We start from the raw sequence: 144,179 nt of genomic DNA on the forward strand, positions 1-144,179 counted from the left end.
AGAGAGAAACATCGGTGTGAGAGGGACACATTGACTGACCAGTTGCCTCCCTCTCTTGCCCTGATCAGGGTCGGGGAGCAAACCCACAATCCAGATAAGTGCCCCTAACCAGGGATTGAACCCAAGACCCTTCAGTGTGCAGACTGATGCTCTCACCACTGAACACACCAGCCAGGTTTAGTTCTTAATTTAAAGAAACATCTAGTATAAATCTAGATATTTTAAAAAAAACACCTATTTCATTTGCATTTGGTGTACAACTAGTTTCTAATGAAAACAGAGAAAACATATACCAGTAAGCACACAATGAGCAGCAACGATGACATGGGCGGGAGGCAGGGAAACATGTTGGATGCCCGGGTGCCCAGAATGGAGCCCATGGTCTGACTCATTTGCACATTAATAAAAATCACCACAGAGAGGTTTTTTGCTTAATTGAAGGACCTGGACATTTTTTGCATGACAGCCCATACTCTGGGGAGAAGTCCTATTGCTCAGATAGACTTGAACAGCTTCTTTTCTCTCTTTTAAGGATGTTGTGTAATAAATTTTTAAAACCTCTTCTTTTCCTGACACCCAACAACCCCCCAAACAGGCTATGAGCACCTCGTGCAGGTGGCTTCGTGCACCAGTGTGATACCAAGGTTCACCATAACTCAAATACAAGGTTTCAGAGCCTATTTCTACAGGCAAGCTTCATATCTTTTTCAAGGCAACGTGCCACATTTATTGTAGTCTTTGTACATTTCTTAACCATTAACATTTGTAAATTGTAACACTGGTTTCATTAGGTTCCTATCTTTTTCTGTGTATCACAGACAGAGTTTATGAATGTTGTTTCCCTAACCCCATTTTTTTTCTCATAACTCCTGTTGTTTTCTTTGTGCGATTTTGCATACTGTTGCATAACGGGATCCTTGATCAGAGGTCAGCAAATTAGGGTTCTTATGCCAAATCCAGACCATTTGGAGGAATATAATATTTCTGGAACACAGCCATGCCAAAGTGTTTATATATTGTTTGTGGTTGCTTTTGAACTACAGTGGCAGAGTTGAGTGTCTGACAATTGCCACAGCCCGTAAAGACTAATGTATTTACTACCTTGTCCTTTACAGAAGAAGTTTGCTGGTGTGTCTTATGAAGGTTAGGAGAGTGAAGCTAAGTTTTTCAATCCAAGGTCATGAACCCTTCACTCCAAGGTCAAGATCACTGATTCAATATCAAGACATTTTGCAGGAGGATGAAAAAACTCAGAGGTATTAGTACTGGATACCCAATAAACAAGGTAAATATGGGGGAAATACCTTTGATACAGTGTTATTAGATGTTTCCAAAAGCATCAATGTATTCATCATAGGAAAAATTAGGACTTTTTTTGGTGTTCCTTACAGTTTATTCATTTTTTTATTGTTTTAATTTGAACTGCATATGGCATGTGCGGGCAACTCTTCCATGCTTAGGGTCTCTAAAATTTTAATTCAAGGAAGAATTGTGGCTACTGGGCTAGACGTTAAGATTAAGGCAGGGCAACAAAGGGTGGTCAGATCATTGTGGCTATACCTCTTGGTGTATCCCTCTTCCCAAACCACCTGACCTGGCTCTTCTACTTTCTAATACATAACTTCAGTGTGAGTTCCAGCCCCATCATTTTCTGCTGTTTGAGGGGAATTACTTAACCTTCTTCTGCTCCTATTTCCTATCTATGAATTAGAGATAATAGTATCTACTCAAGAGATATTTCACACAAAGTCTTTAACAGTATCTGCTACACAATTAAGCAATCAGAAAATGTTATTTTAAATTTTATTTAAGTTCCCAATATTTTTTCCACAATGACGACTTAGTAAATACTGGAAGGGAACACGTAGGAGTGACTTCTTTTCTACTTAGAAGAAATCAGGTATTTTTTTCCTCTAATGATCTTAGATCTTCGAAGTAAAACCATGCTTCATGTCCTAATTTGTATCAAATGGTCCTTTAATCACTTTTCTACCCATAAGAAGACAAACCACTTTTGAAAGGATTTTAGTCCAGAAGGAAAAGAACACACACACACACACACACACACACACACACACACACACACACACGTGCTGGCTTCTATGCTGCACCAATGCTCTCTATTTAAATCACAAGAGTCCTATCTGATTGTTATTATTTGCATTTCACCTATGAGCAAACCAAAGTTTGGAATAACTTTTCTGCTTGCTTGATGGCCCTGCCAGGACTCTGCTTATCCTGGGTTTCGTTTGCTTTATCAACCAGGGGCAATTTTGCCCTTTGTGGGACCTTTGGCAATGGGATGGGGGAGAGGTAGGGCATGGGTGCCACTAACATGTAGTAGGTAGAGAGGCCAGGATGCTGGTAAATAGCCCCAAAATATTCGTCCCAAAGTGGATGTAATACTGAGGTTGAGGACTCTGGGCCATGTCATCCTGCTTCAGAGATTTGAATAAATGGAAAGAAAACATATGCAAATGAGATTTCTAAAGGACTTGCTGAAATGGTTTCAGTTAATTATTAGTCAATTAAATGGATAAAATGTTGATAAAATGGACTCCTTTTGAAATCTTTTAGTTGCGTTAACATCTATTTTTCACCACTTCCACTGCTCCTGAGACTAGTTAAATGGCTGTTTGCAAAATGTGTGGAACATGTCAAGGAGAAAAGGGGATGCTCTTTGGTGTTGCAAATACCATGTTGGCATTGCCCAACATTAGCAGAATTCCCTCAGAATAAACTCCAGATGCCAGATGTGATTCTCAAGGCCACTCTGAATAATGCTGTGCCAAGCAGTGATACTAAGAGAACGTGCTCATGGGTATGTTTTTTTTAAAACTGTGATTCATATCTCCTTGGGACTGTCAGACATGAAGCAAATGCTGCTGGTGCTTCATCCAAATCCCCTCTACCAGATAGGGGCGCCCAGCTTCTGTGATTTTTGCTGCTGAGGGTACACAGCTGCCCCCAGGGAACTTGGGCCCCATCCTGACAACAAAGGCTCCAGGCTGCCCACAAATGGGAATGAAAGGCTGGTCCTCTTGCCTTAAGGAGGACCAGTTCCATGGTACACTTCATATTCTGGAGCTCCCCAAGGGATCAAGGCTGAAGCTAGACTCCAACTAAGGCTGCATCCTTGCATAGATTTCTTCCCCTGCTCTGTTAGGCCTCCTATACTTCTCTTCTCCTGAGAGCAGCCCGAATCAGTCACTTTTACAAAAATGCCTGCTAGGGCTTGGGGTCTATGGAACTGGACCCAAAACACATGGGCTCAACACATCCAAATGACTATGATGAGCCTCCACAGTGACATTCTCCTTGACCCCAGTATATCTCTGTTGTTCCTTAGCCAGGGGGTAAAGGAGATGCAGGGGTGATCAGAGCTCAGAAAGGTGTGGTCAGAGAGGTGCCAAGTTCTGCCTGCTGACCCAAAGAATACTGGGAGCTTGTCTTCCCAAACACAAGCTTTTCCCTGAGAGGAGCAATTTGTGCCCTTGGCCTAAAACCAGGCCTCAAGGCAATTGCGGATCTGCCACATTCCCAGCTCCCATCAGACTTAGTGGAGAGAAATTTATCTTACTTCATCATTTGTATTGAGTTTACACATTTAAGATTGTCAGCACAAAATAGTCCATGAAACTTTGCATCCCTTAAAAAGGCTATTATATTTTATGTGAAATGATTATTTTATTTTCTTTTTCTTCCATGATTCCTAAAGTTCTTGAGACATATCTCAACCTATTTCTACTACCCAGTCCACCAACACAGATTTTGGTCAGCAGGTAATTAAAATAACAATTAAGACTATTACTTAAATATGATTTTCTAAGCAGTCCTTGGTGAATATAGGATTTTTCTTCAGGACATGTTGGGCTTTTTTAAACACACAGTCATGAAGTTAAAAGGAAATTTATGAGTTTTCTCTCCTCTGAACACACATTTCAGAGGGATTTTTTGTCCAAGTGAAGATATACATTTATGTATTAATTCCACGTGTATTTGTTGTTGTTGTTTTAAATATATTTTATTGATTTTTTACAGAGAGGAAGGGAGAGGGATAGAGAGTTAGAAACATCAATGAGAGAGAAACATCGATCAGCTGCCTCCTGCACACACCCCCACTGGGGATGCGCCCGCAACCAAGGTACATGCCCTTGACCAGAATCGAACCCAGGACTCTTCAGTCCACAGGCCGACACTCTATCCACTGAGCCAAACTGGTTCGGGCCCACGTGTATTTGTTTAATACCTTCCTTGTGCCAGGTGCTGTTTTAGCCATTGAAGATACAAAGATGAGCAAAACAGACAAAATCCCTCCCTTCTTTGAGCTTATTTTTTAATGGGGACAGATAAGAACATGAATACACTGATAAACGTATGTTATTATATCATCCTATATAATAAAAGGCTAATACACAAATTGTCCCCTCAACCGGGAGTTAACCGGGAGTTTGACCAGGGGGGGCCAACTGGCCAACAGCCCATGGCCCCTCATCTGGCCAGCTGCAGCCCCTCCCCCTGGCCAGCCCCCCCGCCTTTGCCCCCCACTCAGATTGGGGCAGGCCCTCCGGACCCCACCCATGCACGGATTTGTGCACCGGGCCTCTAGTATGTTGATAAATGAAAGGAAGAAACATTTAGCAGAGTAACACCTCACTTTAGAGAAGATTATGATATAGTGTAACAGGACCAACACATAGGGATATTTGGGGAAGAGCTCTTAGGCAGGGTGCCAAATCCCTGAGACTGAAACATGATTGACAGGTTCAAGGAGTGTCAAGGTCACTAGCAGGAGCACAGAGAGCAAGGTGGAGGGTGGGGTGAGTAATGAGGCTGTTGCATCTTACCAGAGATGCTGAACAATTCAAGTAAGTCAGTTCTTCATAATCCCTCCTATTACAGGGCAATTGGCTTCCTCTGCCCCGGTTACCAAAGGCTAGTAACACCCAATTTATTATACAGCCAAACATATGTCCTACTCATTTCCAATAGCACACTGGAATACAGAATTAGGCCCCATGGAGGACTAAGCTTTATAACACGGAAGTGACAGGGTCAGGTTTATATTGCTAAGGTCGCTGTGGCTGCTGAGTAAAAACAGATTGAATGAGTGGGGAGTGAAGAAGATGCACCATTTATAATGCTATTGCAGTGGTCCAGGTAAGAGATAATGATGGCCAAAGCTAGGAAATGTCAGAGGAGGTGGTAAGAAGCAGTTGGTTTGGGAATATAATTTGAATGTGCTGGATGTGCTGTTGTTAGAAGTGGAGTGAGTGAAAGAGACATGTCATGGGAAACTCTAAGGTTTGCTATTATTATTGTTCTTCTGCTTATAAGCAAGTGTTAGAAATAATGTAGTTAGCTACTTTATCCTTTTCTGGTTAATTGCTGCGTTTCTTGTGTGTGTGTGTGATGCAAGCCTTCATATTTGAATGTTACTTCTATCCCTAGAGTTTTAGTCTTGACACTGTTTTGTTGGGGAGCTGATCTGTGAATGGTAGCTCATTTAGCAGCATCCCTCTGGCCTTTATCCCAGCAGTATATGCAAGTAGTACCTTACTCCTAGTGTGACAACCAAGACATTGTCCAATGTCCCTGGAAGGGGGAGAGGCAAAATTGTCACCAGTTAAGTATCACTGCTCTAAGCAAAAGTGACAGTGAGGCTGTGGTCCTGGTTCTGCCTCTGAGTGACCTTGGGCAAGTCACCAAACCTTCCAGGGCTCTATTTTTTGCAGTGTGTTTATCATACATCTAAGTAGGACGTCTGTAAACTCAAGTTGAAAATGCTATAAATTAGTTAACTAAGTTCGCTTTACTGAGGAATTAACTTCCATTGAATTTCAAATGAATAGGGTCTCTAAAATATCTATCCAATATAAACATAAAATGGGTTTTCCTTCTGGAAGAGAAAATTGCCCCACCAATTACAGCTAGCAGGGAAATTTTGCTAATAGGCATTCCCAGATTCTAAAATAGCTTCTCAGCTTTCCTGTTTGCAAAGGACAGTTGAGAACTTACAACCACAGCTGTCTATGTATGGTTTTCCATGGGCCTTATTGGGCAAGTTGGTTCAATAAAGTCTAGCTTTTGGTAGACAATATTGAATTATGGCAGGAACTGGTGGGGATTATTTTGCTACACTGCATATGCTCTTTTGCCCAATTAGAGCTGTCCATAAACAGATGTTGAAAAAGAAAAAAAAATTGTAGGAACCTCTTATAAATTATCTTGAAAATCTCCCAAGATTTTTGTGAAACTATTCCCTCTAAATCAGGGGTGGGGAACGTCCAACCCTTGGGCCGAATAAGGCCCATGAAATCATTTAATCTGGTCCTGCCAAGGCTTTAGGGGTGAGTTAATTAAATCTTTGACCAAATATATCCTGCTACACTTTAAGTTGATAATTTTGTATGGCCTTCGAATGATGTTATAAATACCCAAATGGCCCTTGGCAGAAAAAAGTTTCCCCACCCCTACTTTAAATAAGGGGATAGTTTTCCTTAGTTACCCAAAATTTGAAATTGAGGGGTGTTCATAATTAAAAGGATGGTTCTCATTTGAATAAACTGAGATTGACATGATATAGGCTCACCTCTAATCAGAGCAGAATTGGGACCAGAGGCTGGGTCTCTTCATCTTAGGTCTTAGACTTAGACTATGCTCACCACATCTACAATGCCTGCTGCTTGCCAGATATTGATGAAGCAAGCCAGCACATAAATCTATGGTTGGTTATGAAGGTTTATTTACAAAATCATGGATAAAATAGTAAGTCAAACTTTATTTCTATATATTAGTGTCTGTGTTATAAAATGGCAAAAAGCTAGTGTGTGTGTGTGCGCGCGCATGTGTCTGTCCTCTATTTGGATGACTTATATGTGGGGTTTCTACTTTATAATATCTGTGGATGCTTTTTATTAAATGAGAAAGATAAATCAATTTTCTATATTTATCCCAGCATTCTAGCTTCACTAAGCTTGGCCACTGCCAGAGCCTTTTAACAAAAGCAGAGTCAGCTGAATGAGCCAGGCCCCTTTTTGTTTTTTTTCCTGAATTCTAGATGGCCATGGATTTCCTTCCTGGCCATATTCAGTGGTTAGTGCTAGATGCTCAATGGTAAATTGATTTGTGGTATTGATTACTCTAAATTAAGCCATATATATATATATATAAAGTGATCCCAAGAGGACTAGCTCTGGTGGCTTTGAGAGGGGAAACCTTGAGATGACTTTTGGAATTCTAATGATAGTAAGGCAATTAAGCTTTGGGAAGATGGCAGTGATGTGGCCCACCATGTAAAAGGCCAGGATTACCTGGCCAGTGTGGCTCAGTACTTGAGCGTCAACCTATGAACCAGGAGATCACAGTTGTATTCCTGATCAAGACACATGCCTGGGTTGCAGGCCCCAGTAGAGTGTGTGCAGGAGGCAGCCCATCAGTGATTCTCTCTCATCATTGATGTTTCTATCTCTCATCCTATCCCTTCCTCTCTGAAATCAATAAAAGATATATATTTTTAAAAGGCCCAGGATTTATGGACATCTCAACTCTGAAGAGCTCTGTGGAGCGGGCTCTCCCTGGAAAAGTGGTGGAATAAGAAAACAACACATTTATAGCCCAAGGTAGATCACCAGCATACCTTAGAGTCCATATGGCTATTTATAGGAGGTTCTAAATTTTCATTGGCCAGAGGAATTGCAAAGAACTTATTATTCCCTTTATTTTTTGTTCCATAGATATTTGAATTTTTATTTTCACGTAGCTTAATTCGAGGCAGAAAGGGGAATACAAAGGTCAATATGACACAGACCTACTCAAGAAATGTATGAAGTCATATGGGTCAGCCTCTCATAGATATTCCTAACTGTACTATATAATCATGGCAAAATAAAACAAATACTGTGATAGAGAGGTGGTCAAATATAGAGTAGCAGAAGAAAGTACAACTAATCCACTTATAAAAGCTCTAGATAGCAAGTATATTAATTAGAATGCTTCCAACTGCAAGTAGCAGAATACCTAATTAAAAGTGGCTTAAACTAGTACTGGGGATCTTGTTAAAACACAGTTTCTGATTCAGTATTTTAGGGATAATACCCAAGATTTTGCAGTTTTCACACATTCTAGGATATTTTAGTACAGTTGGTCCACTGACCACCCTTTTGAATAGCAAAAACTTGTAAAACAAGTTTCTGTGTTTTCTCATAACAAAAGTTTAGAGGTAAGTGGTTACAGGGCTCATTATGACAACAATAAGAACCCAGGTCTTTCCATTCTTTCCCTCCTCACCATGATGGCTACTGTCTTCAGGATTTTTCCCTCATAGTCTCAAAACAACTGCAATAGTTCTAGGCATCATGCACAGAAATGGAAAAGTACATGATTAGTAGAAAGGAAGTGTTTTGTTTTTTCTCAAAATTCTTGTTAAGGGGAAAAGGCCCTTACTAAAAAATGTACTAGCAGCAAGCTTCCCCTTGGTTTCCATTAATCAGAATCATGCCTGATGCCCATACTTCATTGCAAGGGCTTCTGGGAAAGCAGGTTCTCAACCTCTATAGTGAGAAATGGGCTCTGTTGAAAAAATGCTGGGGAGGAAAATGGTGATTTAGTTGGATTCCAGTGGTATTCTGCCATGTGAGGCTTGAGTTCTGTTGTCCATGAGCATCTTGAAGTGCTAGTCATACCCCACTGAGTTAGCACGTGGAAGGGATGATTAGAATCTTTCATAATGTAGGTATTTAGATCATGTCAGATGCCTTAATTTGCCTCATCACCATCTCCCTCTATTGGTTCATGACTTACCATCCCTCCTTCTATGGTATTGATTCAGAACACTAACATTTCTCACCTGGAGTATTGTGATAGAGTGCTAATGATCTCACTATCCCCATCCCTGTATGTACACCTCTCATCCATCTTTCATACAGCAGTCAGAGACTTCTAGCCTGCAAATGTGACTATGATACGCTTGTTCAAAATTCTTTAATGGTCCCCATACCCTTCAATATAAAATATTAACTCCATAGTATAGTCATCAAGTCTCATTATAATTTCCTCTCTGCTACTTATCCAGCCTCACCATCCAACACTCCCTACCAAAAAGTCAAAGTCACTGATTTAAAGAGAATAAGAGTAATTTTCCTAGGACTGATGATTAAATTCTATGTGTATAAAGTCATCTACTTAAGAATTCCTTTCAATATTTCCATAGATCATGAAGAGTGATTACTGGGATTCCCCTGATTTAGAACATCTATATTTTCTGAGCTACTTCATATCTTAGATGCTTAATCATCAAGGTCATCCTCAAATATCCCAGTAGGATTTAATACTGAGGTCTCTTGGGCCTTTCCACTCACTGAGACTGGAAGCCATTAGGAGTCCAAGTTCTTATTTCCTTAATATTAACTTTAGTATGCCTTCATGTCCATGATTTACTATGTTCTACCCTAGAGGACTTTCTGATTTACTGAAGTTTCACTATGCATGATTTTTTTTATTATATTACTTTTATCATGCTGTCAGAGGTAGGTCACAGACTGCTTGCTTTCCCCACCTGTCTACCACCTCCTAAAATCGCAAGCATGGAGCCTGACATATATTAATAAGTGCTTAGTAAATGCTCTTTCCATTCTCTTCCTTAGACATTTATTGAGCACCTCTTATATGGTTTGGTGGTAGAGTTGAAAATCCAACTCTAGGTCCCAGCCTTTAAATGATCAGACTTGAGTTCACATTGACCGTGGTAGTTTGATTATCGCCTTATTGATAGTATGTACATAGAACATTTGGAATGAGGAGGTAATAGTCTTGAGGTCTTCCTGGAGGATTTGGAAATGTAACTTGGGGATGATATAGTGGGAAACACTTAAGCTATGGAGGAACTGGCTTCATGAGGTTAAGATGCTGGACAGTATCTCAGCAAGAGGCACGTGAGTGTGGTGAATTTGGGGGGACTGAGCAACTTAACTTGCTGGATCCTAGAAGAAGCAGAAGTGGCAGAGGTTAGTGCTATTAAAATAGACCGGAGATTATAATTAGACTGTAGGCTGTATAACAAAGTTATGATTTTAGTATGAACCACTGAAAAATTTTGAGTAAGAAATGTGCAGGCTAGGGAGAGGATTACTCTAGCTGTTGTGCTTAGAATAAAGGGAGGGTGGGTGGAGAGCTGGGGACAGAGACTTTTTAGGAGGGTGTTAGAGTACTCAGGTAAGAAATGATAATGCTCTGAATCAAGACAGCAGTGGGGTGGGGGTTGGATAATGTGGTACAGATAATTAGAGCGATGTTTGGTGGTGCATACGGAGGCTAAAGGTGAATATGACTTAGTGGCGAGTATGTAATGAGCAAGGAGAAGACTATGAGTTTCAGTTTTCTTCATTACGAAAAGATCTCCCCTTGCTGAAATTATTGCATGGCTCCTTGTGTACCAAGCTGTGTGCCAGACATACCCAACAACCTGTAAACAGAACTCAGTCTTGATTCCGGGTAAAGCTCACTGGCAATATCTCTCCCAATCTAACTCTTGAGGAAATGAGTACTGCGGCTCATAGAAACAGAACATTGGCCACGTGTGAATATTGCACTTGCCTCTGGAGTATGATCTCTATTTTTATTGAACAACTGTCAGTTGGCCATGCAGCATTGCCAACAACACACTGAAAATAGAATGACGGCAATTACCTCAGCAGAGATTAACACAGAAAGTAAAATTGCACTTATGTAATACTCATCTTCCAGGCACTGAGACCAGCCTTCCGTTGGTTTCTCTGTATCAGTTTCAGCATCATAAGAAAATGACACCATCTCTATTCCCATTGGAGGTACCCACCCTCTCCAATTCCTGCTTCTTTCTTCCTGTGTTCTCTAAACCTTTTCTCAGCGCAAACACCAGAACACGGAGCTTTTTCCAGTAATTATTTTCCATCAAGACACTGCAAACAGATGAAAGATAATATTAGCTAACAACATATCAGCACTCCTCTGGTGTTTGGCAACTACTTGTCAATAAACTTCAGGAAAAAAATGCTTGCATTTTAGGGAATGTCAGGACTAAGAGGAACTTGAGAGATGATTTAGGCCAGTCCTCTCAATTTACAGAGGAAAACAGTGAAGCCTGGGGAATTAAGTGATTCATCCAGGCTTCCTTTGCCCCTTAAATTTGGAGAGAGAACTGAAAACCCAGCCTCCACTCCAACAAGGGCATTTCCCCAATGCCCTGGGCTTCTTACAATAAACCAGGGATGATAGGAATAGGGGAAGCTTCCTTGTCACATCCCTAACACCACCAGGGGTAGAGGAAACTTCAATATAAAAGAAGAAAGTCAACCCCATAACTACATACAGAACTGACTCCAGACCAACCAGAAGAAATATTGTGCTAGTTTCCATGAGTGCTACCGAAGAGGAAGGAAAGCCTGAATCAGCAGTTACACACTTAGATGTGGATATGATAGAATGATTCCATTTTGATAAAATAATAAATAAAATAGCTATAATGGGATACAAAAAAATAAGAACAACTAATTGCTCAGTTTCTTCTTTCTTTTTTAAATATTTTTATTGATTTCAGAGAAGGAGATAGAGATAGAAACATCAATGATGAGAGAGAATCATTGATCAGCTGCCTTCTGTACGCCCCACACTGGAGATGGAGCCTGCAACCTGGGCATGTGCCCTGACTGGGAATGGAACCATGACCTTCTGGTTCATAGATCGAAGCTCAACCGCTGAGCCCCGCCAGCTGAGCTGTTTCTTTTTTTAAACTCATTGATCCACTCCCTTCAGGGTCATAGTGAAGGGGCCAGAGAGATGACTTAGCTTGAGTTACCCTAGAGGCAGACCCTTGAGATAAAGGTGAGAGTTCCAGTAGTTTGTTTGGAAAGTTCTGGTAGAGGTCTAGGGAAGTGAGGCATGAAAGGAAAGGGAGCCAATAAAGAGTTCACATTTAAGAAGTTAGTGTGTGGGTACTTGGGCACAGTCACACTGAGGACAGTGCAGAACATTCCTTAGAGTCATACCAGCAGAGGAGTAGAGTGTAGGGTATCTACCCATCAATTCTGATCAGTCACTGGAGGTGGGGCAGTGGGTCCCCTGGGTAGCACTTCCAGGCTGCAAGGGATGAGGCATAGAGTAGCAGGTGCTTGCAGGAGGCAGTGAGACTGGGAATGGTGATGCCTAGGGCATGTAGTGGAGCACCAACAGCTACAAGCTTCCATCCTGATGATGAGACTTTCCAAGGAGGAGCTAACTGGCAAGTACTGGAGGCAGTACCATAGCCCTGAACTCACTTGTCTTTAAAGTGAGGACTTATTCTGTGTTCACTAAATTCTTAATAATTAGAACTGGAATCATATATGAAGCGATATTACAGTCCAAGACTACCCCCTTTCAGCTTATTGCTCCCTAAGAGATTTCTGCCCCTTGGAGAAATATGTTAATATGTGATTGTGGTGGGCTAGTGTGAGCACACAGTGTGGAGTTCAAATCCTGATGCCAGTATATAGAATCTGTGTGCAAACTGTTGGATCAAACTGTTTACTCTCTCATAACAAGTTCTCTCAATTCATAGTTGCCCCCACCTCTACTTCTTAGTCTGGTAACAAATGAAATGAGATGTTTGATGACCCTTAACACAGAGGCTGGTTTTTAGTGTGAATTCAATAAATAGAAGTTTTGTTTTTTGGTTTTCCTATTTCTTTCTGGAAGTAAGGAAGAGATGCAACAAAAAATACATTAACTTGCCCTGGCCAGGTAGCTCTGTTGGTTGGAGTGCCACTAAAAGGTTGTGGGTTTGATCCCCAGTCAGGGTGCGATGAGAAGAAGTAACCAATCCATTTCTCTCTCTCTCTCTCTCTCTCTCTCTCTCTCTCTCTCTCTCTCTCTCTCTCTCTCTCTCTCTCTCTCTCTCTCTCTTCCCCTTCCTCTCTCTAAAATCAATAAAACATATCCCTGGGTGAGGATAAAAATATGCATTAATTCATTCAACAAATATTTTTTTTTAGTATATTTTATTGATTTTTTACAGAGAGGAAGGGAGAGGGATAGAGAGTTAGAAACATCGATGAGAGAGAAACATCGATCAGCTGCCTCCTGCACACTCCCCGCTGGGGATGTGCCCACAACCAAGGTACATGCCCTTGACCGGAATCGAACCTGGGACCCTTGAGTCCGCAGGCCGATGCTCTGTCCACTGAGCCAAACCGGTTAGGGCATCATTCAACAAATATTTATTAAATTCCTACTATGTGCAGAATTCTATTACAATCACCAGGGTAGAGGCTCAAAGAATTAAAATCCTATCCTCATGAAGCCACCATTCAGGTAAATCACAAAATACTGGAATCCTGTTTGTACAGGTCAGATCCTGTTTTTATTGTCTGGAAAAACAGAGTTTAATTTATGTTATTCTTTGGGCTTTTAACTTCTCAAAATATAAACTTCATATCAAAATGTCCCCAAGTGCTCTCTCTCCAACCGTTAATCAAACATATCCTGAGAAGCATTTCTCACATCTTTCTTTGATATTGCATTAGCTGGAATTCTTTTGGTCCCAAGTGACAGAAGCCAAATTTGAACTAATTTAAGGGAAAAGGTGAATTTATTGAAAACAGAAGATGAATAAAAAGCTGTGGGGAAAGCAGACACATGGCTTACCCTCCACACAGCTGGGACCAGGGACTGAGACCCTACGGAGAATCATTGTGCATCTCACATCTGGCCCTGGGTGGTGGCTTTATCACACACACTGCAGTGTGGCTTTCTCCACATGGAAGAAGCGTGCCTGCTCACAGCTCCAACAGTTTACATCTTGCGGCTTTAGCCACACAAGTGAATAACTCAAATCTCCCAATGTTTTTGTCTAAAATTGCCAGGGAAGAGATTCTGATCATCACAACCTGAGACAGGGATTCCCTACTGGATCATTCAGCTTTGTAGTTAGAAGATATTTACCACATTACTGAGGACTAAGAGGGCCCTCACAGCATCCTGTAGGTACCCACACGACCTGTCAAGACATCCAAAAGGCTGATACTCACATCATGGACACCTTTCTGGCAGGTGTCAATGATGTGAGAATATAAACAAATATTATATATTTATGTATAAATAGCAGCTCTGGAAGCTGGAGAAATGAACAAAACAATAGAGCTGGAAGAGGCCACATCTTAGTCAACATAGGTATCCATGAGTAGATTACTTCCTGCAAATTAGTCAAGGATATTAAAAAACATTAAAATGGATTATTCACCATTTATGTGTTGGAGAATTAATAATAGCTTAATAGATCATATTAATGTTCTTGAGTGCTTCCAAAGTACTGTGGAACTTCCAAACATTTTCCAGTTTCATAGACTTCATTCGCTCCCCTGTGGAGCAGCTCAGGAGCAATATTACCAGTTTGGAGATGGAATGATTGAGTTGGAAAGGCGAGAGGCATTGAATTATTCATCTTTTCAATAAGCAGGTATCAAGCACCCACTCCATGTGTGGCTCTGGGCAGATGGTTTTGTGGGTATAAGCCATGGGTGGGCAAACTTTTTGACTCGAGGACCACAATGGGTTCTTAAACTGGACCGGAGGGCCGGAACAAAAGCATGGATGGAGTGTTTGTGTGAACTAATATAAATTCAAAGTAAACATCATTACATAAAAGGGTACGGTCATTTTTTTTTTTAGTTTTATTCATTTCAAACGGGCCGGATCCGGCCCGCGGGCCGTAGTTTGCCCACGGCTGGTATAAGCTGATTGAAATAAAGTCTCTTCTCTCATGGAGCTTATAGTCTAGTAGCTTATAGTCAAGTCAACATAAGGCCCAGATCAACAGCTAGCTCTAATACAAGTCAACATAAGGCCCAGATCAGATGGATAAACATGACAAGCTAGAGGAAGCTATGAGATAGGTCTGGGAAGAACGTTAAATTGCAGAAACTCATGAAAACCATATAAAATTTAGTTCAGTCTGTAGAGTTATAAATTCATCTAAATGACTAGTCCTCTTATTTTTTTAAATGAATAATAAACCCATTTCTCATATCCCCAATCTCTGTCTCTGGCAATCACCAATCTACCAACAGTATTCTGTATCTAACAGTGTGTTTTAAGTCATGTATGAGTGAGATCATATAATATTTGTCTTTGCCTGACTTATTTCACTTAGCATAATACCCTTGAAATTCATTCATGTTGTCACAAATGGCAGGATTTACTTCTTTTTTATGGCTGAATAACATTCGTGTGTGTGTGTGTGTGTGCGTGTGTGTGTGTGTGTGTGTGTTTATCCATTCATCCATTAGTGGACATTTAAGTTGTTTCTATGTCTTGGCTATTGTAAATAATGCTGCAATGAGCTTAGGGGTACAGACATATCATTATACATAATAATTTCATTTCCTCTGGATAAATACCCAGAAGTGCAATTGCTTGATCATATGACAGGTCTATTTTTAATTTTTTGAGAAACCTCTGTATTGGTTTCCATTGTGACTGTACCCATTTACATTCCCAGTTAGTTCTCCAATTCTTAATGGCCTGATCTCAATAAATGAAAGAAAAATTGATCCATTTGCCTAAACCATTCAGACAACGAGCTTGTTCACTCATTTATTTTGCCCAGTGAGTTCTGGAGTAAAATGTATAATAGTGGGTGGAGACTAGATTGTTTGTATAATGGGCAACCTGGGTTTTCATTACTCAGGGAAGGTCTTATTTCTATTGGGGTCCTCATTGTGAACCCAACTGCCATGAAGTGAGGAAACCTATGAGAAACTGTAGAGAGATGCATATGGAGAAGCCCCGGTGGAGAGAAAGTGAGGTCCCTGGCCCTGAGCTCCTATTGAATGCCAGCGGCCAGCCCAGTCTCTAAGGCATGAGAGGGAGCCATTTGGGAAGCACATCCTCCAGTTCTGAGTTCAGTGGCCCTAAGCTGACACTGAGTGAGCCAGAAACGAACCTTCCTCCCTGAGCCTTGTCCCAATTCCAGATTCAGGCTAATAAAAGATAGTTATTATTTTAAGCCAAGAAGTTCAAGAGTGGTTTGTTATTAAGAATAGTTCATTGGAACACCTTCCACAAAGAATTCATGACAGTAACATTTTTTTTTTGCCTTGATTCCATTCATTCATTAGACAGCAAGGTTTTAGAGTCCCCAACCACTGAGATTTCAGAAATTTAACTCAGGAGCTCAGAGGAATGCTTTTCCATTTCTGTATACAGTTTCAAAGGGAGAATACAACTCAAAATTCAAAGAATTTCCTTTACATGCAAAATTAATTTTAAAACGATGCACTCCCATTACTTAAAAAAAAGTTAAACTAAAACCACCAATAAATGGTATTTGCCTCTATATATGTAACAGTTGTAATATACACAGACAAGTTTTACATAATCTCCATCTCTGACCCAGAGGGCACTACTGTAAACGTGAAGGTCATTGAATCTCATGACCTTTCAATGCGAGGCTTTTGTCTCTAATTCACTAATCAAAAGTTACAAATATAGCTTCTGATACCTCCTCTCTCCTCTTCTTTTTTATTGGCTGTCAAGACAAGGCAGGGCAGCAGCCAATCAGCTCTTTATATTAAACAGTGAATTTTGCTGAGCTGGACTTGACTACTGGTTGCTACAAAACAAATCTAAGTTTATATCAGAGGTGACAAACTCCATGCCCTGTCATTTATCCTTTTTATAGCATGGGTGACACCAATAGTCAGCAAGTCTTGTTGATGATTATGTGAGTCAACTAAAGCAGAAAACATCTGAGTCTATAGATTTCCTTTGTTAATTGTCAGAAATTGTTTTCTTTTTAATAAAAGAAAAACTAAATTAAAAACAAATTCCACTGCTTTTGATTACTAGACAAATTTTTAAAAAGAAACCCATAATCTTAGTATTAATAGCCATAAACACTATTAACTCGGGTGTATTTTAGTCTAGACATGAGCTAACTACATACATATGTAACCAAAAATGCACTATACTGTGAACCCACCTTTATACATTTAATGATTTCCAAAAACCCCCAAAATATGTTGAGATTTTATTATGTAGTAATAAGCACTGTACTAAATGCTTCACAAATACTATTTTATTTAAAGCAAAACAGCAATCTGAGATAAATATCATCAATCCAATTATATAGCTGAGGTCTTAAAGGTCAAGATCACAGCTAGCAAGTAGAAATGTCCAGCTCCAAACCTAAATTTGTCCAGATTTGAATTTTTGCTGTTCTGTCTCTCATCTTGTGCACCTGAATTTTTAAACTAAAATTATATTATAATTATCCTTTATGACAATATTCGCCTATTCACTTGTAACAGTTTGATGTCCAACTAGTATTCCATTTACAGTGTTTCAATATATTGTACCATTCCTTTCTTGCTCGACATTTGAGTTTGGTTTTGTTTGTTCTCAATTTCCTCCCAGTATAAACAACACTGCAGTGAATATTCTTGTAGATAAGTCTTACACATCATCAATTATTTCCTGAGGAATTTCTAGAAGTCAAGTCATTGGGATAATGGCCTGAAAAAATTTTATGTTTTCAATAATGATGCCAAGTTTCCCTACAGGGAAATTATACCAAATTGCATACTTGCCATCCATATGTACCTATATCTCGGTCCTAAAACCCATTTTCAAAAGCAAAACAAAACAAATAAAACTTCAAGCCACAACCCTCCTACTCACAGTATTATCTTAGGAGTAATTTTTCCAATATCCTACCCATTATCGACCTGTCATAGAGCATCCCGATCTAGGCTATCTTCTATCCTATATAATATATGGGAAGTTCTGGGGACCGAAAATTTAAAAAATGATTGTAAATAGCCCTAAACTACAAAGCACATTTTTAAGCCTCTAAGCAATGAAATAATTGCCCAAACTGTCATAAAATTTATCCAGAATAAGAAAGTGTCACTGGAAATCAGGAGACCTAACCAGCTTTTAACATACTTGACACAGGTCACCAAATGATAAAGATTTTTTGGTCATTCTTCACCTGGAATGGGTTTGCTCTAGGTTGGCAGCTGAGTACACATCTCTTGCTTTATGCTGTTTCCCTTTGCCTTTGGGAGTTCAACAAACAAAGGTAGGGTGGTCAGTGGGAGAAAAAGATTGCCTAGAAACAAAAATAAATTAGATAGTTTCACATTTCTAGGCCAAAGGGGCTGTGAGCATAACTATAAATGTCCTCTCCTCCCCCCAAATCTCTTAAAAATTTCATCACTGAGTCCCATTCTAGAGACACTGGGATTTAACTATGTTTAAAGGAGAAAATGACCTTCAGCTGGTTAAGCTTCTCTTGAATACCCATTGGATACAAAAGAATGCTGGATGTTGCAGCGGGAAAGAAGAAAGGAAGGAAGGAAGAAAGAAAGAAAGAAAGAAGAAGAGGGAGGAAGGAAGGAAGGAAGGAAGGAAGGAAGGAAGGAAGGAAGGAAGGAAGGAAGGAAGGAAGGAAGGAAGGAAGGGGAAAGGAAAGGAAAGCAGGAAGAAGGAACAAAGAAGAGAGAGAGAGAGAGAGAGAGAGAGAGAGAGAGAGAGAGAGAGAGAGAGAGAGAGAGAGAAAGAGAGAGAGAGAGAGAAAGAAAGAAAGAAAGAAGAAAGAAGAAAGAAAGAAAGAGGAAGAAAGAAAGAGAAAGAAAGAAGAAAGAAATGGTGATACGGGAGAATGAAGCAATATAAATCGATTTTTTAAAATCTAGAAATATGTAAGTTCTGCAACTGATTGGCAAACACAACTATGACAGCAAAGACAGGGAAAGATTAATTCTGCCTGGGGTGAAGGGTGAGGTATGGGGACTATGAAAAATGAGGTATTTGTAATGGCTGGTCAGGACAGTTCCTTTGGCCCAAATTGGTTTTGTTTTTGGTGCAAATCTGATAAATAATTTAAATTACGAAAGAAGAACATTACTAAAACTAATAATTTGCTTTAATCTGAAAACACACACTTTAAGGGCCATATAGATTCCATTTCAGCTGCACATTTACCGTTATTCCTGGAAGGCCAGGGGAAGATGAATTCTCCTAACACCTTCTGCTTTGGGAAACTGAACTGGTTGGGGTTAGAGATCAGGGAATAGGACTCAACCCCAAACCTTTGGCTGCAGGAACTGCAGGGGATCCTTTTGAGATATGCCCATGGAGCCTTCAGGGGGATATCTCACCTTACACATCTTCCCTCCACCCCCACACGACCTAGTGTAGTACTTGGCACCCAGTAGGTGATCATTTGTCAAATGGATTTTTAAGCATTCTCCTTTTTCTCCAATAGAGGACAACCAGCCCATCACCACGTTCTGTTTCCCTGCCAGCTGCATTTAGCTCTGGTCTCAGTAGTTAGGCAAACAGGAGAAGGAATGGGGCCATAGCATCCTGAGAGTGAAGCTATGCAAGGGGGTGTTAGAAAGAAAGGCGAGGGCGGCAGAGGGTGCTAATACTCCCACCCCCGCTCCTCGCCTCCCACTGCAAACGCTCAGCCCCCGCCCTCTATCTCCATCCCAGACCCCCACCTGGGAGATGAGAAGGCAGCAAGGGCGAGGCAGCGGCAGGGCTCTGCCACATTCATTTCCTGCTTTGCCAGTCCCTCGCCTCTCCTCCCTCCTCCCCAGCCCAGGTTTGGAGGCGATTCCCCTCTAGTGACTGAGCCGATTGCAGCTGGACGAGCTGCGCTTCGCCACCCTCACGCCTTTGTCTCCTCCTCCTCCGAGCCTCCAGGCTCCGGCCCCAGAGCAGGGTCTGCAGCGGTCACCGCAGCAGCTGGAGCCAAGCCGTGCACCGCACGGCTGCCCGGGGCGCACCCGCGCCGGGTGGAGGCACCAGAGGACGCCCGCGGAGCCACGCACCCGCCAGCCCGCAGCCCGCGCTCCAGCCGCCCGGCACCAACCCTGCCGCCACGGCGGCGGGGGCACCAGCACTGCCCGCCCGCCAGGTCCGGAGCGGGCTACCCGGCTAGCGGTCGGGTGCGGAGAGCAGCCAGCGGCCGCTGCAGTTCTGGAAGAGCCCACACCCCCAGGCAGACGCACCCAACGCCTCCTCCCTGCGCCGCCAGGATGGAGCTGTCACCGCAGCCCGGGGCTGGCGCGAGGTAAGGTGCGGCCGCCTGTTGCTTTCCGCTAAGCGCAGTATCCCCCCGCTTCCCGGGCGCCCAGGGTGCCTAGGCCGTTCCTCCCGGAGCAAGTGGAGGAGAAACTGTCACACCACTTCGGACAGGTCCAAAGCCCCTGCTCTCCTTGGCGCAGACTTTGGAGAGACCCCTTCTGAGGAATGGGGCGGGGGAGGAGGGGGGGGGGTGACCCTCGCTCTTAGCACGTTGCAGCTGGCTTACCACGCAATAGTCGGAAAACTTTTGTGCCCCCCTCCCTGCGCGGTGCTCACCCCATGCCTGGCAAGTTGCACGTCTAGTTCTCGCGTGCACCCTTCCCCCGCCCCTGCCTTGCCGTGTACATCTGCCCATTTCACTCTGTGTTCTCGGCAGTGGACTTTTCACTCCCTGCAGCTACCGCCAGACAGGCGAGGGGTTGAGACCCAGCAGTGCTCATCCAGCCTGTACGGGCAGTTTAGGAGCCCAGGTGGTGGGATAGGGGAGGTGGGAAGTGGGGGAGGCTGCGGCCACCCCGGGGGGGGGGGGGGCTCTGCCCAGCGCGGCGGGAGTCCTTCCATCCTTGCGTGTGCCACCCCCAACTCCTCGGTCATGAAACCCTTGGAGGCGCTTGCGGCTGTGCGCCCAGGGAACGGCAAGTGCAGGGTGGGTGAAGTGAGTGGTTTTGGGAGGGAAACGGTTGCTCGCAGGGGTAGGGGAGGAAACTGAGCGTCAGGGTTAGATCTGATTGAGGGGGAACCAAAAAGGCTCAGCTAATGCATGCAGGCGAGGGGGCCAGCCCCCAGCAGGCATCTGATAGGCAGGAAAAGGGATTTGAATCCCGAGGGTGCTGGCCCCAATGTGTAAATACTGGGGGGGGGGGGGGGGGGCTGGGTACCTGGGAGGCGCAGAGAGAGGGATGGAGCCCTGGAATGCCAGCCGGGGACCTGGGAAGGCAGGCTTCTTTCTGGCTGACTGGCATGGGGCTCTCTCCCTCTCCAGGGGAGACAAACCTCCGGGCGAAATTCTGAATGCGTTGGTGTCTTGGGCGGCGACGGAGTGGTTTAGAATAGATCATGGACCAGGGATGCTTTTCCCGGCTCCCTGAGGACCCTCGTCCCCTCCTTCCCAGGCACCGGCTTCTCTGCCCTTCCACCCCCAGTTGGTCTGTGGACCCACGCCCACCTTCCCTGCGGGTGCTGGGAGTTGGGGACGTCTCCATAGCCGCAGGGTGGGGAGGGGGCTCCTGGCCCCCAGGGGGACGTGTGTGCAGGGGGGGAAGAGAATCCCCAGCGCCTAGCAACTAGATTGCGGTCCGAGCTGGTGGACGGGGAGCCCTGGGGTGGCGGCTGCAGTGGGAACCACCTTTCCCTCCTCCCCTCCGCAGATCGCACCTGGGCGGAGCAAGCGAGTGGGGGAGCCCCGTGGAGCAGAGTTGAGCAGGGCGTGCAGGGCGAAGGGGTGTGGGCATTGGGGGAGGGAAGGCCCCTCCCCCCGGGGCCCCGCGCGGAGGTGGACTGTCCACTTTGCAGCCCCTTCTGGGCAGATCCTTTCGCTTGTTCCAGCCGCTTTAGCCAATGCCGGAAGGCGAGGCTCTTTTCCCCCTTGCAACCCAGCCATCTGAATGGAAGAGCAGTAGCGGGAGGGAGCCTAGACTGCCATTGCAAAAAAAAGGTGCAGCCCCCGGGGACCCCATTTATCCCGGTGGGGAGCACACCCGGCTGGGCTGCGTCAGGCCCGGACGCACCTCATTTAACCCTTCTCTCTTCGGGTTGGCACACGCCCCTCCTAGCGGCGCCTGTGGCTGAGAGTCCGGCTCTCGATTCCTACTGTACCGATAAGAGGAGAATTTGCAGGTTGCGTGGATCTGGAGCCTGTAAAACCCTCTGGTCCTCCCTGTTCAAACCAACCACGTGCAGGCTTTTAGGAGCACAACCGTCTCTGCGGTTGCCTGGTGGATATCTCGGGCTCTCCTGTACCAACTGGGAGGAAGCTCAGCTCAACGCAGTTCCCTTTTGGGGGGGCCCACGCCTTGGCCAGACTCTCCCGCCAGAGACATCGACTTGCAAAGGCTCCTGGGAGGAGTCCTGAGGTCGGTCCTCCCATCTGGGGGCACCCCCGGAGCAAGGAGTTCCCTGCAGCCCAGCCTCAAGCCTCAGAGCCCCAAGGAGCACGACTGGGGATTCCCTCTGAGCTGGCTCGGGGTGCAGCTCCTGATTGGGGAGAGAGCGTTGGCTTCTTCTGAATTACCTGGATACCTGAGGTAGGACCCCAGAATTCAATGGGCAAGATTTAGCTTCACCTGCCCCAGGATCCAGTATTTTTTGGGGGGGTGCTTATCACCTGGATTTGTGCACAGGCCACTTCCTTTTGCAGTAGAAACAAGATGGAACATGTCCTTTGAGAACTCTTGAAGGAAGGTTTCAAACCCACACTAAAGGGATTTTATCGGGGTGTTGAACTATCCTGGGGAGACAGGTAGTAATAATAACAACCAGTGCCAGCATTTACCGAGCCCTTACTCTGTGCGGGCATTATTCTAGGTATTGTATGTGCACTGTTTTAGTTTGAATCCTCACACCAACCCTGGAAGATAATTAAATCCCATTTTATTGGTGAGGAAACTAAGCCAGGAAGAAATTATCTGCCTCATAGTTATCCAGCCAGTAAGTGGTGGGGCTGGTGTCTCTTGTGAGTGGAGAACACTGGGTGTGTTCCACACTCCCGGCCCTATTTGGTACTAAAGACCCTTTGTCCACAAGGGAGTGTGGTGGGCCTCCAGCCCATTACTCCGAACCCCAGGGGCATACTGTCAGTGCCAGCCCTTGCCTGTGAGCCCCTGTGGCTGTGGCACTGGGGAGACTGATGGTGCATCTCACCCCCCTCAGAATCTGTTGGGGTGGACCTTGGTAGGCTGGGATCCTGATACTGAAAGCAGACTTAGGGAATTGGCTGCTGACATTGGACTTCCTTTCTGAGCCTTTTGGTAGACATTCCCTTCTGAAATGTGAGGAGAAATGGAAGGAGGGATCCAAATGTGAGAAGAGATTTGCTCTGTGGTCAGAAACTACAGACACTGTATTCTGCAAATAAATCTCTAGTGATGGAATCACAGAATATTAGAGCTAAAGGGAGCTCAGATCTCCGCCCCCCCCCCCACCCCCCACCCCACTCCCCCCAGTCCAGGGGCAGGGAGGTGATACAGTGATGGGCAAGGCCACTCAGTGTGTTCCTAGCATAATAGTACTGGAACCGCTGTCTTCTGACCCTGGTCAAATAAACTGTGTTTGTACATCAATACATTATGTTCACTGCTGCTATTTCTCAGCATCTTAAAGTTAATTAGGGGAAATGGTTGTTAAAAAATAGATCATTTTGCTAATTTTTCATAAATGCCTCAATCAGCATAACCAGAAAAAGTCACCATCATATATAATGGGTAAATCACCACAAATTGCCTGTTTTGCAAAAGATTGCAGTAGAATATTTATATCTTCAAATCAACTAAATCAACTAACCATGCAGCCTTTTTAGATGATTCTAAATAAAAATTAAATGGATTCCCAACCATTTTAGCGAAGTTCTTCTGTCAGGTTGAGTAGGTCTTTCTTGCCCCACTCCCAGTTATTGCTGAAAACAAGAGAAAATGTAGCACATCAAAGGGGGAAAAAAAACCTTTTGAACCCAATGAAACGATTTGTTATTATTTCTTTTGGATTTCTGACCCTTGGGTTAAATTGAGGCTGATGTAAATCTGAGGCCAAACAGACTTGGGGGCTCAGAAAGGGGAAAAAATAGTTCTTTGCTACTTTCTCACGCATTGAGCCCCTTGACAAAGGGAGCTTTCTCCAGGGGCTTAGGGTTCCCATGTACCCCTAGGCATTCTTGTAGGACAGAAATCTGGTTTCTAAGAACATTCCATGTCTGTTCTCTGTGGCTGTATTGCCAAGATGAACTCCCCCTGGAGACAAATCAACAGTCAGCTGGAGTAAACAGAGAGGAGGGCGGGAAAAGCCTGTTTCTCAGAATCACAGTTGCGGGGGGGGGGGGGGGGGGGGGGGGGGTAAGAATTACAGGCAGATAGTGGAAACTTGGTGCCTTTATGTCACCAGGACAGGATTTTCATCCCTGATGCTGTGACAAGCCAGGTCAGAGGCCCTCTAGCAGTAACTAGGGGTGGAGAAGGAAAAGGTGAGGGTGAGGGAGCAGTGCTGGCAAGGAGGCATGGGGTCAGGGAGAAGGGGCTTGGTTGATCCAGGTCTTTGGTGTGACAGAAATGGCCATGGAGAGCCTGCCCCAAGAGATGCTCTTCTCCCTTTCCCTGCTTTCAGTCTGCCCTCTGTGTTGGGTTGGCTGATCTGAATCCCAACATCCCAGTGATCTCAAGGGAAGCATTCACTTTCTAGAGACTGCATTAGAAACGAACATTGTCTTTACAGTGTAAGTGGGGGAAATATGCACCAGCTGGGCCACTCTTCAGGAAAAACTATTAAACATGCGATCATCCCACAAAGGTACTCTGTGAAGGTGGGATACTCTTCAGTTGTATTACAGGGGTGTTAGAGTAAAAAAGATGTAACATTGAAATCAAGCATGACAAAATCTAAAGGAAATGGCCTATCTGTAGGAACTACAATAGGAAATGGCCTATCTGTAGGAACTACAATAAGAGAATCTTTTTGCACCTGGATATACATCTTGGATTCCAATTCTTAGCTTTTCCAGGGAGGATAGGGGAGTTAGCTGTAGCTTCATCCTATTTATGGGGCCTTCGTGCCCTCTACTTATTTTACTTCTGTGTGGGGTAGTATTAAAGGGCAAACACAACACCTCGACTGGGAAAATTTGGGGGGTATGTATTTATCTTAAATCATATATATATATATGAGTTTGTTGACAGTTGGAATAACAATTTCTATTAAGCAACATGCTCTGGGGAAAAGGTTATGAAAAAAAGAACTTTTTAAATTTAGAACACAGTGAATAAATATGTTCGTGCAATACATAGTATGAATGAAAATTCTCAGTTTTGGTTAGATATTTAAAAATGAAAAAATCCAAGAACCAGAGCCTCTGAACTCAACCTCATTTTAATAACAAGAAAAGCCATGCCCAGCCAGCATGGCTCAGTGGTTGGGCATCGACCTATAAATCAGGAGATCACAGTTTGATTCCTGGTCAGGGCATATGCCGAGGTTGTGGGCTCAATCCCAGTGTGGGGTGTGACAAGGCAGCTGATCAATGATTCTCTCATTATTGATGTTTCTATCGCTCTCTCCCTCTCTTTTGCTCTCTGAAATCAATAACAAATATTTTTTTTAAAAAATAAAAAGAAAAGCCAAATAATAAGGTTCTGTGGAGTTTGAAGAAGACCTTAGCAAAGGGAAAAAAAAGAAGAAAACACGATGACTAGGTAGAACCTGTGAGGCTTTATGTTCATGGTTTTTATTTTAAATAAATATTATAACATCTTAATCTATATTTAGATTGGAATAGCATAAGATTAATAAATTTATCTGCAGATTGACAGCTTGATGAGCTTTATTCTACAAGTGATTGGGAACCAGGATGGAAGCTCTTATATCTGATATGCTAGTTATAGCTATATATGCTTTATAACAACTTAATGAATTAAAACACAACATGACACCTGAAATGCCTTTGAATATGAGAATAAAGTCTGAACTCTTCTCAAGAGCTTAAAGGCTTGGAACATACTACTTTCCCAATGGGAGTATGTTATCAGTAAGGGCCCTACAATTCATTTAATATAAATAATTGAATAAGTATTAAAAAGAACCACATTGATAAAAACAACTTTTCCCCAAGAGGATAAATGAACAGATCAGTACAGTTTATAAAAGTTATGGTTTTATTTTATCCTAAGCTCTCTGAGCTGCTTTTTATGTTAACACTAGTCCAATGCAAGTGTTCCTACACTTCAGGTTTTATAAAAGGCTTTGTCCCTTTTATTACAAATAAAATGGAAACAAATATATAAAAATAAAATATTGTGAGTGGTTCTCACACATGGAGTAACACTTGATAAAACTAAGTATGTTTTCAAATGCAGATTGGTTTTCTTTTTACTCCTTCCTCCCTTTCTTCCTTCTCCCTCCCTCCCTCCCTCCCTCTCTTCCTTTTTTCCTTCCTTCTTTCCCCCTTTTCTGTATTTCTTTTCTTCCTTCTTTTTGTTCGTTTTTTCTTTCTTTCTTCCATTCTTCCTTTCCTTCTTTCTTCCTTTCTTGGGTCATTGATAGAACTTTCAGTCTGCATGTAAGTATTCAGTACCTAGCTGGGAGAGATGGCTATTTAGGGCAAATATTTCTCCTGGTGGAGGCAGGGAGAAGGTACAGTGCATTTGTATATTTGTCCAAAGCTAAAACACAAAGGTCATGAAGTCACACTGGCCTTTCCTCTAATCTCCTAACCTCAGTTCTGCTTTAGAAAAGCATTCCTGCTACAGAGGGCTCACCCTGTTAGCAGTGACTAAGCAATGTGCTTCCTTTTGCTTGAATGGGAATGTATGCAATGAGAAGAACCCAGCCCAGTCTGCTGACCTCCCCTATATGACTGGTCATCAGGAATTATCAAGACGAGATGTTTTCCATCCTTTCTACAAATTATATTCAAACACGAGTTTACAAAGTTATGTGGCCTCCTGCCATAATGTTTCGTAGTTGTTTATTCAGGTGTGGTGAGTCTAGAAACAAAATTAATACCCTTCTCTAATGGAAGGGATAATATAGACTCTTGGTGCCCAAAGTATCTGCTATAAAACTCATGAAAGAGGGATGGCTGATCACCAACCAGGTCAAGAAGGTCCAGAGAGGCAATGGAGAAGCAGCTGGGATGGGTGTTAGAGGAAAGGGGGAGGGGGGAGAGAGAAAGGCAATCAGGGAAAACAAACCACCCAAAGGAAGAGAAACGAGTGATTGGCACAGGAAAATGAAGAGGTGTTTGAGAGTAAGCTGAAATTGAAAGATAAGAAAAAGGCATAAAAATAGGAGAAGATAAATAAGGCTAATAGGAGTGATAAAGAAGAAGAGGTATGTATGAAAAAAACAACAACAACGTTGCTAAATAATTCCTCACAGTCTAGATAACTCAGAGGCAGCCTGACTCCTCAGTTAGGGGATGATTCTCTTTCCCACATTCCCCTGCCCCTTGTTAATGTGGCTTCTCAATTGCCAGGTCAAGGGTTCTTCATCCTATTTATGTCTTGGTGCCCTTTGTTTTTTCGTGTTTTTTTTAATGAAACATTTCTTTTTTTAAAAAAATATATTTTATTGATTTTTTACAGAGAGGAAGGGAGAGGGATAGAGAGTGAGAAACATCGATGGGAGAGAAACATCGATCAGCTGCCTCTTGCACATGTCCCACTGGGGATGTGCCCGCAACCAAGGTACATGCCCTTGACCGGAATCGAACCTGGGACCTTTCAGTCCGCAAGCTGGCGCTCTATCCACTGAGCCAAACCGGTGCTGGCTCTTGGTGTCTTTTGTTGGTCTGACAGGCTGAGGGTCGCCAGAATGATGTGTTTAAATGCATGAAATGGAATATGGAAGATTGTAGTACAAATTTTATTGTGATAACAATATCAAATGTATAAAACAATGTGACCTATTCATGTCTTTATAACAAGATCTAATTGTGGGACCACTAGCTACCATCACTTTGAAGTGGGAATGAGCATACATACTACTATGAGATCATTGGAGGAACTGTGCTATAATATGAAAATATTTCATTTGTTGATGAAATGGTTGGGGCTGCTGCTGCATTTGAGGTTTGTGGCCTGCATGCATTATCCAATGAAATGCTAAATTGTCCCTCAGTGCTCGCAAACAAATTTGTGACAGTTTTCCATTTGAGTTTATGGATCCCTTGAATTCTATTGATAGGTCCCATGGAGGTCTGCCACCCCAAGGCCCCTGGACTGGGGTGACCGTCTAATTTACTATCTACACCTGGAGTACTCTTGAGAATGAAAGGGATCCCAGTTGTTACCCTGAAACAGCAAGTGTGAATCGGGACGGGCCTGGGAAAACTGTGACATAAGTCCTCCTAGCAGCTTGTCCCTCTCTGAGATCTTTCTCACCGGATCAGTTTTCCCTTCTCTGGCCCAAGGAATTGGATTTTCCCTGCCCTGTTCATACGGAGGATGGTTGTGGATACTGAGTGGCATTGGAAGTGGAGAATAGCTTTAGCTGAAAGAGGGTCACATGTCAGGGCCACAGCCAGGCTACGGGATGCCTTTGTAAGAACTGGAAAATGGGCTTCATTGGAGCAGCAGGCTCCAGCTTCTGGCTGGGTGACCATTGACCTGTATTTCAGTTTCCCCCTTGGCCAGATGCCCTGTAAACTTGGCCAATTTCACCTGTAGTGAAGTTCAACTATCACACTATATTGCATTTCAGCCAAAAGTTTTATCTTTCCCTCTACCAAGCTTTTTCAAAGCAGCGGGTCCACAATGGCTTTTGAATGTTCACTTCCTTTCTCTGCCCACTTCCTCATTATCAGGAACTTGCCTCAGTACAGGCAGGTGGATGGAAAAGGCCAAGATGTAGAGAATTCTTAAATTGGACAATAAGGCCTTGAGTGATAGGGAGGGCACTGTGGCCATGCAGAGTTTCCTAAACAGATGGCTCATATTGTCAGATCCAATGATGGGACCAAAGGCTACATCACTTTGAAGGAGGGATGAGCGTACATATTGCTGTGACATCATTACAGGATATGAAAATACCTGATTTGTATTGTTGATGAAATCATTGTGGCTGTGATTTCATTAATAATACTGTGTTGGGGGAGGATGACAGGATGCCCCTGCTCCCAGATATCGCCATGTTTCTGTCTGTTCTAATTGGTGAAGTGGAACCTGCTCAGTAGAAAAAAAAAAGATCTTTTAAGAAAGCCTTTGACGCGGCAGGGGGAAGGCCAGATCCAAGAACACACTCTCTTTATGTGCATGTAGAGTATTTGACTGGGAACCAGGTGACCTGGTTCTAATTCCAGCTTTGGTTCTAACCAGCTTGATGGCCTTGGGCTGGTTAAATGGATTGCCTCTCCCTCAGTAAGAGGATGATTGGAAGCTAAATGGTTCCTAAAGCCCATTCGGGCTCTATGCTCTGTAATGTCAAAGATGTGTCTGGCATTGTTTTATTTATACTCATATGGTGGCTTCTGTGTTTAAGCTGATTCAGACCCACTTCTTTGCTTATGCTGCCCAGCCCTTACATGCAACAGGTGCTACAATGATAGGTGGACACTATGACCCTGAGGGTCTGAGACACCTGGAGCACATGTGGGAGCCTAGAATAAGGATGGGAGTGGGGAGGTGGAGGGGAAGATACCTGACAGGTAAAGAGATAGAGTAGGAAAGAAATGGAACCATTGATAAATTTCCTTGCAGCAATCACTGTTACTCAGGAAAGAGGAATAGGGGTTTCTAAAATGTTGACTGTGTATCCATCCTGTGTCTAACTCTTTATAACCATAAATCATGCCACTCCCTATTAACAACTTCCAAATGACTCCTGGTTGCATAGAGGAGGATTAAATCCATGGTATGGTTTAATAGGTCCTTCCTCACCTGGTCCTGCCTGTCACTTCATCTGTCATTTTCCTTGGCATATCCTGTGCCCTGATGTGTTAGAGCTGGTTAGCACAGGCGATTGTTCATGAGTCTTCTTTCCAACTCTGGTAGCTGGAAAGAATTTGTTGTTAAAATTTACCATCACGGAGCACTGCCCCCACCTTGCCTGAAGACTTAAAGTTTCTACAATAGAAAGTGCTCCTTCACATCTCTCTCCATTGGGTTTGCCATTCCCCATTCCTGGTGGTTCATCTGTCCCTCCCTCCTTCTCTTTCTCTCTTCTTCTTTCCTTCCTTTCCACCCAATTGTCCATCCACTAACCATCCACCCATCTAGCCAGAGATAGACAGACTCAGTTCTCATTTCTCTTCTGCCACTTAATAGCTGAGTGAGTGACTTGGGGAAATTTTCCTGACCTTTAATTTGCCTCTGTTTTCTCTATGTAAAGTGGGTATAATAATAGGTAGTTGAAAGGCTTAAATGAGTTAATATGTATAAGGTGCTTTGAATGGCATCTGGCACATGAGAAATACGATTTAGTCTTTGTTTTAGGAATTATCACAATATTATGGATTGCTTACTATGTGCCCAGCATTGCATACACTCATGTGATATGAAAAGAGGTTCAGTAAAACAAGCACAAGAAAATGTTCAAGAGCCTTGAACAAAGCCTGGTTAGTTTTTCCAGAGATATCGAAATTGACTTCATGGAGCCAGGGGCATTTGAACTGAATTGATTGATTACACACACCCACCAAACTGGCAGGACAGACAGAGGCGTCCCAGGAGGAGGGAAGTCATTTGAGCACAGAATTGTGTGTGGCTGAGCATGAGATCATGGAGGGGGCCGGGGGGCCTTTGATTATATTTGGGTTATCACAAGATCCATGGGGAAGTGAGCTGCAGTGCCCTCTGTTTCTGTTGCCTGTGCCAGTACAGGACAGACCTTTGAATTTTCACCCCCCAAAAGTCAGAAATCCATATTTTTTATGTGAAAGCTACTAATGTTTAATGGTAGAACTAATTCAATTAACAACAAAGCACATCCACAGGCTCTATTCAGCCCCCTGTGGAGAGAGGAGTCCTAGGTTCCCAAGCTTGGAGAAAGATAAGGTCTATAGCCTGGCCTGCGTTGCTCAGTGGTTGAGCGTCAGCCTATGAACCAGGAGGTCACCGTTCAATTGCAGGTCAGGGCACATGCCCAGGTTGCAGGCTCAATCCCCAGCGTGGGGCGTGCAGGAGGCAGCAGATCAATGATTCTCTGTCATCATTGATGTTTCTCTCCTTCTCCCTCTCCCTGCCTCTCCTTTATATACATTTAAAGATAAGCTCTACAATTGGAATTCCTGATTTTGAATATAATTCTTCCATTAGCTGTATGACCACAGGTGAGAGCCCTTACGCTCTCTGAGCCCTAGTTTCCTGCGAAATGACTATCATATTTCTTGTCCTACATACCATGCTGTGAGGAGCCTTTGGACCATGGAGATAAAAGCTCTTGCAAAGAACCACACAAGCTTTGGAATTATTCGTCAGCCCGACATGCTGTGGCAGAGCCCTACACTTAGTGCAGCCTCAACCCTTATTTGAATCACACCCAAATATTCCCAAATGTCCTCACCTGCCTTTTTAATTTTAACAGTAGATGGGGGAAGAGAAATGTAGGAGTCGTTTTTCCCCTTCCTTCTGCTAAAAACATCACAAGGAACTTGACATTCCTTTAGGAAGTCTGTATGTCAGAGATTCAGCTAAAAGTTATTGATTGCTCCTGCATGGGTCCAGAATCATGGGGGAAAGGCACACGCTGCCTCTGTGTGGTGTGTCATTGATTGTTTGAGGTGAGGGGGGATTCTCTGAGAAATCAGCCCTACGTTTTAGTCTAGGGTCATGTCAAAATCTGCACCTGCATTTATGTAATGTCCCCTCTTTTGATCTCTTTCCATTCCAGGCTGGCTTTGATCATGTAGGCTTTTAAGGGAATGATCAGCCTTAGAAGAGTCGAGTTATTTCTAGTTGAGGGGCTGAGCTTGGTGGGTGTTGACGTTCACACAGCTGAGAGATGGCTATGCATCCAACCTACTCCATCAGACCTGGTTAAAAGTACAGTGTAACTGCAGCTTTGCAAAAACCCAGGCTTGTTCTGATACATTGAGTATCTGTGTCCTTCTGATTTTGTGTTATCTTTATGTGTTTTGTTGGATTGCTTGATTGAACTTGATCCTGAGAAGCTTCAAAGATGCAGGCAGGGCTTGAAGCACAGATACCTGATTTACACAAGAACATCAGTTATGGATTTGGGCCCCACTACACCGATCTTACCACCTCTGCTTCAGGAACTGACCTGAGCCTCAGAGTCTAGTTCATTCTCTTCCTAAGCTCCCTGGGCTCTCAGTATCGAGGTATCTGATGCTCCTACAGCTCTCATCCCTTGTTGGTGTCCGGGATCCTGTCCCCCTTATCCACTGCAGGAACTGAACCACAGAGGAGCAAAGGTCCCACTATTCTGAGATGAATTGGAAACATGTAGGTCTATTGAATTAACATTATAGGTGAAATAGCACTTTTGTTATTAAGGAAGTGTTAGAGCCCTAAATCCTAATGTGATGGTATTTGAAGGAGGGGCCTTTGAAAAGTAATTAGGTTTAAATGAGTTCATGAGGGTGGGGACCTCCTGATGGTATTAGTGCCCTGATAAGAAGAGACCAAAGAGCTTGCTTCCTCTCTTTCTACCTACAAACACAGAGGAAAGGCCATGTGAGGAAACAGCAAGAACATGGCCATCTGCAACCTGAGGAGACTGTCCTCACTAGACATTGCTCTTGCTGGCACCTTGATCTTGGACTTCCAGTCTTAAGAACTGTGAGAAATAAATTCCTGTTCTACCCAATCTATAGTATTCTGTTATGGCAGCCTAGGCTGACTGAGACAGGAAGTTACTAGAGGTTAGATTGGGTTCCTAGCCACCTTGTGAAACATCTCTTTGAACAAAAATGTGCCTGTTTTGTACCACTATACCTGATTTTTCACCACCAGCCTTTTACATAATAGGCACTCAGTAGCTACTTGTTGAATGAATGAATGAATACTAATACATGGAGTGAAAACATCCAATTTATGAACAAACATTTGGAAAACCAATCAAATGTTAGGGATTTCCTGAAATCATGGTTTGAAATGAAGAGAAATAATTATTTTAAGTATATTGTGTGTGTGTGTGTGTAAATTATATATGTAATATATGTATATGTATAATATGTACATATATGTAAATAAATATACATATGTAAAATCAAGCTTTTAACAGCTTGCACTTTTTTACCAGCTCATCCCACGGAGACGTAATGATAGTAAAATAAATACAGTCAGCAGGGTTTCCTGTTTACCCAGCATGCAAGCAAATAATGCTGGCTGAGTTGGTCTGCTGACTTACCAAAACTTAAGTTTAGCAAATAAAAAAGTACTTTATTTATAGGAGAATCATAGCACCTCAATATTGGAAAGGACTTCTGAGGCACCTTTTCATTTCAAATCCCCGATAGGCAGGTTGCATAAGAAATGAGATTTTTCTGAAAGTATGGTGGTTTTAGGTTTCTTTCTCATCCGTCTAAGAAATCATACAGACTCTACGAGGCATTTGCTCCATGGCTTTGCCATTTGAGAATGGAGAAGCTGTTTCCTCAAGATGCTATTCATCTTTATTCATATCTGGGTGCAGATGAGTTCAGAACGTGTGGGTGTGGGATTTGAAGAATCTGAAGTGCTTAGGTAACAGTTGGCGTGCCAGTTGTATAATGAAGAACATGTATTGACAATATTAAATTGTGGGCTGAATCTTGTTTTTGGTGTTAAAAAAAACCCAGAACAAAATTTCTAAAAGCTACAGCCCTGTTTTTATGCCGGGATGTTTCTAAATGTTGGGACAACAGTGCTGAGAAATGCGGGCCTCTAGTATGCATCACTTTCTTCTGCCTCGCCCGATATGTAAACCGTGCATAGCTTGCTTTTTAAGGTGGTAGGTGCTGTGGTGTTTCTAAATCTAGATGCATATTGCAGTCAACTGACAGAGGGAAATAGCTTCAGTAATAATAACAGGTAAGATGTGAGTTCGCTTTTCATATTGAAGCTGGGAGAGTCAGCTGGTTTCTAGAAAAATTGGTGGTAATTTATTAAGTTACTAGGAAGTGACTGTTTGCTTTTCAATCTTCAAACCCTCTGTCATCGTCAACTTCAAGGACTTTTTGCATATGAAATTGTGCACCATGACTTTTAAAAAAACTCATGTTCCTTTCTCTACCTTTGTGTGTGTGTGTACTGACAACAGAGGAGGAATATAGAGAAGCCTTCTTTCTACTCAGTTGTGGGTGGAGTGGGAAGTGTGAGCATGACTGTGACCAGTGAGAGGTAACATTTGCAGATTCCACGTGCAGCAGGCATCTCTAGCTAAAAACACATGGCTAGTCAGGGTTCCAGATTAGTCATGTAATACCTAGGGCAGGTTTTATTTAACTGCTTTTCCTTTCAGAAGTCTAGAGAAACCTATGTACCCCTTCTTATTTTTAAAAAATTTGTTTACATTAAATGTCAAAATATTTTTAGATGTAAAGTATATAAGATCCTATATTTTTGTAAGTACATAGGATCACAAAACAAAAAAAATACACAAACACACTGATTCTCACAGAAGTTACAATATTTTGCATGACCTACATCTCTGCCCAATCTGTCAAAAATATTTTTAGAATTTGCTTTAAATAACACACTTCAGTAGTTAACTTACCCATCCGATGTGTTTGAACTTGCCTGGTCTAGACTTGTAGCCCACATGCCTCTCACATTTCAAAAGACAATGATAACTTAGGAGAATTAAAAACTCTCATTAGTATTGTTCAGTTTTGCAAAACTGCAACAAATAATTTAAATGGCTGACTTCTTTTCATGAATCCATAAAGAATAGACAAGTGCAGGCAGGGAAGACCGTAAAGCACTGTAGATGTGGGGGGTCACAGTGAGGAGATGCAGCTGCCCCCTTTGTGACCAGATGGGAAGGTAACCAATAATTGCCTCTGTGTATTGTGAGAGTCTATAGTCAGAAGAATGAATTCTAATGCTCTTAAAGTCATGATGTGTATAAATGATATTTCAGGATTTCTGGAACAACTGTGTTGTCATCTTTTTAAAAAGCTGTGAGTTTTATTTGTGACATGATAGGTATTGATAATAGTGTAATCTGTTGCTTGCCTTTAAAATGAAAGGAAATGTCAGATTTCACCCCCCTACCACCCCCTGTTTTTTTGTTGTTGTTGTTAATCCTTACCCGAGGATATTTTTCCATTGATTTTTAGGGAGAGTAGAAGAGAGAGGGAAAGACAGAGAGAAACATGGATGTGAAAGAAACACATTGATTGGTTGCCTCCCGCACAAGCCCTGACCAGGGCCCGGGCCAGGGACGAGCCTGCAACCAAGGTATGTGCCCTTGACCGCAAACAAACCCAGGACCCTTTGGTCCGCAGGCTGACTGACACTCTATCCACTGAGCCAAACCAGCTAGGGCTCGGATTCCCTTTGGAGATCAATGGAAAAAAATCAGAAAATATACTTCACAGTTGTGGATCCCCTGCATTCTAGCCATGGACACACTGCGGGACTATGGACCCTGAGTTAAAAACCTCTGTTTCAACATGCAAGTCAACACCTGATAACATGGCAAATTACAACCAAAGCAGCTTTCAGATAGATGAGACCCATAGAAGGGATTATAAAAGAATGCCATTTTCTGTTTGATAATTTATGTGACAAACATGCCAGAATTCTACCTACAGAGTGTGGCTGGCTTCAAAACTGGCCCCTTTGGAGAGAGGGATGCTGTTGACTTTATTCAAAATAGCATTGGGTCTTTTTTCAGAGGCCACAGTGAAATGTTTTGAATATTCTCATCAATGTCAATTCTCAAGTGATTTGGAGTGGGTCAGGTGTTTTTAAATAAGCCAAAGTCGTTTGAAGTAAGGCTGCTGAATGAAGAGGGTGATCAAAGTGTGCAAGTACCAGCCTGGGACTTGAAAATCCTAAGGCAAGTTTTTGGAAGGGGCTCACCAGCTTCCCTGAAGGCTGCTCCATAGTGGGTGGAGAGGGAAGGGATGAGACCCTGAAAAGATTGCATTTCCAAATTGATTGTGTCCTTGGAATCAGCCTATAGTCCTCTGACGGGCCCTCATTTCCCTCCATTCAGTAACATTCCTAGATAATTTCAAAATATTCAGTGACAACATTTGATAGTCACTTTCTACACGTTCTTTAGTAGAACTTTCCAATAGAAATGTAATGCTAGCTACTCGTGTAATTTAAAAATTTCCAATAGCCACGTGAGACATGTATAATGAAAAAGATGAAATTAATTTTAGTAATATATTTTACTTAACCCCACATATCCAAGATTATCACTTTAACATATAGTCAAATTGAAATTTATTGAATTATTTTCTCATCTGAGTCTTTGAAATCCAGTGTGTGTTTTATACTGATAGCACATGGAACAGAGGGCTGCATTTTCATCAGAAACACTTGACCTGTATTTAGAATTCATAACATTTACAGTTGAAAAAGCAGACTTACATAGCCAAGTTGTTTCAACTATACGTAAACATTTTCCAGTTACTGAATCGAGTATTCGTTTTTAGATTTAAATTTAAATTATTCACAAAGTTAAACGTTTAGCTCCTCAGTGTCACTAGCCCCATTTCAAGTGCTCAGTAGGGACATGTGCCTAGCAGTTACTGAATGGGGTGGTGCAGGTCTGGATTATATGAGAGGACAACTGGAGAGGGATCCATAGGCACAGTGGAGATGGTTAAACTCTCTGGAAAAATTAGGAGGGATGCTTATCTTCCAGCTTTTTGTCCTTTCTATGAATCAGTTGTTAATTTGTCAATTCAGTATTTTTCCAAACATTTAGGATCCTTTTATATGACCCCCTAAAGGGCCTTTCCTTGAATATGTTCATCATTTAAATTCAGGGCCACCATGTGGTCTCTGCTTTGTAGATGGAAGGTTCAGGGATGAGTTTAGATGATCAGATGAAGATAGGAAGTTAATGCCCCTGCCCCGGGTTCTTTTGATGAAGCAGTTAAACCAGAGGAGTCAAGTTTCCTGACCCTCAGCCCACTGGACACCCACCACTCTCGAAGCATCTCAGATTCTGAAGATTTGGGTGGGACCCGGGACACTGCATTTTTATCAAGTCTTCCTTGCTTTCCCTATCTCCCTCTACCAAGGGATTCAGAACAGCCCAGTTAAAAGTCACTACCCTAAGCAGACCTTCTTCCATGATATTCTTTGTGCTCATGGTTTGTAAGGTGTGTTTCCAGGATCCCCTTCATCAGAATGCTGTGTCTTGTTAAACTGAAGAGTTCTAGACTCTGCCCCAAACCAGCTAAATCAGAATATCTGACATATGCCATATTCACAGAATAGCTGTGGCACTGGGAATCTGCACTTTAACAAGCTTTCTAGTAAGTCTTATGCCCAGTAGACTTTAAAAGCTGTGGGCTCTATGCAGACCCTCCAGCTCAGAAAAATGGAATTTTTCAACCCCACCCTTTCTCATCCACCCTCTTTCCCCATGTCTGACACTTAGAAACCCACAGTGCCGCATGTATTCTGCCTCCCCTGTGTTCAGGTCCTTTAACAAGCAGGCATTTGTTCCAGAGAATGGGGATATGGAGATATAGATCATGAGATCCTGTCTCTGATCTCAGAGAGTTTTCAGATGTAGGAGGGAGCCATATCTGCAGAAAAAGCATTATAGGTGGAGACCTACATGTATGTGCTACGCGCAGCGTGGACACAAGGAAGACAAGGGTCATATCCACCTGGATTGTGAGTTTGTGATAATGGTTTTAAAGGGCTTTTGAGACCCTGGGTTGATTTAGGAAAGATAAAATTTATATCCCAACCCTGATTAGGTTGCTCAGTTTGTTAGAGCATTGTCTTGATACACCAAGATTTCAGGTTAATCCCCATTCAGAGCACATACAAGAATCAATCTATGAATTCATAAATAAGTAGAACAAATCAGTGTCTGTCTGTCTGTCTGTCTGTCTGTCTGTGTCTCTCTCTCTCTCTCTCTTCCCCCCCCCCTTTCTCTTAAAACTAAAATAAAATAGGTATTCCATTAGACAGGGGGGGAAAGACCCCTGGAGACTTGGTATGAATTAGGTTGTGCACAGGGAAGCGGGCTTATTAGGAATGATGTGGAATAATGGATTTACTGTAGGGATCAGACCTTGCAGAGTTGTGGGGAGCAGCTTGAGCTGCAGAGGTCTGGCAGGGCTCAGGTGGAGGAGCAGAGAAAAATCACCGAGCAAGGATCATGAAGGGAGCTGATGAGGAGGTTGGCAAAAGGCATCGCCTCTGCTGCTGGTGGTGGACCTGAGGTTGCCCATAGGGCTGACGTGAGAGGAGACAAGGACACACTGGCACCTGGGAGGATGAACTGAAACCTGTGCCTGTAGAAGAGGCTGGTGCTCTTCACCCAGGAGCTGCACACACACACTCAGGAACTAGGGGTGGAAGCCGGTGGGAGCTGGGGAGATGTGAGCCCACCTCTGCCCTCACAAACTAGGTAAGTTAGACGATCAGAGATAACATGTAGGAGCTGCGACAGTGCCTTTCATGTGCAATGCTGAGGCTTCACTTCTGCTTCCAAATTTCACGCAGATTTCTATTGTGACCAACCTTAACTTGACCCCACAGTTTTCCACAGATATGTCTCCCTCCCACAGGTAAGGGAATTCCAGGAAACCTGGTCAAATGGAACTAAGTCATCACAATACAAAACCAATGCAGTTGGCTGAGGCAACCTATGCTGGGGGTGGCTGGATGAGACACAGGGTATATTAGGGTGAGTAGTCAGGTAGAAGGTGGGCGATGACCCCTGTGAAGAGATAAAGCTGCAATAGATGGCCTTGAGGGCCTTGCTAAATATTAGGCTCTTTATCCTCTGGACAACAGTGGTTTATAAATGGAGGAGTAACACGATAAAATGAATTTGCTTTAAGAAAATTTGAAGCAGTGGTTCTCACACTTTCTGGTGTCAGAAACCTTCTATGCTCAACAATTATTGAGGATCCCAAAGAGTTTTTGGTTTATGTGGGCTATATTATTCATATTTACCATATTAAAAATTAAAACAGAAATTTAAAACATGTTTATCAATTCATTAAAAAATCACAATAAACCCATTATGTGTTAACATAAAAGCACATTTTTATGAAAAATAATTTATTTTCCAAAACAATAATTCAGTGAGAAGAGTCACATCATTTTACATTTTTGCACATCTCTTTGGTGTCTGGCTTAATAGAAGACCGTCTCATTCTCATGTCTGCTTCTGCATTCACTCTCTTGTGAAATCCCATGTTAGGAAAACTTCGCTGTACACTTGTGATAAAATAAGAGTAGAAAAGGCAACTCATATGTTTAGCATTATGATGTAATACCATGGGAACAGTCTATATTATGTCTATAGTCAAATCATGTCTACAATATTATAGGTATAGTCTCATCCTCATGGATTCATTGTACAGGTTTCAGGGACCTCCAGGAGACCCCGGACCAACCTCTGAGAGCCAATAGTGCAGAGGGTAGCTTGGTGGGCAGGCAGTGCACAGGGCTACAAAAAGGAGTTCTTCTAACAGTGTTGGGGAGGAAAATAGGGCCTGCACCAAGGCATATCAGCCAGGAAGGAGAATCAAGGATGGAGAGAGATGCTCAGTTGACTGGTGCCGTAGACCTTAGTAACCAATTAGGTGTGGGGATGAAAGAGAGGGGAGAGTCTTGAGCCAATGAATGGCTGGATATTTACCAGTCCAAGTGTGGGGTGTTTTTCAATCCATCCCTGGGCCAGCCTTCTATTCCACAAGGGTTTGACCTGAGGTAGAAAGGAGGGGAAAAGGAGGTGGGAGGCCTAGCCCTGATCTGGGGTATTTAAATCTGAGTTTTTATAGTATGATCATACATGGGTAGAATTTGGGGTGGCCAGAGTTACTAAAAGCATTTGAATGTAGGCTGTGCAGTTCACACATGCAGGGACAGAGAAAGATGGCCGTTTGGTGACTAAAAAAGATGACAAGGCTTGGACACATTTGTGGTTGAAAGAGAAGTTAGGATGGACTCAGGAAGCCAGAATGGGGTTTTTTTTATATATATACATGTGTGTGTATATGTGTGGTTTATATGTGTATTTGGTTATATGTGAGTGTGTGTAAATATGGTTTTATATATGTATATGGTGTGTGTGTGTGTGTGTGTGTGTGTGTATATATAATATATATATATGGTTTTATGTATAAACTAGAGGCCCGGTGCACAAAAATTTGTCCCTCAGCCCGGCCTGTGCCCTCTCGCAGTCTGGGACCCCTCAGGAGATAACGACCTGCTGGCTTAGGCCTGCTCCCAGGTGGCAGAGGGCAGGCCCAATCCCTAGGTGCAGCCCCTGGTCAGGCTCAGAGCAGGGCCGATTGGGGAGTTGGGGCACCGCCCCATCATGCACAGAGCAGGGCCGATTGGGAGGTTGCGATGCCACCCTCAGTCACGCTCAGGGTAGGGCCGATTGGGGGGTTGGGGCACCGCCCCCTGTCACACTCAAGGCAGGGTCAATGGGAAGGTTGCGGCACCACCCCCTGTCACGCACAGAGCAGGGCCAATCAGGGGGTTGGGGCGCTGCCCCCTGTCATGCACAGAGCAGGGCCCACCAGGGGGTTGAGGAGCTCCCCCCTGTCACTCACAGAGTAGGGCCGATAGGGGAGTTGGGGCACCGTCCCCTGTCATACACAGAGCAGGGCGGATCAGCGGGTTAGGGCGCCACCCTCTATCACCCACAGAGCAGGGCCAATCAGGGGGTTGGGGCGCCGCCACTGTCACACTCAGGGCAGGGCTGATGGGGAGGTTATGGCTCTACCCCGTCACACACAGAGCAGGGCCCGTGGGGGGGGGGGGGGGTTGGGGTGCCGCACCCTGTCACACACAGAGCTGCAGGGCGATCAGGGGGTTTGGGCGCTGCCCCCTGTCATGCTGATCCCGGTGCCGGGAGGCCTCGCGGCTCCGCTGATCCCAGTGCTGGGAGGCATATTACCCTTTTACTATATAGGGTAGAGGCCTGGTGCACGGGTGGGGGCTGGCTGGTTTGCCCTGAAGGGTGTCCCGGATCAGGGTGGGGGTCCCCACTGGGGTGCCTGGCCAGCCTGGGTGAGGGGCTGAGGGCTGTTTTCAGGCTGGGGGTGACTGAAGCTCCCAACCGCTCCTTTTTTTCTTTTTTCTTTTTTTATTCTGGGCCAGCTTTAGCTTTGAGGCTTGGCTCCAGCTCTTAGGCCTCTGCTGAAAGTAGGTTTCTGGCCTTTGCTTACAATGTTGCGAATCTGCTGGCTGAAGTCCGGCGGTATTTGTTACAATGTTTCTTAAACTGCCTGCTCAGAGGCCTGCAGCCGCAGGCGGGGAACGTTGGTTTCCTCCAAGAATCCTCCGTCACTGAGGCCAGCAAGCCTCATGCTAGTTTCAAGCTGCCTGGCTGCTGGCCACCATCTTGGCTGGCAGTTAATTTGCATATCTCGCTGATTAGCCAATGAAAAGGGTAGCGGTCGTACGCCAATTACCATGTTTCTCTTTTATTAGTGTAGATAGCTATATAGGCTCAGGCCTCAGCATGGGGATTGGAATGAACTGGTCTGAGCATCTGAAGTTGTGGATGGAGTTCCTGGTTTGCCACCAACTGGCAGTGTGATCTTGGACAACTCGCTTACTGTTTCTGGGCCTCTATCTCCTCCTGGGAAATGTAGAGGGTGTGAAAGATCAGGAATCCTATGATCCAGTATGCATATTTTACAGCCATAAAGAGTGATCTTCCATCAGTGTCAGAGTTTGCCTAACAAGCCTTTTCCTGAGCCTCGTTTTCAGTCTTGCTGGTTAAGGGTTTGGGAAATGAATGGAGAAGCAATCAATCTGCATCAGGAGATTATAGATAGATGCTCGGTCTCTCAGGAGCTGCAGGTCTTGTCATTTGTTTGGATGCTATCCCCAGCTTGGCCTGCCAACCATGGCACCTTCTTGTTCCCTTAGTTCTTGAAAAGGCAGGCTTTTCTGCCAACTCTACCTACATGCACATAAACACACACACACACACACACACACACACACACACACACACCAATTTGATTACACTCTACTCAGAGTTTCCCTAAGTACTCCATTATGGTATGGGAGGTAGTTTTAGATACACACAAATATTTTTTTGATATTTATGTATACTTTGATAGGCATTAGAAATATACACTAAGCATAGCAAAACCACTAATATAAATATTATTTCTTAGGTTAAGAAATAATTTAAATAAGTCAATTGAATTAAATGATTGCATTAATGTTAATACCGGCAGAATTTGGATGCAACAAAATTCTTGAAGGGAGCATGTGAGTGACTAACATGTGGGAAGCACTAACTTAATTGTATTTTGAAGATTTTAACCAATTCAGAAAAGGTCTTATCAAGTGCTATCTGAAACATATGCCAGAAGTGTTTTATTCTTCATTGTTTTGGCATTTCAGCCTGAAAATTCCTTTAGGAAATCTGAGTTATTTCACATTCACTTTATATTGGTCATGTTAGGTACTTTAAATGTGAGACTTTAATCAGATATAGTTAGGTGAAATAATCAGGCCAATTAAAATGAAGGGAAATTCTGTAAAACAACTGGACTCTATAAAAATCTCTATGTCATAAAAGACCAAAACAAATAAAAACAAACAAAGCCCAAAAGACCATGTCTGGGGAACCATTCTAAACAAAAGGAAACTAAAAAGATATGACAATCCTATATAATAAAAGCCTAATATGCAAATTGACCGAACGGCAGAACAACCAGTCACTATGACATGCACTGACCACCAGGGGGCAGATACTCAACACAGGAGCTGCCCCCAGCCCACAGGCCCCAGGCTGACAGTAGCCCCACAGCAGGAGGCAATCAGTGGTGGTGGCAGCAGGTGGGATCAGGGAACAGGCAGCACCAGGCTGACCAAAGTGGGTGCCCTCCCCCCATCACCCTGCCAGTTGCCCCACAGATCGGCCCTGATCACGAGCCAGGCCTGGGGACCCTACCCATGTATGAATTTTGTGCACTGGGCCTCTAGTTAAATGTAATGTATGGTCCTTAATTGGACCCTGGATAAAAAATAAATTATAAAGGACACTTGGATATACTTAAGGAAATTTGAAAACCAACTTTGTATTAGAATATAGTATACTTCTAAATATTAAATTTTCTGAATATGGTAATTATAGTATGAGGGAATAATCTTGTTGAGATATTTAGGGATGAAATACATCAATATCTGCAACTAACTCTCAGTTTAAGCCAAAGTATATATACATCCACATATACTCACTTGCACATATAATGCCCATATACACACACAGATATATACATGTACATAACGCACATATGCACATACATATACACAGATGCATAAACATATGTGCTCACATTTAAACATATGCCATAGATGTGTGTACATGGAGAGGGAAAGCAAATGTGACAGAATATTAACAGTTGGTTAATCTGAATGTTCACTGTGCAATTCTTGCACCTTTTCTGTAGACTTAGACTTCAAATTTTTCAAAATAAAAAGCTGCAAGAAAATATTAGACTTTTTGAGATAAGTCACAGAGGTAATCTAAGAATTTCACTGTATAAATCAAGAAGTAGGTGTTCAGGAATCGGATAACACTTTTTAAAAAATCCTATATAATAAAAGCCTAATATGCAAATTGACCAAACAACCAGTGGAACGACTGGTCGCTATTACATGCACTGACCACCAGGGGGCAGACGCTCAGTGCAGGAGCTGCCCCCAGCCTGCAGGCCCCAGGCCAGCCAACGCAGGTGCCAGTGGGGGCTCTCCTATCGCCCCACCAGTTGCCCCACAGATGGGCCCTGATCGCTGGCCAGGCGTAGGGACCCTACCTGTGCACAAATTTCATGTACTGAGCCTCTAATTATTATTATTCTTATTGCTCACCTCACCCTATTTTTAAATTTTTGTTGTTGTTTTTATTTTACCCATCTCCCCTTCCACTTTGCCTACCATCAGATTGTTTTCTTATCTTTGGATCTGTTTCTATTTTGCTTATTCATCATTTTTTACATTCCACATGTAAGTGAGATCATGCAATATTTATCTTTTTTTGTCTGACTATTTCACTTAGCATATCATCTAGGTTCATCCATGTTATTGCAAATAGCAAGATTTTTTATTACTGAATAATAATCCATTGTATATGTGTTCCACCTCTTCTTTATCCATTCATCTATCAGTGGACACCTAGGGTTGCTTCCATATCTTGGCTTTTGTGAATAATGCTGCAATGAATATAAGGGGCCATATGTCTTTTTGAATTAGTATTTTTGTTTTCTTTGGATAAATACCACCCAGAAGTGGAATTGCTGGCATGAATGGTAGCTCTATTTTTAGTTGTTTGATGAATTCCCCATACTATTTTCCATATTGGCTGCACCAATTTTCAATTGATTTGCATTTCTCTGATGATTAGTGATGGTAAGCCTCTTCATATATCTGTTGACCATTTGTATGTCCTCTTTAGAGAAATGTCTATTCAGATCCTCTGCCCATTTTTTAATTGGGTTGCTTGTTTTTTGTTGTTAAGATATAGGAATTTCTTACATATTTTGGATATTAACCCTTTATCAGATTATCATTTGCAAACATCGTCTCCCACTCAGTAGGCTGTCTTTTGGTTTTGTCGATGGTTTGGGATGACGTTTTTCTTGAGCTCACTAAGGAGCATGCTTACATTGGTGCAGAGACCCACAGCAGCTCCACAGCTATTCCTCCACTAAAATTCCCTCCACCAACCAAGTAACGATTAGACATAACGCGGGCCTCTGGGCAGCAGACCCGAAGACGAATCCAGTTCATGGTGACTTCCTGGATTCTAGCTTGCATAGGCCTGTCTATTACAGCCGATAAAACAATACGATTATAGAATAGCCTCTGCTCTAGTATAATAAAATGTTTGTGAATTCAGAAGTCCTTCAATAACTATTTATTGAGTGTCTACATGGTCCAGGTATTGTTCCTAGGGCAGAGGAAGATGGTTAAGATCTAATTCTCCTGGAGATGACGTTCTTGAGTGGGAGGGACAGAAGTAGCTAAGCAAGTACTGAGATGAATCAGGTGATATAAAAAATTGCCAAGTCTTATAAAGAAAAAGAAAGTATGAGAGTAACGTGACAGGGAGTGATGAAGCAGGGTTTTGTGGAAGGCTTCTCTGAGGAGCTGATGGATCATTAATATCACAAGGAAGAGCTATTTTGCTTTAAATGTCTCTGCTGTTTATTCCTAATTCTCACGGCCTTTGAGCTTGCCTCTGATGTCAAGGTCAAGAATCTTCTGAAGCCCGACTGTTCTGCTGGACTGCCTCAGGGTCAGTGTGTCTGGTGTATTTCACACCAAGTGACAACAGAGTGGCCGACGCACAAGTGTGCTCTCGTTCCCCTATGCTCTTGTTGACGAATGCAGGTGTTCTCTGTGTACTTCTCATCTTTTATGATGGACTTTTAAGGAAGTTTAATTCACAAACCACGCAAAGCTCATCATTTGCTCCTACTGACACACGGTGATGAAAGTGAGTTATTGTTCCTGAATAATGCTGCAAGGAAGCCTTCCAACCAGCAATTTTCAATAATGCCACATTGGCACCCCTCTGAATTACTATCTGCTTTGGCTAATTCAATACGACAGGTTTCTAAAGCAATTTGAGTTCATGTGAAAGCAGTGAGAGAGAGTATTCAAACTTACTTAAAGGAGGGCGGGAGGAAGGAACTTATATTGCAATCTCCTGTAACACAGATCGAGATTTACTTGGATTCATTTCCTGGAGGCATTCAATATATTTTATCTTTTTCTTTTTCAGTCACCTTTTCAGTTACATCTGATAATTATATTCTATCGGCCGTGCTTCAGTTTACCCCAGAGTATAGAATACATCAGCTGATTCTCTGGCTCAGAGGCCAATATTACTTAGCATGAGAGAAATTCCAGTTTTTAAAAAGGAGGTCAACATATGCCCCACATATAAAAATCACTCAGGAAATAGGCCGGCAGGTAAAAAGGAACTATGTAGGATTCTGAATATCAATGTTCCTTCTCTTCCCCTGTTTCCACCTGACTGAACCAAAGCTGGCTTTCCAGATGGCAAGGTGTGGGCCAGGCAGCGTGGTATTGGTATAAACGAAAGGATTTGGAATCAGAGAACCTGGTTGCAGTCCCAGCCGTGCCACCTATGACTGTGAACTTGGCTCAAGGCCTGGCTCATTGTAAACATTCAACAAATATGAACCCCATTTCCTCCTCCTCCATCTTCTTTGCCTTACCATTCTGTCTCTCAGCTCCCATCAGGCGTGTTGCCCTTCTTTCTGTCTGTAGAACATGCCACGCATATTCCTGCTTCAAAGCTGCTGTACTTGCACTTCTTTCTGCTGGATATGTCCCTCCCACAGATCACCCCATGGCTTTCTACTCACTTTTAGTTCTCATCTCAAATGCCACCACTAAGAGCAGCCTTCCCACGCTTGGTCACTCTCTAACATATTACCCTGATGGGTTTTCTTCATGGCTCCTCTCACTGTCTTTTGTTACCTTGATAATTTATTTGTTTGTTTGTATTATCTTTCTCCCAGTTTCCACCCTGAGCCCTGTGGGAGCAGAGTCTTGACTATTGTGGGTATACCAACACTGGTATATATTAGGTGCTCAATAAATATTAGTTGCATGGAAGTTATTGGGACCTCCCTGAGAGATGGAAGAGCCTTGCATGGCTCTTCTGAAGGTCAGATGATGCAGATCTCAGGGAGTCATTTGGAAATTATCAAATACTTATTATTAAGTCTTCTCTACCTCATCCATGAAGCACCTCTTCCCATCACCCCAGACTGAAGTGCCCTTTTCATATCCTTGGCAGCTTTTTCTGTAAAGGTCTTGCTTTTCTGACACGTAATTTAACTCCTGATACCTTTCATTGACAGGTGTTTCAAATGAAACTCGGAAGAATTTAAAGCAAGATGAAAGATTCTCCAGCTTGGAAATTGGTACTCAGCCTACAGTTTAGAGATGTAAGTACACAGAGCAGGCAGCATTTACACAATGCCCAGCAGCAGAGGGAGACCGTATTGAGAATGCAGGCTACACACAGCCTCCCTGTGCCAAGTTAGGCCTAAAGAAAACAGTATCATATGCCTGGTTTGGGGGAGGGAGGACATAAATGCAGAGGGTTCTGCTTGGCGGCAGGCACGCTGGTGCCAAGGCCACGGCCACGGCCCATTTCTGTTCCTTGTGTTCTTTCAAGACAGCAGCTCTGTGATGGAGGAGGACAGTGCTGATAATGCGTTGCCGGGGACATCTTGCCCGTGGAAAGTAGAAGGATTCTTTTTTTTTTTTTTTTTTTATCTACCTACCTTTGTGGAAAAATTTCAACCTTTACTATTTATAACCTTTTCCGTCTTCAATCAACATGTAGTATGTTGGCTTTGAAACAGCTTGATTTAAATTGTGGAGAAAAGGAAGGGGAGTTTTCAGAAATCTCAATCCATTATTCATGATGTTTAGAAAGATGTGTGGTTTTCTGTTTTTTCACAAGTGAGAAAATCATCCTGATAGAAGCTGAATCAGGTAGCAAATTGTGTTGATTTCAGAGGGTGAAACCCCTTCCTCGCTGCCACTTTGCAGACACAATACTGTTTTCAAGGGCCTTGTGCCTTCTCCCCTCCCCATCTCAGTTTTTCCAGGAAAGGGGTCATTTAATGGTCAGTGGAACTTGACATTTCTAGTTTAAGAAAATGTAACCATATTTTGAATTTGGGGACAATTACTTCACCCGTGGGTCTCAAAATGCATCATCCCCCTCTATTTTGAAGTATAAGAATTTTGGTAAACTGACTCCAAAAAAAGGAGAGTGCACAGCCAACCTGCTTTCTCCTCTCCCTTTCTCAGAGGGGCAGAATCCTGCCCAAACCTCCCAGGACCTGGGCTTTCATGTTAAACACCCAAGAGAAACCTTATAAAAATACTCAGATCTACTGAAAAAAGAAGTATATAGCACAGGATTTTGATGCAAAATGTTTTAATTATATAATTTTTTTATTTGAGTGACTTAAAGAATGAACAATTGAAACATCAAATTTGTAATATGGGCTATACTTTAAAATGATGAATTACACTGTGTATATTCTCTTAAACTCACATTTCTCCCTTTAGGCAACTCAAAAATAAGAACTGGCAATTTTTATTCTTTTGGAGAACTGAAGATTTCTTGTAAGGAGTTTTGTTTAAAGAGGAGTGGTGAATAAGTCAGCACAGGAGAAATCACAAATTAAATCCAGCCCCGAATACAGCTCATTCAGAGGATTCAAGCAAACCTCTTTTGTTATTTATTTTTGAAGCTCCTTATGTTTTTTAAAAAACAATTAGAAATAGAAAGTAGATCTTAAAGGGGTCCAAGGGTTTCATATTGTATCATCTAACTCAAGGCCAGGCTGCCCCAGGTAGGACCAACCACTAGACAGAATTTCCTTGAAACATCACATGAGTGATTCTTTCCCTTGCTGGCATGTTTTTGAGGATGAAAAGCTTCCACTGGCCTTTGTGAAGAAACTAACATTTGAGCTCCAAGGTTCAAAGAGAATGCTTTGCCCCTCTGACTTCTCTGTGCTGTTTCTTTGGAAACTTCAGTTCAGAACATTTCGTCTTTAGTTCAGAACACCACAAGAACAAGTAAAGAGAATTTTTCTAGATGCCCGTTATATGACAGTTTTCTCCAGGTCCTTTTCACATATTCCCCATATTTAAAAAAATTAAACTCTGAGTTTTAATTTTATGGTTTTTGACCTAAGATCTTATATTCCCATTCTATTTGAAGGAGAATTCCCTCAGTTTAGGTTTCTATCAGTTTATGCCTGTTCTCAGATTTGCTTGTTCTTCACCTTCTTCCTCTACCTCAGGCCTTACTTCAGATTACCACCAGATTCATTTTCCCAAAATGCTACTTTGAGTTGGTAACTTCCTTGCTTAAAGTACTTGGTGATTCTCAGCTATCGATTAAGTCATATTCCTTAACCTGGCATTCAAGGCCAACCATGGCCTCCTTCTCCTTCTCCAAATATATTTCATGGTGGAATTCAAGGCCAACCATAGCCTCTGCCTTCTCCTAATATTTTTCATTTTGCATCTCAGTGCTCATGCTGGATGTCATACACACTACTGATGGTCTTGGCACATACTCTAAATTTTCTATGCCACTGATGTAGTCTCTGCTTAAGACTTTCTCCCTTCTCTTCCCTTTTACTTGTCCATTCCTATTGCATCCTTTCTAGACCCAGGTCAAGAACTAATGCAAGTAGTTGACCACCTCTGATTACAATAATCCCTCCTTTTAAATAAACTTTTTATCTTGAGATTATTTGCTCTATTTTCCCTTTTATATGCTGTTTCCAAGACTACATGTCTTATGGTCCAAGACCATGTCTCATAACTTTGTGTACCTCTATTCACTGCATAGCTTGCCATCTGACACATGATAAGTATTCTGCAATATTTGTTATTTGTTCTCAAAAGTGATGTAAGTCTCTTTCTAATAAATAGGAAGCCTAAGTGGCTTCCATTTCTTTAAAAAAAAACTTTTTATTAAATTTATTGGGGTAGCTTTGGTTAGTAAAATGACATAGGTTTCAAGTGTACAGTTCTATGATACATCACCTATATATTGCATTGATATTTACCACCCAAACTCAAATCTCCTTCCATAAACATATATTTGACACTCTTTACCCTTTATTATCCCACCAACCCCTTTCCCTCTGGAAACTACCACACAATCATCTGTGTAGTTTTTCTTTATTTATCGTGTTTGTTCATTTGTTGCTTTCAGTTTTATTCCCACATGTGAATGAAATCATATGGTTCTTGACTTTTTCTGCCTGACTCATGAGTCAACTAAGCTTTTCTGTTGAACCTCGGAAACCGTATCAGGTCACTTTACTTCCAGAATATGGGCTGTTGTAGCCAGGGTCTGAAAGGCCCAGGAAAGAGAGTGTGAAACATATTTGGAAGCGGGAGCATGCTAGATCCAGAAATGGGGAGAAATGGGCCGCCCAGCTCAGCCCGTAAATGGCATATCTAGGGTGGGGCAGTATAGCAGCTTACTGTGGGGCAGGCAATAAAGGCACATAGAAGATTTAGAACTATCATGAAACCAACTAAGAGTTGTTCTGCTTCTGATCAGCAAACACCAGCATTTCTAAACACTGTCAGTAATGAAGTACTCTTTCCTCCCACAATATGCATATTTATTACTGTTAAATTTTAATAGTATAAGAAAGCTCCAAATTAGCACATCACCATTATTATTGTTGTTATTATTATTATTGAATAAATGCTGTATTCTACACAGAAGTTAATTCGGAGAAGTCCCAGATATGCAGACTGTCACACATAGCCTCAGTTACCCACTCACAAAGAAAAACTGAATGGTTCCAGATCCTTCTCTTGCTTCTCGCATAACTGGTGGCGCCAGCCCAGTAGTACTGTGTATGTTTGCATTAATCTAGTAGATTTGGAGCAAACAGTGGAGCACTGTGGTTGTAAAACTAAATAGAACCTGAGTTGCAAAAATTCTGCCATTTTCTGTGACCACTTGTGGTTTTTCTTGGTGTTTAACTGTTAGCTATTTCCAGCTATATAATTTTGTTTGGTGAGTGTACATTTTTTAAAAAAATAAAACAACTTTGTTTTTTATTATTGATTTTCAGAGAGGAAGGGAGAGAGATAGAAACATCAATGATTAGAGAGAATCACTGATTAGCTGCCTCCTGCATGCCCCCTACTGGGGATCGAGCCTGCAACCTGGGTATGTGCCCTTGACCGGAATCAAACCTGGACCCTTCAGTCCATAGGCCGACACTCTATCCACTGAGCCAAACCAGCTAGAGTGGTGAGTGTACATTTTAGTTTATACATGCAGTTATGTTTGCTCCATTTCATGATTATCATGGATAATCATTTCTTCCATATAGAGGAGGGTATGTTAAAATGATTACTCCTAGAGGCATGTAGAGTAAGAGTTCCCCTGCATCAGATGTGCTTGTTTTACTGAAGAACGTGAGCGTGTGTGTGTGTGTGTGTGTGTGTGTGTGTGTGTTCACCTGTTAGTATTTGTCTCCTCTGCTAGTCTCAGCTTCCATAGGAACAGGAAATTTGCTTCATCAATGCTGTATCCTGGACATCTTTCAATAAATACTTGTTGAGTGAATGAATGAGAGAAGTGTCATAATATATCCCACAGACACCTTTCATTGATTGTCTTCTCTCCAAACAAATGGGTTACAGAAGTACTGTTTGCCTAGCCTAAAGAATGTGGTTTTCTTGAAATAGATGGAAAATCACCCGAACTTCCTTACCCACCTATTTAGCCTGCAAACCTAACTCAGAAGGGGGCAGCATCGTCAAAGTGACCATATATTGAGAGTTTACTATAATTAGGCCCTTTAATATGTATTATCTCAATGAATTCTCAAAAAGGCCTTGTTATAGGTGACAAAACAACCACACTTGTGTGACATCTAAGCCCGTCCTGTCCCTGGGACTGGGAAGGAAGGACAGCTGGGGACTGCATTTCTCACAGCCTCGGCTGCTTTGGCACCAGCTTCTCCCAGCATCTGCTGCCGGGAAGTGTTAGGTGTCATCGCACAGCTGTGAAGTGGGGCAGAACCAAGAAGCAAATGGAATAGCACAGCGGAGCCAGGGAACTAAATGCCAGCCTCCAGAGGGTAGGAGAACACACTCAGCTCAAGTTCTGCAAGAATAAAGGTGCTTGGGGGAGGGCGTGTAGGAATCCGTTAGTCCAGAGTCAACCGCGCATAAAGAGGACGGGCCATTTCCAATGTCCCTGACTCAGTATGCCTCTGCAGAGATACTCATTATTTTGCCTCACACTTTGCACCATTCACCCACAACCCCACTTTTTAAAAACAATCTATCGATGTTTTAGAGACATTAAGACAAAACATTTTTTAAAGTGCATCCTCTGTTATTTACCAGTTTGAAATGCACCTAACTCAGTTGTAACAGCAGAACAGAGTTACAACAACACTAAGGAAAGTGGACAAACCATCGTCCTAAATTTTACAGTACTACAAAACATTTTCAGTTTTGGTTTTTTTTTCGGGGACCTAGGCTGATCCATATGCATGCCGCTTTTATTGTGGTGTAAGCCTGTAGCCTTACTGTGCTGGAAACTGTTTTCACTGCCATCAGTGCAAAGCATTGCCAAGGTCAGGGAGGAGGTGAAGGGATAAGAGCATCCTTGGTAGATAGATACGTGCTTAGTGAGAGGCCACCCCAGGAGCTGAGCTGGAGACAATAGAATGAGCAAGATGTGAATGGATACACTAGGGGAGAGAGAACAAAAGTGCCTAAAAGCCTGGATTTAAAAAACAATTGAAGCGACATAGGTGGGAGAAAAGAAAAATGAGGTAAGAAGAAGCTATTAGTGGGAATTAATGAAAGGAAAATGACTTGCATCTCTGACATTAAGTTTGGCTACCTCATGTTGTATTATGATGGTTTTTCCATGAAACCTAGAATTTCTGACATTTTCTACAGGCAGAGTAACAAAGACAGCCAAAAGACTGATTTGAAATATTCTCAAAGATGGGCTTGGTTATACATGTGAGTTCAGAAATTGGCCTGTCATTAATAATATTTTTGGAGAATCTGACATGTCATCTCTCACTGATTTAAGCCTCTGGGAGACTGAGAGAGATGGAGTATAAAACAAAACCTGTAAACTGTCAGAAGGAAGAACTCACAGAATATAGAGCTGATGGTGTCCTTTAAATCACACTAAGATAAGCCGAATTCCAGCAGAGACTTTGAAACTCTTGACCATGCTGGGTGTATTAGGCCCTTAAATCATGTCTCTGATTACAGCTCAGGGCCTGGGGTTAGATTTTACTATGACCTAGGATGTTACCCATTTAAACTCACTCTTGTTTGTTTTGAGGAACAGACTGCACCCATGTGTGTCAGGAAGTGTTAGGCACAGTCATACTGAAAGACACCACGTTGAAAACAACGATTCACCTCATTGGTGGCATTTAGTTTACACAGACTTGAGTTGTATCGTGTGGATATTGGAGGAGTTCATAGTATCCTTGCCTGTGGCACCAGACATGTCTAAGTAACAACCTAGAACAGCCTGCATGATACATCTCCTAGTTGCAGAAGCAGTCCAAAGCCTGGCTGAATGTGATGCCTTCCTGTTTCTGGTGATCTATCTCCAATAACCTGCACAATAAAGTGATAGAATCATGATGGGAATTCATTAGAGATGGGGCTGTGCTGGAGCAAGACCAGGTCAGACTTAGCAAGCCCAGCCCCAGATCTGGTCAGAATGCTGAAATGGATTCCTGATTGTTTCCCCACCGCCATTCCATCGGTACCAAGGTGAACAGACGTAAAAGGCTGAAAGGTCCAAAGCAGGGGCTTAGAGAAGATCATATGTCTCTAGCGATAGTTCCTGAACTTTGCTGCCCACTAGTGACTCCTGGAGAGCATCTCAAATCGTCCAAGGCCCAGGCTATACACTAAACCAGAGTGTCTAAGGCTGGGGCTAAAGCACCGGTCATCTAAAACGTCTCCCAGGAGGTTTTGATACGCAGCTGTAAAGGAAAGTAGGGCATAATGAATCCTGAAGAGCAGTGTGCATAGGCCTTAGGAGTACTTCAGAGACGAGAGAACTAGCAGAAACTTCTTTGTCAGGGAGTAAGGAGGGTGAGCTAGGCAGAGGGACAACCTAAGCAACAAGAGAAATAAGAAAGTGGGTGGTGAGTCAGTACAAAGTTCTTTTTTGGCTGTAGCCTGGAGGCATAAAGGAACAGCAGGAGAATACCAGGGAGTATCAGAATATGCTGTAAAGGGCCGGATGTCAGGCCAAGGAAATAGTGTGTATAGTTTCATTGGCAAAGGTAACCATTGGAGAGAGAAAGTGGCTTTTATTTTTATTTTTTCATGAACACAGCACCAGTGTGAATGAATTGCTTAGAAGAAAACAAGAAACTATAAAACCTATATCACATTAGGAGGCTAATGTTGCTTTAAAATGACATTTCCTAACTTTTGTTTTTACCTTACATCTTCATGTATTTTGGTGTACAATTGCCTAATGTTTTTTTCTTTAAATTGATTTATTTTTACTTAAATATTTATTTAAAGAATACTAGTATCAATATCTATATGTCTGTCTATCTATCAAATACTTCTATTATGCCCTTAAATGAAAAAAATGGTATCAATAGTATCACTTTTCATAAATAGAAGTTTAGTTTTAGGAAATAATATCATAAAAATAAAACCAAGTCGTTTCTTGTTAGATATGCTCACCTGCCAGTGATTCTGAGTTTGAGGCCTAGTCTCTTCTCGAAAAGGGAAGATTTGCAAGTGGGTTCAGGACAGAGTAGCACTAAGCAGGGTGGCGACCGTTAGGATGGAGAAGAGGGAATGGAAAGGAGGCAGCTCAGAGGCAGACGCACCCAGTCTTTGGCCCGTGGTCCTTGATGTCTGTGCAGGGGGGTGATGAGCATTTTTTCAGTGGTACCCCAGCGAATGGAGTCCCAGTTTAACATGCTTCAGCTTTAATGCTAAAATACCGGCAAGGGCCGTGGCTGAGAAACACAGTAAAAATCACAACAGCCAATCTTTGAAGGTGCTATCAGATCTAATCATCCCCTTTTGTTCTGCCTGCAGAAAAGGCAGCTCCTAATGGTTTGATAATCCCAGGAAGGATGTACTTGCTCTCAACGTGAATGCACTTTAACAGGTAACATATGATGTCACTAAATATACTTGCACTTAGAGATTGTCCTTTTGAAAATGCAATATTGAATAACATGAGACTCTGGCATGGCATGGAATTTGAAAATAATATACTGCATGGCTATCGTTTTGTATGGGCACATTTTATTTTGGCGATGGTTTCATTAGGTTGAAAGCAATGGAAACCCTGTGGTGTCCACGTGTGTGTCTGTGTTATGTTCACTAAGCACTTTGGTAAATGGGAAGTTTCCAAAGTCAAGTTTTAAAATTATAGGCAAAGATAGCAATGAAAGAAATCCGGCAGTCACAGAGCAACCATTATGGCCCTATCACCATTAAGCCAGTTACCAACAGATAAGAAAATGTAACTCTTTTTAACCCTCTGGAGTTCTCTTAAAGCCTCTTAGAAGCATAATATTCTCTGTATCTTGAGTTACATGCTGCTTTGTTTATGTAGACTATTGGTAAAATCCAATCTGGAACCTTCTACGCTTGCATGACTTAGGTATTTTGCTGAAAAGTAGATCTTACTTGGCAGGTTGACCTGGGATGATTAGTAAAATCCAGTCATGCTGGAGATAACTGTGCTTCTGTTCATTTCACTAACTCATCTCAACAGCACTTACCTTTACCGCCTTGTCTTAACTGTCGTCCGTAGCTGTGTCCTCTTTAGAATACCAAATGAAAAAGAGCTCGTGCCTTAGATCCATTATTGACAACCCATACTTTCAGCCACAAGTCAAACTGTGTTGTGGTGACAGAAAAGGTCAGCAGGGCACATGCTAAATACGTATTAATAATGCCTAGAGATTACCGAGTATCCTTTAGGTGGCAGGGTCTGTGCAAGCATATCATATAAGTTGTGATATGGCTTAAAATTCAACATAACAGCCCTGGCCGGGTAGCTCAGTTGGTTAGAATATCGTCCTGTACACCAAAAGGTTGCAAGTTCAATTTATGGTCAGGCCACCCACATGCCTAGGTTATGGGTTAGATCCCCAGTCAGGGCACATATGAGAAGAAACCGATATTCTCACATCAATGTTTCTCTCTCTCTCTCTCTCTCTCTCTCTCTCTCTCTCTCTCTCTCTCTCTCTCTCTCTCTCTCTCAATATCAGTACAAAAGTTCACCATAACATTATTGCTGTTTATTATCATCTATAAAATGAGGAAACCAAGACTCAGAGAAGCTAAGGGACCAGCCAGAGTTTGCACAGCTAATAAATAACAGAGCTAGACTTCAGACTGAGATTTTTATCCCACAAAGCCTGATCTCATCTACTTCTCTACGCTGCCTCCAAATAGCTGTGTCTGATTGCTCGTCTCCCTGGGTTATTTTGACTGGATGAATTAATGGGTGTCCCAAAGAATCACTGCAGGGATGGGTCTGAGAGTCTCTGTGAAGCAGAGCGAGAGGTATGCGGCTGCTGCTGATGCCCCGGACAGCGGGATTGCAGGGCTGGTTGTGTATCAGGGCCGAGATAATCCAAGTATTAAAACAAATTGACCCAAACGTGATTGTTCAGGGCAATTTGAGGTTGGCGGTGAGGTGGAAGGCAAAGGTAACTTTGCTCCCTGCAGTCACTCAGGCTGACTGTGGCTCTGCTAGTGTCAATACATGACTGACAAGAGTGTCACTGTTGTCTCCATTCCAGTTAGTGAGCAGGGAGGAGGCTTAGAAGACTGTGCACATGACACTTGTATGGACCAAGCCTTAGAAGAGGCCCACCTTGCACTCTCATTCCATTGACCAGAATTAAGTCACATGGCTGAACTGAATTGCAAGGAAAGCGATGAAATATAGTCAAACCAGGTATCCAAGATGGTCAGGAAATGGATTTCAGAGAGTACTCACATCAGGAAAGCAGAGAAAAGCTCCCCAGTTTAGGAACCCAAAGATTGGAGCTTCAGTCCTGATGACCCATTGCTAGAGCCATTGGACAAGCTTCTCGTCTGCTGCTTTCTACTTCACAGGGTAATGTTAGGTCAACATTAGAGTGAAGAAAGGTACGTAGATATTCTTGGCAAGCAACTTAGGACTTTGCATGGGAGAGTCCACAAAGACCTAGATTGGGATATAGAATCCGAGACCAAATTCTTTTTCTGCCCCTTCCTGTCTATGCAAGCATGACTCACTCACTCCGTTCTCTGAGCTGCAATGCCTTTTCTGTTAAGTCAGGAGGAAAAACACTTCCCTTATCTTCTTTATAGGGATCCAGAGTATCTACAAATCAGTAGCCTATGCGTAAGTGTTTGAAAACCATTAAATGTCAAAGAGATATTAAAATTTATGGTTTTGATTTTCACCGGGCCTGCTGCTCATGGACCTATTGCCTGGAGAGTGCTTCCTACATTCCCAGCTTCGCCCTCCCCTCCTCACCAAATGAAGCAGAGTATTTATGCATAAAAATAATAATTTTTCTCAAAATTGTAACAGAGGCTCACTCTTGACTCACACCATGAGTGCCTGCAGAGCACTTAAAGAAGAGCCTGAATCGCCTCCATGTTTGAAATTCCCACCACGCGAGGTATATAGTTGCTGCCTAATTGACACTTACTGAATTATATTCAATTTTAAAATATACTTTCTTGCCGAAGATGAAGTGACCAGGAGGCTGGCACAGTAATGGTTAGTGACTAACTCCTCTGGGGCTCCCATGTCTCTCTCTGAGGGTAGAGCTTGTCCTGAGTGATCCCATTACAACTTTCTTATCTGCGAAGTCGCTTCTCTTCTCTGAATGGATGATGTTAGTCATTTAAACAGATTTTGACTTTCATGCTTTAAGTAGTTCTAGAGTTAGAGTGATTCATTAAGCTATTTTTCTTCCCCCGCCCCCTTTTTTCACTGGATGGAGTCTCTTGGAACTTCTTCATTGCAGCCAAGGTGTTTATTACCTTCCAGGTTGCCTTCTGGGCCCAGTTTTGCAGAGAGATGATTATCTGGCCTGGCTTTTCATTCATTTCTGGGCTCATCCAGCTATGAATCAACAGGCAGGCCCGCTCTGCTAATTATGGAGTGGGATGACTCATTCTTGTATTTTTCTGAGTTGTGGCAGGTGAGGCCACATCTGCTGTTTCGAGCTTTCATAAGTAAATAACAAAAGACATTAGAGAAAATCAGGAAGAGCCTGGCTGTCTTTAGTTCTAGACGATTGTTAAAGTGTACCACAGTTCTATCAAATTTCTGCTAATCTTGACTAACTAGCCCCGGAACAACTATCAGGGTGTTATTTTTTAAATGACCCTTCCAGTAAAAGAGGAGTTGCAAATAAACCACCTGCAGAGAGGTAGCCCTGTGCTTCTCCAACTTTCCATGCACAGGGACCTGAGATCTTTTTGAAATGCAGATGCTGATGCAGTAGGTCTGAAGTGGGGCCTGGGTTTGGTATTTCTCACAAGCTCCCAGGTCCTGCTGGTCCTGGGCCAGCCACCACCCTTTGAGAAGAAGGGAAGTGGGCGAGTGGGCGAGGCAGGGCCCGTTCTTACCAAGGCCTCATTCTTTATACAGAACCTTTTCAGATGACGTGACCTCTGTGATAAGGGAGTAAATAGCAGGCTGCACTTGGGGAGATAGAGAAAAATTCACAATCAGAGGGAAACTGGGATATTTTATGTTTTTTCAATCTACAGTATTTTACAAAGTGCCTCCTCTGGGTCATTGTGAGTTTGCACAATTTAGGCAGCCCCAATTCTCTTTATCTTTTTTTAAAATTTATTTTATTGTTTATACTATTTTTTAAATATATTTTATTGATTTTTTACAGAGAGGAAGGTAGAGGGACAGAGAGTTAGAAACATCAATGAGAGAAACATCGATCAGCTGCCTCCTGCAAACCCCCTACTGGGGATGTGCCCGCAACCAAGGTACATGCCCTTGACCGGAATCGAACCTGGGACCCTTCAGTCCACAGGCCGACACTCTATCCACTGAGCCAAACCGGTTAGGACTATTGTTTATACTATTACAGATGTCCCCATTTGACCCCACCCCTCTTTGCCCACCTTCCTGTGTCACCCCTTACCTGCCCTTACCCCTCCTTCCCTCTGGCCATCACCACACTGTTGTCTGTATCTATGGATTATACATATATGTTCTTTGGCCAATCCCTCCACCTTCTTTCATCCAGTCCCCCTCTCCCCACCCTCAGACAGCTGTCAGTCTATTCCAACTCGCAGATTGCATCTACAATGACAATAAACAGGAAGGTAACAGATCTCATTCCATCTGAGTGATGAGCTGAGCATGACTATAATCAATTACCTGACAGAAGGGATGGTGAGCTGTAAGAGCAGGGCTTTATCAGGATCCACACACAATTAAGGCCCTGGGTTGGTGTCAGATGCTAACTTGCTAATGATTTTGCTCAGCACGTTGAGAGCTTTAGTAAATACAAGTATAAATATTGGAAACAAAACTTCACAAATATACATCTTTATGTTTGAAAGGGGAGGTGGAACCAAATATGTGTATGTATGTTAACAATAGCAGCCACATGCATGGTACTTATGAGGTGCCAAGCACTTTGCAAATATTAACTTATTTTATCCTTACAACAGTCCTATGAAGTAGGTACTATTATTATCTCCACTTTATAGGTAAAGAAACTGAGTTATAGGGAGGTTAATTTCTTACACGGCCCAAATCCAGCAGGCTGGCTGCTGAGAGTACTCTCTTACCATCCTTTTCCTGGATTTGCATGTGGCAAGGACATGTGAGTTCAAGTTCAGGTTCCACAATTTGTATTTGTCCTTTAATAAGTCCTCTACTCTCTCTGTCTCCGTTCCATTATCTATGAAATGGGCCTAATGATGCCCTGGCAACCTCTTGGAATTGTTGGGAAGTCGAAATAAGATGATGCATGTAAAATTGTATAGATTATATACAACTGCGCAGACAGAACCTAGGATTCGATGGAAGTACTTGATTATTATTGGGATATTTTAAGTAATATTGTGTCAATAGCCAACTTATGTCTCTTTAGTTTACATTTCTATATTGTTGCTGCTTCCTCAGGAAGAACTTGTTTTGCCTGGACACTTAAACAAAAAACAAACCGAAAAATCATTTTGGATTTGCTTTCTTTAGGTTTTCTGAAAATAGAATGTTCTGTAGAGACTAAAAATCAATGGAAGATGCACCAGCTGATTTCATTCATTCCCGCTTTGTGAAATATTATTCCCTGTAGTCTTCTCTCCAGTGTTAGCCCATCTGAACTGAAATGATTCTCCAATGCCTCTTGCATTTAGCTCTTCATCTGGAAAAGTGTTTCATCATGAAATCAATTTCATCATAGAATTTTACACTCAGATTTAGCCCTTGATTTTTCTTGTTGCCTTGTTTCACTCCAGCGTATTTCTCACTCTGCACAAGTCCTCACTTTTCTTAGAACCTTAATGTTCCAGCTGCACATTCTTTTCTTCCTCTGTTTTATGGGAGATAAAACAGGGCTCCCATCATTATATTACTACAACCCTACTCAGCCCAAGAATTCAGCGAACTTGAGAATAGAGGACAATACATAAGGAGGACGAATTTATGGGGCTTTTGCTTGTGTTACTTGGGCCAAGATTTATTTCTATGCCTCTGGTTCCTGGATGTATGTGGTAGAGGTACCTCCTGATTATGCAATCAAAAAATTATAATTGCCATGGCAGCAAAGCTAGTGAATTTTAAACCAGAATTTTATTCTATTTCATTTCATTTTGCCAGATCAGAATTTGTTTCCTTTTAGGCTAAAAGTCATGACAATTCTTTGAGAATAAGTGTTAGAGTTGGATATAATGAGCTCTCTTAAATAAATTAGCACCTTTAAAACAGAACAAAGAAGAAGGAATAAATATTATGCATGTGAATAGGTAACACTTTAAAGATGACTTAATAAAAGGAGAACCCAAACAATTACATCATCATTTTTCTTTAATGCAGCTGCCATCAATTTCTTAACTGCATGTTCTGATTTTCTTAGATTCCTTCAGCTCTAGACCGAAGTCCAAAGTTGGACTCTGACATTTCTGTCTTGCAAAGGCTGGAAGGTCAGGAAAGCGCAGATAAATCGAGAATGAAGAGAGTTCACTCATCCTGCCCAGATAACTTGCCCTCATGACTGTTCTCCACATTCTAGGTTCTGATCTCTGTGACTCCTCAGAAACTCTTAATAATTATCTGAGGGTGCTGAGGCACTTCTGAGAAATGCTGTTCTGAGAAATGCTGTTGTCCTTAACATATCACCCCAGCATTTACTTACTAGTATCCATTCCAGAAAACTGGTCATATTAACCTCGCCATTAAGGAAATGTAAATTTCAGATCTTTCAGCAAGAGTCCCTCTTTAGTCTTCTCTTGAGTTAGATAATTGAGTCATTTCTTTAGTTATTAATGCTGGTCTGCCCTATCATCTTTGTTTTCTAGATCACTATGATCAATTTAATTCATTACTGACCTTAGACTCTCTTCCATGCCCTACTTGGGCTCCACATTCTGGGATTTGAAGAGTTTAGTAAAAGAAAAACATTCTTGTTTGCGAGGACCGATATTCATTTGATATGCTTGGCTACCAGGCCAGTTGTTGAAATGTTGAAATGCATTAGTACTGATTAATAAATAGTTTCTGTTTCTATGTCCCCTTAATGGGCCACCATTTAGCCCCTAACATCTCCTCATTTCCAATATACCCTGGCAACCTCATACCCCCCTCTGAAATCTCTCTACCATCCAGCTCCTCAACTCTGCTGTAGCTATGGCATTGTTCATGTTGATCAGTTTCTGTCCATGTCTTTAGATAGGTGATTGATAGATAGACAGATAGATGGTAGATGATAGATAGATAGATAGATATTTTGTGTGTGTGTGTGTGTGTGTGTGTGTGTGTGTGTGTGTGTGTGAGATACTATGCTCTGTTTTATTCAAACTGGGATTTGAGTCTGTAACTATAAATTTCTTGGAGAGAGTAACTCCTTTGGTGGTGGGGAAATCTCTTGATTCCCACGATTGCCTCTTACTCTTACCCACAACCCAGCCTTCTTCCCCAGCAGACAACCTTTTCTCAGATTATGGTGAGATGTTGAGGCCCATTGATATTTCTCTTATTTTTGTGAAAGCCTGAAAGTGATCTTTCCTGTTGCGATTTCTCTTGTTTTGGATACCAAGCAGCTGAAGTCAAATGGAGCAGAGGGAAAAGAGAGATGTGAGTATGTGCATCTCTGTTACTCAGGGAGTCTTTCTAAGAATCAAGAGACTGAACCTTTGGGCAGAAGAGGAAGTGAGTTCTGTGCTGACTCTGCTATTCTGTCACTTTTGCTCCCAATGCATCAGGGGCAAGAGGATGGGAGTAGATTGGGTGGTGTTAGGCCCCTCCAGGTACAAAGGCACCAGTATAAAACCTCTTCCAGGCACTTTCCTCAGGCTTTTCCCACTTTTGCAGGCATCTTTCAGCTTGGTGATGAGAGTTTTTTTTTTTTTTTTTTTTATATTTTATTGATTTTTTTACAGAGAGGAAGGGAGAGAGATAGAGAGAGTTAGAAACATCGATGAGAGAGAAACATCGATCAGCTGCCTCCTGCACATCTCCTACTGGGGGTGTGCCCGCAACCCAGGTACATGCCCTTGACCGGAATCGAACCTGGGACCTTTCAGTCCGCAGGCCGACGCTCTATCCACTGAGCCAAACCGGTTTCGGCGGTGATGAGAGTTTAATACAAGGAAAACATCCTTGTTTGCTAGAACTGATATTCATCTAATGCGTCTGGTCCCAGCAGACCTGTTGAAATATTGAAATGCATTAGTACTGATTAATGTATAGTTCTTCCTGTTTAATAAATAAAGCTCTGTACTGATTAATAAGTCATGTTCTGCCTTTGAGAAAGGGGCACATTTGATGGGAATATTTATGTGCCAGAGTGAAGTGTTGTCTTTGCTTCATTCCCAATAGTAATTTGTGGAATTCATTTTGCAGTTTGACATATTGACAGCTCATATTGGTAATGTTTTTGTCTCCCCCTAGTTAACACACACACATACATCTTCATTTTACTGTTTGTTCCTTTGGTAAACTTTTGCATGTCTCTATGTCTCATTTTCTCCAGACTTGGAATGTTATTAATTGAGAAATATTGAACATTTTCATAATCTTTCATTTAAAGTAATCACGCATAAATCGTATTTAACTGAAAGGGCTTATTGATCGTACCTGTTGTTTTTGTTGATTTAGTTTAACTTAATTTATTACTGCTCTTAGACTCCTTTCATATTCCACATTCTGAGAGTTGGAGAATTTAATACAAGAAAAACATTCTTGTTTGCTAGGGATGATATTCATCTGATGTGCATGGTACCAGCATACCAGATGTTGAAATACTGAAATGCATTAGTAAGGATTAATAAATAGTTTCTGCCCCTATATCCCCTTTCGGGGTCCCTATTTAGCCCCAACTTCCTCCCATTTCCACTATATCCTGGCAACCCTAGCCCCTTTGTATCAGTGGCAATTCCATATCAATGCTAATCAAAGCTGCCTTGTATCTTTCAGCTCCAACCAAGTTTTCTACTGACTGTAAATTTAGAATATTAGTTGTATCTGGCATTCCTAAGATAGGAGAGCAATTCTTAGCATGACTGTTTTAGTCATCATGCTAAACTAGCAAAATGGAAATGATTGTGACTCTAAGTTAATTTTATCACTCAAGCCAGAAAACCTGGGTTGTCCTTACCTGGCTCCTCCCCGTCATTCAGTCGAAGTCTTGCCAATTTCACATCCTAAATATTTCTTGGGTTCCCTATGCTCTAGTTCGGGCCCTTGTTATGTCTTGCTTAGACGATCACTATGGTTTTTGACTTGGTTTCTCTGCTGATAGACTTGCCTCTCTTAATTCAGCCAGAAGGATCCTTCTATATACTTCTGGACATGTTATTTTCATGCTTAAAACTCATCAGTGCATACCCATCATGCATATAATAAAATGCACACTGCCTAGCAAGGTATAGAAATCTTCCTATGCTTTGGAACTTTCCCATTTTTTCAAGTCCATCACCTGCCCATCTTCATTTTCAACTTGACACCACATGAACACCAAAGGATGTGTGGCTTTTCTCTGTTCCTCATTTCCACGTTTTAGTTCATGGTTTTGGCTGAAATATTGTCTTCACTTTTCATACTACGACTCACTAATTCTTGTCCACACTTCATCAAGTAGGTTGAACTATTGCCTCATTCAGAAATTTTGGGGAGAAATGTTTCCTTAGCACTATTGAGAATTTCAGTATGGCTCTATTGACAAAATCCATGCATGTGTCTGCTCCCCACCACTATTAACAATAACCCTGAGTTTTCTGAGGGCAAAGAGAGTCCTATTTATATTGTTATGTCGAGCCTCTGGTATACAGTCTAGTAACAATTGATAATGTAATGCCAGGCCATAGGGCCATCACCAATGACGTTGAAATTTTCAGTGAAAGAGGTCATTTTGGGTTAGTCCCCTGTAAGCAGATTCTGAATTGGAGATTCATATTAAATGATTTATTAGGATGTGGTCCTAGGAAAAAAATGGTAGGGGAGGTGGGCAGTGAGGCAGGGAAGTGAAAGGAAGGAAGCCAAGTAAAGTTATGCATCCAGAGAGTTCCACAGAGGGTCGTTTTGGTTCAGTTCTACAGGGCAGTTCTGGAGAAAGTTTGGGTTCCACCTCTGCTTTGTTCTCACCAGGGGTCAGACAGCCAGGGTGTTGGTATTCCCACATTTATTGGCATTGGCTAAGGGTTGCCTCTTCCAAAAATATAAACTCCCAGGAACTTGGCTTTCCAACTGTGGTCAGTGAGGCTAAAATGGAGCATGTGTCAGGATCAGGTAGAGGGCTTGTTAAAATGTATATTATTGAGACCTGCTCCTAGATTTTCTGATTCAGTAGGTCTGAGATATGGCCCAAGAATTTGCATTTCCAACAGGTCCCCAGGTGACACTGAATCTCCTGATCTGTGGATCACACTTTGAGAAGTACTGGATTAAGCAAAATGGGTTACAGCACCCTAAGGGTCATCCTACAACAAATGAGAGTGGAGGTTGTAGGGAGTGAAAGCACACCAGAAGCTGGTGTACTTGAGCACATCAAGAGATCCATGGTGGATGGAACTGGAGAGCATTATGCTAAGTGAAATAAGCCAGTCAATGAAGGAAAAATACCACATGATCTCACTCATTCATGGATAATAGAGACCATTATAAACTTTTGAACAATAATAGATACAGAGGCAGAGCTGCCTCAAACAGATTGTCAAACTGCAGCAGGAAGGCCGGGGAGGGTTGGGGGGCAGGAGGTAGGGGGGTAAGAGATCAACTAAAGGACTTGTATGCATGCATATAAGCATAACCAGTGGACATAAGACATTGGGGGATAGGGGAGGCTAGGGGAATGTCTAGGGCGGGGGGATAAAATGGACACATATGTAATACCCTTTGTAATACTTTAAGCAATAAAAAATAAATAATAAATAAAAAAAATTAAAAAAAATAAATAAAAAAAATAAAAAATAAATAAATAAAAAGAAATAAAAAAAAATTAAAAAAAATAAAAATAAAAAATAGTATAGGTAATAAAAAAAAAAAAAAAGAGATCCATGGTGATGAGGGTAGAGCATCTGCTTCCAGGGATTGGTCCTGACTAATGCCCAAGAGGATCTGAGCTGCCCAGAGCAGAGAACTGCTGGCCCCATTGCTCATCCAAGACCAACTGGGATGCGGAGGACCAACTTACCTGAGTATTTAACTTCTAAATCAGATTTAACTTTGCTGTGATTAAAAATCACAGACACTAAAGTATTTCTTCTATCTTCTTTAGTTTTCTTCTTGTGTTCCTCATTTAGTTTTTTTTTCATTTTTGCTTTAAAAAAATTTCCTAGAGGCACCACTCCTTTGTCTTATTGATGTGTTTTTCTTTTCAGTTGACTCTGTGTGTTCTCTTTTATCATAATTTACCAAAACAAACTTCAGAATGTTGTTATCTATCAGAAAAGGGTGGAATTTATTACTGATAGCTACAGAAAAGAGAGTGGAGGCAACAAATGATAAAATATATGTGGTATTAGAAATCTATCACCAGACACTGAAATTGGCTAACTGAGCAAGAAAGAACCTAGAATTTAAAAAATAGCATGCTGATTTGCCAGACGCGCTTTGGAAATAAGCGAGGAATCTTTTGGCAATTGTGGGAATTCCGGTCGAACCTTAGGTACGCTTTTATTTTACTAAAATAAAATAGGGTTTTCTTCTCTGTTTTTGTCCTTGTTGTTTGACAGAGATCATGAACTTGCAGGGGCATCTCATGTTCACAAGAGTAACTCATGGTCTGGAAGATGTGTCTAACCTGGTGCTTTGAAATAAATAGGAGAGGAATAAAAGTTTAGTGTTGTAATTAAATCTGACATCATGCTGAAATTTTGCACAGGTAATAAATCATTTAAGAATCATGAAACAATTATTTCACTGTAGTCCATGTTCATTCATTTAAATCAATTTAATAGAAACATACTGGGAACCTCCTGTATGAGAGACCCAGGGAGAGAAAGAAGGAGGAAGAAAAGAAGAACTTTGTCCTTAAGAAGCTTACTATAAGATGCCTCTGTGAGGACACTTAGTATGATTCAGATCCCAAATCTAGTCTCTTGTATGGAATTTAGAAAGATTACAGATAGAAAAAAACTCCAAGGAAGAATGAGGAATAACTATGAAGAAAAAAAAAACACAAATAAACCTGACAACAAATAGATAATTGATGGTTTAGAAGAAAAGGGCAGGAAAACATCTTCAAATTTATAAGCATTTATGATAAGAAAATAAGTTTTTCAGCCATACCAAGACAGAAGTACATATAAAAAATTTATCTAATAACAAAAGGGTTGGTGGGGTTTAAGGGTTTACTTGGAAGGAAGGATGTTGCCATTTATTGGATCCCTTCTGCAAGCCCCTGGCCTTATACCTATTATCTCAGCCATTCTCATCAATCACTTATCAATATATATTGCTTTTTTTAAAATAAAAATTTAAATTTAGAATGATTTTGATGCATAAAAGAGTTGTAGAGATAGAACAGAGTTTCTGTGTGTCCTCACCCAGTTTCCCTGATTATTCACATCTTATATTAGCTTTATTTGTCACAATTAAATATCCAATACTGGTACATCACTATCAAACAGACTCCAGGCCTTATTTTGATGTCACCATTTTTCCTGCTGTAGTGCTTCTCTCCTCCCCACACCCCACAAACCCCGCTGCCCACCCCCCAGGATCCAGTCCAGAACCCACATTACCATTGGTTATCACGCTCCCTCATCTCCTCTGGTCTGTGACAATTTCTCAGTCTTTCCTTGTTTTTCATGACCTTGGCAGTTTTGAAGAATATTGGTTAGGTATTTTGTAGAATAGAAATTACTATTTTTACACTTCAGAAATATATCATCTATAACATTTTTTTCAAAGATAGGGATTTGGGCTGAAAAGAAAAGTATCACTAATAGTTTCTGCCAGCAACAACATTAAAACTAAGAATGAATTTGAGCTGTTTTGTAGTGATGCCTTGGCTCCTTGAATTCTGGGAACTCTCTCTCTCTGATTTTTTTCACTTTTAGTAAAGGCTTCCTTTAAAGAAAACGAGAAAAGAAAAACACTCCGTTTAGACAAATATACCCAACCCCATGGTCTTTCAGCCTTTGGGAGGTTTGACGAGGATGCTATCTTTCTAAATGAATTGCTAAGCATCACTAATACATGATATTAACTAAGTGAACTTAGTGAGTTATTAATTTTATTAAGGGTTCTAATTCTGTATTCTGCTAAAATGCCTGGTTGTCATACAAAGTTTCATATATCTGTTAAGATTAAGGTTGACTATAAGTATAGAGATCTTTAAAAATAAATTATCCTGCAAATACCAAGGCCTAAAGATTTATTCTTTTCTCACCTGGAAAGAATTCAGCGTAGGCGATCTAGAACTGGAATGAGAACTATAGAAATTATTCATTCAGGGACCTAATGTCTTCTAACTCACTATTTTGTCATTTCTAGACTGTGCCTCCATCCTAATGGTCCAGTAGGGCTAGTAAAACTCTACTTATCATTCATCACATACAATTCCATGCAATAGGATGGAGTAAGAATGGGTGTGTCTTCTCACTGATAAGATTTTCTGGAAGTACAGCACAACACAGCACTTGCTTTTAATATTTCCTTAACCCAAACTTAGTTGCCTGGAAACTCATAACTATAAAGAAGACTGGGGTATATGGTTTTCATTTTAGGTGGTCATGTGCCAAGCAAAAATTGACTGGAAATTGGGAGGTAAATAGTGGTCACTACCATACTTGGTGCTGTTGTACACCCCTCCCGCATATATAGACATAGATAATTGAGTTACTAACAGTTTTCAGTGCATCAGGTTTTGGATCTGTCATTAATTTTTGTGTAACTAGTGTTTTTGACCTATATTTTTCAAATAATTAGATGATGGAGACATATCTGGATTGCTGTTAATTCTTTTAAAAACTGGGTTTGCTGTCTATGTAATCTTTCTTGGGAATGCATAGAATAGTGAAGCTGTCTTTGTTCCTACATAAGGGAACGCTATTAAAAGAACTGGAGGCCTTTGTTACAGAGGATGTGCTCTGGGAAATGACTACACTATTTTAAGAAAGCAAGAAAGATGGCTCTGAAGGGCCTTGACAGGTCCAGAGATGGTTACTAAGCAGAGAGGTCAGGCATGAGACTAGGGAGGATCAGAAAGTTTGGGGGCATGAAATTACCCTACACGTCAATGGGAGAGCCATTGAAGAATTTAGGGAGAAGCGTGATAAGATTACTTTTGTGATAAAAATGTAGTTCTTGCCATAGATTTTGTTTTCAATAAATATGCCATGGTAGTAGAATACGCATTTAGATTTCCATAGTTTCCTACATCACTTTGCAGGAATGGGTCCCCATGAGACAGTGAGGGCAGCAATTAGGGACATTTCCCTAGAATCTGGGTTTGTAAGTTGACAGAGGATTGCCAAGGCTTTCCTGATATGGTGGCAAGGAAAACTTTGGTTACGTTTTTTTGTTTAGCCTTTTTTGTTGTTGTTTGTTTTTACTGTGTAAGGGACAAATAACTATATTTGAAAAGTTGGAAAATACAGAAAAGCAAATAAACCTCCCTAAACAATTCTAAGCCATCAGTGAATGCTATTACCATTTCAGTGTATAATCCTCTGGCTCTTTTTCAATGCATATAGACTGCAGATTTTTGCAAGATAACATGCTGGAATGCCTTCTAAAAATCTATTTTTGTACCGTGGAGTCTTTAGTAGAAATAAAGGGTTTAGTAGTTCCCATCTGGCAGCTGAAGATTCCTGGGGAGCCACAGATTACTTATAAGGGTCCTCAAATCCATCTACTTATCAAACATTGTCTGTTGATTGAACATTTTAATATCACACACACACACACACACACACACACACACACACATTGGGTAAACATACAAAGATGCTATTTGTTGAGATTTTAAAAATGCAAATTTATTCAAAAGCACTACTGAATTTAGAGTACCTTGCTGTCATTAGTTATTTTTTTCAGTCAATGAATATTAAATAAGTTCAACTATGTTATGGTAGGCTCACAGATGCACTGGTGTTCCCAAGAGGTCCATGAGCTTGTGAAGGTGGAAACAAAAATTTGATGAGGGGATGAGTGACTTGCATAGTCATTGCTGCTTCCACCATATCACACTGCAGCCAGGCCAGACACATGCTTCCAGAACCATCGCCTTTGCCTTTGCTTTTCATTTATTTTCTCTTACTAACAGGAAGAAAATTGCTTCCAAAGTTGGGTGGTCCTTCTTCTAAGGTTTGATTAATAAACCTGAGCTGTCTTCACTAAGTCCAGAAAATGAAAGATTGGATTTTTGAAGCAAAAATATTGTCTAGCCCGAGGCAGTTTGGCTAAGTGGATAGAGGTCAGCCAACAGACCAAAGGGTCCTGGGTTCGATTCTGGTCAAGGGCACCATACCTAGGTTGCAGGCTCCTCCCCAGCCCAGGCTTTGGTCGGGTTCCTGCAGGAGGCAACCAATCGATGTGTTTCTCTCACATGAATATTTCTGTCTTTCCCTCTCTCTTCCAGTCTCTCTAAAAATCAATAGAAAAATATCCTCAGGTGAGGTTTAAAATATATATATATATATATATATATATATATATATATATATATATATATATATATACTAGAGGCCCGGTGCACAAAAATTTGTGCACTCGGGGGAAGGGGGGGGGAGGTCCCTCAGACCGGCCTGTGCCCTCTTGCAGTCTGGGACCCCTCGGGAGGTAACGACCTGCTGGCTTAGGCCTGCTCCCGGGTGGCAGAGGGCAGGCCCAATCCCTAGGTGCAGCCCCTGGTCGGGGTCAGAGCAGGGCCGATTGGGGAGTTGGGGCGCCTTCCCCTGTCATGCACAGAGCAGGGAAGATTGGGAGGTTGCAATGCCATCCTCAGTCACGCTCAGGGTAGGGCCGATGGGGGGTTGGGGCACTGCCCCTGTCACACTCAAGGCAGGGTCGATGGGGAGGTTGCGGTGCCACCCCCTGTCACGCACAGAGCAGGGCCAATCAGGGGGTTGGAACGATGCCCCCTGTCATGCACAGAGCAGGGCCAATCAGGGGGGGTTGGGGCTCCGTACCCTGTCACGCACAGAGCAGGGTCAATCAGGGGGTTGGGGAGCTCCCCCCTGTCATGCACAGAGCAGGGCCGATCAGGGGGTTGAGGAGCTCCCCCCATCACTCACAGAGTAGGGCCGATAGGGGAGTTGGGGCACCGCATCCATCACACTCAGGGCAGGGCGGATCAGGGGGTTGGGGCGCTGCCCTCTATCAGCCACAGAGCAGGGCCGATCAGGGGGTTAGGGCGCCGCCACTGTCACACTCAGGGCAGGGCCGATGGGGAGGTTATGGCTCTACCCCATCACACACAGAGCAGGGCCTGTGGGGGGGGGGGGGGGTTGGGGTGCCGCACCCTGTCACACACACAGCAGGGCCGATCAGGGGGTTGAGGTGCCGCACCCTGTCACAGAGCCGCAGGGCAATCAGGGGGTTGGGGAGCTCCCCCCATCAGGCATAGAGGAGGGCTGATCAGGGTGTTGGGGCGCCTTCCCCTGTCACGAACAGAACAGGGCAGATAGGGAGGTTGTGGCCCTGCCCCCTGTCACACACAGAGCCGCAGGGCGATCAGAGGGTTTGGGTGCTGCCCCCTGTCACGCTGATCCCAGTGCCAGGAGGCCTCTCGGCTCCGCTGATCCCGGTGCTGGGAGACCTCACGGCTCCACTGATCCTGGTGGTGGGAGGCATATTACCCTTTTACTATATAGGATAGAGGCCTGGTGCATGGGTGGGGCTGGCTGGTTTGCCCTGAAGGGTGTCCTGGATCAGGGTGGGGGTCCCCACTGGGGTGCCTGGCCAGCCTGGGTGAGGGGATGATGTCTGTTTGCAGCTGGTCACACACCCTTCAGCGTGGGGGTCCCCACTGGGGTGCCTGGCCAGTCTGGGTGAGGGGCTGAGGGCTGTTTTCAGGCCGACTGAAGCTCCCAACTGCTCCTTCTTTTCTTTTTTTTTTTTTATTCTGGGCCAGCTTTAGCTCTGGCTCCAGCTCTGAGGCCTCTGCTGCTGAAAGCAGGTATCTGGTTTGTTTGGGTTCTATAATTGAAACAATGTATAACTCCAGCTCTGAGATCCTGGCCGGCTGAAAGCAGGTTTCTGGGGGTTTTTTTAGCTTCTATACTTGTTACAATATTTCAAACTGCAAGCTCAGAGGCTAGCAAGGCAGGCGGGGAACGTTGGAGTCCTCCGTCACTGAAGCAAGCAAGCCTCATGTTCGCTTCCAGCTGCCTGGCTGCCGATCTTGGCTGGCAGTTAATTTGCATATCGCCCTGATTAGCCAATGGGAAGGGTAGCAGTCGTACGCTAATTACCATGTTTCTCTTTTATTAGATAGGATAGTGTAAATGTACCAGTATCTATCAAATAAGGAGATGATGATTATTACCTTTTTACCCCATCATGACCTCAGAGTCATGGAGCTGAACTCCAACTTTTACAAATTGGTTGTTTTTTATTCTTTCAGATTTATTTTGTTAGTTAAAAATCTGTCTTATCTGAAGAGAGCAAACCAATAACTTGGAAAATAAAAGAGGTTTCCCATTTGCTATTCTAAAGAAAAAACTTTTGCACACTTCATTACTTTTCTTTACCCGAAGTTGAATCTTAAAGTCATATGGCTGCTGGTGGAAGAGATGATTCCTTGTATTTTCCATAAGTAGGATGTGTTAACAAATACCCTTTCCAAGCCAGTTATTTCAGTTTAGTTTATTTGGGTTCAGTTCTGTTACTTGGGAGTAGGCACTGCCTCCCAGGTGAAAGATCAAGTCCCTCATCCCTCCATTATAATCCAACTTTAGTCACATTTCCCTGAGCTTCCTTCCCATGCACACTACTAAGCTTGCTTTTTTTTAAAGTTATTTGAATTAATATTCCTTCCCTTTCTGGACCTGATTGAGTTTGCCATCAGTTTAGCGCCTCATTCTAATCATTTCTCTCCTTTGTCCCATTCATTTTTATGCTGTGTGTGCCTCACAGGAAAAGTGAGAGTGAGTTAGAAATGGATATACATTTCCTGATACATGCTCAGTTCCAAAGAGAAGTCATTTCATCACTTTGCCTCCCAGAAATGAGAGACGTGAACCAGTCTCCTAGAATACAGACAGACATATTAGTAGTGTTTCTCCCAAAATAGCTAAAGGAATTTGGTGTTGAATCCTGTCCCCTCCCTCCTATCTCATTACTTACTTGAATACCAGTCGGTGACACAGGTGGCTGGCTGTTCATTGTATTTTTATTCTGAAGCCTTGAGTTCTTATTCACTCTGCCACGTATATCATAGGGCAAAATGTTTCTTCTTTCTGAGCTTCGGGTTTGTGTGTGTGTGTGTGTTTAAATCTATAAAATGGAGCTAATGATATTTCCAGGTTGTTTGGTTGGGAATCTCATAAATACCACCTGTGCTATAAAAATATCAGGAATTATTGCAGCATCAAAGCTTTTATAATAAGCTGAAGGCAAGAGTCATTTTTGTTTGTTTGTTGTTTTTGAAGGAGATCACGAATCTTGTAGGAATTCCCAGTCCTACCAGCTAACTATGTGATCTCGGGCAAGTCATTTGATCACTTTGTGTCTGATTTTCCCCAAGCATAAAATAGAGATAATCATTGTTACTACCTCGTTAAGTTCGGAGAAAGAAAAGCAATAATTCACATAAATAGTTCAGTGTGATATTAATAGACACTCAATAACCATTAATGCCATTATTATTACATTGAAAGAACTAATGAGAGCATTCTGATATTTTAATGTTTTTATTTAATCCCTCTTCATTGTTTACTTTGCCAGTTTCATCATAGTGTTCTCGGCATTGGGAGAGGTTGAACCAGGTCTCTTCTCATGTATCTTACAAAAATAATTTCTATATTTAGAGTATCAAGACTAGCCCCATTTTGCAGATTGAAAAATTGAGGCTCAGAGATGTGAAGCAAATTAGTTTATCCAGGACCACATTCTGGAACTTTGAGTATCTGTCCTAGATTTTTTCCTCCTATATTTGCAAACTTGAGCTCCACATCCTTCCTGAACAAAAGAGCCAAGAGTTAAAATGTTGTGGATTTTAAACACAAGATCTGCTTTCTTGCTAGAAAATTGAAAACCCAATAAAGTAACAATGACTCATTGTTAAACTCATTTTACAGACCTTTGAGAAACATGGTGACTGCACTCTCTTTCTCTCCAGCTCTAGGCTTCAACCCATTGAAATAAAGGAAAATTGTAAAGGGAAATTTGTTTTTCTTTTTCTGCATTTTAAACTTGAATATTCAATCATATTTTTAAAAATAAAGTGATAGGAAATGCTTTAATGCTTGTTTCTTGGGAAAGACCAGCCCTTATTCTAAAATGTTTCCCTTCCTATTTTAAAAGATGTCACTTCTCTTAGGAAATAATGACGATAGCTGGCAAAATAAGATGTGGCAACCCTATATCAGTCCTCGTCGATGTTTGAAATTCTGCATGTCCATGAACACTGGTCTAGAAGCGTGGTTTGGGAAGGTGGGAGTCTAGCCCTCACAGCACGCACTCCCTGGATGGCTGTGTGGAATGCAGATGTTTGTGCTTCTGAATCACAGTGTAAAGCAGGTGAGAGGTGTTATGGGGAAGTAGAAGTGGCCCTCATCCTGGATCAGAGAGCAGGATTCTCATTCCAGCTCCATCATGGACTAGTCATGAAGATGAGTCATTAAAACCCTCATCTGCAAAGTGGAAACAAAAACCACATCCACCTTACTCACAGGGGTGTGGAACAAAGAGAATAATGTTCATGCAGCATTTTGAAAATGGGACAGTGCTACATAAAAATAAGGCATTAATCATAAAGGACACCATGTTTTCCTTTGGGGGAGTGGAAATGTGTGTAGGTTGGTAGAAAAAATATTTAATCACCCGTTATGCTGCAGAGACTGCACTTCCCAAGAGCTACCACATGAGGGCGAAGTCTGAGGAAGGTCTGTCCAGTGACTGGCAATGGTCCGGAAGGAGGGGGAAGGGGGGGCGTGTATCTGTCATAGTGTTAAAATGTCTGCTAGGGACAAGCTCGTGACCATGGTTCTGGCCACTCTGGAGGGGCTTGCATGTGAAGAAGGGGTGGTCTGTATGAGTTAAAGCAGATTGGCCAGCGGGCCATTTGTTTGAGGGACACTGGGAGCACCCCTGTGTCAATGTCCTAGACATTTGAAAGTTATTCAGAGCACGTAAGGATGATAATGCTATAATTCCAAAGAACCACATTGTACACATGAAACATATTCTTGTTATTAGCCAAAATTGAGTGAACAATATAATGAGTAGCCAGATTCGGATTTTTTAAAGTTGTGTTAGGTGCACATGAAAGCCCCAGAGAGGACTTCTTGGTGAAACTTGTGAATGTCAGGCAGAAGTAGTCAGATTGTAGGTCAGTGTTGATGCCTAAGGGACCAGATTTTGCACCTGTGAGCCAGGGGACCCTCAAAGCCATGTGCCAAGTATAATGCTGGTTTTTGAAGCTTGTTCTGGAAGAAGGGTTGAGAAAACACCACATCAGAGAACATAAAATCATAGATTCATAGAATCAAAGATAAAAAATGACTTTGGACATCATCCAATACCCAATCCACAGTCTGCTGAAGGTTAGCATGGAAGCCTTTGAGAGTAAAAACAGAAGAGCTTTCTGATAAGAAGGATTAGGAATTACTTTCTTATATTTAAGTTTTGCCTGTGAGAAAAAATGTGTATTTTTTCATTGTCTCTCATTGAAAAACAAAGTGAAGACTAGACTTCCTCTAGGAAGCTTAGATCTTCTAGGAATATTTGGGTGGACTTTCTATTGACATGTCTGTTGTCCTATAGCAAATTCATACAGACTTGATGAGAAAAGATCTTAATGAATGTCATAGCATAGGATTATTTGCCTTGTGTAGGCAAAATCTTGACTACTAGAATCATCATTTATTTATGCATATATTAAGTTATTCATTCAGTCATCAAATACTTGAATGGCGGTATAAAATTCTCCAGGATGGACAGTCTATGGCGGTGTAGGTGCTTCAGCAGGAGAGGTGATGGCAGGTGGCCTAGGTGTGACCACAACTGCCCGAGTCATCCTTTCAATGTAGGAACCAGACTATGTTGCTTCTCAGCTCACAATCCTCCAGTGACTTCTCATCATGAGGTCCTCTGTGATGGAGCCTCTGCTGACAGCTCCAAACCTATCTCTACCATTGTGCCCCTGCCTGCTCTGCTTCACCTGCACTTTACCTTTTACTTGTCCTCATAGAAGCTAAGTGTCTCAGGGTCTTGGCACATGCTCTTCCTTCTGCCTGAACACTGCCCCCCGCCCCCACTATCTTCATAGATCATTTCTTCACTTCAGTCAGTTCTCTGCTCAAAAATTACCTCCTTGCAGAGGCTTCCCCCAACCCCCTATCTGAAATAGCACCATCACATCCCAGTGTGCTCCGTCTTCTATTTTGCTTTGTTATTATTTATAGGAGTTGTTGCTCCCTGACTTTAAATGATTTCTGTCGCTTGTTTGGCCCTCCCTCCTCCTCTAGAATGTGAAGCTTTATGAGAGCAGGAACCTGGTCTGTCGTGTTCACCGCTAAATCTTCAACTTGGGGAGCAGTGCCTGGTACATAGGAGGCTCATGGGAAAATATTTATTGAAAAGGCAAATAAATGAATGAAAGGGGAGTGAGCAAAGGGCTGAGTTTGGGGGAAAAGCAAAGGAATGTTACATGAAGGAGAGTAGGGATCCCTTAGTTTCATTTGCTCCATCAGCCACCACTTTACTCCTTATGACACTCACTTGCTTTCTTCCTTCAGCCGCAGAGGAGGTCAAGGCAGAGAGAAGCAAACATTCATGAGCAACACATCACCTGGACTTTGTGAAAATGCAGATCCTTGGATAGTGGGTCTCAAGTGAGACCTGAGACTTTGCATTTCTAGGGAGCCAAGGGCTGCTGGTCCACAGCCCAGGGGAGGACGAGGAACAAAGCCACCCTAGGGCACAGGAGCTTCCCAGCCCTCCTGGTCCCACCCACGCCCTGCCTGCACCTTTAGATCTTAAGTGAGATGGAGTCATGAGGATAAGAGGCTAAGGTCCAGGTGTGAACCAGCTTCGCACCTGAGGGCAACTAAGAAAAATGTCCCTTGAATTAGTTCTCTGGAGTATCTAACTCCCTGCTACTTCTATTTTTAAGAAAGTTACTAAATGTCAAGGAAACTGTAAAATAACAAAAACCCAGGCTACTTGGAATTCTGGAATTTACATATTTTTGACTATTTTTTATTTTAAAATATAAACCTTGCTTTCCCAGGTGTTGTTTTGTATTTTAAAGGGAAAGAAAAAAAGCTTGTCCTGGGCCCTCCCCCTCTCTTAAAATGACATGCATTCAATTTTCATGTGTCTCATCTCTGCTGAAGAGCCAAAATAACATAGGAGCTTTTTATTTGGTTATCAATTTATAAAGAGTTATTTGTCCTTTTCACTCTGCTTCCACTGATAGTGGAGAAAGACACCCGATGTGACAGTCTGGTTAGGAATTTGGTGCAATGTGGGCATGACTGGATAATTCCTTGGAGAGCTCAGGGTCCTGGATGGCCAGTGAATGTGATGGTGGGTGATCTTTTCCTCTAGGGCAGCGGTTCTCAACCTGTGGGTCGCGACCCCTTTGGGGGTCGAACGACCCTTTCACAGGGGTCACCTAAGACCATCAGAAAACACATATATAATTACATATTGTTTTGTGATTAATCACTGTGCTTTAATTATGTTCCATTTATAACAATGAAATTGGGGGTCACCACAACATGAGGAACTGTATTAAAGGGTCGCTGCATTAGGAAGATTGAGAACCACTGCTCTAGGGAATGAAAACTGTGTGGGGGCATCCTTAATAATCCTGTGTCTATGGTGTTAAGTATTCTCTATTGATTGTCCTGAAGATTTTCTCGCCAGAACAAGAAGGTATCCTCTCCCTGTATTTTATTTATAATTAACAGGTGAAGACTAAAGAAGATACATGAGCGACCTCATGGTCTTGCTTTCATTTTGTGAGTACATTCAGATTCTCAGAGCACTTAGGTCATCTGCCCAGAACACACAGCTGAGCCTGGAATGCGAGCCCCTCAACGTTGAGCTCTTTCTCCACCTTCCGCCCCCCCTCCCCCCCGCCCCTGATGTCTTGTGGTCACTAAGATTTAGACCTAGGAAATATTTGTTAAGTACAGAGATGGTACCGTCTTGTTGTGTGAAGTCTATAGTCTTGTAAAAGCAGGGGTTTACACTGTTGTACTTACTTCTGCATCCACAGCTCTTTAATCGGTTCCTGGCACATAGTCGGCTCCCAGGAAGTAGTTGTTGAATGAATGGTTGTCATTACTATTTGCTGAGATGAATATTACATTTTGTAGGGAACTGTTCAGACTCACAAGATAGAGCAACACCTGTCAAGAGTCAGACACACTGTGGCTGTTTCATTTGTCACATTCTTCCCCTCCAGTAGCATTACACACCCTCCTTCTAAAGGTTTATGCTCTTCTCTAACACTCAAGAGGCACATGGGCATCCCTGGCACCCTCGTCCAGTACCCCCTATTTGAAACATCAGACCCTTGCTCTCCCATCCCCACTCCACAACCAGAGACCTGCAAGAGAAGCAAGGTCTAGCCCAGAGGCAGGCTTTATGAAGGAGGGCTGTGATTTAGAAACCAGACACCAGTTTACCACCTACCCATCACAATCCAGCATGAAAATCCATTATTTTAGAACATCAAGGATGCATTATTAGGTTAAAATAGGTAACATCCATGTTATGTTTGTCTGGATGCAGAAAATAGCTACTCTGAGGATCCGTTTCACTGCAAGTTATTATTATTTTGTTTTTTACTCTATGTGGAGGACATTCTGAACACTACCTTTGCAAGAGTATAAAAAATTTTCTGGCCCATGTGAGATTCACTTCCATTTCACCTGCAGACTTGGATCACAGGTCCTTACTACTCTACTGAAGAGTCAAATGGAGAATTAGTAGAATGACTGTGGAAGCAGATAAGTAAATCTTAAGGTAGGGACAATTGTTGTCCCCATTTTGCAGATAAGGAAACTGAGGTACCGAGAGATTAAACTAACTTGCTGAAAGTTATATAGTTGATAACTTACAGATTCTAGCTTTTAGAATAGCTATTTTGTTTTTGTGGAAGAAGTGGCAAAGGTACTTAATAGTTAAGTATTTCTTTCTTTTTTTTTTTAATTGGAAAGGGGATGTACAGAGCTTTAGTGTTAACTGAAATTGCTGGGAGATCTCAGGAGATTTTCCATAGGAATCTGAATATCCTGGTCCTTGCTATGTAAAAATTATTCCTTCTTATATTAATCTAAAGATATAATAAATAATGACCATTGTCCTAAGGTCTCAAGAACTTTCCCACTAAAAATATTTCCTAACAGAGAATTGCAAGCGTAAATGTTCTGCTTGAACTCTCTGTTTAAGAATCCTGAAAGATGTCTCATTAATCTACTTAAGAATTGACTACATTTTTGTTTAACAAATATAATTTTTTTAAAAGTTTTGATGGCATTTCTTCTGGATGAGATCTAATGCCATGGGCAGAGATTGGAAACTTCTTGATGGGACTGAGAATTATGATTTTACATCTTTATCCACTTGTTGAAAGGGTAGCCCAGAAATGTCACACATAAGGCACCTCTTTAGTTCCCTGAAGCCTCTATGTGTCACCCCAAGTCACAGACATGCAGTTCCTACTCTGCAGAAGCCCAGAAGTGGTCAAACGACTGACCTTTTACACATTCAGACAGAATGCCAAAAGCCCATGTACAAATTGTTTGGGTGTTGCATTTGGCAAACTCTATAGCTGGCTCCTCCTTCTTGGTCTCCAAGATCTTTTGTTTCCTTGTCATCAAAAAAAAAATCAAAGTATGGTCCAGCCCAGAACAGGGGACCTATTTGGGCATATCTTTAAACACAGGTTTCCATATATTTCAGAGAAGTATCCTAATTTAGAACTATGGTTTTATCTTGCCTACTTCATTTTTAATCATAGAATTTCCCTTTGAAAGCTACAACCCACAGGTAACATTGGACCAAGAAGAGAAAACCTAACCTTTTATTTTCTCAAATATATATTTTCTGTCACATACTATGCAAGACAATTTAAATAATGTGGCCTGGACTAGGATTTTAGAAATATAGCTTTTGAAGGAGTGAGACAGAACTAGGAAGAGGTTAGAAAGTGAGGTGACTAACACATAGTTCCTGTTCTCGCTGGCATTTGCTTGTCCTTTTCATTGTTTTGTGTGCATATGGAACTCTTTTAGGCAGAGATAACCTGATGTCAATCCTTTGGGATTGCATTAAATTGTGTTAACAAAAATTATAGGTGTAGATCTTATGGTTAAAAAAGTATAATGTTGAATATGCAGTTATAACAGGGAAATCAATTTGAAAACCAAGGCTAAATAAAATCTATTTATGAGAACCTATTTGCAGCTCATGACACTTCTTCACAGTCTAATAGGGAAGAATAGACATAAACCCATTACTACTGCACAGCAAGAGATAACATTCCATAATATTTATGAGCTCAGGCTTTGCAGTCAGCATCTCTGGGTCTGAAGCTGACTCAAGCAAATGTCTTTGGCCTTGATTTCCTTATCTGTAAAAGGGAACGATAGTGGCTCCCACCTTTCCTGATAACCCTTAGGGTGGAATAGGATGTGTGTAAAGCATAGTGTCCAACCCGGCTGGCATGGCTCAGTGGTTGAGTGTCAACCTATGAACCAGGAGGTCACAGTTCAATTCCTGCCAGGGCACATGCTTGGGTTGCAGGCTTTATCCCCAGTTGGGGGCGTGCAGAAGGCAGCTGATCAATGATTCTCTCTCATCATTAATGTTTCTATCTCTCTCTTCCTCTCCCTTCCTCTCTGAAATCAATAAAATATGTTTTAAAAATAAAATAAAATCACAGAGTCCAAAGTAAGGAGTAAATAAATGTAATCCACTGCAATTATAATCATCATCATTATCACTATATTATTATTAATGTCAATCACCGTCTGGAACTGAGATGGTTGATGAACCTGGTATGAGTACAGGTATATCTGAAATGGGCAAAGGTTCTTGAATTGAAGAAACAAACCAGTTCATTTAATAAATCAGTATGTGCAATGTTTACCAGATTTGGCAGCTAACCAGATCCATTTTACACCATAGCCAAGTGGTGGAGTTAACCCTCAATCTTTTCTTATTCAGGATGTGGCAACAGCTTTGCAGCTAGCTCCTCCTCTCTGTCCAACCCATTTACTTCCTGCTGCTTTGTTTTCCTTCTACATTCCCTGGGATTTAGACCTCCTCTGCAGGCAACCTGTGTCCCATTATTGCCATCTTTCCCTCATAAATTCTCAAGTTTACTTTCTCTTTCTGCTTTGCTCCCTACCCACCTCCACTCTGCATACACACATTGTCACCTGCAGAAGAGAACTTCTTTGGTTGCTCTCTAGTCACCTGGTTTACTGCATGACTACCTTGCCTTTTCCTTTGTTCCTGGTAGGAAGAGCTATTTATTTTCCCCAGGAAGTCCTGTCACTGAGATGGGAAAATAGGTTTTCTGGCCAGGAGCCGCTGGAAAGATAGTCCCAGGCCTGGAGAAAAATCAAATGTTCTCTTTGATGGTGGCATTGTTCACTTTAAAGCCCCACTGAGACCTCCATGAACACCCCCCCCACACACACACTTTATGGTTCTCACACAAGAGTGTCATTATCCCAGTGGGCTGGTTCTTCGCCTTCCCATTGAGTATTGCCTGTGGTGCTCACCCACAGAATGTTAGCATCAAAAGATTGCTGTTTTTCTTTCTTCTACATCAATTAGCTCTCTATTTCTTGTTTCACTTTTCCATTGTGTTTACCCAAAACAATGCAAGAGCTGAGATTTCCTAATTTACACCCTGTGTTTCTCCACACAGGGATTCTGCAGCATGTATTAAAGTGACATGCAAAAGCAATCTGTCTTCATTTTTTTTATACCTGGTAAACCAGAGCCACTCAATTTGGAGATCAGTTATATTTTAATCATGCTCAGTCCCAAGGCATGCTGACACTTCAGCCATCCCCTTTGGAAATGGAAGGTTAAGAAAAGTCAGGATATGGGAAAGGGAAATGAATGAAGCTCTAGGGTTTCCCTTGCTCCATCCAAGAAGGGAACAGCAGGTCAGATCACACCACCAGGGGCATGGTAAACACTGGCTGAATGCGGATGGCATTAACACCACCGTCATCTTCTCTGTCGGGTAAGCTGAAGCAGCTGGAATCCCAGACGTTGGCAAAGGCAGATTTGAGCAGCTGCAGCATCACAGTTCCTGGGGCCCCCATCAGTTTAGATGAAGCATAAGGTCTAGAGAAATGAGGAAGGGGTTAGCAAGGATATGCATGGAGTTGGATTCCCAAGGAACAGAGAGTCATGGCAGGGCCCCATGGGGAGCTCTAGGCTGCAGATCAGGAATGAAAGCACAGCCATTTCGATGGTCCAATACGGGGAGGCTGTGGCTATGTGGACCCATTGGTGCCTGAGACTTTTACCCTATTGAAGAAGTGAAACCAATCCTATATTCCACTCTGAAATACTGCCTGCTCAGAACAGGACAGCTTCCCCCACTCTGCAGCCCAGTAGTCACCAGTTCTTCTGGCTCCAGGAGCAGCCTGGCCAGACTTCCATTTTGTATTCCTCTGTTTGTTTATGCAGACCTGGAACACCCACTCTTCCTAGATCCCCTACAGCAGAATGTCATGTCAATAAACCTCTATCCTAACTTTCCAGCAACTTGCCAGGCAGATATTGGTCTAGTTCTTTGGGCTCTTCTGAGTATAAGGCCTGGTAATATTTGGCATTGGCTGATCCTTAGCCTACAGGCTTGTTCCTCTCCGTGCTGTATCCGAATGCTCTGGCTGAACTGGCTGCTGGGGATTTGTCCCATTTCTTCTGGTGGATCAGCCAGGTTAGATGGCTTGCTGGTTATTCAGTCAGGATCATGGCTGGATGAACATTCCCTTGGAAGCTTTCTCTCTCTCTCTCTCTCTCTCTCTCTCTCTCTCTCTCTCTCTCAATAAAGTTTGGAAAGTCCCAGCCCTCTCTGGGAAGGCTTTGCATTTTCTGATAGTGGTCAAGGACCCAAAGGTAAAAGCAGATTGCATGGGGCTGGTCAGTTTAGCTGGTTCCCAGAGAATCAGCTGAATCTCCACCTGCATGGCAGTGAAAGGACCATGGGGCGTCAGGGATTGGGCAGGTTGGTGGGAAAATCTTGATGACGTCTTGGCCTTGACCATGGCACAAGCTGCATCTGAGCTTACACTTTTCTATCTCTTCTCTGACAACTTCTGGTCCTTGGCTCCAGTTCTCTTGCTAACTTTCTATAAACATATTTAATAAGTTCATGATGAACTCCTTATTCATGTGGTAGTCAGCACTCTGATTCTACCCTGGTCAGCACTTCAACATTCCCACACACACTAGTACTTTACTTGCTTAAATATACTTTTTTGCCTTCTTGACATTGCTCAAGTTATTCTTCTTTTCTAAAATGATCTTGGCCCTCAGTTTCTGCTTGTCAAAGGGCTTTCCATCTTACTAGTGTGACCATGGACAAGTCATTAAAGTTCTCTGAACCTTTGTTTCTTTATCTGTGGAAGGAGGTGAAGCAGTGGTAACGGTGAGGATGGGCTTGATAGTGCTGCAATAATAAATAAGCTCCATTCCCAGTCAGGCACATGCCCAGGTTGCAGGTTTGATCTCCAGTCAGGGCGTGTGTGGGAGGCAGCCAGCAGATCCATGTTTTTCTCTCTCTCTCTCGTGTGTGTGTGTGTGTGTGTGTGTGTGTGTGTGTGTGTCTCCCCCCACCCTCTCCCTTCCCATCTCTTTGTAATCAATGAAGAACATATCCTCGGGTGAGGATTAAAAGAAATCACCTAAGTTCTACTCAGAGTTCATTAGCCAAAGCGATCACAAGGCCACCCCTAACTACAAAAAGGATAGAGAAAGGCAACCCTACTACCCAGAAGGAGCACTGAAATTTTATGAAGCACTGTAATGACACCTCTGTAAAACACATGGTAAACCCTAAGACATCATCCAGACGTTAAGTGATGTCACTATATTTCCCACTTGCAAGGGCCAGCTTCAATGTACTGATGAGAGAGAGAACAGTTCCCAGCCTGGCTTAACCACTTGCTAACTCTGTGACCTTGGGAAAATTAACTAACTTCCCTGTGCTTCAATTTCTCCACCTGGAAAAAATGCGGACTATATTTGTAAATTTCTTGAAGGGCGGTTATGTGTAGTAAATGACTTAGTAATTTTGAAATTGTCAGATGTAGTTCTTGATGTCATATATGTATTTGCTGATTAGAATGGAATTATACTGCTAAGCACACTATTCTACAACTGGCATTTTAAAAAAAATATTAGGATGTGGTAGACTTTATGTATGTGTGTATGTGAGTGCCTGTGTACAAGTGTGTATATCGCTTTATTTCTAAAAATAGCTGCATATTATTCTACCTTAAATTTCTTAGGCAGTTCAATCAATGGCAAATGCCTGTGAGACAACTCAGGAAGCTCTTGGTTTCATGAATCTCCATTGATTGAGCTGTTTTCTGTGTTACTCCTCTCCGACGTCCGGTCTAAAGGCTGTGTCTAATGACATTCAGTGGGGGAGTATGTCCAGATCAATCAATACTTTAGTCCAGTCTCTCTGCTATTGATATCTTTATCTGGTGGCAAACGTTCTCTAAGATTGTACTGCAAGCAGTTCCCCCACCCCCAATAGGAAATCATGTTCTTAGGCTTAGCCAAAGAAAAGGTTACCTGCCCATTAATGGATTTAGCTATGGTAGAGGATTCACACAGACTATGCCCCTTACCTTTCCCAGGTAAACACCACGCTGCCCCCTTCACTGTTCTCTTCCCAATTCTTGGCACCTGCTATGGGTCCTGTAAACATTTCTTGACTGATGTAGTTGTGACTTTGAGTGCTCCATGATCCTTATGGTTACTTTAACGCTTTCTTTTAATATTAAATTTGAAACCAAATCTCAATTCCATTTCCATCTGGCTCATTGAAAGTCTTTTTCTCTCTCCTGCATTCCCCACTCCCTCTCCCCCATCAACTAGCATTTCTTCTTCGATGTGTTTTATAGCTTCTCTTCTTGTATATATCAAAGCATATACAAAGCATATACAATCTTCAGCTCAGAGAACATGATCAGCTCTACATCCCAGGCAGGATGAAGAACAAGTAGTGACCACTGCATGTTGAGCTTCTAAGGGAGAAGACTCTGGAAATGGGAGTCCACATGCAAGAGGTTTATTGAGAAGTGCCCTGGAGATCAACATTTGTGGATGGGAGGGGACGGATTAGAGAGAGGGAGAAGTCAAGCTGTGATGCAGACCCAGCGGTAGCCTCAGCCATCTCCACAGGCAGCCCTGATCTAGAATGGCCCTTCAGAGCTGACCCAAATTAGGCCACGATGGCCAGGCCTTTAACTTTCTAAGTAAAGGTCAGTCATTGGATTTGGTCAGTCATTTGGCTGGAAGGCAAAGTAACTCTCTGCCATGGAGACGATCCCTAAAGGGTCTGCTAGCTGAAAATTCTCTGCCACCGGCATTCCCTGCAGCTGGGATAAACCCTTCATTGCAGGGGCATCTTGGTGGTATATCTCAGTGTCCACCACTGGGCAGGACAGGACATTGTGACCATAGTCCAGCCCCTTCCGATGCCGTAAGCTCAGAGAGAGGGGATTTTTCTTCTTTTCTCCCTGCCATCTTACCTGTGTTGGCGATAATGGCTTTAAACATCTTAATGTATTTTTCTTTCTTTTCATTATCCTTTAAGGTTTTGGTACAGCCTTTGCTTGTTTCTGCTTTTGCTGTCCTTGGCATAATCTTTTAAGAATACTTTCTCATTTTCTTTGCGCTGCTATGACAGTCAGCACATCCTCTGCATTATAATTGCTCTAAATATGGTCTCAGCATCCCTGTTCCTCTAGTTCTGAGGGGATAAGATGCTTCCAAACATGAGTTTGTTTAATAAAATGTGGACTAATCTGCGTGGCATGCTGCCACTGAGCACATAATTCCCTTTCCTTTTCTTTGAAGAAGCTACTGTTGGAGGGAACTTCCCCCTCCTTTCTTCTTTCATCCCCCAGATCATTTCCATGCAGCCCACTCGATGTTGCAGGCAGCAGGGGGAACAAGAATAGCATGAAGAATTGAAACTCACAGGAGGGCTGCAGCCGCCTCCCCTTGTGTATTTGGGAGCTGAGCTGCTAACGAGTGGCACAGTGGATTCCTTTGAATTTCATATCCCTTGGTTTCCTCTGCCTTCCCTCTGATGCTGGTGACAGTAAGCAGTGAAAGTGACCCAGGAGGAGGCGAGAATCCAGGGATTGAGATAACCCATAGTTTGAATAATCAGGAATTAGCCCTGGCTCCTTCATCTCCCACAGCTTTGTTCATGCAGCCGCTGGACAGTGCCACCAAACAAGGAGAACTTCCGCAAGGGCCTCTGGAGAGATTTCTGTCCACTTGTTGGCACTATAAAGACAGCTCCTGGAAGCTTCCGTCTTGGTCCTCTCAGTAAAGGCTCAGGTGCCCCAGGTGCACCTGGGGAGACAAAACATGAAAGTTCTACAGTGATAGATTCATAGAAAAGGGATTAACCTTTACAAATATGTTCATACCCGGACAGTCAGGCATCTGTCCTTCTCTGGTAAGCGGATAAGAGAATGCTCCCTGCACAAACAGGCACACGTTTCAGATAAGGGATCACAGGAAGAATAGAACTGCTGCTGCTTTGTGCTAGGGGCAAAAGTCCAGCCTAGTCAGGGAATATTCACCAGCACCAGTAGAGAATAATGACCATTTCCACCTCACCCCCATAATTACTGCCTGGAGTACCCTTTTCAATCACTCCACCTAGTTCTGGCTATTAAAGGGCAAGGGCAGCCTCTGTCCTATATAATTATTGGCTGGTTGGGACAGACCTACCTGGATCCCCTAAACAGACAACAATCTGCTACCTAGGTAGGAGAATCAGTGCTTCACATGGCCAAGGTCATGGTTTCACCTCCACTCCAGGGAGTTCTAGCAGCTAAGCACAGGGAGGCTTTGTAGACTCTCAGATGCTCCACATCCCTCGGGGATGCTGATGCAGGCTTACCTTCTAGAGCTGAGACACAGTGCAGGCCAATTTAAAGTGAAAAATCCACTTACTACAGATTCACTCTCTCTGCCATTTGCTCTCCATAAATACTTTTTAAAAATATATATATATATTTTATTGATTTCAGAAAGGAAGGGAGAGGGAAAGAGAGATAGAAACATCAATGACGAGAGAGAATCATTGCCTCCTGCACGACCTCCACTGGGGATCAAGCCCAAAACCTGGGCATGTGCTGTGATGGGGAATCGAACTGTGACCTCCTGGTTGATAGGTCAACACTCAACCACTGAGCCACACCACCTGGGCTCCCCATAAGTACTTTACCTTCATATTTTTGACTGTATGTTCTGAATAACAAGCCATGTCAGAGCATGACCTCCTATGACCATGCCCATCCCTGCGTGGTTTGTGGGGAGCAGTGGCGTCTTCCTAGTGATCTTGCTAGATGCTGGTTTTCATGAATGGGATGCTGCCTTCTTCATTTCCCCAGGGTGAGAGGCGCTCTGTTTTCATTTTGAACCTGATTGTACAAGAAGCAGCTCACAGTTACTGGCTCTCTGTCCTCCATTTCCATGGGACTGCCATACAGATGCGGGTAAGGGGAGGCAGATTTACTTTTAGGACTTGAGCCACCACCCCATCTGGCTCTGAGGTTCCTGAGAAGCTTTTGCAGTGTTGTCAGCCACCCAGTCTTTCATTGAGCAAACATGCCCTGAGCAGACACTGTGGTGCTGGCCCCAAGGTAGCTGTGGGCATCCCCGTGGCTGACACATTCAGATTCTCCACAGGCTCACCCAAACATGAAGGTTTTGCTGTTCTGTCCACCCTCCCATTTGTGACTTTAGTAGGAATTGGTGGAGTGTAAAGACAGAAAGGGAAAGAAGTGCTGGGGTGAGGAGTGATGGTCTTCTTTTTAAAATTGTGCAAGCATTTAGGGGAGGCAGATGGGGCTTTCTGTTATCTTTTTCTGGAAATGGCTCTCTCTCTCTCTCCTCTGCTTGACTTTCTTAGCTGTGCCTGGACCGAGTCCTACTTTTTACTGCTCTTTCTGGATGGTTGGTTCACTGAGCTAGAGTAAATGCTAGGATGGAGAATACCAATTTCGTTTTATTTATGTAAACTGGTGTATCAAAAAAAATAAAATCAACTTGTGTATCGTGTCTGAGCAAGGAGACAGGGAAGTCCTATTGCATCAGGCAGACAATTAAATGAGTTTGGAAAGTTGTATTTGGTTTGTTGTTGACACAAGCTAAGTCCCTGGGTAGCTGTTAATTTTTCCGGGTGATTCCACCCATTTCCCTGTGGAACTTCAATGAACTACACAGTATGGAAAAGATAAACCATACATCTTGGTTCTGACTTCCTTTTAGTTTTGTGGAGTTTCTTTACTATGAAGGGAAGATTTCTTATATTTGGGAGCAGCCTATGTATAACCGAGAAGGTAGAAAGCTCAGGTGGAGAACAGAAAGAGACAAGAATATTTCAAAACTATATCCAATCCATTGATCTAAAAAGGGCTATCTCATTCATCCATTAGCAATAGTTAGGTAAACAGAAGGCAGCCTGTCTGATAGAATTAAATCAATAGTACCCAGGTGTGTTCTTCGTATGACTTTATTGTTCTATGGATATTGGTTGGTTTTTCCATTCTGTCTTCTTCTTGAAGGAGGACTTAAGTTTTTTAAAAATATATATATATCATAGAATAAAATAAATGAGGTAAACTTTGATCTTACATGATCAAAATATGGGACAAGATGAAATTTAAAAGTGCTTAACAGACTGAAGAATCTAAATGTGAAATCAAAGGCAAATTGCATGAAGGTTGGAGATGATTTAAACACCATTGTTTTTTCTGCTAACAAATTTTAGGAGTAGCAATCCTACTTGGGTTGATAGGGGTTCTGGAAAGGAAAAATTATGAAATTCTATAAGAAAAGATAATACTAGTACAAATGAGTTCTCTAGTCTAGTCCTTGGCTGTGCTCAATCGTGAGTCTGTGGTCAGATAGTTGGCTGTGATCCAGTGGTCGGCAAACTGCGGCTTGGCAAACCGCGGTTCGTGAGCCACACGCGGCTCTTTGGCCCCTTGAGCGTGACTCTGCCACAAAATACCGGCTCTTCCACAAAATACCGACTTCTGCGCATGGGCCACGAAGTTTCAATCGCACTGGATGTGCGCGCCCGCACGTGGTATTTTGTGGAAGAGCCACGCTCAAGGGGCCAAAGAGCCGCATGTGGCTCGCGAGCCACAGTTTTCCGACCACGGGTCTAGGCTGAGCTTTCTCACATGTTTGGAGTGTGGCTGGCTCTAGGCTAGGGTACCTTTTCTGAGACAAGTGGCCTCTCCTTTATATGATCACTCATCATCTAGCAGGCTAGCCAGGGATTTTTCACATTGTAGCTGGGGATGGGGTGGGGCAATTCCAAGAGCAAAAGCAAGAGTCTGCACGGACTCTTAGAGAGGCCTAGGCTTGGAACTGTTTATTGCCTAATTATTATGATCATGCTCATGGCCAAAAGTTGCAATAGTAGAAAAGGGTATAAGATAAAAAGTAAAAATTGTTCTTCATACCATCAGTTCCAGAACCAGCCCCAAGAGGTAAGACTATTATCAATTTTTATTGTGCTTCTGTAATTTTTTAATTATGTGTGTGTATGTGCTTGTATGTGTGTGTGTGTAGATCTTTCTGTTTTGTCTTACATAAATGTGATCTTACATGTACACTTTTCACCTAACATATATTTTAGATTTTTTTAAATCAGAATTTTTAGATTGCATCTTTCTTTTGTATTGATGTATCATTTTTAATCTTTTTGTGATGGACTGATGGATTTTTAGGGTAATTCTAGTTTATTTTTAAATTCTTTTTTATTTTGCTTTTTCTCTGACAAACAGTGTCTCACTGAAATAATAATCTTATACATATGTCTTTGCACAGTTATGTTTTGAATGAAAAACAAAAATATATATAGGGCATTATATACAGGACTATTAAAAAAGTTAAAGGGGCTGTAAATAAACAGGTTTTTTTAATACAAATTTTGACCAAAAATAGTAGCCTGCTTCTCTGGTCTGCTGTGCTCTGACCAGAGAGGAAATGGACTGAGCCAGTTGTCCTGTCAGATATCATATGACTGAGCTCCACAACAGCTAAAACTAGGAGATGGAGACAGCCTTCTGGAGCTGCCACTTTCCCTGTGGAACAACCCTACATAGTTTGGTTTTGACATTATGGACAAAGATTCAATATAAATTGTACAGTTGTAACCAACTCTGTCATTTTACTTTTATAAATATATTTTTATTGATTTCAGAGAAGAAGGGAGAGGGAGAGAGATAGAAATATCAATGATGAGAGGGAGTCATTGATTGGCTGCCTTTTGCACATCCCTACTGGGGATCAAGCCCACAACCCAAGCATGTGCCTTGACCGGGAATCAAACCAGTGACCTCTTGGTTCCTAGGTCAGCGCTCAACTGCTGAGCCACACCAGTTGGGCCAATTCTGTAATTTTAAAGACACTGCCCATCATGTTATGTAATGGCCCTTTCAATGATGTAGTCCATGAACAGAATTCAGATGAGAAGCTGAGATCCTTTGACTCAAGTAATTTCACTTCCAGGAATTTATAATAAGGAAATAATCTGACAGGGAAAATGAATTGACTCAAAACACACATTTTAATTTCACATTATTTATGGTACATTATTAGCAAAATATGGGAGAAGACCAAAATATCTAACAAAAGAGTGTTTAAATAGGTCTAATATGTGTAGGTATTAAAATGATAAATGTCATGACAATTTAGAACCTTGAAATAGAAAAAAGAAAGTTACCTATGCTAAAATTGCAATTATAAAACATATGTGCATATGCATATTTTATAAGGCCTGGAAGAATAAAATACTTGATTTGTTAGATGTTTGAATTCTGCATAGTCTTTTTTAATTTATAAAAATTGTGTTTATTTTATAATATTATTTGTAAAATGAAAAGTTAATAATCTGCAGGAGTTAATTTGTTGTCTAGAAAGAGTGTGAGCCCTGAACAAAAGTCTGTTTTTGTCAGGGACACTATGGATTTGACGAGGCTCTCCCTCACTCTTAAGGATGTTGTGTATAATAAGATGACCACGTGCCTCTTTTTGTCTGGATCAGTTTCTATTTGAGCCTATTGTCCCAGTACAATTGTTACCAGTACTTCTTTTCACTATCAGAGTGACTTTGTTTGTATAATAAATTTTATGAACCACTCCCCCCCAGACACATACATTATAAAGGACATGCTAACTATCCTGAAGGGACATGCTAACCATCCTGTTTTACCCCATTTTCTATTATATCCCTGTTCTTTTAAAAGTATATTTTTTATTGACTTCAGAGAGGAAGGGAGAGGGAGAGAGAGATAGAAACATCAATGATGAGAGAGAATCCTTGATCGGCTGCCTCCTGGGGATCAAGGTCGAAATCCAGGCGTATGCCTTTGACTGAAATCTAACCCGGAACCCTTCAGTCCACAGGCCGACAAGCTAGGGCTATTCTATCCCTGTTTTATTATGCATCTGTAGCATACATCATCCTTAGATGATAATTTAGCTTTCTATGGCTTAGAAAGTCTTTTACAGAGCAGTGATTTCACTTTGTGCCGAAAGCCAAAGAAGAATATATACGCATCATCAGTGAAAACTTAAAAATATTGTCCATTATGTTATATATGGTAGCCCTTTCAAAGGATCTTATAAAATTTCTGAAAATTTGAAAAAGTTTCTCTCTGCTAATAACTAATCATCTTTCACTGTATTAGATAATAACCAGTTTATAACTTGATATTCTGGTCTTCCTTTGGCTGCCAAGGGACTCTGAGCTAAGCCAGGCATGTAGTTGCTGCACAAGTCCTTAACCCAGTGTAATAGGGGGTCAGAAGAACTGACTTTTTGAGTTCTGTTTCCCACTTACTACCGAGTTCATATTTTAGAGCTGTTGTAACAAATTACCCCAAACTTTGTAGCTTATAGTAACACACATCTATTGTCTTACAGTTCTGAAGGCCAGAAGTTTGAAGTCAGTTTCACCGGACCAATCCCTCCAGAGGCTCTAGGGGAGAAGTTATTCCTTGCTGCTTCCAGCTTCTGGAAGCTGCCAGCATTTCTTGGCTTGTGGCCACATCACTGCAATCCTTTCTTTAATAGTCATTTTGCCTCTTTCTCTTCTGTGTCAACTATCCTAACTCTTTCATATAAGCTCACACCCAGATAATTGAGGATAATCCCTTCATCTCAAAATCCATAGTCACACCAGCAAAATCTCTTTTTCCATAAAATGTAACATTTAAGGGTTCAGGGAGTAGGACCTAGATATTTTGGGGGACATTTTTCAGCCTACTATAATCTACTCTCTGGCCCCCAAAGATTCACATCCATCCCTCGTGGAAAATATATTTATCATATCCCAACATCCTCAAAAGTCTTAACCCATTATAGCAACAACTCAAAATTCAAAACCTCATCTAAATATTATCAGCTCAGAAGTCCCAAATCTTATCATAGGAGTCATCTAAAGCAGACATGGGAACACTCTGGGGAAAAATTTCTCTTGTCTTCAAATAAAGCATTTGGTCCAGTGCTTTGCACATAGTAGATGCTCATGGAATTTTAGCCACCATCAGAATTATTCCATACTTTATTGCATTAAGGCGAAAGTAGCACTCCCTAGACCCCACATTGTCTTAGCTGAGAGAAGACAAGGTGTAATATGATGATGATGATGATATCAATATACATAGTAGTAGAAGAAATGATAATAGCAACTCTTACTGAGAGATTATCATGTGCAAGAAGCTTTTCTAAAATGTTTTACATGTGTTTTCTCAATCCTCATGAAACCCCTTTGGGGTGGAAACTACCATTACCCCCATGTTCAATTGAGAAAATTTTTGCAGAGGTAACATAATTAGTAAGTAGTCAAACCATGAACTCCATGCAGCCTAACCAAAAGCAGATTCCCCTGCACATGTGTCCTATGTCATGTTCCAGTCCTTTTTCTATTCTTGGCAAACACAAGATGCAATTAAAAAACTACACTCATTTTACCTTAGGTTTCCATTTTGTGTCACTACAAGGCTATAAGCCATACATACTGTGACTAGTATTCCTAAAATGGGGTTTTTCTTTTTAGTTGTTTATTTTTTTTTAATATATTTTTTATTGATTAAGATATTACATATGTGTCCTTGTCCCCACGTTACCCTCTACCCCCCCACCCCCCCGCTCATGCCCTCACCCCCCCCCCCCCCCCGTTGTCCATGTCCATTGATTAGGCCTATATGCTTGGATATAAGTCCTTTGGTTGATCTTTCCCCCTTACCCCCACCCTCCCCTCCCTTCCCTCCAAGTCCCGACAGTCCAATCAATGCCTCTCCGTCTCTGGATCAGTCCTTGTTCATCAGCTTATGTTGTTCATTATATTCCACAAATGAGTGAGATCATGTGGTATTTATCCGCTCTCCAGTTCCATCCATGCTGTGGCAAATGGTAAGAGTTCCTTTTTCTTCTTCCTCTTCTTAAAGAATACCTTTCAGCATTTCATATAATGCTGGTTTGGTGGTGATGAACTCCTTTAGCTTTTTCTTATCCGTGAAGCTCTTTATCTGACCTTCTATTCTGAATGATAGCTTTGCTGGATAAAGTAATCTTGGTTGTAGGTTCTTGCTATTCATCACTTTGAATATTTCTTGCCACTCTCTTCTGGCCTGCATGGTTTCTGTTGAGAAATCAGCTGACAGTCGTATGGGTACTCCCTTGTAGGTAACTGTCTTTCTCTTGCTGCTTTTAAGATTCTCTCTTTATCTTTTGCTCTTGGCATTTTAATTATGATGTGTCTTGGTGTGGTCCTCTTTGGATTCCTTTTGTTTGGGGTTCTCTGCACTTCCTGGACTTGTAAGTCTATTTCTTTCACCAGGTAGGGGAAGTTTTCTGTCATTATTTCTTCAAAAAGGTTTTCAATATCTTGCCCTCTCTCTCCTTCTGGTACCCCTATAATTCTGATGTTGGTACGCTTGAAGTTGTCCCAGAGGTTCCTTACACTATCTTCATATTTTTGGAATCTCTTTTCTTTTTTCTTTTTCGGTTGGGTATTTTTTGTTTCTTTGTATTTCAAATCTTTGACTTGATTCTTGGGATCCTCTTGTCTGCTGCTGGATCTCTGTAAATTATTCTTTATTTCAGTCAGTGTATGCTTAATTTCTAGTTGGTCCTTTTTCATGTCCTCCATGGTCTCACTATACTTATTGAGGGATTCATTAAATTTATCGGCGGTTTCCATAAAATTCTTGAAAAACCTTATAAACATGGCCTTGAACTCTATATCCAATCATTGGCTTTCCTCCATTTCTGCCATTTGTGACCTGTTTCTTTGTCTCCGCATTTTGGCAGCTTCCCTGTGTTGATAGAGTGGCCCTGCGCGCCAGCTGTCCTGTAGGGCCCAGTAGCTCAGCCTCCCCAGTTACCTGGGGTGGACACTCTTGGTGCACTCTTGGTGCCTTGGTTGTTGTAGAATCACTGGGAGGAATTGACCTCCAGGCCAATTGGCTGTGAGAATCAGCTGTGTCTAAAGTGGGAGAACTTCTGTGCTGAAGACACCCTTCTGGGGCAAGACTTGCTTCAGTGGGGCTTTGGTGCTCACTGAGTCTGCTCCCTGAGTGTGTCCCTTATGGATCTGAGGAGTTGCAGTCTGGATGGTCCCCCTCTGACCGCTGGGTACAGTGGCTCCTGGATCTAAGGAGGTGCTAATTCAGCCTCTGCCTGAGGCCACACAGCAGGAGCCACGAAGAGGCTCAGCTGTGAAGCAATGCAAGCTGCTGCGGGGCCTTGGGCCTTCTCTTGGAAGTTCCGGGTCTGCCTGGCTAGGCTGCAGTTAGGTACATTCACATGCAAAAGCCTCTGCCGCAGCCTGGGTGGGGCGGGGTCTCAGGGAATCAAAGGGCGGATCAAGGAGCTATGGCTGATTCTCTGCCCGGAGTCGCGGGTCTCAGTGACCCGCTAATTGCTGCAAGCACCTCTGAGGGAAAGCCGCCTTCAAGTTCGCCCGCTGCCCGACAGACCAGCTTCTCCCCGTATGAGTCCTGAGTCCCCAGAGACTTCCCGGAAGGAACCGGAGTTCAGAGCAGTTGGGAGCTTGTGATTCAAAGACAGCCGCGTCCTCAGGTGCCACCCCCTTTCCTCGCGCGCGAGCCGCCGTACCTCTGCACTTCACCTCCGCAGCGCCTCTGGCTCTCAGCGTGCTTTTCTTTCCTTCTAGTTGTAGAATTTACACTCAGCCAGCCTGTCTGTTGTTCTGGATGATGTTTGCTCTGTCCTTTGCGGTAATTTTCAATTGTTGTGTGATGCGATAATTTCCCGGTGTTTACCTATGCCGCCATCTTAGTTTCTTTTAGTTGTTTATTTTTAAGTATAGACTCTCCCCTCCTCCAAATTTTCATTTTAAAAGCTTGAAACTTTTCAGACACATTGAAAAATTGGTACAATGGACACTTTTGTACTTTCTATTTACCAATTGTTAATCCTTTGCCACTTTTGTCTCTCATTCCACATATAAATACAGTTTTGTTTTATATGATTTGAAAGTTGCAGTGTCATGACACTTCACCCCAAAATACTTCAGCATGGGCCTCTTGAAAACAAAGCTGCTCTTTCCTACTCATATGATGAAGCCTAAGAAACTTAAATTTGATATAATATTTAACATTGTGCTCAAAATTTTAGCCAATTGTTCCAATAATTAGCTTTTCTGTTTGTTTGTTTGTTTGTTTGTTTTAATCCAGAAGTTCGCTTGCCTTGCCTTTAGTGGCCGTGTCTTCTTTTATTTCTTTTTATTTTTTAATCTAGAGCAGCTCTGCAGCCTATTTTTGTTTTCTGTTTATTTCCCTTCAATGACTCTTGAAAAGTACCAGTCACCCTGTAAAATGTCTCAAGCTGTGATTGGTCAGATCACTTACTATTGATGAGATTCAGGTTAAATATATTTTGGCATGAATGTATATAGGTGCTGTGGGAATCATTTCCCAGTTGATTATGCTTAAGAAGAAGAAATGTGAGGCTCTGGATAAAGAATGATCTGACATTTTAGGAAAACAACTAAATACTGAACCGTAATTGAACATCATTGTTGAATGGTCATCGATTGTTTATGAAGCACATTTTGCATATATTTATTTGATTTTTTCCTTATAACTATGAGACCTCTTAGGTAGATATTATTGAGCATAGTCCTAGGGAAACTAAGACATGAACGTGTGAGTGACTTGTTAAATTTCTGGAATTTATTCCTCAGAAGTTGGAGGTTGAATCCAGTTTCTGGACCTTGGTTTTGGATCTCAAGTCTGTACCCCTCCCACCCAGTCATGCATACGGTTAAGCAGGATTAATTTTTTAAAAAGTGGTAACAATCACTCATTCTACTCAGAAATGCAACAGAATTCAACATAAGTTAGTGCTTTCTAAAAGCAGCTTTCTGCCTCTGGATCCTGGCAAGTCTTTGGGAGTCTACATTTATGGAGATTCTGTGTTAAGAGTTTGCAGAGCTGACACTATTTTTAATAACATAGGCACTTGTTGGGAAATAATAGAATAGCAGAAAGAAACTGAGATGGATGAGTTCCCACTCAGTCTTCCTATAAACATGGGGCATGTTGAATAATAAATACAGATATTAGCGAAGACATAGTCTTATCTTTATTCTGTTTAATCCCCACAGAGAGATAGATGGTGGGTCCAAAAAAAGTGATTTTTTTGTTGTTGTTGGTTGTTTTTCCAGTGTACTCCTGGGTAGGAAGAACTTTTAAGTCCACCCTGGAGATCATGTAGGAAGGAGGCAACTTGCTCATAAGAGTGGTTTTTTTCCTCCCAGTACATTGAGAGTTTGCTTAAATCTTTATTTTATGAAATAGGTTTTAAAAGAGGAAAATCAGTACCTGAAACTAAGGTCTGGAACATATAGATTTCATGTTAGTGTGACCAAAGTTGTATATCCCTATAGCTTCTAAGAGATTCTCACAGGAAAAGGGAGTTTTTCCTCCTTTTATTGACTTTCCCAAACTTTGTAGGAGGCTGTCGGCAGAGAGCTGGCTTGGCATTTGAAACTCAGCACTTCTATTTACAGACTCTCTATATCAAAAAGTGGCCAGTATAAGAATTACATAAACCAATGAGCATTGAATAGGATTTATTCTGTGGGACTAAGGGGTCCAGGTTCGTCCTTCTGCTCATCAGCTGTGTGGCTTTGAGCAGTGCCCATTCAGTGAGTCCCTCTACTGTATTAAAGTAGGACTCATGATGTCCACCATAGGTATCCGACAGGGCTGTTGAAAGATAAGGAGAGCATATCCATAGACTTGCCCCACAAGCATCTAATATAGGCATACCAAAGCCTTTCTGCCTCCCTCCTTCTATCCTTCCCATCTTTTTTTTCAGCACGTAATAATTCTCCCAATGTAAAATGCATCCTGGTTCCTCATCTTAGTAGAGTCAGCTGAGAAGGAGAAAGAAAACTACTGTAGTTGAGATGTAAAGAGCTTTGTGGTACATTTTTGACCACACAAGCTTTGGAAGCCAAAGGACTGAGTTAAGATCTTGCTTCTGTCACTGAGCAGCTAAGACAGTGGGCAGATTGCATAACCTCTCTATGCCTCAGTTTCCTCATCTGTACAAGGGTCATAATTGTGCCCTTCTGGGGCTGTTGTGAGAACTGTGTAAGGAGATATATGTGTATCCAGAATAAAATGCAGCTTCACCTGTTGCCTAACCATTTCTTCAATCTCTATTCTGTGTGAGTGATCATCCTCCTTTAGTCTCTGAGTGAAAATGTCCATCAGTCCCATAATCTTGTGCTTAATCTTAGGTAATAGATTGTCCTACCATTACTTTATCATAAACTCAATTAATTTAAACCAAAGTACAAATTAAATATGATAATTTCAATGCCTAGTTCCAGAGATTAACCTGTACTCTGAATTTCTTTAATGTTCAACTATTTTCCCCTCCTCTTTGTTCCAAACTCAGGGGGAAGGGAAAGGGCATGTGGCGAGTGGCTTGATTTTTCCTCTCTGCTCTTCCACCCCATCCCTCTCTCAAGCCATTTACATAACTGGGTTTTAGCTGCTATGCTCAGAGACTCACTGGAAGGTATAGTAGGATGAACCTGGTGCTTCTCTCCCAGGGTTCTTTTATTAACCATCCCCGCCCCCAACTCTCGCCCATAGGTCTCCCCTGACCGTTGTAGTGGATATATTTCAGATGGCCCCTTACCCAAAATATAAGCATCTACCCTTCATTTTCTGTTGCTGGGGTCCTTCTGCCCTACCATGGAATCCAAAGGGACAATGAGACAGAACACAAGATACTCTCCATTGGGGATCTCATTCCTACATCTGGCCATATCTGACCTATAGGAAATAGGATGTCATCCCTTGTCTGACAAAGTCGGGGAGTAAAGGCTCACCCCAGCATTAAAATATCACCCAATCCCACCACTAAACAATACATCAACATGGTTATTATTTTAGGACATTCTGCCCCGCAGCTCCAGGGGTCATGTAATAACTCTCCTTGGGGAGGTGATAGGTTAGGTAACTCTTGATGCTTTTTACCCTCAAAGTAGGCAAGGAGATGTGGTACACGTATCAGTCAACCTTCACATGGCAACTTGCCACCTCACTTTGGATTTCTATATCCACTTAACCAGGAACCAAATCAAAATTTCAATTTTACCATCTTGTTAAATGAGATCATCACTTAATACCTGGCATGCAATAAGTGCCAAATAAATAATTGTTTTATAATGAAATGAGAATGGGTCTTAATTCATTTCCTTTTTTAAATATATTATTATGGATTTCAGAGAGAAAGAGGCATAGAAACATCAATGTGGAGAGAGAATCATTGATCGGCTGCCTCCTGCACGTCCCACACTGGGGATCGAGCCCACAACCCCTGCATGTGCCCTGACTAGGAATCAAACCATAATCTCCTGGTTTGTAGGTAAACACTCCACCACTGAACCACGCCAGCATTTATTTAAGAATTTAATTATTTATTAAATTCTTACCATGGGCAATGTGAGAATATAAAATGGGTAAGACACTGACTTTACCGTCTGAAATCTCATGGTCTGATAATAAAACTAAACAGGTGTCTTTGAGAAGAAGTGCCATTCACCTTCAGCTTTCATGTCATTGATCTATGTTTATTGAGCTCAGGTTTCTATGTCTGGGTAAGGAAGCGTGGGAGACAGGATAAGAATAGAAGGATTGTTATGGACAGCAGGGGGTCATTGCTGACCAGCGGGAATCCATGATTAGAGTATTTTTTAGCCTGATATGAAAGGGGACTGGGAGCAGGGCAAGACTGTACGCAGGCAGTCCAGAAAGGAAGCATGTTTGCTTTCTTTCACAATAATAAGATGGAGGTTTAAACAGAAAAGAGGCAGTGAAAATATAAAACAGGAGAGATAGAAGGAAGAATAAAAATGAAAAGTTTTGAAAAATCAGGAGGAAAGAACAAGTGATGTATAGCAGAGGAGGCATGTGATTGGGTGGGGATGATGCCTCCTGCATGCCCCCTACTGGGGATCGAGTCCGCAATCAGGACATGTGCCCCTGCTGAGAATTGAACTGGTGACCTGAATTCCTGAATTGACACTCAACCACTGAGCCACACCTGGCTGGGCCAGTCACAAGGGGTTTTTTTCCTCATTAATTTGAATTGTATGTCCTGAATTAAAAGATTCAATTTTGCTTTTTAATCAAATTATTCTGTTTGGTAGCAGAATTGCATGGGATGCAGTTGGAAGAAATTGGAGTCTGGTATTTCTCTCTGAATTGTGCTCTATTATCTCAAAAGAGCTAATGAAAGTTTTGGGGTTAGAAGTCCTGAGTGTCCCCTAATGACGAGAAGAAAGAAACAGGAAACAAGACAGGGTTGTTAACCAACCACTGAAAGAACAGTCTTCTCAGGCAATCTGCTAAGGGCAGATTCTTTCCTTCTGGGAACAGTATTTGATGGTTGACACCCAATCCTGGCATTAATTCCTGTAGCTCAGAAACATGGGTGACAGGAAAATGTGAGCAAGGCATGGGTCCGGGGATAACATGGCCCTCTTTCAGGGAACAGCTCATCCCTGACATCGTATCCAGAAATACAGTAGCTTCCTAATTCCCCCAGAACTATTAGAAGGGGGTGAAGGGATAAGGATAAAGTAGTCTAATGAATTGAGAAGTGCCCACAGGGCGTTAGGAAGTAGAAAAGATGCTGTTGAATTTGGTCTGTCCCTTTGGTTGGTCTTGTTCCTTATCAGGACACTGAACCATGCCAGCAGGGCTCAATAAATATTTATTAAATTCTTACCGTGGACAATGTGAGAATATAAAATGCAGTAGGCTGCTGCTGCTATTGTTACCCAAATCAGTTGTAGGTTTCCAGGCTCATCTTTAACTCTGTACTCTGCTGCACAATAACTGATATCAGAAGAATAGCCACTCTTTTGCTCTGAGGCACATATTCCCATGTCTTCCTATTCCAAGAGCCACTGTTGACTTAACCAGTAATTTAGGGCAATGACAAGATGGTAATCCCTTTGGGAAATAGTATTTCAATATAGTAGAGTGGAGAGGCAGCTCTCCCATCCTCCCTGCTGGACATGATCTAGACTCGATACTGTTGGCCTTGCTGGCTGACTCCTGGACATCCAAGGACTCAGCTCTCTATATCCTGCATCTCTTGTCACTTTGTCCTGGCTGAGGGTGGAAGCTCTACAGTCTGAATCATAGCAACTCAGCATCTATCCAATCCCCAAAACTTTTATTCCCCTTTTATCAAACATCATAGAGAGAAAAGTGAAAGTCTTTGTTTGAATCCAACTTCTTTGAATGAAAGGGATTCTCTGAATTTGTACTCCTAATAAGAATTCCATCCAGTGTATAGGTGGACCATTTAGGGCATGAAGCATTCCATTTCAAGAGGGATTGCACACTCATGTGGAGAACTCAAGATTTGCCCTAACCATTTCCTATCTGTGACCATGACCATTGGCTTGACCTTTCTGGAGAAACATGAGTAAGTCTAGAGGAGTCTACTAAGAAACAGTTCTATTCTGCTTTTCATCAATTAGCAGCCTGCACTCAGGATTTTTTCCCAAACCATTGTGTTGAGATCTAAAACCAATAGACATTTCATGAGCCAATATTTATGTTAAAAATAATAAAAGTAATTACCATAGGGAAGAAAAAGCACAGCTAGATTCTTTAGTACTTCATTGGTTCATTCATACAATAGATATTTAGCCCTTACTACATGTCAAGCACTAGGCTAGGAGTTGAGAATATATCTAGGATAATAACAGTAACTATAGCTAAAAAGTATTGAGCTCTTAACTACCTATTAGGCATTGTGGATTATCTCCTATAATTCTCAGATCAACCTTGTAATTAGGTGCTTTTTTAATCATTATGTGAAGATAAGGGAAGTGAGGTTTAAATAACTTGCTCAGCAGCACACTGCTAATAAAGACTATATCTGGAATACAAACCCAGAGTACTTTCTACTTTTTGTTAACTTGTTTCTACGTGAGGCAAAACAAATCCCTGCCTTCATGAAGCTTGTAGTCTAAATTACAGAACACTTTTCTTCAGACAGAGTCTTAATTTGTCTCTGAAGAGATGTGGAGTGTCCTCCAGAAAAGGCTTCCCACCTTTCAGCAAGACTTGATGGAAATTGCTTGATGACATGGACACCCTTTATTTTCTCTAGTCACATTCATTTCTCCCATCTTCTATATCCTTCTCATGTACCACTCCTAGATCCTTTGCCTTGTTCTGCTGCCCTCTTTCCTAAGTTCTCCCCTCATACCTGTTGATTTTTTCTCTCTCCCATTTAGACAATTACTAGACTCTCTAATGCCATGCAATGCAATTCTGAAGGAAAACATGAAAGGAAGAGAAAAATTTACTGTAAATGATGTGAGCTATTGATGGATGGCTTAGTAAGCCTAGGGGTCCTTCTTTAGCATTCTCTGGCATTTAAAGGACTTAGGATTCCAAAAGCACATTCGCACTATACTGCTGTGGCCAATCTCATGCTTTCCATGATTAACAACCCAGTTCATTATATTTTCATCTCACATTAATCTTCTCTTCTGTGAGTTTGGTAACATTTGGAGTCATTTCCCTCTGTATTTATCCATCTGGGATCTTTAGAAAAGATAAGTTTGCAGAGAGTCATTTGTTGCTCATGCTGAAAGATGTTGTTGCTCACTGCTGTGAGAGGAATGAATGTTTCTCCCATCCTGAGAGAGAATCCTCTGAAGGCAGGCATGGATTCCCTACACAACGCAGAGGGGCCCCTCAGTGGAGGTCCATGGGGGTCCTCCATTTGGGATTGAGCTGCAACATAGCAGCATCAGAAATCAAAACAAGCAATGTTACTCGGATCTTGATTGTCCTCATGGGACAGATAGATTTGGGGAGAGAGGTGTGGAGATGACAGAGAGAGTTGTGAGAATAATGAGTCACAACAAAGTCTTTGGCTTGAGTCCTTTCTTTACCACCTACATGCTGTTTGACCTTGGGCAAGTCATAGAATCTAAGATCCACTCATCTCCTCTACAAACTGGCCCCAAAGATGTCTGTCCTCTCTACAGAAGAGAATAGGTTTGAGGGTTAATTTATATTCTCAAAGGGGAAAAGGTAGACTTACAGTTGTTCATATGCAATACAATAATTAATACATAATAATACAAGAATAAACTCTTGTTTTGCATACTCAACAACTGTATACCTACTTTTGCCTTACCATGTATTTATGATTGGGAAGGAAAAATAGGCTATTGGGGAATTCATAAAGGCTAGTTTTTTTTTTATTTCTCATATTTTAAAAAGGGCTTGGAGGTATGTGTCATAGTTGAAAATCTATTGTGGAGGGATATGTTATTTGGAGAATAGAGAGAGAATCCTTTGGAAATTCAGTTAAGGGCATCCTCTAGGAATAATGTAATTTTGGGAGGTCACATGAGAGGCAATTCTTATGGAGATTCTGGGCTGTCAGTCTTTAGCAACAGTTTGTGATGAAGGTTGGGATGCATTTATTCATTTCTTAATTCAAGTAAGATATGTCTGTAGAGAAAATATTCCACATTGGAAATCCACTAAAAAGCCATGACAGATACTGCTACCTATGGCCATTACCTGTGAAATATTATTGTTATTTTTCATTGCTGCCCAAATGCAGGGCTAAATTTCATTCATGCATGTTATTGTAGGAAGGCGGGAAGGTGTAATTAAATTTTACAACTGTAGACGTGAATGGGTTCAGGAAAAGAACCAGCAGAGATGTAAGAAATCTGGACTGTTGGCTCTAATTCTGCACAACTAAAACAAGGTGACATCATTCGGAAATGTTATTTATTGACAGTTTTCTCCCCCAGCAACTGGAATTTGAACAGGAGACTCCCATTACGCAGATAACTCCCAGTGGTGTAAGTGGAAATTACCTGTGTAACCAACCCTCCTGCCCAGATAGAATGCCAGATGCCTGAGAGCACTTTTAATTGCAATGTACCTCCCTTTGCAAAAAAAGCTAATTGCATCTGCTTCCCTTTCCTTTAGGTATCCAAGCAAGGACAGGAATAATGAAGAGACACATGTGCTAGCGGCAGCCTTTTGAACTACACAAGAAGGAAATCAACGGTGTGGACAGAGCTGGAACCGTTGCCATGCTTGTCTGTTGGAGTAAATGAGGAATGGGCTTGTGATTATGCGGACATTCCAGCATGAATCTGGTAGACCTGTGGTTGACCCGTTCCCTCTCCATGTGTCTCCTCCTACAAAGCTTTGTTCTTATGATACTGTGCTTTCATTCTGCCAGTATGTGTCCCAAGGGCTGTCTTTGTTCTTCCTCTGGGGGTTTGAATGTCACCTGCAGCAATGCAAATCTCAAGGAAATACCTAGAGATCTTCCTCCTGAAACAGTCTTATTGTATCTGGACTCCAATCAGATCACATCTATTCCCAATGAGATTTTTAAGGACCTCCATCAACTAAGAGTTCTCAACCTGTCCAAAAATGGCATTGAGTTTATCGATGAGCATGCCTTCAAAGGAGTAGCTGAAACTTTGCAGACTCTGGACTTGTCTGACAACCGGATTCAAAGTGTGCACAAAAATGCCTTCAATAACCTGAAGGCCAGGGCCAGAATTGCCAACAACCCCTGGCACTGCGACTGTACTCTCCAGCAAGTTCTGAGGAGCATGGCGTCCAATCACGAGACAGCCCACAATGTGATCTGTAAGACTTCCGTGTTGGATGAACACGCCGGGAGACCATTTCTCAATGCTGCCAATGATGCTGACCTTTGTAACCTCCCTAAAAAAACTACCGATTATGCCATGCTGGTTACCATGTTTGGCTGGTTCACCATGGTGATCTCATATGTGGTGTATTACGTGAGGCAAAATCAGGAGGATGCCCGGAGACACCTTGAATACTTGAAATCCCTGCCAAGCAGGCAAAAGAAAGCGGATGAACCCGATGACATTAGCACTGTGGTATAGTGTCCAAACTGACTGGTGTTGAGAAAGAAATTTGTGTGAAATTGCAGTAGAATACGTGGTTTACTTCTCCCACCCATTGTAAACATTTAAAACTTTGTATCTCCATTTCCTTTGAATTATGCCACTGTTGGTCTTTTAATAGACATGACAACACATCAAATGATTTTAGTTTAGGTGATCCACCCCTTAATTGTACCCCCCGTGGTATATTCCCGAGTCAGCTACTATCTGAAATTAGTTAGCTCCATCTCACTATTTAATAATGAAATTTATTTTTTTAATTTAAAACCAAATAAAAGCTTAACTTTGAACCATGGAAAACAGAGTGACTTATTGGTCAAGAAATCAGTAGAGTCATTCCATTGCTTTACAGAGGAACAGAAAACTCTGGTTGAACCTAAAGAACTATCATAATGAAAGATGTGTTATTAAACCCTACTGTACACTGGGGAGCCATTGCTGAATTATTTACCAAGTGAAGTACCTGTCAGACTTTAGAATACTGTACTGAGCCTTAGTAAACCCAGTTGGGAATACACATTCTGCAGAGGCTTAATCAATTGGGATGCCTCCAGGTGTTTGTTATCTAAAAGTTGGTGTGTTTAGCTATAAAGGTCCTTTTATAGCTAAACACACTACTTCTACTCTATTCTAGAAATGTGGAAAAGAAAAAGACAATATTCTGTCTTCAACCTTACCTTCTGGTGAACAGGGGTATGTGATAAACAGAAATAGCCATGGTAAAAAGGAAGGTCCTAATAATCAGCTGTGTGCAAGCACGGTGCAAGGCATTCTAATACTACTATTATGTCTGTAAGCCTTCACTACAGGATGAAAAAGTGACAACTGTACCCCATTTACATAGGAGGAAACTGTGGGTGAAACAGTTTCAATGACTTGCCCGGTAGAGTATCGAAACTTGAATTTGAACCAAGTCTTCCTCTCTCCAAAGATGGAGGTCTCATTATGTTCCTACTGGGTTGGTTTAAAGAGATATAAACTACATATTTAAAAATGCACCCATACAGTGGGGCCTTGACTTATGATTGTCCCAACTAACGAGTTTTTTGAGATACCAGCTGTCTCTCTGCCGATTTTTTGCATTGAGTTGATAGAGTAATTTGAGTTAACGAGCTCCTTAAGAGCTCGGTCTCGGAACGAATTAAACTCGTAAGTCAAGGCCCCACTGTATTAGGTTTAAAAAATGTATATACCTCAGGATATTATGTCCCTGATATTGTTCAGTGATATCTGAACAATAGGAGAAAGCTCATTTAGTTCTTGGAGTAGGGAATTGTGTGTGTGTGTGTGTGTGTGTTGTTGTTGTTGTTGTTGTTGTTGTTGTTGTTGTTTTGGGGGGGTTGGGGAGATGTTAGGGTGCCATTACAGATAATTCTCAATATTTGGGTGGGATCTCATCAGATGGTGATGTAGCCAAGGAAGGCAGAGGAAGCAGAGAGAGCAAAGGGATAAAAGTGTAGGGAGGTATTTGGGATGAAGGAATTTATATAGGGGGAGAAGTGAGAGACAAATTGGAGGCAGACCATAGGGATCTCAGTTCCAGACTCAGGAATAGGAGTAACTGATGGTATTTATGGAACACTTACTATGTACCAGGTACTTTTTTGAGATTGTCTTAATTAATCCTTACAATTACCCTATGAGATAGTCTTTTGTGAATGAGGAATCAGAGACGTGGGAGTTTACGTAATGAATTCAGTTCCCTAGAGCTTATAGTAAGTAAAGCAGGTAATGAGACCCAATCAGTCAAATCCAGAACCTATGGACCTCTTAACCACTGTACTGTATGTATTACTTTACAGTTGTAGACTTTACTACATAAAGTTGCTGGCTTCCCAGACCTAGAGGTTTGCACACTTCTGAGCTATGGTTGCATTAAAAAAATAAGAGAGAAAAAAATAGCCCTTTGTGGGGCTTTAGTAAGAAGGAGGTATCCTTTGCCATTTTTACCTACATCACCTTTTCTAATCCATATTAGGTTAGCTTTGGGCCTCCAGGAATCACATTTCTGCCCTTAGAAAGCACTATCATTTTAGACGTATCAATTGACTTTAAAAGTGTTACTGGCATGAACCATGGAGGTCAGACCTGCTGTAGGGCTTTCAGACCAGGCTACATTGGGACAATTCCCTCCTCCCTCTCCACTACCCCCCACCCCCCACCCCCCACCCCACAAACGCCACTGGTTTTTCATGTCCACCCTAGTCTTTCTAAAAAGTTTAAAGCCTAATCTAGAAGCCTGAGATGTGAAATTCAGGATATGGGCCCCAACACTCCTGCATTCCAGCGAGAAGGAAGCCAGACTGTCTGCTTTGAGGGTTAACTGGATTTGAAGACCTTCAGAGAATTTGGAGCTTTGCTGAAGATTTACCGCCCCCTGGAGGACAACATTATAATATATCTCTGTAAATAAGACCATAGAAAGACGCCTACCTAAATATACCCTTTTTTAATCCCCAAAGAAAGGAAAATCAAGCCCTTGCTAAGATAACCCTTTATAATTTTAAATAATTTGTATTTATTTGAGTGGTGAGTCACATTCACTTTAGAAACACTTTCACAAATTACATACACCTTCGTACCTTCTAAATCAGGGGTCCTCAAACTTTTTAAACAGGTGGCCAGTTCACTGTCCCTCAGACCGTTGGAGGGCTGGACTATAGTTTTAAAAAAAAAACTATGAACAAATTCCTATGCACACTGCACATATCTTATTTTGAAGTAAAAAAACAAAACGAGAACAAATACAATATTTGTATTTGCATGTGGCCCACGGGCCATAGTTTGAGGACCCCTGTTCTAAATGTTTTAAATAGCAGCTTCTTTGCTCAACCTTCTCCTTTAGCTTCATAACCTCAACCTTTTACATTAAAAAATACCTGGGGATTTTAGCCTTATCATTGACAATATGTTCATCGGTGAAGCAAGGGAAATCATAAAACATTGCAACCGAACTGGAACATTTTTAAGAAAGGGCTAAAAAATTATGTAATGCAAGATTTAACTTTCAAGAACACCCTGGCAAATTGTAATGCACTGATATACAAATTCTGCCAGGTACACGCTGTTCTTTTCATGGCCTCCTCTGATTACCCACAATAATTCTTGTTCTGACATCAACAAGCATAAGGCAGTCTGAGATGTGGGTAGGTTTTCCTTATTGGCTTGAGACGTTCAGTTTATAGAGTAAGTTCGCTCATTTATCTGGTACAGTTAGAGAACGAAAACTCTGCTTAATTAACTCTTCAAGGTACTAGAGACAGGCCAAGTCTTAGAATGTCAGGACTGGAAGAGTCCTAGAAATCATCTCACCCACTGGTTTCACAGGTGTTGAAATTGAAACCCTTCAAGTTTGGGATTGACACTCATGTCTCCATAGTCCTCCTCCAGCATCCCTCTCAGAGAACCAATTGCCTCTCCCAGTAAACTGTTTCCCACTCTTCAGAGAAACAGAACAGCATAATAATATACACCATGAAAATATCACTGGCTATCAGCAGCTGTTTCTTGAGGATTCAGAAGGCATTTAAGGTTTCTGCATTGTCACAGAGCTATAATAAGGAATAGCTATGATTCTAAAAAGCTTCTGATTTTTTCAGATATGGTGAGAGGATCTGTTTCCCTTTCACAAATAGTGCACGATCTGGTTTTCCAAACGATCTTGGTGCAACTTCCTGGGGAGGAAGAGTTGATTAGCATTTGTTCCCTTGACTAACAACATACACCCTGAGTGGTCAAGTGCAGCCCTGCTGGCAGGGAGGGAGGGAGTGCAATTAAGCAATGTTCTTCTCCATTTCCAGAGCCCTTTCCCAAAGTGGTATCATTGATTCACCAGATTGGCTGCGTCTGATCCACACAAAGCAAACCAGAGGCAAACACATTTACGACACACTTGGAAATGCCCTCCCAGCCCTCTCCCAAAGCCAAAGAGGTGAATCAGAATTCAGGGCAAAGGAAGACCTGAATTCCTCATTCCACATTTGCCCAAACTCGTCACATGGATGGTCCCAAATGTACCAAATGAATAAATGGGTCACATAGACACAGCAAGGAGAACTTCTCAAGGTCTAAGACTTTTCCATTCCAACCCAGAGAAGAGGGGTGACAGTAAAAGGAAATCCACTTCTATGTATGGCTCTAACTTCTTCAACATTGAAAGAACCAAAGCTAGTATGAATCACTTAAGAAGTAAGTGTGTGTGTGTGTGTGTGTGTGTGTGTGTGTGTGTGTGTTCCCCAAGTTCAGTGAAAACCTCATGCTTCTCACTAATGGCAACTGAGTTGATCATGCTTGTTGATAAATCAACTGAGTTGATTATCCTTTGACTGATAAATGTTCTAAATTTTGCTCATTATTTATAAAAAAAATCAATGCATTTACTTTCTTTCCCTGTGAGTGTCTGGGCATCCAACTGACAAAAGTTTTTTAGATCTGATCTTACAAGCTAGGCCCCTAAAGAATACACTAGTTGGGACCAGCATTCTATTTTTTGCTTTGATATTTTATTTATTATTTTCTTCAGAGAAGAGTTTGTAAAATGGAGGACGATCTGAAATCTGGCTGTTGGTCTAAAGATGAACAAACCAGCTGTTGGCATTGAATGCTAAGTAGATTTTAATGACCCATAGTGCCCAGCCACGGTGGCTCAGTGATTGAGCAGCGACCTATGAACCAGGAGATCATGGTTCGATTCCCAGTCAAGGCACATGCCTGGGTTGCAGATTCGATCCCCAGTGTGGGGCATGCAGGAGGCAGCAGGTCAATGATTCTCTCTCATCATTGATGTTTCTATCTCTCTCTCTCTCCCTCTTTGAAATCAATAACAATTTTTTAAAAAGGCCTATAGTGAGTCGAATAGGGCCAATCCAGCTTCCTTAGGGTTGCCCACATTTCTTCTGGAAGAAAAATACATAAAAGATGCTGGTTGGCCCTCAGGGTCTTTCATCCTCACAGAAGTCTTGCCAATTCCCTATCTCTCTGAGGAGCGAGATGCAGTAACAAGAAGAGAATGTGAAATGAGAAACGAAGAACAAAAACTTGGAAAAGTTCTACCCAGAAGCAAGGCTTTGGGGGAACAAGCAGGTCTGACTTAAATTGACATTTTCAGCACTTCACCATTGACAAGCCCTATCTTCACATTGAAACATGAACCGAGGAAGTCCTGTGTATAAATCACAAGTAACCTTTTACAAATGAAAAAGGTTTCACCTTTCTCTAACCAAAGCTATTATTCACTTGGCATAGTGTTCCTTCCATCTGTTCCTACCTTCCATGGTTTTCACAATAGCCCTGCCATGTATACACTATCATTGTTCCCATTTTACAGATGAGAAAACTGAGACCCTGAAAGTATTCTGCCCAAAATCACACAGCTAATGTGCAATAATGGAGCCAGATCCAACTAACTGCAAAGTCCTTTGTTCCATCTAAGGCACACTTCTTAGTCATGTGTCATTCTTTAGTTTTATGAAGTCTCATCTTAAGGCCCTTAGTTTTAAGGCCCAAGATAAAAATGGAGGATAGGGTAAGACATTTGTCTTAATTTGTTCAAGAGAGACATGAGGTTCAAAAGAAAAAGGCAAGCCTTAGCTTATTCAGCCAGTCGGTAGAACCTGGTATTTGGGAACCACAATGGTTCATCCTCTCTTCACACCCATCCCTCTGTGCCCAACCCTGAAATCCCATGTGTACCGACAGTCAACCATGGTCTTGGGAAGGGAAGACATGTATATTGCTCTCAATCATGAAAGTTATGTCCTTTGGTTCCATGGTTGCTCCTGGGATGGTGGTGACAGTAGTATCTAATGCATTGCTTTATGGAAGCCACATCTACCCTCACTCCTACCAGCCAGATTCTAACTGGCACCTCCTGCATGCATTTGCATGAGGATTTTCTCTGGCCACTTACAAAGAAGGTTGAAGATGCTAGGGAGTTGCCACTCTCTAGGAGCAGCCCTCAACTGATGACTACTGGGGACGCGATATATAAACAACCTGCTGTTTTGCTCCTGGAAGCATGTATCTATCCCAAATAAAACTCTGCTTTCTCGTGTCACCGAGTTTCCCCAGCCTGATGAAGCTCCACTTGCTCATTATGGTAACATGTTTGGTGAGGCATGACCAGGTATTTTGAGGGTCTTTCCTTCTTTGTCTCATTTCTACATTACCCTACCAGCATTCCCTTCATCTCCCACATAAACTCTTTGGACTCAAATCCTTGCCTCAGTCTCTACTAATTAGAAGAACTCAAACTAAGATACCTGAGTATACCCTACATCAATGCTTCCCGTGCCTGGATAATGATCTGACAGATTGAGAGAGCTTGTGAAAGATTTGGGTACCTATGCCAACCCAGACTTCCTGAACTGTGATCCCTGAAGGTTGGGTTCTGGTCTCTGTGTTTCCTGTTGGTTTCTCTCTTCTCTGGAGACCTAGGGTGGTCAATCAGTAATCAGCAATCAACAGGACAGCCTCTACTGGGAATTTCTTCTCCAACATTGTGCTTGATGAACCTTTGCTGCCTTAAAAAAGTAAACTGCTGTCCATCATGGAGAGTGTCATATGAACCCATGATAAAGTTCCTCTTTTGCCTCACATGCCATGAAATTAAGAGAGAAAAAGAAGAAATCTGTGCTTCTAATTTAGTAGCTGTATTTCATTGAGCTACAGTTTAATTTCCTCTTCTTTTCATCTTCTGCAACATGTACAACATCAGTTATTCTGATTGTTTTAAATTCCTTATTGGAAATGTTCTATTTTATTACAAGTATCTCTTTAAGACTCCTCAAACCCTTTATGTAATGAAACAGGGGGGAAAAATGTTGTTTATTTCCTACCTTTTACATTTCCTCAAATTTATAGAGTGTTCCAGACTCATGTCTTGTTCTATATTGCTCAAGTTCTGATTTCTTATAATTTGTTTCCCCATGCTTTCATGATCCAAAACAGTTTGATATCCATTATCTTTTCTATGAAACTATCCCTGAATCACCAAGATTCAGGAACACAAGTTTAAGCCTCACAATCACACAGCCCCCAGTAGCTATTTGTCATATGACTCCCCCACCCACTTTGAAAGAAGATAGAGAGTATGATAACGTCATTTTCCAAGGGAAGTAACTGAGATTCAGAGATGCTCAGTGTCCCACCCACAGTGTCTCCAGGTAACAAGTGAGCGAGCTGGGACTTGCAGGAAGCTCTGTTTTCAACAAAGCTCTTGCTCAATTCACTTCTCATTTATGAGACATGAACGTCTTCGGAGAAACTTCAGGGAAGAGCAAGGAGAAGGGTAATGGCTCAAGACAACATCCAGTTTTGGGGGTTGAAAAGGTTCACATTTACCTCAACTCAAAGTTGGCAGATTATATCGTCATTGTTCATATTATAAGACAACAAGCAATAGTACTTTATTGTGGGATTCCCGCCCCCCATTTACTCTTTCCAATTGGTGCCATAGTTATCACTGTAATTGTGTTCCCCTCAAAAGTTGTCTTATCACCCAATGTCTCAGAATGGGACTATATTTAGAGGTATGGCCTTCAAAAGGATAATTAAGTTAAAATGAGGCCTTTAGGGTGTGCCCTAATCCAATAGGACTGGTGTCCTCATAAGAAAAGATTAGAACATACAGAGAAATACCAGGGATGTGTGTACCCGAGGGAAATGTGAGGACTCAGCAAGAAGGTGGCCAACTGCAAGCCAAGGAGAGAGGCCTCAGAAAATCAAACCTGCTCATATACTGATCTTAGAGTTCCAGAACTATGAAAAAATAAATTTCTGTTGTTTAAGAAATGGTATTTTATTATGGCAGCCTCAACAAACTAACACATCATATTAACCCATGATTTCCAGGAAGTATTTTGCAGGAAATGCAATTAATCAATGCCATCACACATCTGGATTTTTCTCTGTTGTGCTTAGTTTTTACTAGGTGTACCGGTTAATAATGAGGATTTCTTTCAGTAGATGGAGTTACACATATGTTGATATATATGCGATTTGATATGTATGCTAGTTTGTTGTATTGACAACAAGCTTCAAAACTTCATATGTCAAATTTTCTGAAGGTGTTAATATCATAGATATTTTTACACTTAAAAATGTCGAATTTCGTGCCCAAAAAAAAGAGCATTTGCGGGAAGTTTTAATTCATTATTTTATTTTGAAGAAAAGTGCTGCTGAAAGTTATCGTATACTTCAGGAAGCTTATGGTGAACATGCTCCATCTCAAGATACTTGTGAAGCCTGGTTTGAATGCTTTAAAAGTGATGATTTCGATGTGAAAGACAAAGAACATCCAGATGAACTGAAAAAGTTTGAAGACCAACAATTACAAGCATTATTGGATGAAGATGCGTGTCAAACTCAAAAACAACTTGCAGAAAGTTTAAACGTTGCTCAGCAAACAATTTCCTATCATTTACAATAAATGGGAAAGATTTTAAAGGAAGGAGAATGGGTGCCACATCAACTGAACGAAAGACAAATACAAATGGAAAACCAAAAAGTCCTCAGTAAAATGTTGCTTCAACGGCAAGAAAGAAAGTCTTTTTTGAATCAAATTGTGACTGGCGATGAAAAGTGGATTTATTTTGAGAATCCCAAATGCACAAAATCATGGTTGATCCAGGTCAACCATCAACAGTGACAGCAAGGCCAAATCGATTCGGAAAGAAGACAATGCTCTGCGTTTGGTGGGATCAGGAAGGAGTGGTGTATTATGAGCTTCTAAAACCAGGTGAAACCGTTAATACTGATCGCTACTGACAGCAAATAATCAATTTGAACCACGCTTTGATCGTAAAACCACCAGAATGGGCCAGAAGACACAGCAAAGTAATTTTGCTTCATGATAATCCACCATCACACACTTCAAAAACAGTTAAAGACAAGTTAAAAGATCTTGCCTGGGAAGTATTAACCCACCCGCCAGTATTCACCAGACCTTGCTCCTTCAGATTACCACTTGTTCTGATCAATGGCACACTTTCCATGGTTCCTCTGACCTCCATCAAATCTCCATCCCCGAGTGCTCACACCCCCTGGTGGAGCGAGGTCCCTCAGCCACATGGGCCTCACTCTGGAGGCTTCCTGAACAGTGCCCGGCTCCTCAGTGCCCCACACCTTTCTTACCTCAGGGCCTTTGCATGGGTTGTTCCTCCACCCTGATGGACATTCCCCCTCCTCCTCTTTTTTTTTTTTTTTAAATATATTGATTTTTTACAGAGAGGAAGGGAGAGGAATAGAGAGTTAGAAACATCGATGCAAAGAGAGATAGAGAGTTAGAAACATCGATCAGCTGCCTCCTGCACACTCCCTGCTGGGGATGTGCCCGAAACCAAGGTACATGCCCTTGATGGGAATTGGACCTGGGACCCTTGAGTCTGCAGGCTGACGCTCTATCCACTGAGCCAAACTGGTGAGGGCCCCCTCCTCCTCTTATAACCCTGAGTGCACTGTGTCATCACCCGCTCCCAGTCTCCTCCTGCCTGCACTCTGAGCTCTGTGCGAGTGGGCACTGCACTGTGCTGGTCATTCTGCACGCCAGCACAATGCCTGGCACCGAAGAGGCGCAGGAAATACCCGCTGGCTGGCAGAAGGGGGGCTGGACCGTTCCCAGAGCGGGGAGGGCGGGAGCCCACACTCTCCCATGGGCCGTGGGTGGTGCGTGGCTGTCTGGAGGGCGCGCAGCCTGTGAGGGAGGCTGGAGACCTCAGAGGGTCTCGGAGAGGAAACTGAGGCAGGCCAGGTGTGTGGGAGGCCGCGGAAGACACTGCCAACTGCCCGCTCCTGCTCCGGTGCGCAGTCCACGAACCTGGAAGTGACAGCGTCTCTGAACCCCGCCTCAAGGGAGCCCCTCGCCTCCCCACGCCCGCAGCACACACTGTGTCTGCAGGTACAGGAGGCTGCGTGGCCAGCTCATGGGCCTCTCTCCGGCTGCCTCGCCTGTGGTTCTGGGACTTCCAGGGTCGGGCTCTTGTCTTCCTCTCGGGCTACCGCGCCAGGCCCTCCTGCACATGACCCCCGAGGGTCCTGAGGCTGGTGTGGCTCTTCATGAATCCTTTTAATAATATATGTATTTTTATTGATTTCAGAGAGGAAGGGAGAGCAAGAGAGAGAGAGAAATATCAGTGATGAGAGAGAATCATTGATCGCCTGCCTCCTGCACGCCCCACACTGGGGATCGAGCCCACAACCCAGGCATGTGCCCTGACCAGAAATCGAATCATGACCTCCTGGTCCATAGGTCGATGCTCAACCACTGAGCCGGCCCAGCTCTTCCTGAGTTTTCACCTTCCACACCGTCCCCAACATAGCTAAGCCCTTTTCCATAAAAACCATGCCGCCCACAGAGAGGGCAGGCCCATGGCCCTAAAATTTAATGATGATACGTGAAAATAATAGAATCAGACAAATACATGGACTTATGAGGCTTCATGAAACCAGCCTAATTACTCTAGCTAGGCAAAATGGCTTCACTGTCAAGTTTAACCTGAGGTAGCCAAAAATAGATTTAAACTTCATCAGAGATTAAATGGTCTTAGATGTGGTTGTCAGAAAAGGATGAAATTCATTTTATTTGAATGACCTCTTTTAATGAAGGCTTTAAATCAAAAACGACCTGCTTGTCACCTCGCAGGAAAATAACTGAGCTCATGTTAATGCAGTTTATTAGATTTTTTTTCTAATCTTTGACCTGAGAGTCATAATCAGCTGGAATCTTCATCCTCACAGCTCTTCCTACATCTCCATCCATGTGGGGACCTGTTTCCTAGGTGGTCTGGGCAACCTTTGAGCATTCATTCAGGAGACAGGGTACGAGATGCTTGTACCTGGAGCTCACAAAAAGAGATGTTCTTTAAGAGCGGATGAAAACAACTGCAATATTCTTTCCCATGCCATTCAAATCTCATTACAGAGTCTGAAAGGCCAACTAACTGTTGTACAGGGCTAAAGTCTAGTTGTCAAAAAATAAAATGAAGTGAGTTGTTTTTAAGACTCAATACAATCAAATGCTCTCTGGGGCCCTTTTCTGTTGCAGAAATCTAACACATACCACAAAATAATGAAAGTAATTATTTTTTAGTTGATAGTATATATTAAGCAATTAGTATGTACCATCATGCTAAGCACTTTTCATGCCTTCCTTGGTTACTCTTCAGAGCAAACTTCTGAGGTAGATACTATTATGTTTCACATTTTACAGAGGAGGGAAATGAAGCATAGAGAGATAATTAATTGACCTGAGGTAACACCCCCTCCAGGTGCAGCAGAGATTTCAGCACAAGCAATCCAACTCCAGGGGCCATGTGGCAAACTGCAGCTTCAGAGTGCTGCTCCAGGCCAGGAGAACATGGGTCTACATTCTCATCATAATATTTAACACTTGGGCTAATTCATTTAAGCCCAAGACCACTATGCATCATTATTATCCTCATTCTCTAAGTAAGGATCTATACCCCAAACCTTTAGGGACTCCCCGGGGCCCCTGAGCTGGTAAGACAGAGCAGGGACCATGACCTCAATCTTCTGATACTCAAAGTTCTGTGCTGCATCTCCTTAAGTCAACATCACATGTCCCATCCCAAGTCTGGCCGTCACTCCTGAAGTTAGCTACCACCTGTCATGGGGAGGCAGAGCTGGGCATTTTGTAAATTAAGGGATGTTGAACTTCATCAGTGTTAATTATCTGTATGTCTTGACCAAGCTGCCATGCTTAATAACTCTTGGTCATTCTAAGTTATAGACTATACAATTTAATAACTACCTGAATGTTTGATTTCCACCTAACTACATTGCACTGCCAGTACTGAGATCTGTAAAAGGTCTTGCTTAAGATGATAAACTAAAATGACCACATTATGAGTGTATGCTGAATCCCAATTGCTCTTTTCTATCACAGCATTGGGTATGTCAGCCAAAAGGTATACCTTTTTCTTTGGGAAAATATGCATAAATTTAGTTTTTGATTTTTCCTAAACAAGAGAGATATGTCCAAAACACAACTTTGTGATTCATCTGAGAAGCAAAAATCAAAAATTAGAAAAATAGCAGCTTTGGGGATAAAGTAATTGCCATATAATTTTAGTCTTATTTTTTCTTAGAGTTTTAGCCCTATCTAACTTAAATGACATTTTTTAAAAAATATATATTTTTTTTTTCAGAGAGGAAGGGAGAGGGAGAGAGAGAGAGAGATAGAAACATCAATGATGAGAGAGAATCATTGCTTGGCTGCCTCCCGAACACCCCACACTGGGGATCGAGCCTGCAACCCAGGCGTGTGCCCTTGGCTGAAATCAAACCCGGGACCCTTCAGTCTTCAGGCTGATGCTCTGCCCACTGAGCAAAACCGGCTAGGGCTTAAATGACATTTTGAAGTGGCTGTTCATATAGGTATTATAGGAATCAGAAGGCATGGTGTAAAGAGCCAATAGGAGGAAAACAAATACCTCTGTAGAGATTGGACCATGACCCAATGCCCTATGACTTGCAGCACCTCTCCCTGTACAGAAGTAACAGTGTGCCAGTTCACAGTCCAGGCTTTAAGAGACATCAAATGCTTCCACTCACCCTCCTGTGCTCTTGCTATTCATCATGAGAACAACGTATCTTAGGTAGCCACTGGTCTAAGGAGAATGAGACACCCATGAAACAGAATTCCCAAACTTCCTGAAGCAAATCACCTGGTAACTTGAAGCAGAATCGCCCTTGCTGACCTTCAGAACTATAAACAAGAAAAATAAATGTTTCCTCCTTGTCGTAGTCTGTCTGGGTCTCTATAACAAAGACGCAATAGACTGGGTGGCTTAAATGTCAGAAAACAAACTCTCACAGTTTCAGAGGCTGGGAAATCCAAGATCAGAATGCAGGTAGATACGTTGTCTGGCGAGAGCCCATGTCCTGGTTCATAGATGACATTCTTCTCATTTACCCTCATATGGCGGAGAGCAGTCAGAAGCAAGCTCTGCCAGGATTCTTAAGACAGCACTCAGTCCCTGAGGGCAAAGCCCTCATGGCCTCATCTAATTCTAATTACCTTGCAGAGGCCCTTTCTCCTAATGCCATCCAACACATTGGGGGTTAGAATTTCAACATATGGGTATTAAGAAGACACAATTCAGCCCATAACATTTTTTTAAACCATTGAGATGTTTAGGTTTCTTGTTATGCACTATTATGGCAACAATAGCTGACTGTTACAATCTATAAGAAATAACTCCAACAGTTTATCTAAAGCTAAAGGTTTGGCCGAAGCCGGTTTGGCTCAGTGGATAGAGCGTCGGCCTGCGGACTGAAGGGTCCCAGGTTCGATTCTGGTCAAGGGCATGTACCTTGGTTGTGGGCACATCCCCAGTGGGGAGTGTGCAGGAGGCGGCTGATCAATGTTTCTCTCTCATCAATGTTTCTGGCTCTCTGTCTCTCTCCCTTCCTCTCTGTAAAAAATCAATAAAATATAAGTTTAAAAAAAAAAAAAAAGCTAAAGGTTTGAACAAAAGAATTCCTTCAAAAATTTTGTCTACTGCTTTAATTTAATAGTCCCCAACATAAGTGGCAAGAAAATGATTAATGCCACTGCTTTCTAAGCCTGGAGGACACCCTTTATTTTAAAAGGATATATACTATGTGTATGATGTGCATAGAAGCAACCCAAGTTCTTCCTTTGGAAAATTCTTTCAATACAAAATGTCACTCTGGTGTGTTTTATCTGATTCTCACATAAACGGCAAATAACTGTAGGCATACTGGTAAATATCAGCAAATGTTCAGCTCAGTTCCAAAAATCACCATAAATAAGTTTATTGGAAATCATTCCAGGTCATATGTCTATATTTTATCTGGGCTATCTCCTGGAGATTGCCTGAAACCTTCATAAAACGTAAAGAACACATAATCCATGGGGAATGGAATGTGTTGAGGTTTTGCAAAGTAATTAGTACTTTGTTTAAGGACCAAAGTACATTGAGAAGAGGCTAAGTAGGTGGCAGGAACGCCAAGAATTTTCACTTCGCTTCCTCATTCACATCCTGGGGTCAAAATGCATTGATAGTCCACAGTGCGGCCTGGTATGACCTGCAAAAGATCCCTCACAAGCTGTATCGCTGCACATGTCACAGCTATCCAGTGAGTCAGATCTAGCTTTGAATCCTTGGTTTTCCATTTCCTGGGAAGTCACCTGGGGTGATTTAAATCCTATGAACTTAAGTTGTTTGGACCATAAAGTGAGAAATAATAATAACTATCTACCGGGGTTATTATGAAGGTTAAATGAAATGTTGTGTGTCAAGTGCATAGTAGAGTGCTTAGATATAAGTCATAAGACCTAAGATTTAGGTTCATTATCATGTGCTGCTTTGACATCTGGTGAAACTGGAAAGGAATGAGTGGACTAACTGCTAAGCTCCCTTCTGAACACTCTGATTCCCTGAATAAGAACCCCTCACCAAACAATTCTTTATCATCAGGATCTTGATTATCCCTGAGTAGTGTACTTCAATTTCCTGCCAGCCACAGAATTTATTCAAACAAGTCAAATACTTCCTCCCATGCAAACCAGTGAGCACCTCAGTCTCTTACTCCTCCAAAGCCTGCCCATGGCCCCTGGCTGTTTCCTCCGTGCCCAAGTGCAACCCCTGTGTAACCTTGCATAGCGTGTGCCCTCTGGGCTGTGAGTACATGTGACTAATAAAGGCTGTCAACATTATTTATCCAATGTTGGATGTCTTGTGTTTGGCCATTTTTGTAGGGCAAAATCTATTTCTTACCAATGTGGTAAAGAGGAAATGATCACAACACATACCTAACAATGCAAATAATAAATGGTAAATGATATCAGAATAAAAAAAAAACAACCTTAATATTGCTCTCCAGCCTCTTAGAAATTCCTTTACGTTGCTTACCCCAAAGCAGAGAGGTACTCTTCCTCTGTACTTTTTCACCCAGAAGCTGGCATTTGGGTACTGGAACTAAGGGGTGGGAGTAAGGACCACAAATGGGGAGAAATCAAGGGGCCTTTGGCCTCTATACTTCTGCTCCATGTGACCCATAATGTATAGGAAACAGAAATAAAAAACACCAGGTTCCATAGTCACCATAATTCTCTCACCATATCTAGAGTATCTCGCCCCCCTGAGATGCTATGGGACCATCCAAGGGTTGTGTCGGAGCATCCTGGCTCTGTTGTTGGCTGTGTCCCAGCATCTTGGGGCTTTCTGGCCTGTGAGCCTGAAGTATAACCCCAGGTGGATGAGGAGAAGCAGGAGTGCAAAGAGGACCTCCAAGGGGTCTGAGGAAGCTAGAAATGGAGACAACACTCCCTAAGTTGCTGGCTGCTACTACTTCCCAAGGAACACTTCTTTTTGAAGGTTCAGTCATTACATTAAGTAAGATGCAGTGACCATGCTGTTCACTGTTGCCTTCATAGCACTTAGTGTGATGCCTCACATTTAGAGGACTCTCAGCAAACATGAATTATTGATTGAATAAATTCAGAGAAAATGAATTTACTATGCACCTAGCACTAGAGGAGAGTACAATTTTAAAAACATGGTCCTTAAACTTAAAGAGACCAAATCCAAAATCATGTGGGACTGGAGGAACTCAATGTGGGAAGAGTTGGTGGTGGCTCCTTGAAGAAGGTGGGGGATGGAATCTGAAAAGATCTGAGCCCAGCCGGCAGGCTCAGTGGTTGAGCATCAACCTATGAACCAGAAAATCACAGTTTGATTCCCAGTCAGGGCACATGCCCAAGTTTCAGGATCAGTCCCTGGTGTGGAGTGTGCAGGAGGCAGCCAATCAATGATTCTCTCTCATCATTGATGTTTGTATCTCTCTCTCCCTCTCCCTCTCCCCTCTGAAGTCAATAAAAATATTTTTTTATTAAAAAAAAAAAAGATCTGAAAAGGGAATGAGGATAAAACAAGGAGTCAGCTGGGAGTGGAACAGAGTAGACACATGCCTGTGTGTTCCCATTGGAGAATATCTTCTTTGTTCCATGCCCCCTATTTCCATAAAAAGGAAGCAAAAAATATAGATGACTGGGCACATGAGGTCCTGCAGGAAATGCTTGTGAGCCTTTAAAACAAATCACCTTCTATGCATGCAAATTAAATCAAAGGAGATCTTGTGAAAATAGGCAGCAATTGCATCCCATTTAGCTTTCTTTCAAACAGCAGCATTATTAATTTTAAATGTTCTCATCTGTGAAATTTAGTGTACCCAGTGTAATGCTAAAATATCCTTGAGATGATGTAAATGAATTCCTACCTTACGATAAACTCATGAAAAGTGTCAGTTTCTACTCAATGCTCTTTTTCATTATGTGCAGAATAAAAAGGGAGCCATGCTACAATGAAGACTTGACAAAGCAGTATTGAGGTGACAAATATCTGAGGCATAGAAGTTGAAATGTGACATAAAATACGATCACTAAAGGAAAATAATGGTTCCTTTCAAACTTTCAAAAAATCTCATTATGGAATTTTAAAAAAAGGAGTCATGCTTTTAGGAAAAGGCCTGAAGCCAACCTTTCTCTTCTACTCTGCAGGTGTGGTTCTGTGTCAAAATATTAGAATTAGAAGTTGAAATACAGTCTTAAAAGCCTGGATTAATGGACAAAATCTCATTAGTAACCTAAAAATAGTTGGTAACCTTCAGAGTAAAAAAGAAATAAATGTTACATCTTGAGAAATTATCCCACTGCCATTGTAGATAGGAAAGATACAGGCAATTTACAAATGTTTTATGGCTGATGTAAATAGCTTCTTGAGTATCAATTTTTCACCTAAACACACACACACACACACACACACACACACACACACACACACACATCCCTAGTTATTTTTTTAGAATAGAGATTTCATTTTAAAGCAAGCTGACAATTTCATCTGTTTATGTTTGATGAATTTGTTTCAATATCTCACTATTTCCAAATAATCTGAAGTGTATAATTTCTTCCTTCAGCTAGAAATTCTCCATGATGTTGACTGAGCTTTTTTTTTAGGGACTAGGGGCTTGTGATTTGGTTTTATAGAGTCTCGTTGTCATGGTAATGTGAGATGCTTTCCCATATAACTCAGGGGAAGCAGTGAATATTTTCTTGGTCATTATAATTCCAAGTTATGTTTTCCTAAGAAAGTCAACATTAAATAACCATGAGGAATAGTTTTTCCAAAGTGTCCAGACTTGCAAATCCAGGAGGGAAAGTAAACTTTGCAATAGTGTGATGTACAGAGACATGTTAGCACATATTCCATATGTAATTTCTAGAGAAATATGTTTTTCCCCCTGAATTTTCAAAGCAACAGCTTCTTTTCTTGCAATCGCATCTCCTTCACAAAGAAATGTGGCACTTGGGTTACAGGATGCTTCAAGACTTCTCAGGTTCTTTGGATCTGCAGATGAAGGGGGAGACTGGAAACTGTGACTGGCAGGAAGTTTTCTATTTTTAGCTGTGGTGCTTCCAGTCCAAGGCTCCACTTGTAGATGATTTTTATCACTTTCAAAGTTTCAGGAGGACAAAGATGGATCCGTTTACTTTCTAAAGAAGAAAGAAATCTGCAGCATTTGTCGCAATCTTATAGAACTAATGCCCTTTCACGGACAAATGCATTCATTGAAAAGGCTTCTGGAATTCTACAGCGTTCCTCTAGGAGAAGGACCAGGTGTCCAAGGATGGAGATTGTTATCACTCCACTGGAGGCCACCCGCCAGGAAAACAGTGGTCCACTCCTGGAAGACCCATCACGATAGAGTTTGGCACTTGAAGCCAACTTAGCCAAGAGCTATAGCTCAATTCAGGGTCAAGATACAGCCAATCTCCCTTTTATATAGAATTATTCTGGTCAATTAAATATGTTGACTGGTTTACACTAAATGCTACGCATTAATTCTACACCATCACTTACCACATTGTATTCTATGCTCTTACTCTACCCTTCAAGTAGCTATTCACTATTTGAAATCAAAGACTTCCCTTGCAACTGCCTACCTCCCAAGACGCTGAAGAAAGTGCTTGATAAATATATGAGTGTTCTATAAATGTGTATGAAGATGATTGATCCCTCCATTTCCCTGACAGGATTTATGCTTGATTCCTGGCCTCATTGACAACAGGAAATCAGAGAGAGGAAGAAGACACCCAGGCTCTTCAGAGCTGCCATGGGCTGCTGTCCTCATGCACCCTATGGCATGTATGTTCTATGACGTCTAGGGCCAAAACTCTTCTTTCCTCCTGCTTTTGGAATTGCAGGGCTGAGTTGAACACAGTCCTGCATTACAATGAAGACAGAATCTTTCAGAAGACAGAAACAGTATCCAGTCGCTGTTACACAGAGATGCCATAGAACCCTTGTGGATCTGGCAGGGGTTAAGGGTACCCAGGGCCCATGCAATTGGTAGTATTGACCTTCCATCCTGGCAAAAGCACATAATGCCAGGAGCATGCCTTTATGTGCTCAGTAAATGCTTTACTTTTAGGGGGGAAGAGACTCCAAAAGAGGGAAACTTTATATTGATGGCTTATACTACATATTGCTTTTCTCAACACAGACTCTAGCTTGCTTTCCTAAGCTATAGAATTGGTCAAACTGAAAATTACATTTTAAAACCATCAGGAAGATAGAAATCCACAGGGGAACTAAATTTCGCCCATATGTCTTAGAGGTCAAGGGAGAAAAAGAAAGCAGTGCCCCACATTGGAAAGACCCAGTTTGGGGCTAGCAGATATATGGTTATTGTAGACCATCGGGATGGCTCAAGGTCTAGTCCTTGGCCTCATATTCCTGACTGCTAGGGGGTGTCAGCAGTGATGCTCCTAGTAGAGAGTTCCTGGGTATGTGTTGATCCATTTGGCTGCATTCTTCTGCATTGAGTGACATCTAAACCTGAATCCCTGTTTACTGCTTACTACCATCTCATCTTTCTTTCTGATTAATTGCCACAGTGGATTCTGCTGTCAGTGACTAACAGCCTCAACCAAGAGTACTCCATCATGGCGTCCTTCCAAAAATGAAAAAAAAACCCTGCATTCAGATTTAACCAAACATTTGGAAAAGGTCAAATGAGGTGTGTGTTTTTTGTTTTGTTTCATTAAATAAATGTAAGATATATATCTATCAAAATAAACAGTGATTTCTATGTAATATCTCTAATATTATAAAGTAGAGAGAGAGAGTTCTTTTTTCTATGATTGGAATCAATATAGTTATCCATGTATGCAAAGTTTATGTAGTCAGAAATTTTTCTTTTGGTGTGGGAGGGGAGTAAAGTCTATTTTCCTTTACTACTCCCAAACCTTCCTTCTAAACCCATGTCTTCAAATTAAGAGCAGTGCTTCCTGCCAAAAGTTGATAAGGATATTTTAATTAGTGTTAGGAGTCCTCCTAATTTGCAAATAGATATTTTAAAATTGTGATTTGTAAAGTTCAAATAGCATTCACCATATTTTGCCCTTCTGGGGACTTTCTGCTGGAGGATTCTTAATTTTTTGGGTCCAGAGTTTTGAGGCATTATGTATAAATCATGGCTTGAGTCTTGGAAGAAAATTGAGAGGCAGAGATACCTGTATTTATTTTAGATGAGAGAGCTAGCCAAAGGTCATTCTAGCAACTGGATGCTTCTTCATTCTGAAAGAAAGAAAGAAGAAAGAAAGAGAGAGAGAGAGAGAGAGAGAGAGAGAGAGAGAGAGAGAGAGAGAAAGAGAAAGAAAGAAAGGAAGAAAGAGAGGGAGAGAAAGAAAGAGGGAGGGAGGGAAGGAGGGAGGGAAGGAGGGAGGGAGGGAGGAAAGAAGGAAGGAAGGAAGGAAGGAAGGAAGGAAGGAAGGAAGGAAGGAAGGAAGGAAGGAAGGAAGGGAGGGAGGCCTCACATTACCCTCTAGTTTCAGAACAGAAGCTAGACACTTGTCCCATTTCTTTTAAATTAGATCCCTGTCTTATTTTTGTTTGAATTCTCCAGAGTGTAGTCTTTCTTTAAACCTTAATCACTTTGCTAGGAAACAGTATTCTGTTGAAAAAGTCAAAGATGATCTTGTCTGCCCAGGGAAATGCTTGTTATCAACTCATAATTAAATAATCTATATCAGAGACTGCTATATATTTACCACAAACTGTTCCCACTTTGTAGTTAAAAGAATGAGCCCCCTACCCCCTACCACTAAGATGTTCTAGATATCTACAACCTAATTTCTAGAACCTGTGAATATGTGACCTTAGGTAGAAAAAAGGAAATTTCAAGATGTGATTAAGAATCTTGAGATGGTCCCTAGCCAGTTTGGCTCAGTAGATAGAGCATCGGCTGGCAGACTGAAGGGCCCCAGGTTTGATTCTGATCAAGGGTACATACCTCAGTTGCAGCTCAAGCCCCAGCCTGGGCCCTGGTCAGGGCGTGTGCAGGAGGCAACCAATTGATGTGTCTCTCTCACATGAATGTTTCTCTCTGTCCTCCCTCCCTCCCACTCTCTCTAAGAATCAATGAAAAAATATCCTTAGGTGAGGATTAAATTTAAAAAAAGAATCTTTAGATGTGAAGATGATCCTAGATTATCTGGATGGGCCAAATGTAATCAAAAGGGTCCACATAAGAGGAAAGCAATAGGGTCTGAGGAAGAGCAGGTGGTGTGATGACAGAAGCATAGGTCAGAGAGGTAGAGATGGAAGACTCTACTCAGCTGGTTTTGTAGATGAAAGACAGTGCCACGGACCAAGGAATGCAGGCAGCCTCTAGAAGCTAGAAGAGAAGTCGAGGAAAAAGATTCTCCTTAAGAGCCTCCAGAAGGAATCCAGTCCTGCCAACACTTTGATTTTAAGACCTTGACCTTCAGAACTGTAAGTAAATAAAGTTGTGCTGTTTTAATTTACTAAATGTGTGGTAATTTGTTACAACAGAAAGAGGATATACATACATTCTTCCTGGGCACACAGTTGGACTACATTTCCCAACTTCCTCTGAGATACCATGTGGCCATGTGACTGAGTTCTGGACAATGGAATAGGCAAAAGTGAGATGCATCACTTCCAGGTCAGAGCAATCAAATACTTTTAGTGATCTTTAATGATCTCCTTTTGCTAGAGGTATGTAGAGATATGAAAATGATGCATCAGAGATCTCTAAGACTCTATGAGGGTCTAGAGCCAGAATGTGGAAGGAACCTGCTCCCCTGAATCTCTGCATGGTAAGTGGCTCACCAAAGAACCCCAGTGAACTGATGCATAAGCAAAAAAGAAAAAAGTTCTAATGGGGTCAGCCACTGAAATCTTAGGTATATTGTTATTCAATAGTTATCCTCCCTAATATGCTATTTAATGAGTAAGTATTTATTAAGCACTTACACTATACTAAGGCTCTAGTAAAATGGCAAAAAAGAGATGACATGAGTTTTCCTCTCATAAAATGTATAATGTTCTTAAACATCTTTCTGATACTTAGTGAAAAACCTATTGGTAGCTCTTTTTAACATTAAAGTATGTTAAAGCTTATTACCCATGTGGAAAAATGTGAAATGATGTTAGTAACTATGTAGATAATAGATTAGTGACTCCCCTGTGGAATAATAACTCCTATTAATCAAGGTATGCTAACTTTATAACAAATAACCTGAAAACCTCAGCGCTTTAAGGCAATGACTTTTTTTTTCTTTTCATTTCTGAAAAACACATTATGATGAAATTTTTTTGAGTAACTATCATGTGAGAGTTGACTCAGGAACACATTTACTTCCACCCTGAAGCTCCAATGTTCCGGGGGACATGACCAGCCAGAGATGAAGTGAAGAAAGTATGAGGAGGGTACACAGGTATGTTTAATTGCTGAGGACCAAGGATGGACCCATTGCTTACTATTAGCCAGCACTGACCCTATCATTCTTTCCAGCAAGGGAGCTGGAAAATGTCCTCCCTGATGGATAATCATTTCGCATCAATTACTGTCACTGAGACATCTCTGCCACAGAATCATTAGGCAACCCCTTAAGAAGGATTTTTCTCATTTAACCTTAAAGAAAGTCCTGAGGCTGTTGATATTTCCCTAATTTACAGATGAAGAAAGTAAGTCTCAGAGAGGGGAACTCGCGAGGTTATGCAGAACTGCAGCGGGCAGAGCCAGGATTCAAGGAAGTTTTCAGAGAACTTTGCATCCTGAAAACTTGTACAGTCTTACATAACAATGAAGCAGAAAAGAGACAAGCACCTAAATTTACTGTTGCAAAGACAGATAGCGCCTCGCTTTCAGAAAGGATTATTTAAAGTCTTAGGGAATAGGAATGACTGTGAAAGGCCTGTACTCAAAAGTTTTGTTCGCCACGCTAAGGGAATATTTCTTCCTTCTCCTTCAGTACCCCAGGGAACTCGTCCCATCGTCACAACAGCTTTGCTCCATGTTGGGGAAGCTCTGTCTCTAATTTAACCTCCACTACAGCCTGCACATTGTCTATATTCTCTCTTGGAATGTAACCAGTGAAAAAGCTCCAATGCTGAAAGGCAAAAATCAACCCAGGTGGGAGCAGTTCCTTAGCATTTTGCTTTCTACTCCGTCTCCCTCACAGCAGTGTTGGAGGGGTGCCGTGGCTTCCCACAGGGACTTCCCCTCCTGCTGCCCTGGAGGAGAAGCCAAAAAGAATCCCAAGTTTTGCTCTCGGGTGTCCCACACTAGGTGATTAGGTTGACGCTTACCTTTGAGTGAAAGGAAATTGGATTTGATTCTGGGAAGCCCTGCCCAGTGGGGAGCTCCAGAAAGGGGGAGACTTCCTTTCCCAGAACCTCTCTTTCTGGGAAGTCTTCATTCACCTCTCCCGGCAGAGGTCATTGTAGCCATCACTTGTATCTGACTGCACTGTGCCCTTTGTGTCAGTCCAGTTCCCTGCTCCACTGTTAGTCAGGGCCAGGGTCCTTAGAGGCAAGATATCTCTTAAATTGATTTGAGAGAGGGAGAGAGGAAGAGAGAAAAAGATAGAAAAGAACAGAGAGAGACAGAGAGAGAGATTTATGCATTCATTGGTTGATCTTAGAGGCAATTTTATATCCAGGCTAGTGGCTCCTGCGCATAATGGGAACAGTATTTCCTGTTTTCTCTGCTTCAGCAGCTCTCTGTACTGACTACACTGTGTGGTCAGTGTAGTGAGAAGAGGAAAAGAAGGCCTAGTTTAGAAGCTGATAAAGAGAAGTGGACAAGCACAGGAAAGTAAAAGGAAAGAGAGACCTCAATGGAGGGTCCATCTGCATAAGTATATACACACATGCAATTCCCTCTTTGTGAAATCACTGCCTTCCTCCGTGATGGGGCTCTGGCTCCTGTTCCCTCAGAGCTCACAGTCTGCACATTGCCCTCCTGCAGTTTATTCTCCAGACCCCATTTACCAGGACTCCCGATCCCGTGCTCCTAGATCGCTCTCCAATGGAGCCATTAAGATGTTCATTCTACTCTTCTGTGCTTGCTGACTTTCTCATCAGTCTCCTGCACTTCACTGTAGTAAGACTTGGGGCAATGTCTCATTTACAGTTTTTAAAAATCTCCACCCCAGCTCTTAGTGTGGGGCCTGGAACATTGTAGGTCTTTAATAAATACTTTTTGAGCCCACAAATGACACCAGAACTAGGAACAGCCCCCTGAGTCCTATTTAGTTTGTTTAATCTTATGCAGGAAAGACCTAAGCATTTTCTTTAAGAAATGTTCATATTTTAAAGGGTAAAATCAGTCATTTCCTCCCACTGTTTAGCAAAAAGGACATTTCCCAGCCCCATTTGGGAAAGTTACTGAAAAATCATAGGAGAGCTTGAATGTTTTTGAAAATGATACTTGACACCAAAGGCATTGCAAAAGAAGATAATATATATAGGAAATATATAGGAAGCATTTATATAGGAAATCTGACAATGGAATGTTTATGTGGGAGTATTCAGGGTTCTCAGGGATTCCAGCCAAGAAAAATACTAGCTTCTTGTTTTCTTGTCTCAATCTTGTTATTTTATTCAAAATTTTCAGTCAATTTTGTAGCATGTTGCATGGACACCAAACTGAGCAGATGCCCTCTTCTTTTAGACAACTGATGTATACAAGTCTGATTCATTGAAAAAAAAATCACTCCGGGGTATTCTTCACTTCATGAAAATATGTACCTACCATGTCTCTCTATGTGGGACTCACTACATGTTTAATGTGATTTACTTTATTGAAATACACATGCAATCCCAATTTTCCTGTTTGAACAATGAGAGAAAAGACTGGAGAGGTGTGGAATTCATGGTGAGGCACCACAAAGATGGGTAAGTTTCCCTTGAGCCAAGTGAACGCCACTGGATATTGCTGAGTTTGAACCAAACTGCAGAGACCCTAATCCAGACAGTAGCACAGAGACAATCACTTCTTACTGATTTCTCATTCCTCACTCATCTCTAACAGAAGAACCATGAATGCAAACCTTTTACACCAAAGCCGTTGTGATCTGGGAACTACCAAGGTATTGGAAATATTATTTTATAAACATATAATACTTTCAGTATACATATGGCTGTATCGGCCAGTAGTTTTCCTCTTTACCTCCTGGGTATCTTACAGAGAGAACAAAGAAAATATAAAATTAATTTTCAGCGAAACCACAAATCAAGTACGTCTAAATCTGCAGACTCCAAAATATGTCCAAGGGCTTCCCAAGCAAACCAAATCGTGCAAAAGCCTTTCAGGAGAAAGCAGCAGCTCAGAGGGTGATAAGCTGGCCAACTAAAGGCAGATATCAGAACACCTAACAGAACTGTCCTTGGTGAAGGTGAAGGACTCAGCCTGAGGAGCATTCTTCATTTGCAGCAACTGCTCAGATCTGAGGTGAGCAGGGCTAGTGATAAAACTCCTCCCCGCTGCTCCTTCTTCCCACCATATTGAGAAGAGGCAGTCTGTCTCGGTAGCAGCAAAGAAGAGAACCTTTGGGTGGGGTTTGGAAAGTTTCCTCCTCAAAGTAATCTCCTCCAACTTACTCAATAATGAGCAATGAGGAGGGATGGGTCTAACATGGAAGACAGCTACTACAGTAGAAAAATATGAGAAAAGCCCGACCGGTGTGGCTCAGTGGATAGAGCATTGGCCTGCGGACTGAAGGGTCCCGGGTTTGATTCCGGTCTAGGGCACATGCCTGAGTTGTGAGCACGATCCCCAGTGTGGGGCATGCAGAAGGCAGCTGATCAATGATTCTCTCTCATTATTGATGTTTCTCTCTCTCCCTCCCCCTTCCTCTCTGAAATCAACAAAATTATATTTTAAAAAATAAAGAAAAATATGAGAAAAGAACCCAAACTGACCAAGAAGATACCATGTTGCAGATAATACATTTGTCCAACATGTTTTCATGAATTTAAAAAGTATGTTCTAAACTTTATTGAGGCAATCGTCTCTATTCAGGAAGATCACAAAGAAGAAATGTTAGAAGCTAGCGATGTTGAGGCAAAAGGAGAAAATGAGATGCGATCTGACAGGGCTCAAGAAAGAAGGAACTAAAGCAAAGAAGAACCATTACAGAAATGAAGTTGGAATTGAAAGAAGCAAATGGAAATAGACTCTGCAAAAGTCACAGGGGGCAACTAAAGGATAGAAATAAGAACATTGAAAGGACATGGAAATGAAGAAAAGAGTAAGATAGATTAGAGAAGAAAATAATAGGTAAAGTTAAAGAATCCATCATATTCATAATTGGAGCCTTCAAAACTTTTAACTAATGAAACAGAATATTTAAAGCTACTCAGTATATACACCAGGCCTTCACTTCCTTGAATTGAACATGAAAGATGCTTATCTTTTACTAGATTAGTGAAGAAAAAAAAGGAAAAGTGCACATGAAGCCCTTATAAGCATGAATTTTTATTGCTATGTTCAGAAGTGATGGAAAAGTGATGGTCAGAAAAACTTTGGACCAAGGAAGGGGGTGCTGCTTAGCCAATAACTTAGCAAAAAGCTTGAGTTAGTTTTCTGCAGCACTGGATTGATGGTTTAGCTTGGGATCTGGCACGGACAGAGGACTGTGGGGACAACATCCCTGTTGGAGGAAGATAGAAATGACACAAGGATGAAAGAGGAGGAAGCTGCAGAGAGAGGGGAAGAGAGTGAGGAGGAGGAGGAGGAGGAGGAGGAGGAGGAGGAGGAGGAGGAGGAGGAGGAGGAGGAGGAGGAGAGGGAGGAGAGAGAGAGAGAGAGAGAGAGAGAGAGAGAGAGAGAGAGAGAGAGAGAGAACGAGAACATACTAAGACACTCTGCAGCCAAAGTCCTAAATTAATCCCTGTGACTGTGCTGGAAGCACTGCCGAAGCATCACCAGGGTTTGTTTTCCTGGCGTCTTTATGTTGCCACAAATATGAGGTTTGACATTTTGAAAGGCTCCTCTTTGCCCTTTGCTCAAGAGCGTTGGAAGGCATAAAAACCACTAAAAATGAAAATCATAACAATAACATAAGCAGGAAGTCATAAAAAAGTGCCCCACGGCCTAGAAAACCTGGCTGGCAGGATGCTGGGTTGCATCCTCGTGAGGTCTGCTGTGGCTGGACACGCAGGCGAGGATACACGTCACAACACTGTTGGCCTCCAGAGTTGGTGAGGAGCCACCAGCAAGGGGCTCCTGGGGTTCTGATGCCCCCACAGGGCCCAGGCATGACATGATGCTGCATCAAATGGCCCTACCTTCCACTCAGGTTCCTGGACCACATATTGAAGGCACACAGTAGTAGCCTAATGTGCCCCAGGCTTTCATATGCACTGACCAACCTTGAGGTTAGTATTCGCCCTCAACTGTGTGTATAAACCCCTGGAAGTTATCAACTTTCCCCAAGACATGTACTGTCTAAATATGAACCTGAAACTGGAGCCCAGACTCAGATCCGAATTCAGTTGTTCTCTGGTTGCAAATGAATGGAGGATGCTGTGAATATAAGGTGGGGTTTGGGGATAGGGACACAGGGCAAGACCCCAGCCAGCCCAAGGCTCAGATCTTTATAGTGGAAGGACCTGCAGAAACCACTCTCTTCCCCCACCCCATTAAAAGGGTTCCCCCAATCTTATTCAGGAGAGACCTAAGCATTTTCTTTAAGAGTTTCAGAAGTCCATCTCCTTCGCTTGTTTGTACATCAGTTCCTTCTTCCAGAAAAATGTTTCCAGAGAGGAAGTGAGGGAATGCCAGAAGAGCCATCAGAGAACTTTATGGAGGCCACTTGATTCATGGAGAAAGCAGTGAATTATCCCCACTTACTTTATCTTCCCTACCAAGATTTGATCTAATCAATCTGATGTCACGTCTTCATCCTCAGCTACTCCAATGACACCCTCAGCACACCTAGGCGCACTTTCAGATTTGGCTCCCTGCAATCTAACCTAATGCTAATTTTAAATGTCAGTCATTTAGCCAGTTCACTGCAATGTGTGAATATTTACTGCCAGCATTTAATTGCCCTAAAAAAATAAAGAACTATTAAAATGCCAAGCCTAGCAGACAGAGCTTATTGTCTGTAAAGGGCATTTTCACCAGTTACTTTAAAGGGCTCAGCAGCTATCATCACTTAGGCACTAGCTGCTCTATTGCTTTGGGAAATATCAACTTCTCCCAAGATAGAAATACATTCTGAAAACATTATCAATGCCTCTCATTGGAAAAATAATTGCAATACTTGGCTTTTAAATAATTCTCCGTGTTGGAGCTCCAGTGGCGCAATCGGTTAGCGCGCGGTACTTATAATTCTCCGTGCCTTTCAAACCTATTGATGCATGTTATTTCATTCTATCCTCATATTTCTTAAAAGTCGTTTGATTATTCCCATTTATTTAAAAGAAAACCATGATTGTTTCAATTATCTGTCAAATATTTAACTTCTCTTATATATTTCCTTATCCTTATTGATGTCGGGGTTGGTCATGTGTCTTGCTTTAGCCAATGAAATGTTTAGTGTCTGTGATGTAAGCAAAGGCATGAATCAACTTTGTGATGTGGGCATGCCTCTTGTGCCTTTCCGATTTTCATGTGAAGGGTTTTACCCCAAATAGCTGCTGTGCCTTCAGCCTAGGCCTCACAAATGACCCCTGTAGAGAAATTCTAAGACACAGGGAGAAGGCAAGCCCAGCTCATAACTTGAAATAGAACCACTCAAAAGAGCCTGGCCAATCTACAGTGGAACTACAGGCAATGAACATTAGATTAAATACCCTCTGTTATAACTGAGTTTTGTTACAAAGCATGTTGGGAATAGCTGTCTGATACAGAACCTGAAGTTCAGAGAGGTTAAAATTTTTTTCCAACATTGCATAGCTGGTAAGTGTTTCAGATGAAATTCACACCCAGATATGTCACACTCTGAATAGATTATTCTCCCTAGTCTATCACTAGGAGGTGTGGGGGCATGAATAAGAGAAGAAGTCCTTTGCACACTTATTCTCCCACTATTCTTTAGAGGCACCTCACCTCCTTCATAGCTCCATGTCTATTGGAATGACTTTGGGGAGGCAAAGCAAAAAAAAATTCTCCTCTGTTTCTACAGGCCAGAGCAAATTCTAGATGAGGCAGGGAGACACTTCTTCCATGTCTTGTTAATGGCAGACTGAAACCAGAGGTCTAGAAATTGAAGAAGGGATATCTCATTGTGATTTAAGAGCACAAACTTTGGAATCAGATTTAGGTTTCAATTATGGTTCAGCACTACATACATGGAATTTGGATGCATGATTTAATTTTCCTGAACTTTATTTTCCTAAAGTATAAAACTGCAGTAAAATGGACCCTAAAGGTGGTTCTGAAGATAATGAGCTGATATAAAAATAGGATCTGACAACTATTGGTGTTAAGAGCATGGGTTCTAGAATTTGACTGCTTAGGTTTATATGCTTGATCTTATATGCTTGATATGGGAACTTAGGAAAATTCATATACTCTCTATTTATTTGTTTACTTTTGTATAAAATGAGGACAAGTTTGTACCCAACTCCTCAGATTATTTCACAGATTAGATATGATAAGAAAGAGTCTGACATATAGTTTGTACTCAGTACATACTAGCTAGTAGTTTCCTTCCCTAATAAGTGCAGAATAAATACTGGCTTTATAAAAATTTCATTATGTGTATTCCACTCTACAATGCTGTAGGGGATTGGAAAATCGGGTAAATCAATCTCTTTTGTAGGGAGACTCTTTGAGATATAAATCCAGTGCCGAGCATGTAAAGGAAATTTCTAATGGACAAGTTTTTAAAGCATAGTCTCCTCAAACTAGAACCTTGAGCAAATATTATGTGAATATTTTTATTTTATAGAACTAGAGGCCGTGTGCCTACCCCTCAGCCCAGACTGCACCCTCTCCAATCTGGTATCCCTTGGGGGATGTCCAACTGCCTGTTTAGGCCCAATCCCAAAGACCTTTGGGATTGGGTCTAAACTGGCAGTCAGATATCCCTCTCACAATCCTGGACCACTGGCTTCTAATCGCTCACCTGCATGCTGGCCTGGTTGCCCCCAACTGCCCCCCTTGCTGGCCTGGTCATCCCTCACTAACCCCCCTGCCAGCCTGGTCACCCCACACAGCCTGCTGTTCAGTCATTTGGTTGTCCCTCACTTGCCAGCCTGGTCATAGGCAGCCATCTTGTGAGGGCATTAGGGTTAATTTGCATATTGCCTCTTTATTATATAGGATGTTACAGTACAGCAAAAGACCCCATGAACTTCTCCCAATTGCCCGGGGGAGGGGGGGAGGAAAGGGTGCATGTATGTGTACGTATGTGTGTGCGTTATATTGACAAAACGAGGCATATTTTCAGGCTACATTCAGCTATGAGTCACCAGCTAAGATCTTTCTGTTGGTGATGGGGAAGCAAATTTGTTTCAAAACTCTTCCTGGTAGTAGAGGGTAGTAAGACATTTCTGTGTCCATGGAGACACTAAGGGATAATAGTTCTTGAGCATCTATTTGCATGGACTGATTTCTACTCAGAAGAAATTGGTCTGAAAGAGATTTGTGTATAGTGACCAGTGGACAGATCTTGGAAAGGATCTTGCTGTCCATGCCCCATGCAGGAACATTGTGCACAGTTGGGCAGATTGTACCCTGCACAATCCATGGGGTTCCATTCGCATCACCATCTATGAGAACGGCACCAACTAGGACTGTGTATTAAATCACACGTATATGCAATAATCCAGTAACAGCAGACCTTCTATTGATGTGTGAGCTGTATATAGAGATGGCTATTTCTTTTTAGAAGCTCTGTGACCTGAGCAGTACTGTGTGAGGCTCTAATAGTGTGTAGCACAAAAGAAGCAAAAATCTTCCTTTACTGCAATAGAACAGACGGCAGGTGATTCTAACAGGAGGCAGTGCCATCCCCATGGGGAAGCATAAAGAAAAGGAGTCTATCAGTTTGCAAAACTAAGTTCCAAATTATTTGACTATTTGATTATTTTTCATCCATCTAAGCAACTTTGATGGGAGGTATGATATTATTTTTTTACATGTATTAAAGAAAGCTTAAGCCCTATCATGTCACATCCGCCATATCATTCTGAGGCTCTTGGGTCTAGTAGAGATATGCTAGATTCCAGAAAATGTCTGGGGGTGCAGATGCATTCTGGAGTGTATGGGGGCCTTCCCCAGAGGGCTCTTAGAAATTCATACTTCTCAGGGCCTGAGCAAAAGGGGTAAGAATTAGGGAAATTTGAATATCACTACTATTTTCTTCTTCTGTCCCCATAGACTGGAACGTTCTGGGAAAGCAGGAACATGTGGTCCAGATTTTTAAAAATGATAGTGAATGTTATATAGTTTTAGATAAACTAGTTATTCACTCAGGAAAAATATAGACACTGCCAACTTGAAACTATGTCCCATGCTTTGATGGTGACCCATCAAGCTATGCACTAAATGATTTATATGTACAGTTTTTCATAAGAATCCTTCAAGCTGAATACTGTTATCTGCATTTTAAAGATGGAAAACAGAGGCTTAGAAAGACAAGAAACTTGCCCAGAAGTATTGAAACCGAAGCTTGACTGACTCCAAAGCCAGCTGATACCTCCTCTGTTTCTGTGATCTTGGGCCTACTGTGTAGACCAGACTATAACGTCGGACACCACCAACTGAGTCCTGGAGAAGCAATAGCTTGTTGCCCCATTATTATGTCTACTGCTCATCTACACTGAAATTATCCAGAACCTACTCAGCCATCTGGTTCACGCTCTGCAGACACAGCATTTTTATAAAATTCATGAAGTTCAAAAGTGAACCTAGTTTATCAAGTGTGTAGGGCCTTGTAGAACTCTGAGTCATCACTGGCCCACGGAAGTGATCTCAGCTGCAGCGTCATCCTTCACCCTTCATCAGATAACCAAGCGTCTGCAGGTGCATCTGAGGTTATTTTAAGTGGGGATAAAATCGTTCCCTGACTTTGCAAAAAAGAAACATAAATTCACCTATATAAACACACACCTTTTCCAAGAGCATTTACCCTTCACACCTAAGAGGAACAGAAACATGCTGTATCTATTTAACTGAGAGAAAATTGTTTTTCCTTTTAACTGTGAGTCCTTGCTTTGACTCATTCTGTTCAGGTTCTTTTTCTTTTAAAGAATGAACCTTATTAAACAATTTTATTAAAGTAAATTGATATACAAAAAAGGGACATATTTAATATATACAATTTGATACCAAAGTATATTTGAATTAATGTACACAGTTTGGACTTAAGAAACTATACCACAATGAAGGTGACATAACTATCACCTCCCAAAGTTTCCTTGTGTTCTTTGGTGTCTGTGTGTGTTTTCGGGGTGGGGTGAGAAGAAGGAAATTTGAGACAAGAACTGCCCTCTCAAATTTGTTAATGCACAATAGATTATTAACAATAGGAACTATGTTGTATAGCAGATCTCTAGAACTTACCCATCTTGCATAACTGAAATGTTACGTCCATTGAACAACAACTCCCTATATATTAGCCTTTGCAGAACATTCTATTTGGCTCAAGGTGATTTGGGAGAAACCCTCAGAGTCTACTATGGAGCTAAGGAACTGCTTGTTGAGAAAGAAATTCCACAAAGCATGCTTACTATTCGCCATGCACCCCACTTCCCAGAAAGCATACACAGAATAATCGCCTAAGTTCAACATTTAAAAATGCCTTACCAAGAACTAACTGTATGCCAAGGTGGAAAAATAGGTTTGACTATAAAACTTTTCCAGGAAGAAAAAAAATATGCAATAAAAACAACTCAGAAAGTGTGAGATATGGTGGCTTTTGTTTGTAGGGACCCTCGGCATTGTCATCAGAAGAAAAAGAAGCAGGAGGAGGAGGTGTGAATTGAGATGACTCTGTGCCTTTCAGTGCTGGTCAACTTGTCAATGTTGGTCAACACCAATGCAGGTGCAGGGGCCGTGTTTCTGGGGCGAAGGTCCTGAATGGTGGTTTTGTGTCCCAGAGATGCCATAACTGAAAAATACTCCACCTCGGAGTGGATGTGTATCTAATCCCAGGAAGAAATCTTTTAAAAAACTGTTTACTACTTTATTTTGCACTTCTCTACTCAGCAGCTGAAAAATCTTCCTGAGCTGGAGCCCTTAGCCAATTGCCAGTGTTTTAAAATGGCTCTTTCAACAAACACTGATGTTCTCATAAGCAACTACCCAGAGGCCAGCGAAACTTTGACAAGAAAACATTTGCTTTGAAACGTGCCGAACAATCAAGATCGCATTCATCCTGGGATTTGCCGAGGCTGACAAACCCCAGATGCTGTGGGGAGAGTATTCAGGATCATGATCTCCTCTCACCATCGAGAGCTCTCCCCAAGGACCCAGAGACAGGGCCTGAAGTGGATGAGTTCACATTATTTCTGAAGAAGAAAAGAAAACCCATTGGGCTGCAGACGAGGTCGTCAAGTATGTCTTGCAATCCAGTCTCCAGAATTAACGGAGACACTGTCCTGTCAGCCCTGATGGACACAGAAGGAAAGCGTGTCAGGAGGGTGGAGGAGATTGAGAACTGTCTCCTGCGAGCTGGATATCACAACAGTAAGGGGTCCTGCTGTCTTCTATTGTCAGTGGGACTCCAGACCTGCATTCATGGCTTCCGGAGGATAAAATGGGAAAGCAGTAGCTGGAGGTGTGGGAACCTAATCTCCTATCCCCCAGTTCTGCCCTGCGCCAGCTCTGTGACTTTGGGCAAGTCACTTTTCCTCTCTCTGGGCCTTAGCTCTCTCCTTTATAAAATAACTAGAGTTCTGAATTGGCCAATACGATAGCTCCTAACTACATCATGTGAATTAAATTCAAATGTCCGTTCTCAGTAACATGAGTCCAATTTAAAGTGCCACGTGTGGCTAGTGGCTACCCTATTGATAGCACCAATTAGAAACCATTTTCATCATCACAGAGAGTTCTTTGGAATAGCGCTGGTAGAGATGATGGATCTGGTCTTTTCTAACACAACAATTCTGAATCTAGGCCCACATACCATCTGTGTAATGCTGGATGACAAGGCATGGACTTCTGGCCTAGAACAGTAGCCTTTGTCTGCTAAACATGATAATGAGGATGGCATTTGTAAGAGAATAGGGAGATACTGGCTGGGATCAGTATTCACCCACCAAGCAGATGCAACAAGGAACACAACAGAAAACCCCACCAAAGAGAAATAAAAGAGAGAGCTGGCTGGCCAGATGGCACTCCTGGGTCCCTAGTCCCAAACCTCCCACTTGGTCAAACCACAGGAAAGGGCAGAAATATTAGACCCAGCCCTCAGAGAACAAGGGCTTTATTGCATACTCACTAATAATTTGCTAACTCAAGATGAGTCACAATTTAAAACACGGTTAATGCTACAAGAACTAAACTCCAAACGAACCTGCCTCCAAAGAAGCCAGAATTACAGATTCAACTTCCCAACAAACCTCGAGGAAAATGCAAATGCAACTCATTATCTCTGGGCCTCAGAACGTGGTGCTGACAGAGCAGATCAAGATTCCTCTGGCCCTGGCTGGTATAGGTCAGTTGGTTGGGTGTTATCCCGTCCACCGAAAGGTTGCCAATTCAATTCCTGCTCAGGGCACATGCCCAGGTTGTGGGTTTGATCCCCGGTGGGGGGCATGCAGGAGGCAGCCAATAGATGTTTGGCTCTCACATTGATGTTTCCCTCTCACATTGATGTTTCGCTCTTTCCCTTCCTCTCGCTTTAAAAATCAATTTGAAAATCTTAAAAAAAAAAAAAAAAGATACCTCCAGCCACTCAGCTCCTGTTCTTTGGCCACGGAGTGTCTATGTTTTCCTTGGACACAGCTCCCTTTTGGTTGCTATTGTAGTTGTTGGATTTTTAATTTTTGAGTCAAAGAAAGCTCTGAGCATAGAAAAGAGGCACTGTTGAAAGGTGATAAGGATCCAGGCCGAATGGAAATAATTCTGGTACATTTTTCATTCTAATGGAGTGCAACTGAACCCATAGCTGACGCTCATTTAATCACGGCCTCAGGGTCCAGAGAGGTAGGCCAATGGAAAATCCACAGCAGCACCCTTTTAGCCCAACGTTTACATTCTCTACTCAACCTGTGTCAACCCTTGCTCTAATAAGACTCATCATGAATATTTGTCTAGCACTCATTACACACTTGGCATGCTTGCAAATGCTTTGGATATAGTTGCTCATTTAATCCTCATAGTCAACCTATGAAGTAGGTATTATTGTTCCCATTGACAGTGTGAAACAGAGGCACAACGACTTTAAGTTTTTAGCACGCACACCCCTCAATTTGAATTCTAGGGGCAAGGTCTATAAACATTGAGCATTTCATTTTCCAGGTTTTATTTTCTGTTTATTTTCTTTTTACACTGTCACTGCCATTTCTCATTCCCTCAATGATGTGTTCCTCTCTGGGGGCAAAGTCTACACATTTTAGATGCAGTCATTACTAGGTTTGTGTCTGGTTTGGCCCAATACTAACTATGTCAATGTGGAATGTTTGTATGAATGAAAGAGGATGGGTTTTCATAATATAGCAGTGGTCTGAGCTTGACAGAGTGAAAACACCTTCAGGGTAAACTAATTAACTAGACTCTGATTCTAGTTTCCTAAGTCCTTTGCTCTGTCTGTACATCCCCAAACTCTTTTGTTCATGCCATTAAAAATATGTCTCCTTCTAAATCAGACACAACTACAAGTTGTATAGCCCTCATAGCTAGGAATAAAAATAATTCAGAATATAACCAAGTAGATAAGTCCAATCAAGCTGTAAGGTAGCATGGATTGCAAATTTCCTTAAATAGTGAAAGAAGAAAATAGCATTAGGACTGACACTCAGATGATGGGCAATTTGCCCTGTTGAAATGCTGGAGTCCCTGCCACCGCGATCATTAAAAGCCTGCAAACAAATTTTAATTAAGGTTCTAGACAGTTTCTCTAATGTTTATGTAACCTTCACTAGTTGAGAAGGTAGCCTCAAACTTATTTAGATAATATAATCCTTGTTAGCGAATAAGAATCTTTTGACCTTGAGAAAATTGGAAATAAATATAGACATGCTTTTTAAAGAGCATTATGATTTTGCATTAAATATGTGCTTAATTTCTTAAGAGTTTATACTATTTAAAAGAATTATGCCTTTGAGAGTAACATATCAACTTTATGGTTTCGATGTGAAATGTGTAACTGACTAATTGATTTAGCCATGTAATTTGAGGTTAAAATTGTACTATGCCAATATACATTGTGGGACTGTTCAATATAATTTAAATTTTCTATTTTTATATGTTTAATTTATAAATTTGAAAGAGTGATTTAAGTTTTCAAAACATTTTTTACATGTCTGTTATTGGAAATTCTTAATAAGAAAATTTAATTTATAAAGTGAGTTTACAGTGTTCAAAAGAGTTTAACATTTAACATTTCAAAAAGGACAGAATATTAGTTGAAGTCCCTTTAAAACTGAGTTTTATATTTTGCTACATTTCTAAATATAATAAAAGATGTATGAGTAGAATTAAAAATAAGAGAAAAACTTGTGTTGAATTAATTTTAATAAATGAAATATTAATATTAAATAACATCTAGATAAATTTTTCTGTTAATTAATATTTTCCTAGGGAACCCCAATTCTTGCCTTAACAGTTTATTATTTTTAGTTTCTTTCATCATCCTTTTGGGGAATCTCCCAGGAATGGATTGTGGAGGTGGATGGGGCCAGGCTCTACATTCATGAAGAAGAGGTTAGCTTGGGGCAGATCAGGGGGTCAGGGGTGTATGTAAAGGTCACCTGAAGACTAATGACCTGTCAAATATCATTTTGGATGGAAAGGAAGAGATATTTCCAAGCCAACCCTAGTGACAAATGATACTGGGTTAATTGGCTGTTTGCCTGTTGGCCACTGGAGTTAGTACAAGATGTATGCCCTTAGGCAATCAGTCCCAGGCTGTCACGTTGTTCCCTGAGTGGTGAATAGAAAATTTTTTCATTGACAGGAAAAGTGTGGAAAATTGAGATTGCTATTGGTTCATGAAAAGCTCATTTGAGCTGAGTGGTTACCTTTCTTTTTTGTTAGAAATGAAACCAGTGAGAGATAGGTAAAGGGAGGGTTCCTATTAGTATCCACCCAAATTCATTCGACTTTTGAGGAAGAAATAGACTTATTGGTGGAGAAAAGCTGATATGCTTCAGGATGGGGACATCCATTATATTGTCTTCTCTGTTAGTCTTCACATGGTTAAAACAATGGCAAATTAACAGGTTTTAAGAGAGCCATCTGCACCACAACAGAGACTGGGTGAAGTTTTGGAATGAGCTGCAACTGCTCAAGGCTGTTGAACTCTGCGTCCTAATTTTCGTTTTCACTCCCCACATGGATTCCACTCATCAGAGCCAGGCTTGGAGCTCTTCAGGGACGGAGTATCTCACCTGCTTCAGTGAGTTCTTTCACATTCTTCCTTTCGGTCCTGTAAATTGTTTTGCTTTGTGTCTATTCACTTTGGTCTTCAGAGCAGAATAAGGCTGCTAGCCAGGAGCCTCCAAGTTAGAGTTGTCATTTTTAGGCAGATTTATGAACAGGATGTAAAAGCAGAAAGAAAGTAACAGAATCAGAGGCTTCTAGCATGTACCAGGATCATCACACAAAAAGAAGAGCAGAGGGTGCTGTTGGGAGATGCCAGCAGGTCAGTATTCTGTGGGATGTGGAGGCTGCTCCAGGCTACGCTTTAACTACAATGCATCAAGATTCAATCACCAACTGCAAAGTTTAAGCCAAGAATGAAAGGAACGTGGTTGGGGGAAAAGAAGAAAAGTGTGATTCAGGGAACAATGACTAAGTACGCAGAGAATGGTCAGCAAATATATTTTGTAGAATTTTAGAAGTACAAGACCTTGGAGGATGATGGAGTCTGAGCCTCTCATTTCATGGATGAGGAGAGTTTACAAGTCTTGCCCCGGGACAGTGGGCATTAGCGTCCCAAGCCAATTAATTTCCTTCCTATTGCATGAGGGTTTTGGAAGGTGATGCTTTTGGGGGGATTCAATTTCAGGCACAGAGACTGCTGGTCAGCTTGTCCGCAGAGCCCCCTACTGCTCTTCCTCCAGGGTTAGCATTCATCTCCCTCAGAAATGAAGGGTTCTCTTCTAATTAAATATCACCGACAAAAGGAAGTAGTTATGCCAAGAACCACAGTTTACGGCTTTGATTCTCTTGGAATGGTGCATTACAGGAGTATTTCTCTTCACTACGCTTTTTTGGCACCCTCTTAAGTTTTGCACACACCTCACTGGCCTCACGCTAGTCCCCGACCTGCCTGGATTTACCACTTCTTGGTTAGGGGGAAGAGGTAACTGGCTCCTATGGAGCAAACTTCTCCCTGACGTGTGGTAAGTATGGGAACTTAACCAGCCACTGAACATTTAAACCACCCTCATGTTTTCATAGGCAGATTTCCTGTGTACATTGTGATGATCACATGACCGATGTTCAATGCTTGAGATTCTTCAATGATAAACCAGCCAGGAAAATGTTGCCAATTTACTTTATATTAAAGTTTACAAAATAGTTCCAAGTGGAATAAAAACTAGTTTATTTTAATGAGCCACAGGAGGGAGGGTGGGGCTGGTCAGAAAGGAAAGATAGGAGAATGATTTTTCTTAAGCTTCCATGAGAAGGTCCAATTAGAGCTGAGAGGTGATGAGGAGCTGGCACCATGTGGTAGCAGCAGAAATGGGGAGAAGTCATCAGGTTTTGAGAATATTTAGATCTATAGCCAACAGAAAGTCCTAAAGGGTAGGTTATGAGAGAAAGAATGGGGTTGGCACTGGTTCTGAGATTTTGGTCTGCGCAACTGGAGGGATGAAATCACCATCCAGTGAAACGAGCAAATCTCTGAGAGGAGCAAGTTTGATAAAGTGGATCAATAGTTCAGTCTTGAACTTATTAAATTTGAAATGTCAATCGTTAGGAGATTCCCTGTCAGGAAGGTATGCTCTAAAGAGAAATCCAAGGGTGTGGTGCTCCAGTCTTTTTCTAGATCCTTGAAAGAGATAAAAGGGCACAATATTCAGCCTCACAGGAGGCTTTTTGAAGTGATTAGGTGTGTAAATTATGCATCCCCTCCACCATCCCAAAAGAAACCAAAAATGGAGATGAAATTATCTAGAAAGGACTCATAGAGGAACAGCTTGTCTACTGAAATCAATCCCTGAGATATGACAGGAGACCCAAAGGTTTTTTAAGGATGTTATATCAGCAGATACACTATTTGTTTGGACTAAAAGGGACTAAGAGAGAATGAATTCATCCAACAGTTCATTTTCCAGAATCCACTGATCATTGTAAAAGAGGATGGAATGCTTTCTTTTACTCAGTTTCTCAGCAGTGATTCAATTTAACATACCTGTATTGAGTGCCTGCCTGATGCCAGCTAATGTGATAGGAACTGGGCAATGAATGGAGTCTGAACATCTGCTATAGCCTCATGTACTTGGAAAACTTCATTAATCTTAATTGCAATTTCATTTCAGAATCCTTCCAGTAATTTCCAATACTTCTTTCCTCATTTTTTCTGAGGTTGCATTCATGCATCAGTGCATACTTATTGTTTCGGACCCATGCCAACCAGTAGACGGGTGTAAATCCTGTAGCCATTTCCCCTAAGGAATTAAATCATACTCAGAATTTCCTAACTTTAAAAACTTTAATGAAAACTTGAAGGATGATGTGAAAGGATCGTGATATACTCTCTCCTGTTTTCTTCTATCTTACTGGTTCTATCTCTCTTATTCTTCATCCTTTCAAAGGACTCTTCTTCTACCATTGACCTTCCCTACTAACTGCCCCTCACTAGCATAAAATTCCACTTTTTTAGGTGCCATTCCTGTATAGTGCAGCTCCCAATTGTCAAGTGTGTGTGTGTGTGTGTGTGTGTGTGTGTGTGTGTGTGTGTGTGTGTGTGTTATAAGATATTGTCAAGATTTCATTTTCTCATGGGGTATTCTACTGTCCTGGCACCATTTATTAAAAAGACCACCAGTTCCCACTTCCCTTCAGTGGCACCCTTTTCATAAGATCAAGAGACTGTCTATATAAATATGGGTCTGTTGTTGAGCTATTTATTCTGTGACATCTGCCTTGTTGTTCATACTATCAAATAAACCTTGAGTGAGATAAATTAAAAGAGAAGCACAATAAATCACATCATAGTCAAACTGCAGAAAACCAAAGATAAAGAAGGAGGGCTCTCTGCTGTCTCTTCTTATAAGAACACCAATCCTACTGGATCAGGGACCACCCTCATGACCTCATTTAACCTTAATCACTTCCATAAAGATCCTATCTCTAAACACAGTCACACTGGGCTGCTAGAGCTTCAACATATGAATTTGGGGATGGGGGGGACAGAAACATTCAACCTGTAACAAGTAGTAATGAATGGTTTCTTTAAAATAAAATAAAAACCTTGAGTTCATTGGAGAGGAGTCATTGATTTTGTTTTATTGTGTTATCAAAATAAATAATACAATAAAACATTTTAAAGAAACCCTCCTATGGAATATCAAATTAAGCAAAATAAATGTGGGACAGGTATAATTCTGTACCTGGAAAAGTACCTGGAATGAGCCGAGAG

The 144,179-nt window shown here is 41.9% G+C and overlaps 1 protein-coding gene across 4 annotated transcripts; it reads left to right on the plus strand.

The window, feature by feature from the left end:
• The first annotated feature begins 19,545 nt into the window (after window positions 1–19,545).
• Window positions 19,546–104,398, plus strand: LRRC3B (leucine rich repeat containing 3B). Of its 4 annotated transcripts, XM_036332787.1 has the most exons (4): window positions 19,546–20,095; window positions 46,781–46,867; window positions 54,552–54,624; window positions 103,140–104,398. In XM_036332787.1, the coding sequence occupies exon 4, from the start codon at window positions 103,304–103,306 to the stop codon at window positions 104,081–104,083; it is 780 nt and encodes a 259-aa protein (XP_036188680.1). In that variant the 5' UTR covers window positions 19,546–20,095; window positions 46,781–46,867; window positions 54,552–54,624; window positions 103,140–103,303; the 3' UTR covers window positions 104,084–104,398. The 4 variants fall into 4 exon arrangements, with proteins under 4 accessions (XP_036188680.1, XP_036188679.1, XP_036188682.1 ...); XM_036332786.1 differs by lacking the exon at window positions 54,552–54,624; XM_036332788.1 differs by lacking the exons at window positions 19,546–20,095; window positions 54,552–54,624 and adding an exon at window positions 21,401–22,352.
• Window positions 104,399–144,179: the final 39,781 nt, after the last annotated feature.

This window comes from Myotis myotis, unplaced genomic scaffold (genome assembly GCF_014108235.1).
Source record: "Myotis myotis isolate mMyoMyo1 unplaced genomic scaffold, mMyoMyo1.p scaffold_m19_p_13, whole genome shotgun sequence".
Taxonomy (NCBI): Eukaryota; Metazoa; Chordata; class Mammalia; order Chiroptera; family Vespertilionidae; genus Myotis; species Myotis myotis.

Coding starts and splice junctions, on each gene's coding strand:
- LRRC3B (XM_036332787.1), top strand. CDS start 103,304: ATGAATCTGGTAGACCTGTGGTTGACCCGTTCCCTCTCCATGTGTCTC.